General features: G+C 37.6%; 4 protein-coding genes across 4 annotated transcripts; 2 read left to right on the top strand and 2 right to left on the bottom strand.

Moving 5' to 3' along the window:
* Window positions 1–23,987: 23,987 nt before the first annotated feature.
* LOC139733650 (phospholipase A2, minor isoenzyme-like) lies at window positions 23,988–33,569 on the bottom strand. The gene is made up of 4 exons (XM_071644464.1): window positions 33,479–33,569; window positions 28,425–28,587; window positions 26,957–27,099; window positions 23,988–24,112 (listed from the first exon to the last, which is right to left on the bottom strand). The coding sequence occupies exons 1-4, from the start codon at window positions 33,567–33,569 to the stop codon at window positions 23,988–23,990; spliced, it is 522 nt and encodes a 173-aa protein (XP_071500565.1).
* Window positions 33,570–75,393: 41,824 nt separating this feature from the next.
* LOC139733649 (uncharacterized) lies at window positions 75,394–88,610 on the top strand. The gene is made up of 3 exons (XM_071644463.1): window positions 75,394–76,791; window positions 77,573–77,684; window positions 88,190–88,610. Exon 3 carries the CDS (start codon window positions 88,257–88,259, stop codon window positions 88,608–88,610), a length of 354 nt encoding a protein of 117 aa, XP_071500564.1. The 5' UTR covers window positions 75,394–76,791; window positions 77,573–77,684; window positions 88,190–88,256.
* A 10,166-nt stretch (window positions 88,611–98,776) lies between these two features.
* Window positions 98,777–114,757, bottom strand: LOC139733648 (PHD finger protein 24-like). Its single transcript, XM_071644462.1, has 9 exons — window positions 114,498–114,757; window positions 112,663–112,807; window positions 111,750–111,935; window positions 110,586–110,664; window positions 109,842–109,918; window positions 108,798–108,890; window positions 105,456–105,595; window positions 100,602–100,667; window positions 98,777–98,937 (listed from the first exon to the last, which is right to left on the bottom strand). Exons 1-9 carry the CDS (start codon window positions 114,755–114,757, stop codon window positions 98,823–98,825), a joined length of 1,161 nt encoding a protein of 386 aa, XP_071500563.1. The 3' UTR covers window positions 98,777–98,822.
* A 369-nt stretch (window positions 114,758–115,126) lies between these two features.
* On the top strand, window positions 115,127–137,378 carry LOC139733679 (intraflagellar transport protein 74 homolog). Its single transcript, XM_071644492.1, has 20 exons — window positions 115,127–115,145; window positions 117,575–117,686; window positions 118,566–118,620; window positions 119,078–119,155; window positions 119,924–120,071; window positions 120,658–120,718; window positions 121,527–121,586; window positions 122,125–122,186; window positions 123,513–123,591; window positions 124,619–124,741; window positions 126,057–126,241; window positions 127,295–127,374; window positions 128,580–128,633; window positions 129,429–129,469; window positions 130,501–130,557; window positions 131,791–131,911; window positions 133,408–133,571; window positions 134,235–134,289; window positions 135,575–135,706; window positions 137,260–137,378. Coding segments are annotated over exons 1-20 (1,788 nt in total). The 5' UTR covers window positions 115,127–115,143.
* The last annotated feature ends 6,801 nt before the right edge of the window (window positions 137,379–144,179 follow it).

Genomic DNA, 144,179 nt, shown 5'->3' with positions numbered 1-144,179 from the left:
TTCAGTGCACCCTAAAAACCCACTATATAAACCCAATGAGATACGTATAAAAATACCAATATTTACGTATTTCGGCTGGGGCAAAAAGGAGGCGTGGCCTATTTTACTGTCAGATGTTTGTTTGTTTTTTTTTCTCAAAATTAATGGTTGGAATCGACTCAGCACCCCCACAAACCCCTAATTAGACATCTCACACGCTTATAGTGAGAGAAACAAATATTTTTCCATTTTGCCCCGCCCCCCTCTGGGTGCCCAATTTTGATTGGCTCCCCAGAATTTTCCACAAGGAGTTGGGTTGGAACTAATTGAGAGGTGTTAGTATACACCTTTATGAACACACTGGTAAAGAAAGCTATTGGTAAGCAATTTTTTCACAGATGGTCCAGAAATTTTCTAAAATGCCCTAACTAGGGCCAGCGTCCCGTCACGCACTTTATCATCAGGGCGAATTGGGGAAGTGAGCGGGCAGCCCTGGAAAGGTGGCTTACATCCTGGCTAATATCTTGCCAAAGAAGAAAATGATACAGCCCGTCGCTATGACTATATGAACATGTATGCATTTTTCCTGTCGGCATTCATGCATGTATTAGTTTCATACTTGTAGATAGACATACATGGTTACACACTCAGCAAAAGTAGAAAGTAAACACTTTTCGAGTTAATATTTTTCTTGGGATGTTTTGATGAAAATCAATGTATTATAATTATACTATATTAAAGGTAATTCAATTGGCCATCAAAATAGATCAATATAAAGGGACACTTTACACATGAGTGAACACATTCATTTAAGTCCTCCAAGGCCCAAAAGTAAAAATTGAAAAATGAAAATAAAAATACAAAAAATACAAATAAAATAACAGTGGACATATTTTTTTCACGTCCATTGTTTCACTGGCAAAAAAACATTGAAAACTCTCATTGCAGTGTTACACTCGAAACGGGATGTTCTTTGATTTAATCGCCAATGAACAGATTCACGATAATGGGGGTGTGATTAACAAGACGATTCAAATGTTAGATGGCGTGCTGGACCTAGTCCTCATCACGGAGTATACCTAGACGAGTCACTTTTGCTTCTAAAGAAGATCATGTCTTGGGAGCTCGAAGACATCCTTTACTTGTGAGCCAATCAGCGATCGGAGAGATCCGGTACTAATCGCGAGCAGCGAATAAAGATACGAAGATGGAACATGGCGGACACTCTCCTCTACAAACATTACAATCACACCTTGTGGAAGAAAATTGCGAAGTATGACGGGGTCTTTGAGGCGGATCTGGAACAGTTTCCCACCATGCTACAAGAATACCATGTGACATGTAATGTTCAAACCGTTGTGGCCGGGCGTAAAGTCGTTCGAAAGATCGAACGAAATGCTCCAACACGATGCACAAAAACTGATAATGTTTATATTGTACGAATTGTAACTCGCCAGAGAGTTGCATAGAATTCAACACGACGTAATTCTTGGGTATTACGACAAACCCTAGTTTAGGCAAATTGTTTTCCCGGCCTACCCTTCTTCCCATTTCATTTTATCACGAAGAAGATGTGGGGGTGGAAATCGCAATCAATTCCAAATCCCCTAAAATCGATTGCAAATTATAATCGATTCTGTTGCAAAAACAATGCGGTAACTCAATCGCAAGATTTGCAATAGATTATAACTTAGAACTCGACTTTCTTGAAACGCCCCTTAGACGTTATATGCTATCAAAAACATCCATGCCTTCATAATCTTTAATTGATTTACTTTTGTGAATTTTCACTTTTTTTTATATCACTGTATCATTGAAACTTGAAATAAAATTGTACGATGAAACTGGAAGATACAGCGTTTAATATAGGTATGGCAATCGCTCTGAGGGTCTCGGCCAAATTTGTAACAGATGCCGAGAAAATCAATTTTGCGCCAAATTTCATTTAACATTCGTCTTCGGCTTTGATTCACCAATAATCATGGCCCACATGGGGACCGCATTTTTTTTTTTTTTTTTGAGAATACAGCTTTGTTTGGAACTTTCACAATCTAAATTATTGCCCTATGATAATCACAAGTGGTGCACATACTCAATAACTATTCTTATTCAAAATTTACTCAGTTCATGCTGAGTTTTGAAAGTTGAACTAAGGATAACTAAAAATTGGTTTCGACTGCATTTACGCAGAACTGTGAAATAAAACGGTCAAACTCGGCTAAATGTGTAGTGCCATATTACCGGGTTGTAGTCTTATAATTGTCTTGTGTAAGTTTTCTGTTTCCGATTCAGTTTGGTGTTTGTGGTGATGCTGCCCGGATATCAATCATTGTACATTCATACGACTAAACCACACCCAAGCACAGAGAGAGAGAGAGAGAGAGAGAGAGAGGGAGGGAGAGAGAGGGAGAGTGCACAGTTGACTTGTTTTCCTGTATTGCTACCGGTATACAAATAGTCGTGTCAGTCGACTTGTTTTCCTGTATTGCTACCGGTATACAAATAGTCGTGTCAGTCACTGCCTCTATCAGTTGCATAGGAAGACCAGAGGTTCACTGTAGCGTGTATTTGATATGAGGAGCTCAGAAGCAGGTTATGAAAGACTCCTCCTCTTAACAGTCACTGACAGTGACACATTTTATTGGGAATAACCACCAATTAAGCAGCAAAGACAAGATGACTACCAGCATGACCAAGGTGAGAACTTTTCTTTTTTTACCTCATTCTTTTTGGGAGATACAAATGACTATCATGGCCGTGTCTCCTAGAAATGTATTTCATATACCTTTCTCCCTTGCATGCAATCATAACAGTTTTCATTTTTACACATACATTCCGATATACACCGACTCTTCATGTAAGGCGACAGACAAATACCCCCTCTTTACTGAATTTTTCCCCAGTTCTGCTACTTGCAAGGTTAAAGCGTCTGGCAGCAGGTTCTTGACCCTCGACAGTCATTTTCCTTTTTACATGTAAAGCCCGCCGCACACTACACGATTTTGCCCCGATTCACCGGTCATAAGACCTTAAGACTAGAAGTGTGACGTCACAGTTTTGCCATTTTCTAGTCGTACGACTGGGTCTTAGCGCCAGTCGTAGAGATTTGACATGTTGAAAATCTACGACCGGTCGTAGGCTTTCAGCCATTCACAATGCAGTAAAATGCAAGCGCACGCAGTGTGCAGTGCGCGCCCTTCACAGTCGTAAGCCTACTCGTAAGGTTCGGTCGTATAGTGTGCGGTGTCCGGTCGTACGACTGGTCTAAAGACTCAGCTTGACTTAAGACTTTTAAAAGACCAGTCTGATCGTGTAGTGTGCGGTGGCCTTAACTTTTTCAAAACAAATACCCTTGTTTCACACCGGGCTTTGCGCAGAGTTGCTACGCCGAAATTAGCTTCGTACTCATGAAAAATCAGTATGATAATACGCACAAGAATGGCGTAGTCCCGGCGTAGGGTTACGTATGGTTGCGTAGGAAGCGCGTATCCACGTAGCGTATTTTGCGTAAAGCGGGCGTAGAGTTGCGTATTTTAACGTACGTCGGGCGTACAGACTGCGTACAGAGTTGCTTGCAGTTGAGTAAAGTTGCGTACGGCTGGTGTATGCACAAATTAATGAAACTGCGGAGCTACTTCAGCACATAGCTTTCTGCTTCTCAGTTCACTCTTACCTGCTGTTAGAACATGCAGCAAAATATCATGGATAATGTCAAATCCTTTGCTGCTATCCTTAATTCCTCAGCATTTTGGATGACCTAAAGGTTCGCAGCATGCGAACGTTTTCAAGAACGACAAAAGAGAAGAAAATGAGCTCTTGCAAGAATGAGAAGGAGTGTATGGGTCAAACGTGGGATCCAGCGTCGACCCATACATCGGCAATATATTATGAACGACAAATGAAAGAAATGCATGCCGAAGATTTTTCCTCATCAAAATGTTCAATTTTATGCGAATGGCGCCACAGGCATACCATTCAATAAATTCTTGGCACAAATTGCACTGAGAATTACAAAACAAGATGACAACTTCAGGAAATCTGTGGAACCTGAAACTTGCTGTAACTTTCAGGTTTCTGGCCACTGGCAATAGCTACAAAACCCGACAATGTGGATTTCGATTTGCTCATAAACAAGTTGTCACCAATTAAGAAACATGCAACGACCGGATATTTGTTTATAACTTCAAAGGTTCCTTCATTATCCTGTTGGCAAGACAAACATGGCGTCACACTAAGTGGACACGTTATACGATCCTCTCCGCATTAGGTAAGAAGTTTTGAGCAGCATACGACTCTATCCTTGACGAACTCCTAGACAATACTACGTTTGGCACTGAAGCTTACAACCCTGACGAAATATGAGCTGCAGGCCCAAGAGACAACTTGGAAAAAGGAACAAGAAAGACGAAATTAGTAACGACAGCGATGTGGAAGAAGTCAATATCGGCCTATCCACTACACCCATCGGCGCTACCGCTGCACCCCTGGCTACCGGGATGGAACCAACTGGCCCCGACGATGTGCTCACCACTGCAACGCTTGCTGAATATTTTAAAGAGGCATCTCGTAATTTCGAAAAGATGATCAAGAATGCAGTAGACTCGCGTCAGGAAAGCAGGGCGAGCCATCGAATTTGAAGGTCTGCGGGTGGACGACCTGGAAAAGAAAAACGTTGCCCTGCAAAAGAAACTGGAGAAAATGGAGTCAGAGATGGAAAAAATGAAAGGAGAAGTCGCCAGACACAACGCCGAAGCAAACAAGGCCGAGAGATTTTCACGTCGTAACAACTTTAGGATCGTCGGGATAGAGGAGGCTGCCAAAGATGAGCGCGAAGACTGCGTCGACATCGTCGAGAAAATCATCAAGCAGTACTTCGACATGGATGTTAAGGTGGAGCGAGCCCACCGAGACGGAAAGAGAGGGGAGAAGCCAATGCACATTCTTGTGAAAGTCCTGTCCTACAGAGAGAAGGGGGACATCATGAAAAATGCGCGAAGAAAGGTTGGCAAGGAGAAATTTTACATCGCGGACGACCTCACCAAAGCTGACCTAGAAGAGAAAAGGAAGTGGTCAAAACAAGTCCAGCATCTCTACGTCCAGGGAACAAAACTTCGTTTCTTCGCTGGAAAATGGCGTAATTCTGTGGCCTTCCGCATGAATTCTGATTTGTTCTATTGCACCTTTAAGGACGCCATTTTGATCACCGCTCTTGTTTATATCAACCACATTCCTTCTACGTTACCCGTCCATTCATAATGGAACTGTCCTTTACATAACCCGTCGTCACTATGTTCATTACCAATGGTAGTGTTCAAGTGTACAGAACTCCCAATGCATCGTCCATCAGATTCGTAAGTGACAGACTGACATAAACTGAATTGCTGTTCTAGCCTTTTATTACATCTGGCTTCTTCTTTTCCCTATTCTCTCTCTTTCTCTCTCCCTCCCCCCCCCCTCTCTCTCCTTTTGTAAACATGAATTCATTGACTGCTGATCGGAGAGGATCGATGGTCTCTCAAACTTGTTTCATGATTATCATTAATGTATATGTAGTTTGTAAGTTTCCTCATGATGCTCGTCCTTCCTCTTTCCTCTCCTTCCTCTATGTCACTTGCCTTGCCAATCGCTCAGCTGTACGTATATCATGCCATGCCATGTTACAATTGCTGTTTGAAAGCATATACCGATATATTTGTGAATGAATTTTGAAGAAGAAAATCATGTGAATCTAGTCGATTGTAAATATTATTTGCCCAAAGAATTTAACACCCGTATTGATACTGGAGGCGTCGCACTCTTTGTTGCAAATACGTTCTCGTTTAGAGTAAGGCATGACTTTCTTTTTCCAACTGTAAACGTTGAACTTTTATCGGTAGAAATTGAAATTCCAACTGGAAAGAATATTATTATTATGGTTATATACCGACCACCAAACACAAGCATTGACTTATTTCTAAGTGCATGATTTTGAAATCATATCGTCTAAGATTACTAATAGTAATAAGATAGCTTGTGTAATGGGTGACTTTAATATTGATTTATTATCTGAAAGTAATAATACACAAAGGTTTTGCAGTATAATCAATTTCAATTATTTTCACTATGTTATTGACAAGCCAACAAGAATTGATTCTCAATCATTATCATTGATTGATAATATATTTATAAACACAAACAAAGCACAAAGTCACTCCGGTATTATTTACAGCGAGATCTCAGATCATCTCCCCATTTTCCTTATTCAGTCTGAAAAGCAAAGATCCCTAAACAAAACACGACGGATGACATCTCAGAGGTTCACCCCAGAAAATATTAACCAATGTAATGAAGCTTTATTATCTGAAAAGTGGGATGGCATCCTTGCCTGTGATGACGTTGATGAAGCATATAATCTATTTTGGACTAAATTTTAGTTTCATTTTGATAGAAATATTCCACTGCTAAATAAAAAGAATACAGGTAAAAAATCGAGACACCCATGGATTTCACGAGGAATCTTATAATCAATAACAAAGAGGAATGAATTGTACAAGTTACAATTATATGAACACTCTGATGAAGATGTACGTAATTATAAACAGTATAGAAATACAATGACCATGATAATACGAACGTCACGTAATTTATATTATATGAATCAATTTAAGAATGCAGAAGGGAAACTTTCTTCCACTTGGAAAACTGTGAAGCAAATATTGGGGAAGAGTAATCAGACAAATAATTCACAAATATTTCATATCAATGATGTTCGAGTAAATTCTTCCCAATGTGCAGCTGATGCCTTCAGTACTTTTTTTTTTTTTTTTTTGCTGAAGTTGGTTCTAACCAGGCCAAAAATATTGATAGCCACGGAACAAACTTTAATAGTTATCTTTATAATCCATGTAATTATTCAATATTTTTAGAACCTACTGATAAAAAAGAAATTATAGATATAACACTGTCTTTGAAATCATCACATTCTGCTGGTCATTACGAAATTAGCACTGTTTTGTTGAAGCAAGTCATTGATTCGATTATTACGCCCCTCTCTCATATCTTCAATCTCTGCTTATTATCCGGAATATTCCCCAACCCGCTCAAGATCCCAAAAGTTATTCCTGTGTACAAAAAAGATGATTCTTCATGTATTAGTAATTACCGACCCATCTCTTTGTTACCTAGTATTTCTAAAATATTGGAAAGAACTATATACAATAGATTAGAAAATTTCCTGACCAAACACAATATTCTGCATACTGATCGATATGGATTCAGGAAATCACATTCAACTGACTTGGCGCTAGCTCAATTATATGATAGAGTATCAAATGCTTTAGCTGACCAAAAGCATGTTGTAGGTGTTTTCATGGACTCGAGCAAAGCATTTGATACTCTTGACCGTTCCATTTTATTGTCAAAGTTACATTACTACGGTAACTGCGGGGAACTGCTCTCAAGCTGTTCGCAAGTTATTTATGTGATAGAAAGCAATATACAGGTTTTGATTCCTGTAATTCTGAAACAGTGTTGATTGAACGTGGCGTACCGCAAGGGTCAATATTAGGGCTATTGTTATTTTTACTGTATATCAATGATTTACCTAATGCTTCGAATATATTACAATATATAATTTTTGCTGATGATACAAATGTATTTCTCTCTGACTCAGATTTTCGGTGTCTTATTAGATTATTAGATATTGAATTATCCAAATTGTCTCAGTGGTTTAAAAGTAATGCTTTATCTTTGAATTTACATAAAAAGAATTATTTTCATTTCAAACATCCGAAGAAAAAATATTGAAAGTGATTTTGAATGTCATTTGAAAATAGATGGTATTTGTCGTGAGAAGAAATCATCTACTAAGTTCCTTGGGATTATAATTAATGAAAATCTGAGTTGGAAAGACCATGTGAAATATATTACATCTCCCATTGCTCGAAATGTTGGAATATTATGCAAACTGAAACATTATTTGCCTCTGGATATCTTAATCATGCTTTATAACAAACTGGTTTTACCGTACATTTCTTATTGTAATGTCATATTGGGCAAATTCGATGTATGCCAATGATACCATATCAAAATTGCAAAAGAAAGCTATTCGTATACGTGCAAATGCTGGTTATTATGATCACACATATCCTTTTTTTTTTCTCTCTTTTAAGACTTTAAAGGTAAAAGATATTCATATTTTGCAAAACGCACTTTTCATGCTCCGTTTCAATACTAATTCATTACCGTGTTCATTTGAAAATACAATGTATGTTCCATTTAAATGCAGAAGTTCATTCGTATCCAACAAGGCAAGCAACAGACGTGCACTTATGTAACCCTAAAACACTCTTAGCCCATAAATCCGTAAGACACACTGGCCCAGATATTTGGAATAAATTACCCCCTGAATTACGTAACATCAAGTCCATATATTCATTCAAAAAAGCAGTTAAGAACATGTTGATCACACAGTACCAGCACGATCAGTGATGTTCTTTGCAGAAACCCTATCCTATTCATTCTTTATCCCTGGCTTTTATACATGTTTGTTCTTGAGACTCTGCACATACGGGACGCACCTGCCTGTGCCCATTCCGCACTCCTCCCATATTATATACGCCTTTGTCTCTGATATCTTTTATTGTTATGTCGGGCAAGTTATCCTCTTCTATACGCCCTGGTAGGGCACTGAACTGTGTATACTTCGTAGTTGTTTTTACTGCTCCTCTATTCTTAATTCAATGTAACTTTTATTTGACAATAGCAACACTGTATCATGTCTATGTGTGCGTGAAATGTGAATACATCACTGTAATCTATCATATGTATACACCTGTATGTATTTACTGTGAGTTTGATCTGGCAAGCCTGGTATCGGAAGGTTTCTATCACCCTCTTTTTCCTGCTCTTTCTGTCTCTCATATTATCCCCCTAACCCACGAGCATCATGTTGGACCCCCTTCTTTTATTGCATTAACGTATTGTATTATCGGTTGCCAAAGGGTAAAGCTTATAGCGTATTATTGGCGACCATTCTGTATGGTAATTCATAACACATGTATTGTAATTTTGTCTTAAATGTATTTGTAATCAAAATTGTTGAAATTGTTAAAACTAGCTATGATGAGTTTCATATTTGTATATCATTATGTTTGATTATGTTGGAAAAAAATCTAAATGTTCCATACGGAGAATGAATAAATCAAATCAAATCAAATCAAATCAACTGTAGACGGTCACTACAGGTTCATGTACGTGGACATTAGACAGACTGACTCTGGCTCTGATGCTGGAGTGTTCGACCAGAGCCCTTTCAAGACAGTCATTAAGACCGAGGAACTAAACCTCCTTGCCGCAGACCCTCTGCCCCATGATAACCATGCAGCCACGTGACTACTTCCTTGTGGGAGATGACGCTCTTGCGCTGAGGACTTGGCTGATAAAGCCCTTACCACTTCGCGACATGACTTAATTACCAGTAGCAAGTGTATACAATTATAAGCTTTCACGAGCAAGACGGGTTGTAGAAAATGCGTTTGGGTTTAATAGTGATGGCGAATTGTCTGCATCTTGATCACTAGAGGCGTGTATAACGAGCGAGAGAAATCTTGTTCATACCACACCTTTTGTTTTCCCTTTTCGGTATTTTCACAATTACTAGGCCTACAGAAGAAATAATAGAGTCTCGAAGAGCACATGCAGGTAAGTAATTTATATACTAAAGTACTCACCAGCAATGCAGAGTCCATGGATGAATGACATCAAGCAGTTTTCCAACATGGTTCGGTCATTTGAATGCCAAATGTGCGCCTATAATAATAGGCTATACGAAACTGTAAGCAATACCATGCAAATGTATGCCGGGTCTACGCAATTCTACGCGAATGAACGCCAGGTCTACGTAAGTCCACGCAAATGTCTACGTAATTGTACGCAACACTACGCCATGTCACACGCGAACACCAAAAGCGCTTTGGTGTGAACGGGGTTTGGTGGCGTACTGTTGCGTAAAGATGGCCCACAGTTGCGTAGGTAACCTAGTACTACAGCGTAGACTTGTGTCCAAAGATAGGAGAGATAACAAGATACGAAGACGCGCGATAAAAATGGACACAAAATGGCTACCCTACATGACGATACAAAAGAAAGCTAAATAAGTACAAACTTAGTACACCTAGAAACATCATTCATTTCAAAAGGTAGTGGTATTTTTATCATCTTAAAAAGATTTCAAAATTATAGTCGTAGCTTTTTCTAGATTAAGAGAATTATTTTGAAGAACGAGATTTTAAAATAATAAGTATTATATTTTGGATCAAAAATTTGTCTTCCATTGATTGGTTAAAAGAGCTTCACGTGATTATAGGTATTTTGAACTATTTTAGAGTGTTGGTGTGTTTGACACTCCATGAAGTACTATTTGCAAAATGACGTCACGTTTATGACGACATTTTGCAAATAGTATATACTATTTGCAAAATGATGTCACAATCACCCTTCTTTACAATCAAGTGTACGTGGTCCGTCCACGTCCGGTCCCGAATTCTAGTGTTCAGGTTTGCAGCGGCCATACGAGCGCTTGGATACATGCGACGGGCAACTCTAGCGGTGCCACGGCTGCTACGTTTTTCAATTTCCGGTCTCTCGCACTGTTGCGTATTGCAGGCGCTTCGCTGCCGCCGCAGTGCGGCTATAGCCTAACTGCGACCAGCCCCAACACGCAGTGTTGCAGTGTAACTGTGTACACGGCCGGGAGCGTCCCGGGGTTAGGCTAAGCCTATAATGATTTTTCACTTTTTATTCAAATTTTTCATCCAAAATATAAAACAAATATACTTTGCCTAGTTTCGAGTTTCTTGTTAAAACTATGGGCCTCGGTGACTCCAAACTAGTACTATTCACTTCAGGGCTGCGCCCCTCAGTGAATAGTACTAGTTTGGAGTCACCTCTGCCCATAGTTTTAACAAGAAACTCTCAAGGCCAAGTATATTTGTATATTATTTCGTAGAGGTAAAAATTTGGCAACAACATGATCTCAAAACAATCAACGACACTTGAAAAACAGAAACAACAACTTAAAAGACAGCGCGTCTCAGGTGATGTGCGCAATACGTTTGAGGACCGCGCACTGTCCATTAACTTCAAAAACAGCGCGTCTCGGGTGACGTGCGTAATGCGCTTGAGGACCGGGCGCTGTCCATTTGTTTTGTACAAGATTAGCGCGCACTTTCCTGTCTTTTAGTTAAGCGTTTTGCTTGTGTCAAACCTGCGTATCAGAGCTCTACGCGGACGGTACGCGAAAAAAAAAAGCTATTTTGCGTCCCTCGGCGAGTTGCGTTCTCACAGCGTACAGTGGCGTAGTGTTGCGCAGTCACTACGCAACACTATGTAACTCTACGCAAAGCCCGGTGTGAAATCCCCTCTAGCTCAAATGGACTAGTTGGAGCGATCATAACACAGCCATTGTGAGCCATCCACCGTCTTATGCAATCTTAAAAGCCATGATCACATGTTTGGGGTTACAGCTCGTTATTCCGAAGGTTCGATATTCCGAAGGCTCTTTATTCCTAAGATTCGTTATTCCGAAGGTTCGTTGTTCCGAATTTCATTTTCGGATTGACCAATCTTCGGAATAACGAACCTTAGGAATAACGCCACAAATTTTCGGATTAACGAACCCTTTTTCATTTTCGGATTAACGAAGCTGTAGGTATAGGGAATTTGCGTGTTTCGGATTAACGACCCTTCGGAATAACGAATCTTCGGAATAGCGAACCTTCAGAATAACGAACAGCACCCCATGTTCGGTGTTAGAGAATGTGATCCTCATATCATTTTAACAATCCAAAGTCAAGATCACCTCTCAAGGTCTGTTCAAGGTCAAATTTGCGTCAAGTCAGGCAATTTGGGGCATCTTTAGGTATCTCAGATCCTTCCGCTGAATAAGTGGAACTCCTGTTTGCCTAATTGTCTTATTTTTGGATACTCTATACTCCTTAACAAGTGGGCCTGGCCAAGAGTGGTGCCCAAATGACCCAATATTGCTTGTTTCCAAGAGAAGCGCCATAAGCTTTGCATCCAAGGTGTTGATTCAGGGTACGCTGGCAGCGGGAAATACCACCAGCATGATCCGATAAGAAAGCTGCTTTGTGAGTCGCGGTGTGGGCTACAATCCTTTCTCAGGCAGAGGTTCTGAATTATCGTGTCGTGCTCAGTCTGCACACAGTCAGCTGAACATCATATCAAGTATCCGCGGTATGCCCAACTGTAGGACCTGGATGTCCAACAGCACTGTGTTAGCTCTATAAAGGCAAATATACGGGGCCATCCCACGAGACCGACACCCACGAGTCATACAGCCCACCAGTTCGACATTGAAAAGAGGTCCACGAGTCATACGGACAGCTCACGAGTTCGACACTATATATTTAAACACAGCACACGAGTTCGACATTACAACACGAGGCTTAATGTGTTGGTATTGAGGACCTTGGTTTGCTTGGTGGACTGTATGATTCGTGGGTGTCGGTCTCGTGACGTACACCCAAATATACTTCGTAGCCATTTCCAAGCACCTCAGAATGTAAATGGACCCTGAATGTCATCATGAATGACGTATTACGGCATACTGAATATGTACCGCCTTAAATGACGCTATACCTGTCAAACATTCCCTTGAGCGTCACCAGGGGAAATTGCACCAAGTACAATAGTATACCCTGTATGGTATTTGAAAAAACGCTGTCTTGCACTAGTTGGAAAATATCTACAAAATAATACTGTCCTGATTTACAATGATGAATTCATTATAAGTAATTACAGTCAGATTTAACTGTATTAAGTAGTGATCTCTAACATGTATTATATTGCACATTTTTTGTATATTTTACCTCCCTCGATTTTGAAAATCTATAACAAAGTAGATAAATTGAAAACACATTAATTCAACGAAACAACAATTTTCACCTAATTAATTTCCAAACTTTCTTCAATCCCAATATACTGCAAGAGATGGACAGTTTATATCAGGGTAATTTTTAGCATTTCCCGCATTTTGCACTGCATGACATTGCTTTGTGTGTGGTGATTTGAGAAAAATGGATGGAAAAATCAAAATACATGTTTATGTATTTTATATGGAATCAGTTCGACCGCCTGTTGCCTTGGCAGAAATGTATCAATCTTGCAATTTTGTTGTTTACTTTTTTCCCTCTCCATCAGGAGTACATATAAAATGTGTTGATCAAAGTTTGTGTGATGTCGGAAAATGTGAGGCTGTATTGCAGGTGCCTTCAATTTATTTTTCACAGTATATTGACATGTTTAACAGACTGTAACTCGATAAAATGCTCCTTGAAATGTTTTGAAAAACTTCAGCTTGATTTTACATGAGTCGATGAGGAGCAGTAGTATTTTGGTATAATCTCGTGTGAAACAAAGCATGCCGTTTTTCAGATGGTCCATGACGTCACTGTATGCTCCAATACCATGAGTCATTCTTCGGAATCATACAGCCCATTAGCTTGTCACTGGCCAACACAGGCCCACCAGCTCGAAACTAGGTAACATTGCCCATGAGCCCGACACTGTAGGCAAACCAGGCCCATAAGAGTAGAACACATTATGGGGGGAAAAGTTCCACGAGACCTGCACAGAATAGATTAAGCTTGCTGATGTAATGTAATCTCGTGGGTCTTGTTTTCTGCAAGTGTCGAGATCTAATGGCCATATTTGCCTAGTGTGGAACTCGCGGACCGCACAGCTTGTGGCATTATTGATGTCGAGCTCATGGACCTTGCTTGTTCATAAAGTGTTTAGGTCACGGGATGTATGACTCGTGGGCTGTATAACATATGGGCTGTACGACTCTTGGGCTTTCCGACTTGTGACGTACACCCGATGACGTGGGCCTGCTGTTTTCTGGTTAGCCTCTTTCACCCTTTCATCCAGTTCAAGGGACTTTGCCATATGCCTGTTCAGAAACTATTCATAAGTATCAAACCCAAAACATGGTACTCCTCTCCCCACCTTCCATATCTAAGAGTACAAACATTGTCCAGTTCAAATTGGATATTCATGTTGCACATAATTTCATGAAATCTAGTCTGCATAATTAACCCCAACAAAAAGATATATATATATATATATATATATATATATATATATTTGAGGTCACTGCCATCACTGAAGACACGTAAGCTTCAAGTTCTGTGGAATGAGAAGATGTCAGACTTCTATTGTAGTATAGATGCTAAAAGCATAATGCATGAATTCACACAAGGTATACAGTCAACTATTGAATATACATCATATATCAATATTCTGATATTTTGAGGTCATTGACCTGTCACATTCCTCAGAGGTCAAAGGCAGAGATATGTAAATAATTTCCTTTGATCAGAGGAATAGGTAAACGATTCGGTTGTAACACGAATGAATTTTTAGGACATCGTTATGTTTATCACCAACCGACAGCACCAAATATCAATATTCTAATAATTAGAGGTCATTGACCTCTGGAGGTCATCAGAGGTCAAAGGTAGAAACTTGTCAAGGCTTTGTGGAACATTGAGGCAATTCCACTGTAACAAGAAAAAAAGTTTTTAGTACAACACTACCATGTTTAACATTGATCAATGACGCGAAATATTAATCTTCTGAAATTTTGGGGTCATTGACCTCTGGAGGTCATCAAAGGTCAATTCAGACTTTCCTCCCGATCTTAAAATGAATCGTATCGCAGGTACTAACACTGGTTCGGCTTATGTGCTCTTGTATTTAGCGAGTGTCGCGACTTGAAATTTTGCCTTGTGTTTGGAAATCTGGACAACCGACACTAGAAACCTGCAGCGAGCGCGGCGTGAAAAATAAGTAAGTGGCCACGCATACTAATTTCATCCTCCTTACTAAAGCATGTGCCCCTCCCCCGTCCCGGTAATATGAGATATAAGGAATAAGAAACGTTAACAAGTAACTTTGATTTGAAGAGATAATCTGGAGATTAAGGATTAAGAATAAAGAAATATTAACTTGATGATAGAGAGTTAATCAGCATATTTGTTTATCATATTCATGACATGTACAAACCGTCAACCGTGTACACAGAGAATCCGAGGACCCTCATTCACACCTAAGTGGCGAGAAATAAACGCCATTGTCCTTTTTCGTAAATCATATTCGTTTGTCTTCTTTCTTATGTTCACTTACTTTCCTAAGTATTGCATTCAGTCGGTGGTTTTTTGTGTTATCTCGACCCTTACCCTTGTAGCGGGAGAGCCGATCAGACCAAAAATATGAACTGCTACCAGGCGAGATATAAGGCACGTGAGGGGTGCGAGATTTACATCAGACTTTACCTATGTATTTCGAAGAGGCGATATGTTGTAACTTGTTACTCTTTCTCGCGAGATTTTAATCTAAAAGGGCGTTAGAGTTTGCCTTCCATACGAAATAAGGGACGGATGTTATTTCTTGGCTTTGGTTGTCTCAGATTCTCACTTTAATTTTGTAAAATGTTATCCGACCGATGATATCATAAATAAAACTAATCTGAACTTAACTCAAGTTTACCTTTTGTCTAAAACATTATTGTCGGCGACAAAGTGAGAAATCATCAAAGCAAAAACAAACAAACCAAAATAAACCGGATGTTAATCTAGTTTCTGAAGACTTAAAACCTTTTACATGTATCAGTTTTAAATATTGCAATTACGAATGTTTTAAGAAGAAGATATACATTATGGAAAATTGGACTTTAATTTTGCCTTCAAGATAAGTGATATTTAGGCTGTCTGACGTCGGCGTATGCGAGGATAAATGTGTACATCTTGCACCAAGAAACTATATCCGCTTTTTGTCGCAAAATTGACACATGAATTTTCATGCGCGTCATGCAACATTTCAGTCATTCTAATCGATTTAAAGATGTTAAAGAAAAGGTGATCCTGCAAATGTTGCTTCCGTCATAGATTCTTTTAGTTAATTCTTAGCAGAATTTATCGGTGAGTTCCTATAAACTCACACATCTGCAGAAGATATGCACACATTAAACACAAATACACCGTTAGAATTTTGCAGTAAAAATTACATTCTTCCTTTAGTCGTATGTTCTCTTGTCTGTCTATACATTTCACATTAAATGTCTTAATAACGCGAATTTATTTGCTGCATGCTTTCATATGAAATAAAAATTTCCTTCCTCGTATCTAGACAAACTTGCACACTGACACAACAGAACGTTAAAGTGACATCGCATAACATTAAAATTCTTCAAAAAATTCTTGAGTATATAACTGATTCATTACTTTATATCTTCGATTAATCTTTATCAAAAGGTTATGTCCCTGATGCAATCAAGGTTGCAAACTTTATTCCTTTATCTACAAAAGTAACAGACTAGACGTCAGCAATTACCACTAATCTTCAATCTCAAAAATTATAGAAATACATGTATAATCATACTACTATATTATCAATCTTATTCTATAAGATATTCTTTAGTAGCACAGCCTCTTTCATAAAAGACAATTATATATTTTTTTCAAATATCCAATTTGGTATGAGAGAACAACATAGTACTACACATGTTTTACGGTTTGTTTTGCAGGAAAAAATGCACTTACACTCGGTAAAACGTTACACACGGTGGGCTTCTTCCAGGACTTCTCCAGGGCCTTTCACACGATCAACCACGATCAACCACGATCAACCACTTCACAAAGTGTAGCATTATGGAATACATGTAAAGGCCTTTGGAGTGCTTCAGGAACAACCTTTCCAACCGAAAACAGTTTTTTTTTTAAATGTACACTGTGGAGTTCCAAAAGACAGCTTGTTAGGCCCACTGTTATTCATAATTACATTCATGTCTATAAACGACATTCATGTCTATAAACGACATCAGTAAATCTTCTCATTATAATGTCTTTTTACACTTTGCTGATGATGCTAGTTGTTTTTTTTTAACATAATCAACAAATCAATCAAACATAATCATGTGCTTGTAGAAAGAATAGACATTGAATCGGTCAAGATATTGCAATGGATAAGAGAAAACAATTTAAATATAACTTGAATTTCAAAAAAAAAAATATATATATATATGTTGTCTAGTAATAGTGTATCTTCTTATCAACCAATATTGTTTTCAATGAGATTTCTGTATACAGAAGAAGAACATTATTTATAGATAAATTTCTTGGTATCGAATTTCTAGGCGAATTACTAATAACAAACCTTTCTGGAAATGTCACATTGATAACATCTCCAGAATCATATCTCGAAATATTGTGTTATTTTCATTAAGTTTCATCTCCCAATTACTCCGTTACCTACACTGTATTCCTCTCTGATTTTATCTTATTTACATGATACGGTTTTTTGGCTTGGGGAAACGATCATCAAAATCTGTTAGATTGACTGCGTCTTCAGCACAAAAATCACTCCGTGTTTTTTTTTTTTCGCTCTTTTGCACAGTGTCACACAGACCCATTATTTTGTCATAATTTATTGCTGAAAATAAAAGATGTATTATATTTTCAATTTTGTCGGTTCATGCATAATCTAAGGCGACCATGGCGATCTGTGACGATTTAACAAATCGTGGCGCGATCGCCGTCCGTCTCCATTTTTGGCCTCCGAGGCGATCGGTCGCGACCTCGCTACGGAATTTTGGACATGTTCAAAACTTCCGTAGCGAGGTCGCCGACCATGGCGATGGTGGCGATCCTCCGCGCTTCTAAACCGCTCAAGATACGATGGAGAAGATCTAAAGCGATCAAGCTACGATCCGCCGCGCTTTGTCGATTTTTGATGATCGTAGCGGAATCGCCGTCTTGTGAGATGGGGGTAAAATGGAGACGGACGGCGATCGCGCCACGATTTGTTAAATCGTCACAGATCGTCATGGTCGCCATGGTCGCCTTCCTAGTGAGATGGGGGTCTACGCAAATTACGCAACAATTACGTAAAACAACGCAATACTGCGTAAACTCTTACGAGAAGCCGAGTTTTGAGCTGCTCAAAACCTGGAATCGCGTAAAGCGCCGATCAGGCGCCCTGCGAAGGTTCCATCACATCAGATAAATTCATGAAATGCGCAAATCGCGCATGTATCAACGTTATAGGCTCGAATTTCTTGCGTGATTCATGTGTTTTTGCGACTTTTGGGCTGTGTGACCGGTCCTTAACAAGGACCACGAGACCGACACATGAAATTTGAAAGCTAGTGCTCAACACTTACATCGTACAGAGTTGTCAATTCGTCTTGCTCTCTAAATCTCTACAGTTCATAATTTGCTCTGTGTGTCTGATTGTTCCCCACCCCTACTCTCATTTTCCTGATCTAGGTTTCCATACTTCTGTCTTCGTACATGACAACATGACACTATGGAAAAATCCTTGAAGCTTGACAATATAATTTGATGCAATTTCGTGAGGCTTGATGCTAATTAAAACAAATCTTTATTTTTCTGTTGTCTCTTCACAGTGTCAGCCTTTCCTGGTCCGCCTCTTTCTCCTTTCTGTAGTAATAACAACTATCCTCCTAACTCGAACAACTTTTTTGTCAATGAGGCCTCTGCCAGTGAGAACTAGGCCTATTAACAACAATGCGTTTTCAACATGGGCTTCGGTAAGTTTCCACAAATCGGACGGATCATCTTTCGGAATCGCGCAAATGGAGAGGAGCTCTTACCCACCCCAAAACAATGCTGGAGCAAATGGCACAGATTTTACTCAGAAGGCAGGTGAAGGGCGGCGCTTGGGTCGCTTTACGAGGCCGCTGGTCTTCATCAAAACGCATAAGACCGCCAGCTCGACAATGGCTAACATCATCAAGCGCTATGGCTACTCCAATAACCTCTCGTTCCTGCTGTACAAAAACGACCCCACACGTGGTCATTTCCGCCAGCGCAAACTTAGAGGCAAGAGGGATATATTGCCGCCAATAGGAGTGCAAACGTTGGACTACAAACACTACCGGGATTATGACCTGATGACGTCACATATTCGACTCTTGCCGAATCTGATCTTCTTGAAACATCACATGAAATCAGGAGCGAGATTCATAACCATTCTCAGGGAACCTACCAAGCAATTTACATCCGCATTCTTTTTCTTCGAGTGTCCAAAGCACTATCCTATGGCCGGCAAGACACCATCTCAAATAGTGGACACATTTCTTAGACGTCCATTTTTTCATTGGAAAAGAATGGAAAAATCTAATTGTAAAACATATATTCGAAACGGAATGTTCTATGATTTAATATCCGACGAACTGATTCACAAGAGCGTGGATGTGATTAACAAGGCGATACGAAAGTTAGATGGCGTGCTGGACCTAGTACCTAGACGAGTCACTTTTGCTTCTAAAGAAGATCATGTCTTGGGAGTTCGAAGACATCCTTTACTTGCGAGCCAATCAGCGAGCGGAGAAATCCGGTACTGACCGCGAGCAGCGAATGAAGATACGAAGATGGAACATGGCGGACACTCTCCTCTACAAACATTACAATCACACCTTGTGGAAGAAAATTGCGATGTATGAAGGGGATTTCGAAGCGGATCTGAAACACTTTCGCACCATGCTCCACGACTATTATGAGATGTGTAATGTTCGAACTGTTGTGGCTGGGAAAAGGATTGCTCGTAAGGTCGATCGAAATGCTTCACAACAATGCAAAAATATTGTTAGTGTCAGTTCGCGAAGCATTGTCACTCGTCAGAGCGCAGCACGATAGAACGTGCTCTGACAATCCCTACCTGTACAGTTCTGTTACTAGTTCATTTCTTCTTCTGTTTTTTTTTCCGGGGTCCCCCCTATGGAATTTTGTTTGTACATGTATTATGTCTTTCTTATATGAAGAACTCACCAACCCATATAGTATTTAAGTTTGCTTCTACAACCAACACAATAATTCTTCATTTTTTCACCGTATTCACTGGTATTATCTCTCTCTCTTTCTCTCTCTCTCTCTCTCTCTCTCTCTCTCTTTGGGGGTGGTGGGGGGTTAATTGTCATATTCATCAGATGCATTCTTTGCAAACACTCACTTGATACATGTATGCATTCGTATGTCATATCAATATGTCACATCAAAACTTCTCACTCAATTGTGTGTTGGTTTTTTTCTTCCCCCGATGTTTATGGTTGTGGCCACGATAAATGTCACAATTGCCTCTTTTTGTAATGACAATATCACGTATATATCTTGCTTTCTTGAGTAACGTCTGTACATAATATATGCTACTGGGTAACGAAACACCAAGGAGGTGTTTTGCGGTGTTTACATTTCAATTATTTAGCCTTCCTGGAAATTAGTAAAGCACTCTTTACTGTCGACGCATCCGTCTACATACATTGCAAAAAGATGGGTGCTAGATTAAACACCATGCATTTTAAGTCTAACGCGGATCAAGTGTCAATAGAGGACCATACCGACGTGTATAGAAAGTATGTTATGATGGTGTTGATAAGTGTTCACCTGATGTTTTTGACACTGCGCTGGTGTAAATCAACAGTGACAGTACATGGTATTGATTTGGTATCGCTGTTGTGTTAATGTCAGTAGTATAACACCCGCCCAGAAGGGGACCACACCAACTGGTGTTGTTGTGGTGTAAATGTGTTCACAACTGCCCCCCCCCCCAAAAAAAACAAGTACTTTATCAGAAATCAAGTTCAAAATCAGAAAGAGCCATATAAGATCTGTCAGGGCCGATTCCCTTATTATTATGTGAAAATTATTTGATTTAGAATGGTCTCATATTTAAGTAATGTGCAGTTTGATGTTTCCAGGTTAGCATGCATGCCTGTACAGTGACGGTACATTAAACTGCACATTCCTTGAATATGAGACCATTCTGAAGCAAATAATTTTCACACAACAATAGATATGTAATGTACTCTTTAATGAATCCAACAAGGATTGGAACAATCATCCCCCAGCATTCCCACTGATTCCCAATGATCAGTTACTAGACACCCCCTTTAAATTGCTACTTTATTTAGCATTGGTATACCTTAAGTTTGATTATGAACATTTTGTGCATTCCGTAATTATTACATTCTCGACACATTGTATTCTCGCATGTTTTGTCAATTTTGTCAATGACACATTGAAGTAAACGCTTCTTATTACTATGGAGCCTACATCCTACAAGCTTTTGCATATCAGTAGGTTCCTCTATTACACGATATTCGTATATCTTTATACATTAATTTGTGGTATTCCATCTCAAATTGACAATTGCGTTAAACTTATTTTTCAAAACAAATGAAAAATAAAACTTGTAAGAAAATGTGAAAATTTGCTGATTTCTAGTTCTGTAGCCATGGGTTAATCCGCAATGGTGGTATATTATGAGTCTGTGGGATACATTTGAAGGCTGTGATGGAAGTTGTTGAATAAAGCAAATACAAATTGTCTGGAAGGACATCATACGTGATTTTAATAAATAACCATCATTCCTTCATAGGTATATCCACCCTATATTTGGAGTGAATTTGGGGTGAGAGAAAATGTACTGCGCGTACGTCTTGCTATTTTTAACAATATGGATAATTGTGGCTATGGAATGCGGAATCAATGGAGAAAGGACGAATAATCCCTCGAAGGAAGGGTAAGTAGAGGAGAGATGAGAATATGTAGAGAGAAGGGAGAGAGAGAGAGAGAGAGAGAGAGAGAGAGAGGCGGGGGGGGGGGGGGCAAAGAAAAGAAAAAGAAAAGAACAAATTGAAATTCAAGACGTAAATTAGAGGGAGCTAGTATGGATCCTAGAATGAAATGCTGCTGAGGAGAACGAAAAAAAAAATTGGAGGAGGAAAATTGATGACAGTTAAATCCTGAAAAGGTTCCTGTGGGAGAAATGCAAAAATAAGAAATCAAAATGAGGTTAAAGTGTAGACCTGAGGAGAGAAGACAAGAGAAATAACCTGTGGAGAAATGTGTAAATTAATACTAGGTTTCTTGGTTTCATGAATCTTTACTGCTCTCCCCTATCTCCATGATTCTCCAACATTCAACTCCTTCCTCTTCCTCTTCCCTTCTATTTCATCTTTCCCCAATGACTGTATTCATTTGTAATATCATGAATATGTTCAATGGATGAAGGTCTGAATAGATTTGAATGTGAATTTGAAATTTCTTTCGTTTAACCATATAAAGCCATGATAAAGTTCGGTAAAGGTGGTTTGAATCTACCCTGCGGATTATGCGAATTTCTTCTTCTTCTATATACTCCAACAGATATTCAATACATAAGCTCCGCAATTCTGACATTGTCATGTCATCGTGTCACTGCCGGCAACCAGCGATGGCCTGGTGGTAGTGTCGCTGCCCGGAAAGGGGAAAATGACAGATTTTAGTTCCGTGGTTCCTTTTATCTGACATGTTTGTTGAATTATAGATCAACAGTTACGATCTTACAGATTTTGTAGAAGGAGACAAATTGAAGACAATTCACACCTTGACCTTTCCCCGGTGATTAATAATCTCTGGATGACATAATCATTGACAATTATGATACGAATGTGAGCATAAAACTCTCCTTTATTGCTATTAACATTTACAGTATATACAATTCAAGAAAGAATGAGATGCAACAAAATTGACATACACAATAGAGGAATGACAAAGGTTATAACAAAGCGGTAACAAATCAGTTTAAGAAATAACAAGAAAAGAGAAGTAAAGTGAAGTGAAAGAAAAAGGTGTCCCTTAAAAAGACTAATTTAAAAGGTATAATTCAATAGACAATCGAGGTTTCTAACGAAAAATCGGCTGACCTGCTTTAATGCTAACATTTATCTCTCTACAGCGTGAACAGTTCTAACTACAACTGTCTTATTTCTAACGGCTAGACAAAAAAGAGTTATTTATTTTCGGAGGGAACGGGCCTATGATTCATGAGAGTGTTTGGTATACCCACCAACCCTTGCTGATTTTATGCCAATTCCGAATGTCCGAAGATGCGTGGGATACGGCAAGTTTGTCGAAAATGATCGACATAACATATTTACCCTCTCAGTCCGTCTCTTCATTCGGCCCTTAACCGATTCCGCCTCCTTTATCAAAGACAAAGTCTGCCTTTTAGGAAGCCAGCCGTTGAACTCGCGTGTTAACACGAGATTGACTTTGATTTATTTTGACAGTTAATCAGCCTAAAATCTTCGTATGAAGGTGGAGCTAATCGTCGAGCCAGCCGAAAAGTTTATTGATGACACTTTTTTTAATGGCTGAGATATCCAAAACAAAGAGATTCTAATAAAAGTTGGGACTAACCTTTTATGAGGATAAATTATTTATAATGATAATTAATCGCTTTGTTATACTTCGTTCGTAAGGAGTTCTTACATAGTATTATAATATGTTAAAACACGTCGCACTTTGTCGAAAATGATCGACATTTTACCTCTCAGTTCGTCTCTCCATTCGGCCGTTCTTTCTATCTATATATTTCACACGACATCAGAACGACATCATAAAAGACGTATGTTCTCTTTCAGTTCATGAAGTTTGTAACAACTTTTGTCATTCAAAATGTACGCAGTGCATCGTATAACCACCGGCTGTATTTTGTGGTAATGCCCTTAAAAGGATTGGAACCTTCATTGAAATAAGTGTGTGCCCCCAAAGCTGGCCATTTATTTTTCTTTTTGTATATTGTTATCACATTCAGACTTGTCACTCATGTATATCATCAAGCTCCGATGACTTTTTAAAATTCATATTCATCTACCCACTCCATAAGAGTAAGTCGATTTTTTTTAGATTAGTTGTGATGTTTATGGCACTAGACGAATGTATGTAAAAACTAGTGCGCAAAACATTATGCATCGCACAAAAAAAAAAAAAGTCGAATGCAGGCATTCCAAAGACACTATATGCACAATACAGTAAAATGGCCACATCAAAGGGTAACTGATGTTAGAGGGAAAGTTAATTTTGTCAACATCCCCCGAAGCAATTGAGAAATAAAGCGAGTGGAAATAAAAAGATTTTAATGCTACCATGGAGATATTCCATTCATCAGCCTCGGCACAATTCCTTTCGATTCAGTTTTTTGAGCTCCGCATTGTATGGTGCTAGAGAGAAGCACAGCGCTGCCTGTCGGTCACACTCGCACAACCCTTTAGAGCACGACCCCTTTGAATCTGATGGACGAGGAAGTAGAAATAGATGAATATGAGATCATGCAACAAAAATATATTTCAGATAAATACAAAGACTCTGAGCCGTTAGAGAGAGAGGGCGTTGGCTATGATAAGAATTCCGATGTGAAATGTCGACGAAAAACATAGTATGAAAAATCTATTTACAAACACAAAAGAAAAGGATTCAATTGAACGATACGAAATGGGGGGGGGGGGGGGCAAATTCATTACGACAATGAAATGCCTAAGTTCACGCATACTGAATGCAGGAGCTGCTTATTAAACCGAAATAATAATGTTCAATAAATCCTTCAGAAGCAACCCAGTGAATGCTTGGCAGCAACGTTTTTGCAATGATGAAATATGAATTTCAAGCATCGAAAGTATCAAGGTCTTGAATTTAGTCCGAAGGAATATTAGATCACCAACATAATGAAACGAGAAGATAAAGGCATCCAATTACAACGGAGAAAATCATTTTGTTAGTGAGTGTAAACGCCATTGATATTCTGTGACTATAATTTCTAAAACATTGTAGATACTGATATAAGGGCTCTAAATATCTTTATGTCCAGCTAACATACTTAGGAGGAATCTTAAAGCATTGCTTTGTAGAAACCACCCCCAAACGAAAAAAAATAAATAAATGAATTCATCTTCAAGGCAAAGCATCGAACTATTTAAAAGGTTTCAATTTAATCGGGAGTAAATTCTTATAAAATAAATAACAACATACAAAAGAGAATAATGTATATAAAAGACTAGAGTAATGACTAGAATTTGCAATATGTGAAAAGCTTTTAAATCCCTCGTGGTAAATAATGTATGACTATATTTGCTAATCATTAACTACCACAGATTACTGCATTCTGTTTTTCAGCTAAAGTTCTGCTTTATGTAACTTGCTGTCTTCCCTGAAATTCAAGCTCCATCTATATAAGTTTATTTAATTATTTATCTATTCAGTTTTATTGAAAAAAAAGAACAGGGTAGTCACGTTCAGGGCCAAAGGGCCTGCTTTTCAAGTGAGCCCTGTTACAAATAATACATATTGCGAGTAAAAATCACATAATACAACAGCAACAAAAAAGAGAGCAAGCGAACACATAGAAACAAGCAAGATGTGATATCTACATAAGTAAAAAAAGATACAAAATCAACAAATTAAAAGCAAAAACAGCAGGAGATTACCATATGCAAAAGCAAAATAAATTATGTTAACAGAATGTACAAAATTAATGGCCAAAAAGTGATATGGCAACGAGTAAAAAGTACACTTTCACACTTTGTTCAGAATATTGAAACATTGCAGGTAGGTTTACACAGTGTAACGCAAACAAAAAGAAAAGAGAAGAAAAAAGTAGTCGAAACAAACATATGAAAGGTAAAAGAAAAATGTGAGAAAATAGAGATGCGTTATCATACACAGATATAGATTCAAGGATTAAAAAAAATGTAGCGCATATAAAAATAGTACCAAAGGCAAGATCAAAAATCATAATATCATAATGTACTAAAAACAATGAGCATTAAGAAACATAATGATACAGAAACAAATGCATATTAATATGTATGAACTCTTAATTGCTCATCATCTTAACATATCAAAAAGCTGAGTTTATATTTGCTGATCGAATTTGTCTTTTAAACCTTTCGAGACAGTTTGACGATTGAATAAAACTGGGAAGATTGTTGAAAAGAGAGCAAGCGAAGAAGGAAAATGTACGTTTTTTGTATTCTGTTTTAGGCATGGGGATGAACAATGGGCAAGATAAGGCATATCGACTTTCGTACGTTACTTGACGCCTTGTAGCCATAGGACATAAGTATGATGGGGCTAATCCGTTCAAGACTTTATATACAGCTACGCAGTACTGATACTCAATGCATTCTTGTACACTTTGCCACCTCAATCTGTTCAACAAGTTGTGAACGGGAGAATAATAGTCTGCCTGAATGAATGTTTCAGCTGAGGGCTTTTCCAAGTGACATCGCAAATTCGATCTTTAACATGTCACACCACGTGAAACAGAAGAAACATGTCCATAAATTGAACCTTATGCTTCTGCTAATGTATAGCATTTACTGGCTAACAAAGGCGCTATAATGCCTGATTTGATGCCACGCCATGGCAGCGACATGCATGGCGAACTTGAAACAATCACACAAATACCTCCCTTGTTTGTTTTCCCCCTTAGAATTCTAATTTAGTCCTGTACAATTCATTCATTCGTTTTGAGGTTGAAACGACACATGGATGAAATTATAGATAGAATGATTCCATATTGTATTGTATATTCCAGGACAAACCTGTATCTCGTTCCCTCCCCCCTCCCCCTCCCCCTCCCCCTCCCCCTCCCCCTCCCCCTCCCCCCGCTTTGGGAGCTCATTTCGGGGAAAATCCCGAAAAAAAAAATCATTGAAATAGGGGGACCTTTAATACATTTTCCAGAAATAGTTTTGATTAGGGATAGTGCGTGCTTATTGTGCATGTTTGGCTGGCTTTCTTTTCGCAGGACATTTTACCAAATGCGTCGTATGCACGTCACGCTGGTTTTACGTACACGAGCAGGCTTCCCGTCCAAATGTCCATGATGGGGGGAAGTGTTGATGGCTTTCCTTTCCAAAAGCCCGTGAAAAGAGTCAAAACCCATTTCCGTCCTTAGAGGGGATATCTCTGGGAATCTGGAGCATGCATATCCCCTATGTGTCTGGCTGATCGCCTGAGGTGGGGGGGGGGGGGGGGGGGGTTGAGAGGGAGCGAGGACTCGCTTGCCTAGCTCATTGATATGAAGAGGGAATGCAGGCAAGCACACTAATAACATCGACGCCATCACAACTTACGGCATTCGATCCAAAGTGCGCCTTCATAGATCCACCTGTTGGTCTTTTTGAATCGGTATGGCTGGAGATAGACATGGGCGAGGGATCTGCACGTCTTGGTTTCCAGGAGAAATGTGTAGCAGTCATCATGAATCTTGCAGCACCTACAGGGAATCGAACAATAGGAGGATGATTGTGATGATAACGACGAGAACAATTCCAGCAATTTCAGTCATGAAAATGATGATTTCACTTCAATTATCATTTTGGTTCATTCATTCATTTTTATTTTCAACAAAGAATATAATGTCCCATATAGAATATTTTATCAATATTTTTATGCTTCTAATATTGACACTGTCTGACTTATTTCGAATATTTAAGTATTTGGATATAATGTATTCTTTATGAATATAGACATCAGAGAAGGGGAAAAACAGACAATGAAGAAATTCCATTCAAACAAACATTGTGATTATGGCCTGGCAGCATTTAGTCCGTGTTTGTTTTTTAATGGGAAACTTTAGATTTTCGCGACGAGGACGTCCGGAGGAAAAATAAAAACACCTGTTCTGGGCATGCGCAAAATTGCTTATCAAAATCGATCTCGCGTAGTTTGAGTTTTCACTACGCGTTCTGGGTCATTTTTGCAACCGCTTAATTCACGACACCAGAGAGAGCATTGATCATATGGGGCGCCATTTTACTTTGTATGGGCTGCGTCTTTGCGAATTCTAAAGCAGATATACTTTGCAACACTATGCAGGGAGAGAGGAGAACGGCCAACGCACTCGTCTAAAGGTTAGCGCAGCAAAACTTCTCCATTCGTTCAATGAAACTCAGAGAGGTGGGAGTTTGGCCGTATTTCAACATGTTCAACATCTCAGTAGGTTTGAGGACAGTAATCAACATTACTCTGAATGTTTTCTCTATTTATTTTGTGTGTTATGTGTTTTAGAATAGTAACAAGTCATAATGTCCAGAGGCCGTTATCTAAGTCAAGCCATTTGCTTATCGATAACGGTCTCCTCCACCTGTATACTTTAAAATATACTATGAAACATATTATGTACGTCGTATTATTCTTATGATTTCATACTGAGCTGAGCACTCTTATGTATCTGTTCATGTGAAAATCTTCTATTTTGTCATAATTGATTTCCTTTATACAAGTGAAGAAATAAATCTTAATGGAATAGAAAATGAACCATGGTTTCCCTCGACGTGTTTCAAAAGCGAGGTCTGCAAATCACAAGTACACCTAATAAAAGCCAAAGAAACATAACAGGCTGCAAACAGCTGAATAACCTTAGGCAAAACACAAAGGACATGTTGTTGTAGCATCTGTTTTTAATGAGAATTCTTTGGCATATTTTACGAGTAACTTCTCACACAACTCAGCGCTTTCGAAAACCTGCAGCTCAAGTCAGATGACCACGTCTCGAAATCTGCAGTGGGTTTGAAGAAGATGGCGCTGTTTAGATCTCACCTGTCCACACCATCCAAGACCGCGCCCCGGCCGCCGAACCCGCAGTAGCAACCATAGTTGTTGTAGTCGAGGGGCCAGCGACCCGTCATGCACTTTATCATCAGGGCGAATTGGGGAAGTGAGCGGGCAGCCCTGGAAAGGTGGCTTACATCCTGGCTAATATCTTGCCAAAGAAGAAAATGATACAACCCGTCGCTATGACTATAGGGACATGTATGCATTTTTCTAGTCGACATACATTTAGTTTCATACTTGTAGTCTATAGGTATGCATGTTTATATACATTCAGCAAAAAAAAAGTAAACACTTTTTCGAGTCAATATTTTTCATATGATATTTTGATGAAAAGCAATGTATCTTATACCATATTAAACGTTATTTGATTGACTATCGAACTAGCAGGTCAACATAAAGGGAAACTTTACGTATGAGCAACCACATTCATTTTTTGTCCTCCAAGGAACAAAAGTAAACAATGCAAACATTGACATTTCTTTTTATTTCGAAATGCCCTTCAAGATAACAATGATGACAAAGACCATTTAAATACAATGAGAGACATGAATGAAATAGCAAAAATTATTTTTCTTTATCTCTTTACAACCTCAAACAAAATCAAAGTGGGAAAAGTGGGGAAAATAAGAAAAGAACTCAAACTTCAAGTGGCATCTAGGGAGTAAGGGCATAGATGATTAACAGAGTATCTGTTTTTAATTCTTTTAATGTAGTAATTTAAGAATTCATCAGACAAATTCAAGAACCAACTGTTATTTACAATTTTCCTGACTTGAGAAATCAATTCAAATTTCTACCATTTTGTTGATATTGCTCATCACATTTCATTTGAATTTACATTTAACAGAAGATTGTTCATTTCCCTTTATTGTTTGAGCCTTTATTGATCTTTTGGGCTTCGGGATATTATAGAGATCAATTTTGTTCTTATTGCTACATGGAAGAGCAGCTATACGCATGAATGACAGCTTGTTTATTTTTGCAATTTTTAATTTTGTGCCTTTGAAGAGAAAAACGAAGGTGTTCACTCATGAGTAAAGTTTCCCTCCTTATTGACCTACCAGGTTGATAGCCAATTAAATTACCTTTCATATATGGTATATATACATACCTTCTAGCCAAATATTCTATGAGAAATATAAACTTGAAAAGGTGTTTGAATTCTTTGTTGCTGAGTGTATATATATATATATATATACATATATATATGTATGTATAAATATATGTATATGTATATATATATGTATATATATATATATATATATATATGTATATATATATATATATATATATGTGTGTGTGTGTGTGTGTGTGTGTGTGTGTGACTGTGTACTTACACACTTACTGTATATAGGTGAGAACATGGTGAGTGTGGATATTTTATTAGGTATTCTATATGGTCACAGATTTTTGGGCCTTTTTTTTTTAATTTGAACTTGCACGGGGTTAGCCAAACTTTTTTTTTTTTTTTAGCCATGCATTTTCACGCTTAATTTTGTGTTTGCTTAATGAGTGACAATATGTGACAATGACTGAAAAAGTGAAATTCAAGACCCCTGAGAGTAGAATCATGCATTTGTTTTTTATTGTTGTTGTTTCAATATAAATGTATTGAAAATATACTTATAGACAGAGATCTCCAAGCTCACATCATAAGTGAAGCGACAAAGTCATTATGCTTTGGTTTTCGTTTAACAATTTGCAAATATACAGCTAATGCTAACTTCAAATAACAAAGGAGACAAATTTGCATCGACAAAATTGTACAAAAAGCTATTACGAATCTGAAAAAAGTAAACAAACATGAGACTTACATGCATTTATCAATGTCAACGCTCTAATCTACCGCAAAAGCTCATAACACACTTTGGAATTTCCACTTTATATCAAAGTGTCAAGATAAAGACATGTTCGCATCACTGCAAAAGTGAAGAACATAATATTCTTAACTCCATCTTGCCGTGTAAAAAAACCATCAACAGACACTTTTGAGTTATTACATTGCAAGCGATTTGGCTGCAGTACAGGCACAAATCAAGTAAAGATATATTTCCTAATTCGGCTTCCTGTAGTTTGTCATACTTTTAAAGAGAATGATAATCGTGTTGAAAAGCATTTCTGTCCTTAAAAAGGAAATGTTCAAAAACACCTGCTAATGTGTCTTTTACATAAGTCCCTGCCGCGCATTTTTTTTTTTCGTTTTGGTTCAGTTATGCAGTTTCACCGAGTTTGCCTCATGCTGAGTGCGTGGTAATGTGTGTGCATATTATGTCCGTGTGGGCGTGAATGATTCTAGTTACTTACAATGGAAACATTTGCTTTGTTAAGAATTATTGCACGTGAGTCACGCTAAAAATGTTACTCAAGGACGCAATCCTGGGGGCATTTTGAACACTCTGTTTCGAAGCTACGTCATCATTACCTTGCAATCAACGTCTTTGATTACGATCACTGGAATTACCTCATTTCACTTGCATGTGATTAATTGATTAGAGATTAGTTCGATTATGATTACGACAATACTATTATCATTGTCGTCCAATACCATCATTATTCATAGTCATAATGAAAAAAAAAAGAATAATACCTATGATTTTCGTTGTAAAGATATTTTCGACGGTTATCTTACTTATGGGAATTATTATTTGACCATGAAAATAAAATCTTTCCAAGAGTATAGTAAAAACTTGAAAGAAAGAAAATCGCCACTTATTAACCACCGGGAATTAATAGGTCACCTTGATACTTGTGCTCAGAATTCACTTGAAAATTGTCATTTTATTTTGCATAACAACTCCACGCAAATAATCTCAACCCGTTTAGGACGTGTCCCGAGTATACTCGAGCTGACATCTTCTAGGCTGTGGACTAGTCCCGAGTATACTCGGGCTGAGAGAGTGGTATTGTCCACCATTGAAAGCAGTGATTTAAGAATGTTCGAGCTATCACACTTGGTGATTATGTGTATGTCAGTTGTATCACAAAACATCCTACCATATATATGTATATATTTATATATATAAATTCGCAATAAAAGCCTATATGTAAGGAGATATGGCTATTCTTCTGAATAAACCATAACTGTAGACGGATCATTCTAGAAACAATTCTATTACACAATTTGAATATTTAACAAGACTTAGCGGTGATTATACTGAATAAAATTTTTACATTGGTTGTTTCTTTCCCTAACTCACATTTTAGAGCTATTATGAAGCTAACTAAAGCTTGGATTTTGCTTTATCTGCAAATGGTAGATAATGCCTTTAATCTAAATATTTTTTTTTCATTTCGTATGCTCTTGTGGCTGATTACATCTCTGTGGGTGCAACGGAAAGAAGGCGAGTGTCGAGACAGGAACAACCCATCTGCCTATACGATGTGCCTTTACATTTTGTCATACGCTATAGCCCGGGGCTATAGCGTATGGCAAAATTTAAATGCACATTAAAAGGTTATAACTTTACCATTGTCTCAAAGTTCTGATTTTTGAACAGTTTATTTTATTTTTTTTTGGGGGGGGGGAGGAGGGGGAGGGGGATATTTCAGCTATAGCATTGCACTCCTCTGGATAAAAGTCTTTCTAAAGCTGTCACATCTTGTTTTCATAATAGTGGATATATTGTTTTATATTGCTTCTAACTATTTATGATACATTTTCTTCTATGACATCATCGCCCGTCACTATAGTCTGCAATGTACATAAATGTAATATTTGTAAAGTCTTCCATCTAACACCCCTGTCACAATATTCATCTATCGTATTGTATCTATGTATGCAATCTATGTATGCAAGTTGATATTCTTATTCACTTCCATAATCGTGTGTGTTTTGCCCTCTTGATAACTCATGGCATAATTCTCTAAGGTTCTCAAAACTTGTTTTAAAATTTGTAGACCTACATATTCTCTGGGAACTGTGTTCATCACAATTATATGTTTTGCACCAACACTTATGTTTACTCTTCCCCTTTTAACGTTAAATGATGGTTATCACAATGATGATAATGACTTGCTATAATTAATGATTATATTTCTTTGAAATTTAATGACCTAGTTCTAAGAGGGGAAAATAAGTTTACATACGCGTCTTCATTTGCAATCAAATCTCATCCATGTGACTTTTTCAAGTTTTTTTATGGATCCCATCATTATTATAAACCTCAGTCAACAGTTACGCTATTTTAAGGATTAGTTAAGATGACAGCAGAAATACCCGGTTCAAACGAATCTGTAATATTAGAAGAGTGATATTTTGATAATTTCTCATATTTTACTGATCTATTACTTTCAGTTTGCCGCTTTTAACCCAAATGGCATACACGTTAAAGTAGATTCCCTTTTAAACAATGTATCAAAAACTTCAAAGTACCATCTAATATAGTTTTCTCAGCAGCCAGTGGTTAAGTTGATGTCATTGTATAAAAACAGGAGTGTACAATAAGTTTTCATTCGAGGACACAGTTTCTCGCGTCTATACCTGCCTGTGGAAATCAACCAGTTACAGCTGTATTCTATTACTCTGAAACTCGTGTAAGACCTAAGTTTAATTTCTAGATTTCATTTTTTTTTAAGACTGCATAAAGCTTCAGCCTCTTCTTCTTCTTCTTCTTCTTCTTCTTCTCCTCATCCTCCTCCTTCTTCTTCTTCTTCTTCTTCTTCTTCTTCTCCTTCTTCTTCTTCTTCTTCTTCTTCTTCGTCTTCTTCCATACTGTGCACAGCCTCCTGAGAGTATACTCGACACCAATAGCAGCGACATCAGCTATCTAATGAATTTTGTGGCGAATGAATTTACAATGGCGGCACACGCCACTGATTTCAATACTATTTGACAATTTTTGTCATAACTCCGTTTCATAACAATTTCGAATAAATCATAAACACTTCACTGATTAGTCCCTTACCTTAACTTCTGCATACCGTTTTATTATTTGACGAAAAAAAACCCCACCATAGAATAAAGAAGCATTTGTGAATAATTTCATGTCAGGGTTCATTCAAGTCTATCGACAATGCACAATTCCGTAATGTCCACTTACCGTCTGCCAGGTTCTCCACCGAATCAAGCGCCCACAACGGCTGACTGACCAGTACGAGACCGTATATCACTGTCAGCTGAAATCCAGTCATTCCTGTCTCAAGAAAACAAAAAGACAAAATAACAGAAGGAAAATAATGGGAAGCGTTACATAAACTACTATGCATGCATAAACAATGCTTGTGCTTTTGTGAGTATAGTTAAGTTCAAAATAAAGGTTATCAGACCTGCAATAAGCTAAACATTGCCTAGTTTTGCAATTTGCCGTGAGATACATAATTATCAAAGTAACACAAACAAATACAATTTGAAAACATGACATAAAAGGGAAATTAAAACATCAATAACATGTATGTACACGCAATCTACAGCACAGCACGAAACCATTCAAAAGTAACAAAAATCTAAGTTCATTAAAAAAAAAATGCAGGCAAAGGCTTAGTAATAAGTTTGAAATGACAGGTGTGAATTACCCTTACAAAAAATTAATTTCTTCCCATAATGCTAATGCTGCCATTTGAAAAAACAAACAAACTATTATCATATTATATATTAAAATTTTTATATTTCAGTTTTCTTCAAAACCAAAGAAGAATGACAGTAGTTTTGTAGAAAGTAAAGTAGATGTAAATGTGTGTACACGTAGTGGTAGAGTAGTTAAACGTTCTTTACGCCTTGTTTTGTAAACATGTTTATTTATATCTGTTATTTTCACATGTACATGTATATTATCACTTATATTTTTGTATTCATATATTGTAAATATGTTTGTACTCTCATACCCCGAGAGGGGGTCGATCGAGTCAATAAAATCTGACAAATCTAATACAAATCTTACGAATTGTGCAATAACAATCCTGAATACTATTTAGTGGTTTTTGGAGATTAGTGATGGGGATGGACTTAAATAATTGAATTTTGATGGCATGATGAGGTAAGTTATGGGAGGATTCATCCCCTTTCAATACGGACATACAAAACTTATTGTAACGTCTTCACAGAACATCTAAAAAGTCAGTGCATGGTATCATAAATAACTCCATTGCAAAGCGCATTTGGACATGAATAATCATACTGCAAAAAGTCCGGTGTTAAATATGAAACACCAAGCTGGTGCTAAGTTTTCGGTGTTCGTTTGTGGTGTTAGATCGACACCTCCGGGTGTCACTTCAAAATGTAAAATTGTTTTTTTTTAATAGTTTCTTAGTTACTGTTTTTTATTGTTGATTTTGAACTTCAACAAGACGATCAAGAATTTTCCAATAAAGTACTTGAATTTTGAAAAAAAAAGTTGTGAACACAATAACACCACAGTAACACCACTTGGTGTGGTCTCTTATTGAAGCTGCGTGGGTGTTATACCATTGATATTAACATCAGCAGTATCAAATCAACACCATGCAGTGTCATTGTTGAATTAACACCAGCGCAGTGTCAAAAATATCTCAAGCTGCAGTGTCAAAGTAACACCATGAAGTGCCAGGTGAACACTTTTCAACACCATCACAACATACTTTCTACACCTGTGTGTGTGGTCCTCTATTGATACTTGATCGGTGTTACATTTAACACCCGTGGTGTTAAATCTAACACCGATGTTTTTTACAGTGTATAGTGCATGGCTAATGCGCTACATAAATATATTCTCATCATTATCATCATTATTCAAAATTTTAGCCTGAAGAAGTAACTATTGCTTTTCCCAGCGAGGTATAGAGACAATCTACTCCTCATACTCTAACGAAGTTTGACGATTTAAACAGTGCCGCACAGTTCTCAGAGCTCTGTTTTCTTAAAAACCCGTGATCTTCTAAAGCGTTCAGGAAAACCATTCATCCAACTTCATGTGAAGAAGTGCTCCGCGTTGGTTTTATTGCGCATAACGAACCGTTATTTTTACAAATGATAGCATAATTACCCCCAAAAAATGATATTTAAAAAGATTGTTTCAAAGAAATCCACTAACGTTTAAACTGGCCATCCTCTCATTCATGATTATGTTCAAATACCTGAATCATTCATATCTTGTTTGAAGTTCAAATGATTCAATCTCTGTGTCTGAAAGTGAGTAAGTAATAATGCAAAAATAATGCTACATTTACAGAAATCTATGAATTATGATTGCTGTAAAGATCCGTTTGTGAATGAAAGTAACATTAATCTTATAAAGAGGAAGACAGTATAGCAATCCGAAGGACAGACTAGAAGGAAGTTATTCCATTGAAGCGGATATCCTTACTGATCAAGGATACAAGTCACGAGATCAAATTTAAGTTTCCTTAAGTTGTCACCACATTATTATCCGAATCCCACGTTGGCGTCGGTTGTCAAATCATCATAATTAACAATGACAGGTATCCAATTATTTAATGAGTTATTATTCCCTTGTATCTATTTTCTGAATATGAAATTAGATTTTGTACCTGTACGGCCAGCGGAGTTACAATAAAGATATTACCACGGGTATAAGCACAGTCACCTTTGATTCAAAGGCACAATCACTTTATTCAGTTCGACTTCTTACCTTATGCGTAGGCTCAGGAACAAAAGCAAAAATATCTGTTCACATTGAGCAGAATGATCGATGGAATAACGAAACGAGGCCTTTAAACAGTGGACCTTTCGAACTAGCGCCTTTCTTGCTTAAAGTGCAAGCTGTGTTTTCTCTTGGCATTGCTTGGCATAATCTCTCAGTAAACCAAGAACCCTGTGTACTGCCCATGCTTACCTGTTGATAAACAAGTAAACAAATAAAAAGGAGGGTTACTAGCGAAATCCATGTCCACGAAACTCTCCTGATTATGTCAAATCTATTTTAACAAATATGAAAGAAGAGCGGATATTTCATGCCAAGTTTTCTGACTCAACGAAAAAGAAAACCCCAACCCTATAAAAAAAAGACAGAAAAAAAGACAAGTTTGGCATAAGTAAGAAAAGTGAAGGAAAATTCTCTTCTTTTATTTTCCCCTTGTTTAACAAACGTTATGACTTAGCTTCAGTCTACATATAATATTTTGTCTTTCTGTGTACAAAAGTGAGGCTGTTGTTGTTATTTGTACTTATGTGGTGTTTATTTGCCTAAAATGTGCCTCTGTGTGTGTGTGTGTGTGTGTGTGTGTGTGTGTGTGTTTCACACTGAATTTAATGTGTAGCTAGACAGCATGAGAAATACATGACTTTAACGTGACATTTGAGTATAGTGACCGCGTTTATCCGGAGTGTCCACTCCATTAGTCCAACCTCACGCTAGCCTGTCAGCTAGAATTATGGATCAAACTCGAGCAAGAGGACTCGCATCGAACGATTTAAAAAACTATCAAGATCAATAACTAGAGGCCCGGGTTCGAACCCGAATCTGGACTGAGCAATGTTGTGTGTATACATACCGTCCCTAATAATAATATGGAGGTCCCTTGTGTGAGAGAATAACAACTCATGCACGTAAAAGATCCCGCTTCATTCATTCATCGCAAAGAACAGGGTGTTTAACCCGGTGAAGTATTCCCACCTCACATCCAACTGGACCCCATGGAAGACCAGCTTAACGTATAGTTGAATCAGTGGCGTATCTAGGGGGGGGGGGGGGGGCAAGGGGGGCACGTGCCCCGGGCGCCACTCCTTGGGGGCGCAAAAAAAAACGAAGAAGAAGAAAAAAAAAGAAAAAGAAAAGAAAAAAGAAAAGAAGAAGAAGAAGAAGAAGAAGAAACTCACCGGAAAGGGGGGGGGGGGGGAGGAAGAATGGTGGGGAGGGGGGGGGGCAGAAAACGAAATAAAAAAAAGATAAAAACAAAACATAATGATGACTCGGACAAAATGACAATGTTTATTGTGTTCACACAAGAATTCCATGTTATGTAAGCTGAAATACAACAATTTTCGGCTCGCTCGCTGCGCTCGCTCTCTAAATTTCATATAGAAGAAGAAGGTAAGAACAAAATGTGATGATGACGCGGACAAAATGACAATGTCTATTGTGTTCACACATGTCATTTTATATTTAGCAGGAAAAATGTTTCACGGAGCAGCGGCTGCGATTTCTTTCGTTCTGAAGTGATCGCCAATTGGATCAAAAGAAGGCGCCAACGGTTTCGAACATACGGGGGGGGCGCCAAAAAAATCAAACAAGATAAGAACAAAACGTACTGATGACGTGGAAATATACAAATTTCGGCTCACTCGCTCGTACTAATTTAGATTATTTCTTCAAGTCCTCAGTTTGTTGGTAAAAATCGCTTTCTATAAGGCCGTCACTATATCTTGATTAATTAGAATTGTAAGATTTGATAAGCAAAAAATGACAAGAGTTCCATGTTTTGTAAGCTGAAATACAAAAATTTTCGGCTCGCTCGCTGCGCTCGCTCGCCAAAATTTATCAAAACAAAAAGGAGGTAAGAACAAAACGTGATGATGACGCGGAAATGTACAAATTTCGGCTCACTCGCTCGTACTAATTTAGAGTATTTTTTCAAGTCTTCAGTTTGTTGGTAAAAATCGTTATCTATAAGGCCGTCATTATATCTTGATTAGAATTGTAAGATTTGATGAGCAAAAAAATACAAGAGTTCCATGTTATGTAAGCTGAAATACAAAAATTTTCGGCTTGCTCGCTGCGCTCGCTCGCCAAAATTTATCAAAACAAAAAGGAGATAAGAACAAAACGTTTTTTTTTTCATTTTCATTTCATTCATTTATTTTTCATTTCCAACAAAAACATATAAATATATTACAAAAATTGAATACAGTGCATAAATTTCATCATACAAAGTAAAGGATAAATTTACAGAAAACTTGTAGGTATAGGAAAATGTTGGAAATGGGGAGGAATGCTAAAAAGCTGAGCTTGTAGGCTGCATTCCCCCCACACGTAATACAAGAAATTATATGATCGATAGACTGATAAGCATTGAAAATAGATGAAACAAAGAAACTAAGACAAAAAGACCTATAACCTAACTTATCCGAAACAAAAACCCTGAACAAATCCCTACACTACACTAAGTCGCTGTCATGCCGGAAAAGAGAGGAGAGAAACAAAATAGTATGTGAGTGTGTGTGTGTGTGTGTGTGTGTGTGTGAGTGTGTGTGTGTGTGTGTGTATGAGAGAGAGGGGGGAGAAAGCAGCTTAATGCGTGGTGTGAAGATAAGAGACAAAAAAAAAAAATAGAAGGACACGAGAGGTAGTGGATGGATGGAGCCGCTTAGCTGTAATTCCAATAGAATATAAGGTTGGATTTTACACTTCTTTGCAACCAATAAAGAATCAACAATTCTTATAACTGTTCAAAATATTTTTCTTCAGATTACTCTTAAAGGAACTTAAACTTGGAGATGTCCTCAAACTGTTAGAAAGGTTGTTCCAATATTTAGGTCCAGCAAATGTAAATATAGAATGTGTAAACATTGTTCTAGTTAAAGGCAGATGGAATTCATCTGAGTGACGAGTTGGATATTTATGGAACGAGCGGTTTCTCGCAAACATGCTTGTGAAGACAGACGGCAACAAATTATTAGAAAGTTTATACATAAATTGGCCAAGACAATAATAATAAATATCAGTTATCTTTAAAATTTTGTTTTCAGAAAATAAAACATCGGTGTGGGCTCTCCAAGAAACATGACAAATTATTCGAAGAGCTTTTTTCTGGAGACGGGACAGTCTGTCGAGATATGATGGATGTGTGTTCCCCCAAGCTATGATGCCATAATTCAAATAAGGTAAAATCAAAGCTGAATATAACATTAAAAGGGTGGGAATAGAAAAATAATATTTAACTCTATTAATAACACCAATATTTCGAGATATTGTGTGACAAATACTATCAATATGTGACTTCCATGAAAGTTTATTGTCAATAACCAAACCTAAAAACTTCATTGATGCAACTTCATCTATAACTATATCATCTATTTTTATATTATTAGGAAGATTATTTAAAGTATTACTAAATAATATACATTTAGTTTTAAGAAGATTTATAGACAACTTATTTGACCTTATCCAACATAACAATCTCTTTAATTCAGAATTTAACAAATCCACCAAAATATGAGGATCTGAATGAGAAAGAAAAACATTAGAGTCATCAGCAAAAAGTACAAAAGATAAAATATTAGAAGCATTTATTATATCATTTATATACAAAATGAATAAAAGAGGTCCCAGTAAACTACCCTGAGGTACACCACAGGTGACAGATTGGTTGCAGGAGTTTTGACCAGATAGAAAAACATACTGTTTACGATCAGAGAGGTAACTCCTGAACCACTCCAAGGCCTTGCCACGTATACCATAGTGACATAATTTGTGAAGTAATATTTTATGATCAATGGTATCGAAGGCCTTGGAGAGGTCCAGGAAGACACCCACTGTGTGATGAGCCCTATCTACTGCTTTGGCTACTTTTTCAATAAAGGAGAGAATTGCTTGAGAAGTGCTATGTCCTTTGCGGAAACCAAATTGTGAATCAGAAATGATATCATAAAAATCAAGAAATTTAAGGAGTCTAGAATAAACAACTTTTTCTAACAGTTTTGAAAACGATGACAACAATGAAATTGGTCTATAATTACTAATATCTTCCTTATTACCTTTCTTATAAATTGGGATTACTTTAGCAATTTTCATTCGTAGCGGAACAACACCACTGCTTAATGACAAATTAAAAATGTAAGTTAAAGGTTCAACAATATTCTCAGCTATATTTTTCAAAATAACGTTATCAATACAATCAGGTCCCGAGCTTCTTTTACTTTCCAAACTCATAATGATATCTTTTACTTCATAACTAATAATCGGATCAAAAAAGAATGAATTTGAGTTGGGTAATTTAAGAAATTCATAGAAATTTTTTTGACAAGCAGGAGTTTTATTAGCAAGATCATGTCCAATCTGCGAAAAGTAAAGGTTAAATGCATCTGCAATCATCACAGGGTCTGTCTACGTGATGATGACGCGGAAATGTACAAATTTCGGCTCACTCACTCGTACTAATTTAGAATATTTTTTAAAGTACTCAGTTTGTTGGTATAGATAAATCGTTATCTATAAGGCCGTCAATATCTTGATTAGAATTGGAAGATTTGATAAGCAAAAAATGACAAGAATTCCATGCTTCGTCAGCTGAAATACAAAAATTTTCGGCTCGCTCGCTGCGCTCGCTCGCCAAAATTTATCAAAATTCATTACATTTAAATCACCCTCAAAAGACCCCTTTTAAGGGCTTGAAAAGCACATCATGTGGACTTTGCTTGAAGTCCCTACCGGGATGGGGTTGGGTTTGAACACTAGTCTTTTTCAGAAATTAGGGGCGCAATTTTCGCGCTTGCCCCGGGCGCCGTTTTCCCTAGATACGCCACTGAGTTGAATATGTGCTATCCTGCCATCTTCTCAGATGGAATGAATAAACAAACAAGCAAACTATCAAAGAATATGATTAGCTATCTAACACACACATGCACACCCACCCACACCCCGTATCATGGAAATTATACCCCCGAGGACAATAATTACCCCCGGCTAAATACTAGTTAGTGATAAGGTTAGAGTAAAGATTGGGGTTAGGGTTAGGTTTAGGGTTAGAGTTTGGGTTGGGGTTAGGATTAGGTTCAGGATTAGCATTAGGATTAGGGTTAAGGTCAGGGGAAGGGTATCAAATGGGGTAATTGCCGAGGGGGTAATTGCCCTGGAAACCCACACCTATCTACACACTTTTTCATGATTTTTTTTCATTCGAATTTCGTTCAATATCATAATCGTTTTCACAATGACAACACGAATACAAACAATGCTTTCGTGTAGACACACACACACACACACACACACACACACACACGCACACACACACACGCACACACACACACACACACACACACACACAAACAAATAAATTCGCATCGTCAACTGTGATTACGTCCTTATCTCTCAGTCTTTGTCACTTTTGTCTTAGCTCTCCTGGCTTTGAAATCTCTGTCCTCTGGAGTTCACGTTCCCAAGCACATTCCTTGAAGGAAAATCGCATTTGCGTTTCTCCAAAATCCATATCTGCTTAAATGAACGTCTAGGGAGAAGGATAGAGAAGGAGTGATTTGAGCGCTCACCCGTCCTACTGTACAGAAATGCTATCCCGGTGCAATTGTTTTTCCCTGCCGGGGCCCCGGCCGACCATCACTCGGTCCTCACCCACCTTGACGAGTTGAGTGCCTCTACAAATCAGATTCAATCGTGCAGAATTAGGAGTCGATGAGACTTCAATATCCCGCTGAACAGAGCATCTCGACCGCATACGCCGGTCTACCTACCTGCATATGAACGCAGTATTTACAGCTACATTCGTTGCTAGATTAGATATACATGTGATTTTCGTTGTCTACATTCTTTGAAACCACAAGGTACAGAAGCCAGGCCTTACAAAATTATCATCGTACTTAAAATGAATGTGAAGCGACCCACCTAATGATTTTGAATTCACTTTATCGCGGTTGTACTTTACCCTTACATGTTTGAATCTATGTACCCTCTATCTCCCCGCTTTTTTTTTTGTGTGTGTGTAAAGTAAACAGAAACAAAGACGTAGATAAAATGTTCGTAGCATGTCTTCTTTCACATGCATAATGTGCATGCACAGCGTTTACGCCATGAAACAGCTTTTAACCCATGCTTTCTTTAACTTATTTAATTCATGTCAATATTTACCAAGATTAATCATTCCCTATTGAGAATTTAAAATCCAAATCAACAACAAAAAAGGAAACAAAACAGATACCCACCAGAAAAGGATGTCGATTATGTGTACAAATCAGAATTAAAAAAAAGACGTTATTGAGGATAAATATACAATTATACTGGTTACTGTATAGACAGCAACTTATGGCAATGCATTGCTAATTTAATACCAGAACGTATGACAGGTATAAATTCACTTACGAAACATGTTTCTGTAAAGTCCAAACTGGAGAATGAGAAGCTCTCAGGAATCTTGAATTTGAATATCAATGTCATACCGTTTAATCTAGATTATCCAATTTAGTATGATTTCACTTTATTTCAGTTATGTTGCTTTCGTTTCACTTCACTTTATTTAAATTCTATTCATTCCATCTAATTTAGTATCATATGAATTTATTTGATTTCATTTATTTCTACTTGAGTTATCTTGTAGGAGATAACTAGAAAAGACTACATGTACTTAAACAGCAAAACATACACAATCCCATGTGTGTTAGATAATATTTGTTTGACAAAAATTAAGCGTATAGGGACTGTCCATTCAAGATTTAACAAAAACGGGAAGCATCAGTCGCCTATGGGATTTCAAAATAAAAGAAAATACGAAAAGAAACCAAACAAAACGAAACAACAACAACAAATGTATGAAATTATTTGTCATTACAAATGAAGTGGATGAGGAAGTGATAAGAGACATTACAAACCTAGCAAAGACAAATTAAGGAGAAGCAGAGCCCAAATATGAATGTGGATTGAATGAAAGCAAGCAGCAATATTGGCAGAGAATATCAGTGAAACTTTGAAGAAAATCGGACAAACGGTTCAGAAGTAATGAATCTTTAAAGTTTTTTACCCTTCATCGCTGGATCATCAAGGAGCACCGATCTGAGGTCAGTGTCAAGGAGACCACTACATGTCATGACGTCATCAACATAAAGCAAAATATAAAGAAAATTGAAGATTAACATGTGCATCTTTCAGAAGGCAGGTTAAAAAAGAACCCGGATCAGTTAAGATTACGAATTCGTTGTACGATTTACCTCAGACCAATAAAGTCTTGCCCATCTGACACTCACGCAGTTACAGGGATAATAATTGAGTAGACAGGATCGAGACAGAGACAGGAACGAATTAAAAAGTACAAGGTCACTGATAAAGGGAAAATGGGACTCACTGTCACTCTTCTGTCATGTCTGTTATCCGATTTCGACACGATTTAGACGGCTGGTAATGTAGCACCTGTGTGATGAATTCCATTATCAGTATTATCGGAAATTTGTTTACGTGCAATGTCGATCAATCAATGTTGATTGGGCAAAAAAAAAAAACATTTCATTTCATTTGTTTCATTTGCAGCCAAAATCCAGTTGCAAATAAACATTTACATACACAAAATCAACACAAAAGTGTAATGGAGGAAAATACCATGGAATGAAATACAATAAATGTGATGTCTTTTAAAGACAAATGCAAAATTAAATCGATTGGAAATGGAGGGGACTGCTGAAAAGGCAACTAATTGCAGAACTAACTTAACTAGGCATAATGTCATAAAAATGAAAAAGAAAGACACAAAGAAATCCACACACACAAACAAGAACAAGGCAGCATTCGGAGAATAAAAAGGGTTTTAAAAACTCTTATAGGAATGATCGTGAGCCATGTGAATGTCAGAATTTCAGATCTTGGCACGACAGGAGAGTGACGCTATATATTCCTGACGTCATGAGCAAAAGTTTTCAATTCCTACACCAGGATGGGTGGGTGCTGTCAGAAAGGACACAATGTTTGTGTACATTCCGCTATTTTTCCTCATTCAATGTCAACGGTATTTGATACGAGATTACGAATGACAACAAAATAATTGCCATTCAAATTTTTCCCACCGCTTCCTCTTTCTTGGAATTGCTGGTCATTATTAATTATGGAAGGAAACGTAGAATTTGATACCTGTATAGGATTATATGGATCATAAACCTCCGCTCTGATTTCATATTTCTTTCTTTTTCTCTCGTTTCCCCCTTTATCGATGCAAATATCAACTCTCATACTCCTCCATTTTAGACTTTTCCTCCATTCATCTGTCTTCTTCTCGTTACTTCTTCTTTCCATCTCCTCTCTCTATCTCACTTTTAGATATGCTTACTTGGCAAATGCTTCCCGTACAGAACGGCGCTAATCACCCTTCCGGGACGGCGGATGGGGGTTGGTGCGGAAAGGAACTAGGTATATGGGTCATCTTGATAAATATGATGTAGGTTAATGTTTCATTTCTAAAGGCATGTCCCTTTGGCAACCGAGCCAAATGCTATCAATGGTGCCATAGAATGTGCCACTGAATTATAGGGCAAATGAGACTAAGGATCTACCGATTTATAGTCAGACTGACTCGGGATATACGCTTGTACGATTCTGCACCCATTCATTACCCATAACCCATTAATGTATTTCATACTCAAATGAGTTTTATTTTTTAGATAATGACTTTGATTTGCAATTGCCTGTAGAAATCTGGGGGCTAGACAGGACAGGACACCGTGACAATAGACGCTTTTGTTCACTTAGTATAAGTGCAAAGACAATTATTGAACGATTAAAACGAATTTGAAGAGTTCACTCTCCCTTCCTATATACCTCTATACTTACTTTGTTACTTACTTACTGCCCGTTATGCCATGGGCACGTAGGGCAGCAACAAAAGTCCGCCATTTGACCCTGTCCATATATACCTCTAGGCGTAATGCAAAAATACATATCTCTTGGACTTTTTGCAGTAGCACTCAATAGGTACCCTGCAATTGCAGGATAACATATATATATATATATATATATATATATATATATATATATATAGATTATAGAAGCGTATCAGGACAATCACCCCCAGAGGGCAATTACCCTTCGGCTAAATATTGGCTTAATAGTGAGGTTAGAGTAAAGATTAGGATTAGGGTTAGGTTTAGGGTTAGAGTTTGGGTTATGGCTAGGAATAGGGTCAGGATTAGGATTAGGGTTAGGGTCAGGGGAAGGGTCCGGGGTAATTGCCCAGGGGGTCATTTTGAAGTAGGTCATTTCTTCAATATACATGTACATCTTGGATGATAATAATAGTAATAATGATAATAATGATAATAATAATGATAATAATAATAATAATAATGATAATATGAATTTATATTGCGCTAAATCCACTCTATATAGAGTGCTCAAAGCGCATACATACTATTATTACCACCAAGAAGTATTAGAGTTCATGAATCAAACAACTATTCCATCTCCACTTTCAGATCTCATATATGTCGCACGGGTATAAGGACATCATAAATATTGGTCCCGAGAAAGAAAATACGCGATGAGAGATTTTTTTTCCAAATGAAATTCCATTTCCATGCCATTATAAACTTTAATTTCCCAAGACAGCACTGGGATTGTTGACTGTATGGGATGAAATGATAATGATAATAATGATAATAATTTGGTTTTGTTTTCGATGTATTTTACGGTATTCAGTTACAACTATAAAGGCAGTCGTTAGAAAATAAGAGGGATAGTCTAGTCAAATGAACGTTGTGGGAATTATAAATACTTGATTCATGACTTGAATTCAGACACAGAAATCAAACGTTCGGTCACATTCGTGGATATTAATTCATTTTTTTCTCATTGATTGTGTGATTGGTTTATTAATTAGACCCAAGAGAAAGATCAGCAAATTTTAAGATGTTCAGAGGTAAATACTCTGCTCCTAAGATTGGACAAGATGTTGTATACAATGCAAAGTCGGGGCGAATGCGCATGAAGGATCCCACTCGAGTTCTCATGCACGGAATGGAATGGTCAAGGCAAGGCGAAGTGATCTGTACACTCACTCGTTATAGACGTTAATAGGTAGCGAACTCGATCCCTCTTCGGTTCGTCCTGGAGCTGGGTGTGTATCAGCTTGCCTCCAGTTTCCACCGAGCTGTGTCTAGCAAAGAATTTCCCTTAGCCCTCAGCATGTCACAATAACTGCATCTGTGTCCATAGGTTTGTGTGGAAAATGTGTGTATATTTGACTCGTTGGCACATGAAGGGTTAAAGAAGACGAAATGTCAGCCAAGAAAAAAAAAATGTTTGAAAGCATCACTCATTTTTTCATCTTTTTTTTCATGCAAAACTTTATCAGCACGTGTGAATTTATCATTTGTTACCCGACCATACATGGAAAATAGTACTCGCAATTTCCTAAGAAACATCTATGATATCTGATTATCTCGTCCTTTAGGAGCTCACAGTATAAAACTTGGAGATATAAGGAGAAATTTATGTACATTGGTCTTCTTCTAAACATTTCACTTTTCATGAGATCATTTCATAATACAGCTTCGCATTATTATCAATCCCATTAATAGATGGTGGTGAGTTCATTGTTAGCAAGCCTTTGCCAATTTATCATTACGGCCATTTAAAATTGGTGACCGATTACATTTTTAGAAGTAATACTGCAACTTTCGATGTTCGCACAACACATTGGGAACAACAGCACGTTCAGGGCCAACGCTTACAAGATTCTTGCCTGTTGTTAATTTGATTATTTAAATGTTAATGGTAAAAATATCAGAAAATTTGTCTTCAGACATTCTAATAATTCTCGTTAAGCTCCCAATCATTTTTTTAAATCTTACATTGTTTTAGTGTAACGATGAAATCCAAAGTTTTGCTATAACTCTTTGTCTTTCTTTAAAGATACAGGATTAAAGGATAAACAAATGTAATCCAAATAAGGCTTTCATACCTCCACGGTAATACCTTGTCCTGAAGGCTTGATTTGCCATGAAAACATGTTCAAGTCGCCCGAAATAAATATACTAACTTACTTATTTCTTTGTTGTTGTATTTTCAGATTCTAATCTTTCAAACAATAGACTTTCTTTTCACTTTGCCTCTAAAAACAACAATGGAAACGGTATGAAAGACGGCCGACGGATAAACACAGTTTTGAATAAATGCGCCAGGGAGTTTATAGGTTGAATCAGACATATTATAATACCAGTAGACACTGCATTCAAACATTAAAGATTGAGGAAAACACAATAGCAACATGTTTCAAAGACAATTCGGACAGGAAATATCTTAATACTAAATGGGTGACATAAAAAGGAATCCTCATTTCCACATATCTCATCCAGATCATCTCGTTTGGTTCTTTTATTCACTTTGTCGACACCTTGCTAAATCCTGTGATACTATGTTATAATATACAACAATGGAATTTTAAGATATAATTATTGAACTGACCTGTACTGAACTGAACTGAACTACATATTTACTTTGTGATTCCAACAGGTTATCATGGTAACGGGTTAAATTGATATTGAAACTTACTATTATAAAAAGAGTCTTGCAGTCGCCTACTTTATGGGCCTGTAGTGTGTAGGCTAAGTTTTTTTTTTTTTTTTTTTCTGGAGGCGTAAAGAGCCATTGTAATTATGTACATAATGATATGGCTGCTATTATGCCGAAGTAAGTGTTATTAGACTGTAAGAGTGTTATGTCGGGTTTGACAGACAAAAATAATTACTTTGACGATGAACATTGATAATAGCCATTGTAATGGTGGGAATTATTGTAATGAAAAGTATGACTTTACAACGGATACTTGCTATGTTGATAGAAAATGATAATAATGCGATGATAGAGACATCAACGACGACAGCAACTATTGCAATAAAAGAATGAGAAGATTGTTTTTGAATCTCTCTCTCTCTCTCTCTCTATTTATCTATCTCTCTCTCTATCTCTCTCTCTCTCTCTCTCCAAACACGACAAGTTGTAGGTTATTATCGGCAACCTCCTCGACTTCGATAATCGCACTGTGTAACTCAATATCACTAAGAAGGTAATTAAGACGTAAATGGCAAATGATAAAGGAATAATGATGTCATTGTAGATAATTAGTGTTATCCTGCCGATGCCATTTAAAATCCCTTTTATAGAACCAACAGATGCATGAAAGATCATTTAGTGGGGTCAATACTACTTCGTAACTGGGGACTTTTTTTTTTTGTTAGAGTAATATAAATCTAAGTTGAATATCGATATAGGGGTTTAAGTAGACATAGCTGTGATTACATGATAGAAATGTCTCCAATACGGTTCTATGGCATTAGCTCCTGCGACAATTGCTCCCATTAAATATCTGCACGCAAAGCCAGACATAAATTCTCTACCCGCCAATATAACCCTAACCCTAATCATACACTGCAAAAAGTCCGGTGTTAAATAGTAAACACCGAGCTGGTGTTAAATTTTCGGTGCTCATTTATGGTGTTAAATTAACACCTCCTGGTGTTATTTCCAAATTTTAAACTGTTTTTTGAAGAGTTTCTTAGTAACTGCACTTCTTGTTGATTTTTAATTTAAACAAGACGATCAAGAATTTTACATTAAAATACTAGATTTTTGAAAAAATGTGAAAATAAATTTACACCAAAGTAACACCAGCTGGTGTGGTCTCTTATTGAAGCTGGACGGGTGTTAAACCATTGATATTAACACCAACAAATATCAAATCAACACCATGTGGTGTCATTTTTTAATTAACACCAGTACAGTGTCAAAATAACACCAGGTACAGTGTCAAATTAACACCACGAAGTGTCAGGTGAACACTTTTCAACACCATCACAGTGCATTTTCAACACCTGTGGGTGTGGTCCTTTATTGAAGTTTGACCGGTGTTAGATTTAACACCTGTGGTGTTAAATCTAACACCGATGTTTTTACAGTGTAGTCGTCACATTTAACTAAACCTAAAACCCTATCACCTGTCGAGTCACCCTCCAACTGCCAATACACGTGTCTATTTTAGAATACTGTCGATTTCTTCTTTCTTCTGGAAAATAGGAAGCGAAAATAATTTGTTCTTCACGACATGACTTGTATGCCACTCGTCAAAAACCATCTGAACGGCCTTTTTCTTAGTCTTCAGATAATATTTTCCTAGATTATCTTCTTTGTGTCATGGTGTAAAGAGATTCTGCAATGAGGCTTAATGGCTAAAGATCAAATTGCATTTATAAATATCATACATTGTTAATAGATTTTAAGTATACTTTTTTTTAATGGCAAAATTGCTTGCTTTCAAATGATGAATAAGCGCGAAACCAAATAAAATGCCATTTGTAAAAATGTGGGCGATAAAGAATGCATGAGGGTAAATAACCGAGATACAAAATGTAAGAAATAAAAATACCGATAATAACAAAGTTTACAGCTAAAGTGAAGAGGTAAGAAATTCCGAAGTATAGGTGAGATGGTTAGATGCAAATAACATTTCAGATGCTTAACAGTAAGCTGTAAGTCCCAGAAGTTCAATAGTATTTTGTTTTAATATTTTGTAAGGAACATATTTATCATACATTAAGAGAAAAAATGCAAATGATATAAATACAAGTGACAAAATACGAATTAGTTGAAACATTCACCTGAATGTACAAAACTATGTTCCAATATATGGAAATAAATGTATAGGCCTAAATTATTTGGTCACTTTGTAGTAATATTGTGGGTGCGTGTTTGTTTGTGCGTGTGTGTAGGTGTGTCATAAAATCGTAAGCTAAATGGGTATGAGGTAGAGGTATGAGGTAAAAATATCTGTGATGAAAAATCATATGAAATTGAAAACAAAAGTGTCAGTTAGTATCCTCGTAATTTGAATTGGGATGAAAAGCATTATCTGTTAAGCTTAGGGCCCTTTTTGCATCATCACTGTAATAACTGTTCGCCGTAAAGACAGCGGTATAGTCCTGAGGGGAGTATAGGAGGGGCAGCGATTTTTACCCTCTGCTTACAGCGTCGTTCTATTGAATGTGATCCTTGCGCCAGTACTTTAAGGTATGTAGAATATTCAGAGAAAAAAGGCCAAAATCTACGTGCTGTTGTTGCTTTGCTGCTGGCGCTCCATTGCCACATAATGCTGTAATTTCTCATTCAATGATACCGCATGGATGAACGCGTCTCACACAAGGAAGTGAGACCAATGACAAAAATTTACATTCGCCCACGATTTCCACGATTTAAGAGGATCACATTGTATCCCCACACACTATATATACCACAGACATGCGGTGTATAATATATATATTACACAGACAATTATGTTCCAACATTTCAGGGCCTCGAGAGTGTTATTTTTATCATTAATGCAGCATTTAACCAATGTTTAGAGTTTAAATGTTTTGTGAAGCATTACTCTACATGGTACCAGTTTCTCTAATATTGTATACAAATCAATCTTTGGGGGCAATTTAGAATAGAAAATGAACGCTAAATTTTTCAAATGAATTGAAAGGGTGAACAATGTTGCTGTAATCAGTTTCTCCGGAATAAAGTATATAATAGAACAGCTTATTAACATGGCGATATTGGTCACAGATATAGCATAAAATTGGAAAAAAATCCTAATTCCATTTGAACATTAAGGGGATTAGGATACAGCTCAGAAAGGAACATTTGACAATTTCCCAAAGTGAGCTACAACAGTGTATCAACAGTAGTAATATTTGAACTGAGCGACTGAGCGTCTCATGGTCAAAGTGGGTATCGTTGATAAGGGCTATTTCTTGCACCGTCAAACATGTCAAAAGTCACTTATTTAAATTGTCAACGTCTTTATTTCCCCGATTGTTCGTGTGCCTGCTTGTGTGTGTGCGTGTTTCAGTGCCCAACCGTTATTTAACGGTTTTTTTTCTTTTGTAAATGCTCTTTATTGAGTGACCCACATCTCTGCAAGCTTTTGACTCTCTTTCCCAATAACACAATGATTTTGAAAGAATAGTTTCATATAGTTATGCTCTTGATTAGTTTTTTTTATATGTTTATATCAAATTTTGTATTATATTGATTTGTTGTAATTCTTGCATTCGACAGAATTTGAGATATTGAAGAATACAATTTGATTTCCCTTGAAACATAGAAATTGTGGTTTCAAAGTGGTATTTTTATAATAGATAAAGATCCCGATGAGGAGAGTCAGCCGAATGCAATACAAGAAGATATGGCTGTTTGTCAATAAGACCTACAGATTATCCTTCGACGTAGATGAGAAAAATTATTCTATGTTACGTTTTTCCTTTTAATTTTCTTCCACAAAACATGACAGAAAATTACAAATGACATTGAGAACACATTCGTTGGTTGCGAAGTGCAAAGTAAATTGATTAAAGGGGCGATCTCACATCGCCGGTTTAGATGGCGGTTCATGGCGGCTCTCAAACCGCCATGAACGGTGTCCCAACGATGGCGGAAAGCTATTAAACGCGATGTGACTACGTTCTCAACACGTTTTGAACACGTCTCTAACGCGGATTGGCGCGGTAGTAACACGGATCTCCCCGAAAGGTGGAGGAGTCCACACCAAGCCCCTAAAGTTGGATGCAATCAGAGCCCTTTCACTCGTCTTCAATGGGTTACAACAAGGAGTGCGTTGCTTTGTTAGGTAATCACAATTTGAAAGAAATTACGAAACGTTGTAACCCCCTGTGTATTTACAGATTGACGTAAGTGATGTAATAAGCAATTGTCTTTAAGTTTCAATATGCTTTTTTCTCTCTTTCTTAACTTTTAAAATATCTATATTAACTGTCATTAAAAAGACATACACGGCAAAGCAGAATCCAACATAGTTTACGAAGCTGCCTGTTCATTCGCAGGTTTATATATCAAGTGAAGTACAAGTACTTGCTTGTTTCAACACCTCTTTTTCTCTTTCTTTATTAAAGGACAAGTCCACCTTCATATACATAAGGATTGGGAGAATGCAGCAATATCAGTAGAACACATCAGTGAAAGTTTGAGGAAAATTGGACAATCCGTTCAAAAGTTACGAATATTTTAAGTATCTGCGCAGTCACTGCTGGAAGAGAAGACTACTACAGTGTATGATGTCACATACGTACAACTATATAAGGAAAATAAAAAGAGAATTTCACAAAACTTAACTTTTTGAATAAAATGCACATTTCTTCGACTTGCTACTGACGTATGTTAAAGGTAAGGGATACCTTTTACAGACCTCCCAAAATGCAGCAAAACATTAAATATGAACCTCAGGGGACTTGTTCAGGCCACTGCTGAGAAATTTGGAAGTCAACAGTTATCTACAATTTGAATAATGCACAAAACTGAACTACTCAGTAATTCTGTGTGTCAGCCACACTTAAGCCTTTTTGTTGCAGTCTTCTGTATCTTTTATCTATAAACACAAATCTAAAAGTATAAGAGCTGATGTAATAACATATAGAGTGTGTGGCAAGAAAGTATATAGAAATGTTTGTAAGTTTTGATGAACTTTCTTCACAAAATATACATGATGGACACACATGCAGTGCATGGGTCTGCAAAGGTAGCCTAGTAATGTACTGGAATTTACGGTGAGGCCCGAAAAAAATTCAATTCAAAATCTAACGGTCAATAAAAATGTACTAAATGTTACCTTCCACTTTCAATACTTTATGGGAGTTTCTAAAATGATACTCTCTTCAACATACCACTGTATTTATACAACTCTTCATTTAAGGCATGCAAATGGGATTCCCTACCTTTAAGGGTAATATTATTCCCCCTGCCTTCTGAAAGAGAGAAGTCGAGTGTTCTTTTGTTATGCGAGAACAATGGAAATATGTTGAATTTTCTTTATTCTTTCTTTATATCGTTGCACTCATGTGACATCACAAGCTATAGTGTAAGTCTTTTCATCCAGCCATGACTGAGCAGAAACTTCACAAATTCATAATTTTTTAACGGATTGTCCGATTTTGCTCAAACTCTCACTGATGTGTTCTACTAATATTGCTGCATTCACTCAACCCACATGTCTATGAAGGTGAACTTGTCCTTTAAGTTTTGACATATCTCCAACAACAGTCAGTAAAAAGATATACATATCAAAGAAAAATACAGTATATCTACATAGTTTCCTGTTTATTTACAGGTTCACATAATATAATAATGGTGTGGGTGCTTTTTCCATCTTTTAACATCGCTTTTCCCTCTACTCACTTAAGTTTCAACGTATCTGTATCAACATGCAGTCTTACAAAAAAGGCAGAAAGCAGAACCCAACATACAGTATATTTACATAAGTCTTCTGTGCATAACTTACAGGTTCACGTAGCTGGCCATATTTTAAGCTGGTAAGCTTTAACAAAATTATGAACACACCTTTTAATGTAACTGATGTACTATTCAACATACCTATCAACTTTTTGAACATTAAACTTTCTTTGTTACTTGTTGTGTTAAAATTAAAAAAAAGTAATGAAATTTTAGCATTCAATGTATTGACCCGATCTTGTATTATGGGTTCATCTTTGCCTTTTTTCATTTTTTTTTTATTGCTCCGCCACGAAATGTCGCCGCAGGCATTATTCTCTTTTAAGTTCTACAATTGTTTTTGCATGAAAAGTTATAGCGGTGTTAATACGAAATTATCACGGCTCTTGCGGTGCAAACACGGAGGATGCGTTCTTTACACGGTGAACGGCGTTTTGAACACGGTCCATTTCAAACCGCCAAGACCGCCACGAAAAATTAAACATGTTTAATTTTTCTGGCGGTTACCCTCGGTTCTCGGGGTTTATGGCGGATGAGTGACGGATGATCAGGGATTGTGCACGGTGTGAACACGGTCTTTGGCGGAGCACGGCGAATTACCGAACCGCCATGAACCGCCATATAAACCGGCGATGTGTGATCGCACCCTAAGGAATTGAAAGCTCGCATACATAATTTCAAACCAACTTTGTTCAATGTTCTGAGAAAAATGGGGCTCCACTAAAAGGCAATGATCGTGTACGCTGGACAACTCGCGCAATCAAGGCAAAACAATTCTAAATTACAAAACTAAGATATGTATAAATTCATAACAGGCCATAGTAGACAACAAAGAAAAAGTTAGATACAAACTGCCTCTTTAAGACTCAAAGAGAAAAGAACAAGCTTCAACTTGCGCAAAACAATTCAGTGAGCTAGTGTTCTTCATTTCGCAATCTCGAGAACTCATATGATATTCCAGGCCTGTGTATATGAATCGTAAGATGAGAACGCATTCTGAGCTAATAAAGGTAAATGAAAATCATCAGACTGCCCTGTAGGATGCTCATGAAAAGATTCGTTTCTAGGAAAGTGAACGGACAACGGCCTAAGCATCGAACAATTGGACTCAGATGCTGAATTCATCGCAAACTGATCAGAAGTCAGATGACTGTGCACGCTAACGGAGTAGAAAGAAAAGAAAAGAAAAAAAATCACAAAATCTCTATGACCATGATGACGTCATGTATGCCCAATATCTGATATTATCATGTTATACAAGTAGACAGGTAATACCGCGGTATAGTGGATATGGCTATGTAAATGATATCCTGAGTTTGAATCTTTCTCGGTTCAGTCATGGTTAGTTGAACAAGATGGTGCACCCACAATGTCGCTCTAGGCACAAGTTTGACTTCGGATAAGAAATCATAATAATATTATCTCTGTCAATATATTTTATTGACAGAGAGGAGAGCGGTTCTCATAACAAGGAGCCTAAACCCTTGGCACACGAGATAATTCTATCTACTCATTTCAAATGGAGTGAATGTGGGTGTGGTCATGTTGTGTGTTGTTTCCTGGTGTGAACAACCATGTGTAAGTGAGTTCGTCTATCTTTGATGACGAGAAAAAGAAATTTGAGAGAAAAAAAAATCAACCCATTTTTACCAAACATTTCAGTTCTTTTGATTTTCAAGATTTATATTTGAAACGAAAATTATGAGCATCGATATACGCCATTTTTGCCATATTCAAGCGTTTATACTAATAAATAGAGTATCGTGTATGTGTATGTGTGTGTGTGTGTGTGTGTGTGTGTGTGTAAATGTGGCAAATGTGACCTATGTACTATTGAAATTAATTCCTTTTAAGTTTCATGATACACACCAAAGAATAGAAGTCAAATAGGGTGTGGAGAAAATTTTTGACAATGGGTCTTTGTTATTACCATCAGCAGTGACATACTCAAATACACATCCACATGTTGAAACAGAGCAATTGTTATTATTATTATTATTATTATCATTATTATTGGTTTTTTTTTTAATTATTATTATTATTATCGTTGTTGTTGTTGTTGCTCAAAAACAGAAGATGTAACAAAATAAACGTCAAAAATACATTGGGGTTAAACGAAATAAACATCAAAAGTACGCTCAGATTACATGTCGGGTGCAGGAAAGATTATCATCGTCATTATATACGTGTCCGATCACATGATTACCCTAATACGTGATAAATAGGCTTGACCACCGTTTTATGAAGCTCAAAGCAATAGACTGGCACTAACTAACCTGTCATTTAAAGAACAGGAGTGTTCTTTGTCAATCTATAGTCAGGAACCTAAATGTCACAAGGGCAAAGCTTGCAATGCAGCGTGTTTTCCATCTGTCTTAACTCCATCCATGCCCATTCCTTCATACTCACTCGCAAAGAGGTATACATTGGTTGACAATGCCCACTGCAGAAGTAATTTGATCGGCATGAAGCTCCATCTTCCTCGACTCTCCGAGAAAATTGATACCTCAGATGACTCCGTGTAGATGATTCTTGGCGCACATTCTGTGTGTGACTTTTGTGAACGCCATGCCAAGGGAGAACCCGACACTTATACTACTTACGAGGTATATGCGCGCATTGTATGCGGATATCACCAGTGTCCTTATGCGGTCGGTATCGTGAGAAGTTCTGATTTTTAAGTGTGTTTAAAAACCTTCCTTGTGTCAGGTTGAGCTTGACATTTAGTGCGTCATGTACGGGTGATCACACGGATGACTTGCCGACGTCCTAAAGTCTGTTAGTTTTTGCGCTTTATCTCTTTTTTTTTCTATCCGCGGGAAAATAATCACAGAACATCGTTTCTGCTGGCTTCCATACACAATGGCGGTTTTTGATATTACGCATTTTCTGCACCAAAATGCGATCTTTGTCATCTTCATCACGTTCGCCTTAATACATTCTCTCTCGGGTAAGTTTTTCTGCTTGTGTGTTTCATGTTGTTTTGCTCTGCTGTCAGTCATGCTTCAACGTATGTATGTAGAGGTCTTGAAACTCTTTCTCCCAAGAGCAGACATTTTGCTCGTGACAAGTGTCACTAAAATGTATTAGATATGAGTTTCCCGAACTGCTTTCACCAAAATTTCGGTAGACAGGAGACCCATTTGTGTTTCAATCTTTTTTTGTCTACAAAGTGTAAAATTCATCGGTTCGCATGCACCTGCAACACGAGGTTGGAAAGCAAGAGTGAATAGGCCTATCTACCGTATCTGCAGGGAGATGGGGAAAAAAAGGGAGCAGACAGGGAACCAATCATTTATCAACCTTATTGTAACCTCGGTAGCTGTTTGTAGAGCATTTATTTCGTTGATGATTACAATTCTATTTGCATCTTAGATATGATGTCAAGAAGAAAGGAATGGTACAAGCCGTAAGCGCAGGATAGAGATCGAAAGGAGAGAATTCACCAAATATTGAACTTTTCAGTGGCGCTGGAAGCTCTCTGTGCTCCTCAACAACAAGCGACGTATATATATATATATATATATATATATATATATATATATAGAGAGAGAGAGAGAGAGAGAGAGAGAGAGACTCGTGTGATACAAATAATCCCCGACTTTGTTCTCTGCTAGAGTGAGTCTTTGATTAAGTGTAATGTTGGCGAAAAGGGACACTTAAATGTCGATACATACTATTTATGATTCCAATGGCCATACACTGCCTCATTGAGGCGACCTCTGGGTATTCCTAGCTGCTAAATAAGGTTCACTTTGCACTCTAAGGAGCAAGTGACCACAGTTAAAACTGTCTTTTATTCTTGTTCGACGTTGCATGGCAGGCTATTGTGGTATTTCAATGGTATAATCGATGAAGAGGTGTAAACACAACAGTCCTAGTACTAATTTCAAATAAATCATATTATACAACTTATGAGAAGTCACTTTCTCATCAGACGCTGATATTCAAATTTGAGAGGAATACGGTAAATGTAAAGAATGTCGAATACTGGTCGCAGAAAGTCGAATTCTTGGTGTAACTCAAGCAACATGAAAGACATAAGAAGGAGATGTAAATCGTTCTACTGTGGTTTATATTTACGTATACATAATATATCTTTCTCTCTAAAGGCGTAAATGGTGATGGAGTGACAGGGACGACTGGTAAGCTTTCATTGAATTGTATTAGCAGGCTCTGTAGAGTGATTTCTATTTGTTTAGACGCTGATTCCTTTTTACTTGATTTCTTTTTCGTAGTTGCGGAAATGCTATTTTACATTCAAGCTTCTACTCTCTCGACTTCCAGTACAGATCTCTAACTTCCGTGGAGCAGACCAAATACTTATCATTGACATTCTTGAATGTAATCACTGATCTGATGCTGTATACCTAGCATTATCGTATCCTCACTTACCGCATGTCTATGTGTCTGAATTTATAAGAAAGCAGATGATGCGTACAATGAAATTTTAAAAGAATGCTACGAATTCTTAAACTTGACGAGCAATGGTCGATGAAAGTTTTTATTGATTTCGCCAGCGAAAAGACGTAATAAATATAAAGCGTCTGTCACATTACTGTAAAATTTCTTATGCATTCTCTTTCTAAAAAGGTGTCCCGATTACGACAGAAACGGGTAAGCATCTGTTGAATCTAATTACACGAGAAAGCAAGTTCTGAGACATAAACTATTCCGATTAAAAAATGGATAAATGCTTGACTTTCCTCTCAATATTCATTTTGATTTCCTTCTCAAACTGTTGAAAAACTGTCGTACGTTTAATTGTTCACTCCTTCCATTTTCATAGAATCTCCAACTTGTAAGGCGCAGTTATGCTACGACTACGGCTCTCTCTTAAGTCATCACTGAACTTACAGTTTATTCTTCCCGATATTTTTATAGCACTCAAACAACCCTGTTGGAAAGAACACAGTAACCCACAGTGTAAAGCACAATGTGAAACATAGTGTGAACACAATTGTGAACACAATGTGAAATCTCTCCACACTGTTACATTCGAGCGTTTTAACAGTGTGAAGCACAATGTGAAACATAGTGTGAACACATTGTGAACATAACCTTAAATCTTTTCACGCTGTTAAATTCGAGTGTCTTAACAATATGAACACGTTGTGCATTATAAATTCACAGTGTGAAACACAACCTTACTGGGTGAATTCTCTTTTTAAACAACACACCACAGTATGAAATCATCTTCGCACTGTTAAATTGGAGCGTTTTCTCATAGTTGACCATGTGAAATCACTATGAACACACTGTGAGCAAATGGTGTGACACTGTGTGTGTGTGTTTTTTTTTTTTCAGCAGGGAAACTACCTAATAAATATCTTATCATAGCTGGTGCTGAAACTGTGATTTTGATATGTTGAATGCCCCCAATTTATGATGCATGATGAACAAGGTTTTAGGTGATCACTAAAACAAAATTTAAGATGAGAAAAAAGCTAGTCATCATTACAATATTTATTACAGACGCCTCTACTTCAACAACTGTCCAGAGAACAACGACTGGTAAGCTTTCACAGAATTCTCTTAAAGTACAGCAGAGCAACATAATTCAATCTTGACACTGTCAAACTATGTATGATCCAATGAACAAAATATTGTTAAATAATAAGCAACGTTCAATAAAGATCTCATTCCGCGTTTTACTAATACAAAATCAAAGAGTAGAAAACTGTGAGCCATCATTGCAATATTTATGGCGGACGTTCCTACATCAACAGCTCCTGATGTTCCGAGTTCGGGCCGAGAGCGACGATTGGTGTCAAAGCTTTTATGGAATTGTCACAAAGTAAAGCAGAGCAATATGATTTTATTTTGGCACTGCCAAACTATGATCCAATGAACAAATTGTTAAATGATGAGCAACGTTCGTTGATGAAGATCTTATTCCGTATTTCACTATTACAAAATTCAAGAGCAGAAGATTGTGAGACATCATTGCAACATTTTTTGCAGACGTTACTACTCCAGCAGCTGAACAGAAAGCGGCGGATGGTAAGCTTTCATGGAATTCTCACAAAGTACAGCAGAGCAACATAATTTAATTGTGGCACTGGAAAACTATGATCCGATAGATCATAGTTTGATCTATGATCAAATGCTTTACACCCCTGTCATCGTGTTATACAAGTTGTATAATTGCCATAAATGCGGAAATGCTGTTCTGAGTTTGGGCGTTGACTTGCTTGAGTTGTAGCAAAGATTATACCCAACATGCATGGCGTGTTAACTGACAATGAAACTCGCTAATGTCGTCACTTATAATGCCTTTTTAAGCGATAGATATACTAATGATACTGACTATAACGCTGTTTATTCGTGAAGAAATTAATATTTCACAAAATTACATTGATGATTTTGCCTTTACATCAAGCACATATTCACATAGTAGTAACAAATGTTTAAGATGTGGTGATATCTTCGGTGATTTCCATTTGAAGGATATGTTCGTTTTAAAAACAACCTGTGCTTTTTCCCCAAGCCAGGAGCAGGATTGCAATCTATCTGCATTCTGTAATCCCCCGATTCCTTTTACCTCTTCGTTTTCATACGAACAAAAAAAAAAATACAACGAATCGTTCCTCTTTCTCATTTAACTTTTCTATCTGTCTCTGCTTGCTTGCCAGCTTGATTAATATCTATGATTAATGCTATACAGTGTAATGCAAATTTTGTCTTACATTCACATTCAGATTTTGCTTTCATTTCCTTTGTTAAAAGTGGTGAGATTAAAACTGTGTTTCGTTTATAGCGTTCTGTCCAATCTTCAACCACGTGAAACGAATGATTTTATATAATCATATATATATGTATATATATATATATATATATGTATATGTTTGTATTATATATATATATATATATATATATATATTTGAAATACTGCAAGAGATTGTTTTATTGTCCTCCGACAATGATTGATACTATAAATTTTATTTGTTTTTTATTATTACCCATTGCACTGCGATGTTGCATGTGTGTGTGTGTGTGTGTGTGTGTGTGTGTGTCCAGTGAGCGATACTGTATCATGCATGAAGTGTTATAATTATGTTTGTCACATCGTAAGGATCATGTTACAATAGTGCATTTTACAGCAACAACAACTGTCCAATAGTGATGTCTGCCCTAAGAACTACCCCAGCTTTATCTGCAACCGACCACTTCACGGCGAACCATATCATCATAATGAAATTGACATTTTTCCATTATGCAAGTCATGTCTACTAACAGGGAACTACGATGAAAAATAAACACATTTCGATAAAGATATGGCCGTTACTGGCGTGAATGCAATTATTTGACGGAGATAATGTGCTGATCATGACAATCTAGGGTTACAATAAAATCTAGGGTTAAAATCTAGAGTAAAAGTACAAAATATTCATATCAAAACATTGAAATGCTGGACAGGCCTGCAATGAACATTTTTTTTTATAGCGTCACAATCGCACTTGGCTTATGGTATATTCATCCTGCCTATATTTGCTTAGGTTTAGTTTACTGTTGTGTTCCTGAAAGCAGAATTATAGTTGTTAAGCTGACTTTGATGTTAATGTTTATGAAGCTCTTGGAAGCCACAACAAATGATAAAGAAGGTACATGTTTTGAACTTGGAAAATAATTAGTGTACTCGCTGTCTGAAGTTTGTCTGCAGAGCGAGGACGGTTATAATTTGTCACAATGTTAATTTAATTACATATTTCTTGAATTATGATAAATGCCGTTGATATGGCTCTTTGCATTTTGCATATAACCCATGGGCCAGTTACCATGGCTACAAAAATCAAATATTTTTATGAGATTAATCATGTTAATAGTCACATTTACAGTATGTGGACGTCTGGGTTACCTCGAAGTCGACATCTATTATTTCTATCATTATTATTATCATTATTATTATTATTATTATTATTATCATTCTTATTATTATTATCGTCATTACTATTGCTATTATTATTATTATTATCATCATCATCATCATTATTGTTGTTGTTGTTATATTATCATCATTATCATTACTAGTATTGATATCTTTGTTTCAAAATCATTCCCATTTTCAAGATTAAAAGTATAAAAGCACAGACACAAACGAACTGGCACGGGCATGCAAGCAATAGCAAGATTGATAATCCCTATCTGGTTACATTCATTTAAAAAAAGATAAATAATTATGACGATGACAATAATAGTGCTGTTTATATTATATTATCCTTTTCGCTTATTGACAACAAAAATGACCTGAACATATCAATTCTTCGGGGTTGTAACCCTTCTTTTGCAAGCTCGTCAGTTGTCCATGAAAGTGATATTTGAAAGTATAGGGCCTGTTGTAATTTTTCGAGTCCTAATCTGCCTGGTCTTTTTGCCTGGTCAATTTGAAGTGAGTGGTAACGATTCCGGCCGAATCTCGCTGTTCTTTCCTCGAATGTACAATTTTTCGTGACCAGCGATTTAATTAAAAGATTGGGCGTATTTCGTAGATCAATCTGTTTTCATATAAGACCAGCTGAAAATTATAGCTTGAATCAGATGCCTGAGCAATTCTTTTCTTCATCAAAACCACTGTATTGCACGCCCTGCACGAGGGAAATAAGACGTAGAACCCGGGCATAGAACACGCCGACAAAAGCGAAAGACAATATCCTCTTTCGCTAACTTTCCCTTGAGACTATTTCAAGATGTGGGATAGCTTGCCAGCATGCATGCCCTTTATTTTTCGCTCACGGTGGTATAGATTGTAGAATTATAGACTCCTATGTGGCTATCCTGGGGAGCATTTCATGAAACATTTTGTCTGACAAAGTTTTCGGACAAATTTGCTCTAAGCCAATCAGATGCAAGGATTTCAGTAGCTTGAAACAGTTTGTCAGAAAAATATCCGACCAAAACGCTTCATGAAATGCCCCCCTGATGGCAGTGAAGGTACTGCTTTGGAATCCCGCCCGATGCGTGCATCAATGTACAAGTTTTATTCACCTTAACTTTCTAACCCAAATTCTGGATAACGTTACCTGTTAATACAGGGGTATTATTACATGATCATGTGTTCCTTTGAAGACTGAAGACCCCACGCGTGGCAAAATAAGACCATAAGCCCCGTTGCATAAAACTATGGTAACTTTCTATAATATTAATGCAATCAATGGTATATATCGATGATTTCTTAATTGGCTTTAAATGGCTATGCAATATTAAAGTGTTACAATGGTATAGTTACCAGTGATTGCAAATATACCAGTAATTGTAATTTTGCCATGGTTTTATGCAACAGGGCCCATGTCATCATTTTGACAACACACGTTTATACATCTCATCTACCAAACTGTCGGTGTTTTGTCCCAGTTATAGAATATTTAACCTGAGCAAGCTGAGCGTGCTTCTGCAGTCATTAACATTGAGCTTCGCCAAACAGAAATACTCTCATAAAAATGATGAGTGTCAAATCTTATGCTGATACCTACAGTGGGCGCAAAGTCGTGATCTTGAAGATGACAAATTAAAGATGCGTTAATGGTCAGCCATTACTGATGAATTGTTTAATGATTTCCACCATCATCAACCGATAGAAGAATACTCAATAATTTCAAACTTGCTGGTTCCCAAACTCTAGCAAAATATGTAACGTTTGTTAATTGGTAAATTCAAAGATTTTCCACTTTGAAACATTAAATGAAACACCAAGGTCTAGCGCAAGCACAAGTGTCTAAAACTGTACCATGCACCAGATTTACAAGTGTAAAACTTTTGAAGCAGACAAGTGAAAAGCAAACATTTTACACCGCAATGTTCATTTAACAGTCTTCGTTTGTTTGCATTTATTCTGCTTCTCAAATCAAAACAAAAATAGAATTACAATGTTGTAACGCGTTATAAGCAAATAACTAGATTAAAAAGGAGCAAATGAAACTTACGATTTCATGTAATACTACACAGCATAAATATTTGTGGTTGCATGAACCATAAAATGCAGTACATTATTTTGATTCAACAAGGAAGCAGGAGACAGCGTAAGCATAGCTTGACTGGCCTGACGGCCTCATGGGGAATTTAACTCAGGTTTGCCTCTCACGAAAGGTATAGATTTTCGCAATAGTACGTGTATAGTGGGAGAAAGATGTAAGCTATGTGCGCGTGTAGCATGATGTGTATTAGATGTTTGTGCTGGGGCGATGTAATATATCACTATTCATCAATATCAATATAATAATGCCCAGGGATGAGACCAGAATATATACAGGGTTGTGTACATTGTACAGATGTATTTTGCTAAGCGTATTGCGTCACAATGCCCTTCTGTGCGCTGGCTTTGAAGGGAAACCGGAGTGCTCGTGTGTTCTGGTGGTCGGGTACGGCATTTAAGCTTTGATGTTTACAAACAGAAGACTTCCAACTGGTACACCCAAGGGTTAATCTCCTTAGATTTATCACGTGATGGACATGAACGACTTGCGGGTCGACCAACTGGTTGACTTATCTCAGATGACCGTTTTTAGTCTACAATAGGTCTAAAGCGTACAGCAATCCAATCGTCGGTTTGTTTGTATTTTTTAAGGAAGGTAAGGGACACTCAAGTCTTTGGCTATCTAACAGAAATAAAGGTCAAGATGCTGAAAATTCATCCATTTATGGGGACTGGTTGAAGTTGATGGATAAAATGCCCTGAAATGTCTGAATCATTTAATCATTTTAATCACGGTGAAAGCGTGTTAACGCGTATATAGACTTTCTCTAAAGATGACAACAGAAATGAAATGATATTCATTGAAAATTAATCTCGAAATGATATTCATTGAAAATTTAGATGCATTTGGTTACAATCATAGGAGGGCTAAAGTAGCTACATGTCATCGTGATGGACGTACCGCTCTGTGTATGTCCAGCTTTGGTTTTTAATGTTTCATTGATTTATTATTTGTGATATTTGACACAACTTATCCTTAGTTCTTCGGAACTCCGTCATATTTTGCAACTTCACAGATCCACGAATCTATAGAGGCGAAACCAGGTCAAAATGTGCACTGTTTTTCATTATCCCTCCTTAATCTTTAAAATGGTTGGCTTCCCTGATAATAAGAGTATATGTGACCCTGCATCACAAAACCAACAACAAGTCGCCAGACATGGATTTTTAGTTAGGAGCAGATTCTGAAAGAGCAGACTTTAAGCTTTAAAATTATGTATAACTCAATTGAAACGGACTCTCCTAACCTATCCTAATATTGGAAAGAAAGTACTCACTCTGGAAAGTGTGAACTGAGAAAAGAGGCTCTAAAGTACAGGGTCTACTCAAGCACTTAATCTTTACCAAGCCGTGTTAGCTGTGTGATGAATGGAACAAAAAAACAGGATGTTTACCACCAGAGCAACAACAACGAAGGGACTGTTAGATTAGACTGAGATTAGGCATGCTTTATTAACACATTTTGTAGATGATCAATGCCAACTTTCAACGCAGTAGCATCATTCTTTTTAAAGTTACTGGAGTTGAAAGTGAAGAGTATGGACAGGGTTTGTAAGAAATGAAAAGAGGACTCTGTGAGAAACACCTAATCACACTATTCCACCAAAAAGTGTTCGAGAAATACTGCTGAAAACACAAGTTCCTATTCTATTTATGATCCCAGAATTTAGTATAATGTAGAAGACTTGCTCTTTCAGAAAATATAAAAAAACTCAAGATTGACCGGGTTGACCCATTTCACCTGTTTTCAGTCCTAACACAAAATCAGTGCGTGCGACTTTTTGTTGGTTTTGTGATGCACGGTCACATAGGCTTTCGCTTCGACAAACATCCCTTTTAAACATTCCTCTCCTGTGTGCATACCGTTATACCAATAAGAAAAGTAGTATAAAGTGATAAATGTTTCCGTGCTCATTCGCCGTCCATCTATTCAAATTACTGGCACCTTGGAATCATTCATATTTCAAACTGAGCGCGAGCAGTACCGTAGTCACCATAGTGGTATGGGTGGTACAGGCTTTTGCATGCACTACATAGGAACCTTTCAAAAAATGATATTCGCATTCCAAGATGAAGCCTTCATTTACAGATCCTTCCATGGCTGGATGAGAGGGGAGGGGGGGGGGGGGGAGGGGAGTCAGAAGTATGTAGGTTGAACAGATATAACATAGGAGCCTTGTACATATGTAACTTTAGTAGTCCGGAATGCTAACTCATGTTCGAACATAGTTACACATTGATCGACTTATCATTTACATGGAGTGACAAATTCGTCCATTTTGTGAGGAGTATCTTCAGTATGAGACAGCTAGAGGAAGCGAGTTTCCAGGAATCACCAGATCCGTTATCTTCCCAGCTCTTCTGATGCAAACAAAGATAAAGATAAAATCCCATACCTAAAGAATACTGAATGGTTTAAAAACCAAGAAAATGGTGATCTTTTACGGCATTTTGGTTTGTTGGTGGAAACTTTTCAATAATTATATCTATTCAGTATCCAACGTTAAAGAGATGATTTCACGCTATGTAAACTTATCTATTATATAGGCTTTTTAATTGTTTTTCGTTGTTGGTATTGCAAGTCTAGTAAGAGTACATTAAATTCCAGGGTAGTTGCTTGTGTTTCAATCCAAAATGATATACATACACCAATTGATATGCGGTGAAGCATGCGGCCACATGCGCGGGCACACATACACAAACTCATTTCGAGATAGATTTATTTGCCGAAATGACCTCGCTAAAACAACGAAATACTCCCTTTAATTGAGACTCAAGTGCCTTTGAAAGCGAGCGCATCATTTCCGTATTTGAAGACGGAAATGATTCTTCCAGTTGAAAATAGAAACAACCGCTAATCAAACAAGACCATCAGTCCATTATGTTCTCATCCAAACATTTTCTCCTATACGCTGCAAATAAGAAGAAGAGGGAGATCGAACGTCTGTTATTAATGAAAAAGGAATTATATGTTTGTTCGCTCTATGCATGTGTCTGCCACGGGCTGTGGCTGAGGTATTAGTCACGTCAGAGCACTCAGCTTTGTGCATCATTAAACGACCCCTAGTTTCCCCGAACTCTTCTCACATATCTCTACTCTCCTTTTATATACGTGGACTTCTCATTACCTACTTACAATAGGGAAGAGAGAAAGTACGACAGCAGGGATCAAATGAAGGGTTTTGGAGGGGCGTAAGGACTCAAAATGGGTGCAAGTAACAAACTCGACAGCCACGAGTCACACTACCCACGAATCATACAGCCCACGAGTTCTTCAGCTCTTATGTCATAGAGCCCACGAGCTAGACACTAGGCAAACGAGACCCATGAGCTAGACGTAAGGCCAACTGGAGGGGTGTGGGGACTCAAAATGGGTGCAAGTCACAAACTCGACACCCACGAGTCACAGTACCCACGAATCATAGAGCCCACGAGTTCTTCAGCTCTTATGTCATAGAGCCCACGAGCTAGACACTAGGCAAACGAGACCCATGAGCTAGACGTAAGGCCAATTGGAGGGGTGTGGGGACTCAAAATGGGTGCAAGTCACAAACTCGACAGCCACGAGTCACAGTACCCACGAATCATAGAGCCCACGAGTTCAGCTCTTATGTCATAGAGCCCACGAGCTAGACACTAGGCAAACGAGACCCATGAGCTAGACGTAAGGCCAATTGGAGGGGTGTGGGGACTCAAAATGGGTGCAAGTCACAAACTCGACACCCACGAGTCACAGTACCCACGAATCATAGAGCCCACGAGTTCAGCTCTTATGTCATAGAGCCCACGAGCTAGACACTAGGCAAACGAGACCCATGAGCTAGACGTCAGGCCAATTGGAGGGGTGTGGGGACTCAAAATGGGTGCAAGTCACAAAATCGACACCCACGAGTCACAGTACCCACGAATCATAGAGCCCACGAGTTCAGCTCTTATGTCATAGAGCCCACGAGCTAGACACTAGGCAAACGAGACCCATGAGCTAGACGTAAGGCCAAATGGAGGGGTGTGGGGACTCAAAATGGGTGCAAGTTACGAGCTCGACACCCACGAGTCATACAGCCCACGAGTCATACAGCCCACAAGTTCTACAGCTCTTGAATCATAAGGCCCACGAAATAGAAAATAAGCAAACAAGATCCTTGAGCTACACATTTGAGCCCGAATTCACGAAGGTGGTACAATTGAAATCATGGTTTAAACCGTGGACAAGGACCGTAGTTTTGTATGAGGCGCCAAGTGTCGCATGGCATATTTCATTACGAAATCAGTCATTTCGTCGACGAAATGACCATTTCGTTAACGTAATGATCATTTCGTCGACGTAATGTTAACATTTCGTAACGAACGACGAAATGACTGATTTTGTCAGTCGAACGACGAAATGACATGCTTCTTTTCGGACCACGATTAAAACTATTTGTCCTCAGTGATTTTTCAACAGTACTATACCCGCTCGAAGCAGTCAATATTTTGTAATTTATAAATTTTGGCGAGCAATGAAGGGAAATCGGAAATAGATATCTGTAAGGGTGCATTTCACGAGTTCGACACCCCTGAGTTATACAGCCCACGAGTCACACAGCCCACCAGCTCAGCAATAGGCAAATAAGGCCCACAAGTCCAACACTTATTACATCATGGGGTTTGATGTATAGGCATACGCAGTGTCGGTCTCGTGGGCCTTGTTTGCCTAGTGTCGGACTGTTGGGTCTCTTTGGCGTCGTGTCGGACTCGTGGGCCTTGTTTGCCTACTGTCGGACTCATGGGCTTTATTTGCCTAGTGTTGAGCTCTTGGGCTGTATGACTGGTGGGCTGTATGACTCATTGACCCTTTTTTCAATGTCGAGCTCGTGGGCCGTATGACTCGTGGGTGTCGGGCTCTTGGGGTGACCCTATCTGTAATGCTGATTATCGTTGTAGGTGGAGGAACATGCAAGCGTCATATATTTTATCCATAATATTTAACTTATACACCAGAGTACCAGTGTTTATACATAATAAGGTGAAAATTCATATCATGATCGAGAGCAATTTGTAGTTTGCGAAAGAGCGAACAAACAAAACTATAGAAGCTTCCTTGAAAAATGAGATAAACTTAATTAGGTTATGGAAATTTAAAGGTTCACTTTAATCTTATAGAACCATGATAGCGGTAACTGTCATCATGTAGATTAAGAGAAGTGATGACGTCACGGCCTCATGATACTCCCAATCACAAGAACACAAACTTGTTTTAAATTTTCTGTCTTTAATAATCTTTCATTTCCAGTGTTGACTTCATGGAGGGTACATTATTGTAGGTTGGTTAAAGTAGTTTAATTCTAAAATCAAAAGAAATGAGTGTGTGATGATATATGCACAATATCTGGAAAGCGGTTTTTCCCGTGATATCATCACCATGTCTCATTTGTATAAAGTAAGGACTGTAAATGGGAATTTGTGATATACTTTGTGTTTCCTTTTTTTAACAAACCTTTCCAATTTTAGTCTGATTTCGAACGGTATCGATTTCATTGTTTGCCTAGTGTTAATCTTTTTATCAATTCGCCTTGAACACCAGAATGGAGTCACACTGCAACATTTAATGTTATACTGCTATTACCATACATCTACAGACATGATCAATAATATTATCATTCATGTCATAATCTAATTATGATTATTACAGATATCATATCGTAGATCATGGCACTATGATATAAAGACCTGCATTGTCTTTAATATCTTGAGAAACTCTAAATCAGAGCTTCTGCAATTCAGAACTGTTTTTGCCATACAGGATCAAGACAAGTTTTTGACGGATATTTGATATTCATATGCAAGTTTTCCTTCCCAAGCGGCATAGGGCCCCGGCATAAGGCTTTCCGACTGACTGTATACATCGCAGTTTTCTTGATATTTCACGTTTTGCGTTGTTTGTGATCTGCCTTCTACACTCACAACTTTGAAAATAGACCAGCTTGTTCGCTGCCTGAATTAGGCTTGCGACATGGTTACAGATTGCCGAGTCGTGCTCATCAGTTTCCAAATGCGTGTACAGAAACGCTGGACCAGACAAGACCAATCAAAATAAATATTATGATATGAGCAGGCCAGGAACTTTCATGAAATCGACGCCAGTGATGAGTTGAAACCAGTGTTAGGTTTATATTTGCCTTGCATCAAGGCTGAGTTTGTCTTTTTTTCCCCTACACATGCAACATATCTCGCTAGATAAGTACTACCCCCTCCGGGTTTAGACATTGATAGACACAGACGGTGACATAAATTATGACGCGATGCCTGATCTTTTTAGTAGGCATATGATAATTTGAATGAAGGTAATCCTATATTCACTCATGTAAAGTCACAGTATAAAGGGGAGAAAAGGCTGGTATTGGGCAACAGCACCCATCGGCCTGAATATCAGACTTGGGACCGTGAGAGCTGAGCGGGTAGCTGAGTAGCGCCAACGAGTGAAAGCTATCCTCCAACATGCTCCATGAAGTTGTGTTTGTTTTAACTGTGATCACATGTCGTATCTATCCCACTTCTGTCCTTTGCGATATCTACCTGACGATGGCAACATTTGCTGCAAAGCCGTCGTGTTATTTTCGTACCAAGCACAATGACGTTCGGGGTTCATTTCGGGCTTCCTAAGACATCACGGCATGTTTTTCTCCTGGTTAGGGATCGCATGATTGTGTAGGCCTTACATGCAAAAACATGCCGAAACGTTTTCCCATAACTCCAAAATAAATAGCACTGTAAAAGGAAATAAACACAAATATTGGGTAATCATGGTTGTGGTTTTTGCGATGTCAGTAAGCCTATTTATAATCTCAAAACAAACAAACAAACAAACAAACAAACACACCAACAAGCAAAACAGGGGTAACATGCACTATTATATATAGTCAGCAATATTCAGTATAACAAGGCAATCTCGAAAGGACGACAAGAAAATGAAAATCGTGCCAGAATTGTAGAATCAAGAATACCTATGTGTACTGATTCACACTGTATACGATTATTTACTCCAATATAAAGTTCCCTCCCACCCACACCCCCACCTTAAGGAGTGACGGAAAAACAAAATATTATGAAAAACAACATAATGCTAATGCTTTAGTACTGTTAGTAGTAATGCAGTGTATTATGGTTAGTGAAACGTATGTATACTGAATTAATTATGATGTCATCCTGAATAATATCTTACTTTGAATGTTTTATACGTTTCTTTCTCTTTTGATAATAACAATGATGTTCTAATACGTACTGCATGAGTAGAAAAGGGTGAGATAAGGAAGTTCAATCCGTGGCTGGAAAGATTCCATCCAATTTAAGTCACACACTGAATAAGAAAATACACAGCATTGACTAATTCATGATGACAGAGCTTAAAAAGTTTCACAATAATCATTGAAAAATCTTATTATTACCTTTTTTGTCTCCAAATTTGAACATAACAAACTGGGTAATATTTCATACAAAGTCATTGTTTTGTTGTATGATTTACCTCTAATTGCTATACACTCTCTAAAAAAAAAGTCGAGTGAAAATTTTCACTCTTCAAGGAGTGAATACAAAAAAAAAAGGTGAATTTCGAGTGAAAATGTTCATTTTCACTCATTTTGGAGTGACCTAAGGGATCTCTCGAAGATTTTGGAGTGATCCTTGACGTCACTCTAAAACGAGTGAAAATGAACATTTTCACTCAAATTTCACCCAATTTCACTCAAAATTCACTCTTTTTGTATTCACTCCTTTAAGAGTGAAAATGTTCACTCAATTTTTTTAGAGAGAAGACTATCGATTAGACACTTGATGTTTGTAATTATTGTGTTCAAACAAATAGAAAAGTAGCGAGACGGTATCATCACCACCTGTTATTATTTGCATATTATGACGTGGATAAAAGGTCACTTCGATGACAATATAAGATATTGTGTCATGACGATTCTAATGAAAGCGACACTAATCTTGTGCTTTGATGTCACTTTTTTAGTTAAGGTCTATACTCGAACGTGATGTAGCTCACAATGCAAATCTTTTTAAACTGCATTTGCTGACAAGGCATTTCAGATATTATGTTTCAGCTGTTTTATGATCCGTTGGTCAGTCAATAGCATAAAGTATTGTTTGTGAGCACATTTTTCTGTTTCTCATGTGTTTTTTTTTCTTGAATTCTTCCGTGATATCTTTTAGACAATCACTCTCCGTTTAAAAAAAAAGCATGGCGATGCAAGCGAGTTAGATCAGTCGAGAATGTGGGGGAGGTATCCTTTATAAAAAAAAAAAATGAAAAGGCGATTATGTGAATGACTCTTACCATTACTCATTCACGGTGACTTGACGCCATGGTGAGGGTCGCATTTCTTCGAAGGCTGTGCACAACACCGGTCCATTTCTCATCTAGATATATCTATGACATCACTTGGGAGTTTTTTGGAGACAAAATATGTCTGACAAAAGTGCTGTACGTGCGATATAAAGATGTAAAGCGATCCTTCTATATTATATGTATTTTTCTATGTGAGCCAAACTTTTACCCCATGATTAACTTCAATGTTTAGATAATTAAGACATAGTTTCACTCGTTCTCGGCATTTTCAGAATGATTGTCGGTAATGGCTATAGTTATTCTCACAGCTATAGAACTACGCATGATTTCACTATTATTTGTTTATGTGTGTGTGTGTGTGTGCGCGCACGCACGCGAGCAAGATAAATTATGCACAATGTTGAATATACACTGCACTTGGACGAAAGATGATATTATTATTATTTGTCCATATTTGATTTGATTGTAAGTTGATTTTATTTTTATTTCTGCATTCCTTTTTTTTTTCGTACAAGGATATTAAACGCAAGGGCAAATGGAGAAAGTTATTGTTAATAGGCCTATTTGAATCTAAGAGTGGAAATGCTTGGACACAGGTAAATGTTTGACTTAATAGATGTAGCCTACTGCACTATTCTTCTTGATTATGCATTAATGAAGACGATCAGGTTTCATTTTATGCATACAAAAACTTAAGCAAAACTTGAGCAAAGTTAAGCAAATCTAGGTATGTAACAGAAATGCAGGAGACCATTATCATAAGGAGATGCTTGACGAGGATAATGGCCTCAGAAATACATATTCTCCAATAAGAAAAATAAATGGATAACCCAAGTATTACAAAAATATTTGAAGAGAGAGATTGATTTGAATATTCAATGAAGTGATTACAAGTATTATACGTACAATCTTGTACCATACGCGTATTTCAAAAGAGTTATAAATTTGTGATAAAAAACAAGTACGGATACAGTAACAGTGAATCTATTCTTAAACAGCCTTAGCACTGCCTTAGAGGAATCTTGTCATACTTGTTTGATGATATCATTTCACTTCATTTCATATATTTCATTTCCGACAAAATTACTATTGCAATAACATATATATATATATATATATATATATATATATGTATATATATATATATATGTATATATATGTATATATATATATTTTTTTGAAACAATATTGAGCACCGGTCTAGTAATCCGGAGGTCTCGGGTTCGAATCCCGTTGAAAACCCATTTTCTTTGCTCAAAGTTTTCGCTATATATATATATATATATATATATATATATATCATGTCATAATTGTATCATAATATTCTTCCAACCGTAATTTGTTTCTTTTTCTACAGGCCTGCTTGTACATTATTTTTTATACATTTGGAAATTTCAAATCCCATGGCCAGAATAATAATATACACTAAAAGCAAAAGAGATTAGAATTAACTTCCTTGCATTATGCTATCTATTGTATGATATTTCGGCTGTGATCCAAGGTAATTACTTTTTGGTTTGTTTTATTATCGTGTCACGTTATTGCTTATAAATTCATATTTGTTAAGCATGACGTCTTATAAATGCCATTGCATCTTGAAACTAACAAACATCACGCTATAAAAAGTTTCAAATTAACACATACATACATGAATAATATATGTGTATATCCATGCAAACATGCGTTATTCATTGTGCATTCAAAGCATGTTTTGTTTACTTGGCATAAAGTCACATCAATTATTTTCCTTGCAGTATTACGGTCGTGCAATGTAACTACGGATTCTTCCACAGGAATCAATGTTCTACAGTATACAAATAAAACTCCCATTATCTATCATGTAGCTAATAGCGCCTGTATGTCATTAATTCTTCTTGACCACATGCACTCCAAATACATCGTCAGCCCTTTAGCAATGTCATGCTACGTCGCCCCTCAGTATATGTGGTGAAAAGAAACTGTACTGGGGCTGATGTCGCATTACTGTGATCGTGCATAATCTAGTAAAGGGGCATTCGATACCACATATTTGGCACTGTATGGTGCTATGACAAGTAAAATGAAACTGTCACCTCGGACTAAATCATAGACATCAATGTACAAGCGGTTCGTTACTGCATTTATTTGCTTTCAAAATGCTGAATCCTTATTGAATTGTAACACATACATACAAAAGCACACACACAGAAATACATACATATCATATATATATATATATATATATATACGATGAAGATAAACAAGTTGACATAATGCATTAGATTCCAACTTCATTTATTTGTAAACCAAATTTTCGACCCTTGCACGGATCTTCCTCAGGGTAACAGTGATATTTGTATTTGAAGCTCAGCACAGAAAAATAATAATAATAATAACAAAGAAACGCGCCTGGTTCTGTGTTATTATTATTATTATTTTTCTGTGCTGAGCTTCAAATACAATATCACTGTTACCCTGAGGAAGATCCGTGCAAGGGTCGAAAATCTGGTTTACAAATAAATGAAGTTGGAATCTAATGCATTATGTCAACTTGTTTGTCTTCATCGTCTTCATGCTCTTATTCCAACACGCGGATAATAATACCATCATATATATATCATATATATCAAAATAGCATACATACTTATGATACAGGCCGGCAGTGCATGACAAAAGTTATAGTGCACGTAAAATATAACGATTGCAGACGATAACCCACTATCGATTTGATATCGGTTTTTGCTCCCTCATTTTAATCATCGAGTATTTGAATCCCGCACCTTATCAACGCGATTGCGCCACAACCGCGATATGCTTTGCTCGATATTATCGTTATTCTCAATTCTCGCAGGCTGGCTATGCCAGCAACTTATCTGTGTGGGACTAGACTTTCAGCGGTAGATTTAAACATGGAAGCTGAAATGAACAGGTTCGCTACTTTTAGAGAGACTGATCTATATAAACAGTATCTTAGACAATAAGGACACAAAGGATGCCATAAAATACGCCCTACGAATTTTGGACTCCTACTGTTCTGAAAAAGGAATCAATCCGACGGATTAATATTACTGAGCAAGTCAACCCAAGATTTGTGCCGCTTTCTCCGTACATTCTACGCGGAAGTGCGCCGTGGAAATGGGCAGCGTGTGGTGTGTACAGTATACGAATAATTTATGAGTTGTGAGTACATAGGGCACGAATATCGCACGAGGCGCGAGATGAGCCACTGGTCTATTCAACAAGGCGCGTAGCGCCGCGTTGAATAGACCAGTGGCGAATCTCGCGCCGAGTGCGGTATTACGTGCCCCAATGCACGAACAAAATCATAAATTGTTCGTTTTATACAACACCTTGTCCACAATCACAATACAAAATTAGTGACCGCCAACTCAGGAAGGCCCAAAAATAAATGTAACAATTAGGCAGAGAATTGTAAACCACCCTGTGTACTGCTGTCAAACACTCGTCATGATTCGACCACACAGTCATAGGAATCACGAACTCCGCAGGGTCTATACCCATTCTACGCTAACGTTAGATCGAGTTAGGCCTGGCTGTTAGGTCGATCTGAGATGTCGGTAGATCTAGTAGTAGGTCTAGACTTTGTCTATTTCCGAAAATGATTTTGTATAAAAACACAGAAAAATAATCAAATTACGGTTTCTCAACTTGAAATGAAGTCTTGATGTTGGGATCACTGTGGTCCACGTAGCAGATCAGAGTCAAAAGTAAAAACACAGCAGTACCGCTAGGTGTACACGTTAACGTTGCAGTACTCCGCCGCGCCTGGTCTGTGAGACTTACCGGCAGCGCAGCGCACCCGGCCAGCACGTACACTGTACAATGTAGTTTGCTGGCGCTTTGCTACGGGTGTGAGCCACAGAACTCTGTGAGCGGCCATGCATTAGTAGCCCCCCGCGAAGCCGTGCTATAGTACCTTCGAGCCGTGCTATAGGCCCATGCCAGGGGCCTATTGTATGGCTGTCACTCTCAATGAGTTTGATAGGTATTTTCTATTGAATGTCATGTGACATGTTCTTGGCCAATCACAATTCGACATCATTCTGAGGTGTTGTATAATAAACGCTAAGCGCTCTTTGATCACGCTATCGCGCTACGCTAGATGAACTTTACAACGACATTCACAACACACTCTCGGAATCCGCATGTGCAGCAATGGGGCCTGGCACGAGCCTTGTGTTTAAATCCAGTAGATCCCTAATCCTACAAAACATCATCTAGTCCTGGTCCTGGACCCACAGTGCAGTAAGTAGGGCGTCTAACGTGTTACTGTTAGTGTTACTGTTAGATCCACGGTAGATCTACTGTACTTGTAGGGTCAAGTGTTAACTAGCTCTGTCGCTCGTATAAAAAGTGACGTACAGTACAGTGTACAAATACGTAGATCTAGTATAAAAACGTTAGGCCAGGGCCCCTAGGGCCCTAGACCTAACCTATCGTAGGGCCTAGAAAACGTTAGATATAACCACGTAGACCCTAGACTCTATAACTATAGCTGAATTTGGATCTTCAGGATTTTGTCTACACAGGTTCAGAGAAACTGGTATTATTGCTTGTGTAGACACGTGTAACTGTTAGAAATGATCTAGGCTTATCTTGCCTGGGTATGTATGCTATTTTATATATCACATAGTGCATGACATCTTATTGCACTATAACAAGTACCAAGCACCTCCAAATTCTGAATTTGCCCTCAGGCAATTATATTCAATTCGGCCTGCGGCCTCATTGAATATAACTGGCCTTCGGGGCAAATTCAGAATTTGTCGGTGCTTATATTGTTATAGTGCATTCAGCCTCATGCACTATATATATAATATATATACATATATATACTGTACACGCTGTTATTTTCGAGTACAGATATTTTCGCGAATGAGGAGGTCACAGACATTTTCGCGAGATGTTGTTTTCGCGAATTGACACCAATGCTATGTTAAATGCATTATATTCCCCCAGCGCGTGGCGACGTTTTCGCCTGTTGTTAAGTTCGAGATACAAATGTGATTCGCGAAATTCGCGACAATTAAACCCTCACGAAAAATAACAGCTTATATACCATTAGATTAATATCAATCAATTTGCAGAAGATAAACTGCTTGTGTTCTTTCTTTTTTCTCCTGCATACAGGAAGAGATCCTACGGCCACTGTGAATAATCTAGACTCGAAGAACCAGAATAACAAAGCAAACTCAAACAGTATGTTTCAATCATTCACAATGATTGCTGTTATTACAGACTTGTATTGATTTTAGACTAATTTATTATTGAATTATGAAGTAAATAAACTTATGTTATCGGTTCCAGCCCCATCATAGAACAGCCGCTAATTCAGTTTTCATTTTGAGGGGTCCTCAAAAAAAAAAAAAAAACAAGTAATAATGTGCTCAGTTGTTTTCTGTCACTGGTGTTCAGGGAAGGTCCGTATAAACAAAACGTTTGTTTATTACATTTAAAGTTAAGAAAAATTAATGTTTTTGGGGTTTTTTTTTTTTTACTTTCAAAGAAAAGACTCTCACGTTTTTACCCCAGTTGTTTCCGTGTAATTTTCACTCGCTGTATAAGTCAAAAGGAACATGTTTTATGTCAGGAAACACATAAAACCCTTCGAATTCGTTGGTCACTGAATATTGTTTCCAATATCTCTTGTATACGGTGCGAAAAAGGATGGATACTGGCATAACATAGTCTAACATCAAGATAATACCTATAGATACTATCGTTGTAAGGTTGTAGTCGTTTTAATCAAAATACCAGTAGTCATTTACCCGATTTCATTCTTTTTTGAGGAATTCAGTGCAAGAATTGACGAATTCATTTCAAAGGAGGTAAGGGCAAAATGATCCAGCAGTCTTTGCAAGGGTCCCTCTAGCTTCAGATTTACAGACTGTTTTTGTAGTACACGTATGACTAAAGTTTCAGCATCACGGCCCACAACAGGGGATGCATTTACTTTTATTTCTTTTTTTTTGCCCGGCAGTATGCGACTGTGGCAAGTTTGACTGGATAGTTTTCTTGAATTGCGGCCTCATTTGGACTATCTTCTTCTTCTTGCTCGTCCTCCTGCGCTACTTAATTCTCTTCATCATACGGTAAGTCGCATCAAGGGGGCTAGAATTTTATATACAGTCTTCATGTTTCTGTTGAGGGGAGGAAATGTTTGGTGCACATGGGTGAAGACATGATTATGATTAATGTGGTTATGGTTAGGTACACAGGCGAATACGCGTTTACGCATATACACATTAATATGCACACATATGATATTAGACTAAAGCTTTCAAAGGCTATAATGATTGATTCAATCTAATTAGGTTTTACTTATAATATTTCTTCACCCTTCACAAACATGCAAACACGCACACAGTCATGTGTGTGTTCGTGTACCAAGTAGCATGTGACAGGCGTTATTTTGGATTAGTGTATGTTGGCCAGCTATTCACGGTAATGTCCTCAGAATTATTTATACCACTTACTGACGTATACTGGACATTATTTGAGCTAATGCAGGAAACTTCTTTTTCCGTGCTGAATAACTTAAACATACCTCTTAACAAAATCACCGTTCATTGTTAATTTGGCTTTGAAAAGAAAAACTAACAGAATAGGACAATTTTCATTGAATCGGACGAAAAAAAATCTGGAAAGTTCTAGAAGTTTTGACTCTGACACGTTTTCGAGAAGCAGATAGAATATCCGAGATAAGACAATTACATAAGTCAATTGCACATGACAATGAGGAAATCGCCTCATAACTTTTCGTTTTTGTTTGCCTGTAGTAAAGGCGCTGCAAAGTCATATATTAACAAGTTTAGTTTTGCAAAATCTGAGCTGTATTATCTGAAATGGTAACGGAGTCTACGATATTGTTCAAAATACGATTCAAATAAACACCAAGCGTTAAAAAAAAGGTGAAACCTGTTTCGAGATTTTCTTTAGTCATTCTTTGCCAGGGACAGTAGTGGCAGAATTTAAAAAAAAATACTGTAAAGGATCAGCTACATCGTGAACTTTGTAAATAAATATTTCACAGCGACAGCAATGATCTTATTATTTTTTCAGATTAACTCTTTAATCAAGGAGAAGAATTTCGCATTTTCATACCTGTCGGACCATTTTTTTTTTTTTGGGGGGGGGGGGGGTCAAAATGAGCTCTATAATAGCAATTCAATCCTAATAGAAACATGCGGATCCTATGGTCAAGCGCGCCGAATATCTTTTAGATTATTATTATTATTTTTTTTTTTTTTTTTTTTTGGGGGGGGGGGGGGGGCAAAATCTCGAAGAGGGCACATAATAGTGACAGTGTGAGATCCTCGGCGAGGGAGCTAAGCGACCGAGCGGAAGGAGGGTGTGGGAGGGGGGGGGGGATACCCCCTCCCACGGTAGTGATTTTTTTTTTGTAAAAACAGAGTATAAAAGTCGCGTTTATACAGTATTTGAAGCACATTTCTAGGAAATTAAGGTAATTAAAGATAGTAAAAAAAAATCACTGTGAAGGAGTATGAATGTCTCTTAATCCCAACGATTCCCAGGATCCCAAAAGATTCCACCTAGATGATACATAAAACAAATAATAAGTAAGTGAAAAGGCTAATACACTGTAATAAACAAATACAAAATATCGGACAGACTTAATTCGAATGTAATGATAACTTGCACTGCCCAGATGGTGTGCATAACTGCTTAGTCTTTTTTTTAAGAAGAGCAAATGTGCTCCTTCTCTTGCTATCTCCACTAGAAATGAACTCATTGGCAAGTTCATACATGTCAGCTTTATCTGCCTTGTTTATAGAGCATTTAAAAACAAATTTCTAGGGAATTAAAGATAGTAAAAAATCACTGCGAAGGACTATGATCATAACTTATGAAAACTATTCATTTTACTAAGTACGGGCAGAGCGAGTGAGTGCTTTGGAATGTATATAGATTTTCACGACTGATCAATGAAACTTTGTATTACGCTACTATTGACTCAAGATAACAGAGGTCAAATTTGTTATGCAATATCCTTTCAGAAACATTTATTTATACACCTTTATTTGCGCGAAGAAATCTAAGCGATACAATTGTGTTGGAGGCGTCTGTTCGAACGCGGAATGTTCTGAGTTAATTACTTTATCTTTAGTTCTTTATTCATTACTCTGCTGAGAGCAAACTTTAGTTTTTTTCGTAGAAAATCTAAAGAAAAAATGCCTTCGGTAAAACAATACACGTTGATAGCTGCTTCTAACGATAATCAATTACTAATGAGCCGAGACACTATTTGAAGTGTTCATGGTAAAGTCACTAAAATGTTACTCGTTCACCATCTGGGGATTGACCAATACCTCTACAAGATTTCATAATGCGGATGAGTCGCTGGATGGGTGAGAATTTTGAACGATGTACAATTGCCAATTTTCGTACCTTCTGACATTCTTTCCCTTAGAACACGCCAGGATGATCTAAGAAACCAGATTTTTTCATGTCATCTCAAAGATTGGTAAATTTCCTTTCAGGAAATATATGGTTTGGTTGCCTTTTGCCTGATATTTCTCATTTCACAAGGACTTAAAGCGTAAAAATACGATAAAAACGCTATTTTCACAATAATTTTTGTTTTTCAAACTAATGATGTGCATTTTTAATGGTACGTGGCATCTAATATCTGACCATGTTCTGGATCTGACATATCATGGGTATGTACCACAAAATTGTAAGAACTTTATGAGAACGTACAAAATTACAGAGAACAATTAAAATATCAAAGTCCTAAACAGACGAACGTCCGTGATGCTTTTATTTCTATCGCTGCTGCAAATTCTACTTTGTTGTCCCAACTGTAACGTATACGAAAATTTGGTGTTCCACCTAATGAACATATCCTGCAAAAATTGTACGTCTGCTGGCTGTACATGGGACGTAATATTCTTTTATGCAAAATTATACTCAGTTTTCGTCACGGACGTGCTTCCGCTATTTTCTAATAAAGATCGTAGCCCATGAAACGTTATCGGCGATATTGTTCTGAGTCGTAATCAACTAAGATCTAGCAACACGATAATATGTTTGTTTTGAGTTTCTGTCCATCCTTTGTCAAATAGAAACCGAAATTGTATTTTTAGACGAACCTCCAAGAAAAAAAGAACGTCCGTGATGATTAAAACGTTTTCGAGTGGGACACCATCTTGCTTTGATGGCGAAGGTGCATTTTACCTTTGGCTCTCTTGCCGAGGAGCTGCATGCCATTTTTGGAGCGGACTGAGGTTCGTCCGCAGTTTTTGGACCATGCAATTCACCAAAAACCAAGCAAATAATTGATATTTTCTCTGAAAATTCACCTCCTGATCCCCCTCTGAGCAATAAATATGTTGTAAGGATGTCAAATTTCTTATAATTTGCATTGACAATACCTTTTCAAATTTTTGAAAGAGTTAGGAAGGCTAGGTACTCTCTGCCGATTAGTTATCCGTCCTGGAACATGACCCTAGTAGTAGAACGAACGTCCGTGATAATTCCAGAGAACGTCCGTGACGTATGCAATCCCTCCGATAGGGATAACTTGTCCCGAAAGTGTCCTGTATTCTTTAAAACTTTTGGCTCGAATAGCGACAAATAAAGTTTTACAAAGTAAATAATGAGTTTAGAGCAGTAGTTTCAGAATTTTTAAGGCGTTATGTGATCATGATGAACAAACAATTGAAAATTTACTCACAATTTTACGCTTGTTTTCCCTCTAATTATACAAAAACAACTAAACACTTAAAACAACGTTATGGGAAAATTGAATCTTGCGTAATCTGTAATTTCTGTGCGTTTAAATTTCTTTCTAATGAGGTTCTGGAGACAATTTGTACTGTTACAGGTTCTGAAAGTTTCGCTCACGGACGTTCTGTCCGAGAAAGGAAATTTCTGACAATTACAAGTATATCACTGCACATAAGATTAATGTTAGTTGAAAATATTACCAAATCACCGAGCCGCTCATACCCGAAAATGAATAGCGTTCAGCACTCAATTTACCTGTAATAACAAACGGAAAACGTTTTTTTTTTCACGGATGTTCGTTGGTTGAATAAGTCAATGGATTACATAGTAGGAGAAAGAGGATCAGTGCCACTTTTTAGTGACAGGTGCTCTAAGTATTTATCTTTTGAGTATGGTAGCTGCCGTCTCAAACAGAACACATCCAGTTTTGGTCTCCATAACGGACGTTCGCTGTAATTGTCATGATATTAAATGCCTTAATTCATTCTTATTTTTCTCTTCATGACGATTTTTCTCTCATTCCCTCAATAGCCTGAACATGCTGCGACCAAGCAGAAAACAAAAACAAAACAAAACAAAACAAAACAAATCCGAAAAGTGCTACGCAATCACATTCAGGATAATGACGGAAGAAGTCTGTAATGAGCATGTGTTGAATAAGAAACAGAAAAGTTTCAAAAGGACGTGGAAGCAGTTGAATGAAAATGACTGAGAAACAGAGAAGGGATAGAGCTCCAACACACAGAGAAAAGAATTGCCATTGCACTCCCGTTATACCAAATTCCTCTGGAGAAGTTTTTGTTTGTTTGTTTATGTTTTTTATTCATCGAAATGCCGTCACAAGCGAGCAAAAATCATGCAGTATACAATTATTGTCTGATGAAAAAACACAAATCCTCCGCTTATCATCACATGGTGTTGTTTTATACTCACCAATGAAAAGCAATACTCATTTGTAATTTTTTCCAAGATTTTTTTTTTCATTTAACATTTAAGAGACAGAGAGATCGTCAGTTTGTTTGTGCTTTTGTGCTTGCTCTGAAAACACATGTTAAAAAAGTAATGATTAAGAATAGGTTTAAGGTTGCACTTTGATACCGTTCACTCTTCCAAAGATTCGTTACTCCGATGTCCAAAGGTTTGTTATTCCAAAAAGGAAAAAAAATAATTGTAGTTAATTCAGGAGGTTTGTTATTAGAAATGTTCTTCGAAAAATAGATATTAAGGATCATTATTTTTAGGTCCGTTCTTCTAAAAGTGGAATGGGTCTGATATTCGTTTAGGTGAAAACGGTTATTATGAGGTTTTGAAATTGGAGGATTTTAGTTGTTAACTTGTTTCTCCACATTTGGATAAGCGAACATAAGTTTTCATGTTCCAATTAATAAGCCTTTCGGTTAACCTTCGGAGATTCCTATCATTTACCGAATAAAAAAGCTTCATAATTATACGAACTCTATCAATTTTCGTATTGACAAACTGTATGAATAACGAGCCTCCGAAATGACGCGCTACAAAAGGTTTGTTATAACAAACCATATTGTATAATATCGAAGTCACAAACATCCATTCAAGATATATGGACTTGTTGTGTCTTGTTATGACGAAACTTTGCAGTATCGAACCTATTATCATTTCTGACTAATATAATAACACAAATTTTTCTCGGTTACAGTGTGTAACACAAGGAGCAAACACAGAGGGATTTCTTCCTAACGTATCCGTTTGCCCTCCCCAGCTAAACTTCGTATTTCTATAACGGAGCACATTTCTGTTGTTTTTCTATATTAATTCTTTGTCATAATTTTAGCTGTGACCATGTTCGTTATATAAAAAGCAAATTTTGCATTGTAGACTTTATTGAAGTTTAGGACCTGAATATTTACTTCATGATAGCGAAATTTTGATAAATATATTCGTTCTCAGGGATGGACTACGTCACTGAGATTACACGTACGTTTGTACGTTCATTTACGAGAGATGGAAGAATTGTTTTCTTTGATTCCTCAGTATGAGAAGATAAACAAGCTTATATAATTGAGAATTGGTAATATCTATTCAGGATTTTGCAGAGGAGTTTGTTCTCAACATGGAATTGCTGTTTGTTGTGAGTAGAATGCGTTTCCAACTCAAGAGAGCTGCATTGTTCAATATCTTGTTTGTTCCGAACGTCCGTGAGCTACATGCGAACCTCCGTGATGAAAACTATGCTATGTTTGTTGGGTTATAGAGACTGCCCAGATGAGATACATCTTAAAAAGGTATATTATTATTTGGGAGTGAGTATTAAAGTATAGGATAGTGAAATAAGAGGTGAAAATATTGAGTTTCTGTAAAATGCGCGTAAAGTGGAGAAAGTGTTTAGCGGAAGAGCAATATTTTTACAGAAATGACGAATTTAGTTAAATCATCAGTTGTCTACCATTACGTACAGGTTAAAAGAACAAGCTTAATATTCTGCAATCACGTACACATGTCCCTTAAGATATTTCGTTAGGATTTTGAACTGAATCAGATCTTTGGAAACTATGTTAAATGGTATTCAAATGTATGTGCAGTACTATTCCTTACGGACGTTCGCTGCTCTGGACATGGTAAACTTCAGCGGTGAATAAAAACTTGTTCCTCTGGGAAAATCCTAGTATAATTGGGTTCATATCAAAGCTTGAGTTATACTCTTTCAGGTAAGATGAATGATTTGGAGAATTTCCTACTTTTTAAATTTTGCCTTGTTTTGGCTCAATTGTACATCGTTCAAAATTCTGACCCGGATATGTTGTGTGCATATAGGCTAGGTCGGTCAGCGCTTTCACTTTGCCATTCGGTTTTAGTCTGAAATGTATTCATTAAAAGCTTAAACGTGATAGCATTGTTCGAGCAAGGAAAAATATTCTTATATTACTAGAAAGCTTAGAAGAAAAGAAAAATGAAAGGGTTTACTAACGGTATGTTTACAGGGGCAAACTCGTCGAAAGACGAGAGGCTACCATCTATACACTAATGTATTTGTAAGTGTAAGTGCCCCGTTAGGGCGAAGATTTCGCATTTTTCAGTTAGAAAATTGATAATTTTTAGAGGAAAGGGTCTTTATTGTTCATTTTGGTCTTTAAAGAATTTAGTTATTTGTTACATTTCAGGGGGCACATGGGGGAGGAATTTTGTTTGAGGGAGCAAGTGCCCCCTCTGCCCCCCCCCCCCGCTCACCCCCTTGCCTGTGGTATACAGCAACTCTTTATACAATTATTCATGACCGTATACTATGGAATTCTCAGAAACAGCTCATTATATCTTATTATGTGTAAAAAAAAACAAGAAATATATGATGAAACATGCAGAGCTATAAGAGAATTCATTACGAATACAATAAAAACTAGAAATGGTCAATGTGGTGCTTTAAAAGGTTCTGAAAGGATATTTAAAATTGAACGACATGGTAATTTATACAACAGGAAAAAAAATTGATGAAAATATTTTTTGAATGATTGTATTATCAAGATTAGGAAACACCTCAAAACAGTCGAAATATAGGAAAAATGGTGACGCTGACAGCGAGCCATTCGAACATTGAAATACGGTAATTTTATCCCCGTTAAAGACACAGAGGAGCATAAAACCTTTGATTTATCATGAAAATGTCAGTGAAAAAAAAACCCCGTTTGAATGATATCTTCATGTTGCTTATTAAACCGATTGTTCGTTCAATTACTACACCTCTCACATACCTGTCAAATATGTGAATCAAACATGTAAATGAAATGAAAATTTTTAGAATTACCGCTATTATATCTAAAGGTGGTACAAGAAATGAAATAAGAGAGTATAGACCGATATGATTAGCACTTCTCCTATCTTTGGAAAATCTTTAAAAAGATAATATCTGGTCAGATATACACTGGACTCTCATCATAACGAACGTGGTAATAACGAAATTTCGAATACAACGAAGAAAAATCCAGGTCCCCAAATTATCATTTATTTCATGTCGATACACTTTTTTTTTGTTCGGCTATAACGCAAGTAAACTGCCGGTACCGATGGCTTGATTATACGGGAGTAGCCTGTATATGACTATTTGACCACTTCTAATCTTCTCTGCTATCAACAATATGATTTTCGACCCTAATACACGAATAGATCACTGCCTTGTTTAGAATAACAAAAGAATAGCTTGTTAAGCTTAATAGGTTTAATCTATGGATTTGGTCGTAAAAATGGGCCCAAATAATGCTGTCGATACTGTCGATCATGAAGTATTAACGTCCAAATTGACAAGAATGGGTGTCACTGGTAATGCCTTGAAGTGGGTAGAGCATTATTTGTTAAATCGCCTTCAGTATAGATATGTCCTGTTGTTCATGATGTTCACCTTCCAAGAAGAGTTAATGGGTGTGTCGTTCCATCAGGGAGCAGGTTAGGCCCTCTCCGATTCCTCGTCGGTTTTGAGAAATGCAATGATCAATGCAACGTGTCTCTGTATGATCTCTGCACGTCTCGTGCGTACACTCATAAAAGAATGTTAAATCTGAAGTCGAAATTCTCAACAGAAGTTTAAAGAAGTATACCACTGGTCTAATGTACATAAGTCCGTTCTCATAAAATGAATGAATATGCGTTTTTATCATTTTGATTTCATTAAAACGGATTGAAAAATCTGTTTTTAAATCTCCTTAATGTAAATAATTGGATCATGTCAAATCAAACGAGTAATACAATAATTTAGGTATGGATTCATTATTGATGAATTCCTAAATTGGGATCATTATAAAAGAGTATGAAATGGAATAATTGATAATTTATTTATCTTTCAAAGTGATACCACCCTTTGTAACAAAACAGACAGCTGTAATATGTTATCAAGGCATCATACAAGGTAAATTTTGTTGCTGTGATTAATTGTGAGGGAATTGGGCAAAATGTTAATTGACAAATTGCAAAATTTGCAAAAATCGAGCATTACATATCGTTGTGAATATCAGTTGGTGTCCAACACAATTAATACAGATCAGTTAGGCATTTTTACGATTGAAAAAAAAAGAAGACACAGATTGTTCCATTTAATGCATAAACTCGCTCATGGAATCTACCCGATAGGATTTGTTTCCATCTAAACATATAAACTGCTCCTTGTTGAAATCGGAGTCGTGTAAGTTTTTAGATAATTAAACGCCGAAGCTTGCAGTAAAATAGAGGGCGTAAAGAGTGGAATGAAATTCTAGATGAGATCAAAATTATCATCTTTTAAAAATAATTTCAGGTCCCATTTAAAACAGGGGTACGATATGCAGTCCAATATTGATTAAATACTAATGGCGATTGGGAGTTAGAAAGCTAAATGTTGTGTGATGAGTACTATTGCATTGTTTTGTGTCAGCGTTTTGTTTATATTTGTATTCTCTCTATGTTCAGTACATGTTCTTTTCTACATGTTGATACATCTTGCACTTTCAATTTATTATCCCTTGTATTATACCGTTACATTGTATGCAAGACTTACAGAATAAAAGCTAGCGGCTGGGCAAGTTCCTTTTATCAACAATTGAGATAAGATTATAACGAAATGAAGTTAGATAATATTTGTACACGTGGCACGAATGGGGAGGTGGATTCTTAGGCTGGTGGTTTCAAAACCAAAGCTTGGGAAAACTGCGAGATAAGTTTTCCGATGGAAAACTATTTGATCACTTTTTTAAGTGTTCCACGTCCTACAAGCGTTGCTTTTTAGCGGAACGCTCTTTTCCATCGTCACATTTTTTATCTGTTTTGTTAAACGTGGCACGAATGGGGAGGTGGATTCTTAAGCTGGTGGTTTCAAAACCAAAGCTTGGGAAAACTGCGAGATAAGTTTTCCGATGGAAAACTATTTGATCACTTTTTTTAGTGTTCCACGTCCTACAAGCGTTGCTTTTTAGCGGAACGCTCTTTTCCATCGTCACATTTTTTATCTGTTTTGTTACAATGACAAAGTACGCATTGTTCTTTTTTCGCTATGATATCACTCGTACATGTGTTTATGTATCAAATTCAACGATTTGCCCTTCCAAATTGTTTAAAAGTTGAATTGATCAATGTATCACCTTGTATTATGCATTTCCTTTTATTGATAGAAAAATGGAAATGGGATATCAGGAAAATCGGGACTGAGCTGGATCACAAATTTTGACTTAATACCAGTGTAGCTGAGAAAATTTATGTACAGATAAATCAGAAAGAAATACAAACAATCCAACGTCTTGATCCTGATGTTTTCGGTAGATAATGATATGATTAGCGATATCTAAAAATCTGAAGAAATCGTAACGAAACATATTTTCAATCAACGGTGATTTTATTGTGTGACAGTGTGAACTGGTGTGGGCGTATGTCTCTGTGGGTTTTTTTCCCACAAACTTTATCTGGGAGCCCCTTCCCCCCCCCCCCCCAAAAAAAAAAGAATCGTCTACATAAGCATTATTTAGAATTACATTGAATATGAATACAGGCCTACTGGCCAATGCAGCAAAAGGATTATTCAAGTGATCAAAAAAATGGAAGTAAGATAGCTCATCTAAAAAATGTCCAGATATGAAAGGTAATATTTATCCCAAAAAGGAGCCCACAATTTTCTGTTTAAGAAGTTCACCAAAAGCGAGTTGTAGATCTGCGACGCTATTGGGCAAAAAATGGCGTTCTGTACATGCACCAGACTGCTGTTTCTATTGTCCAACCCTGGAGGAGGAGGAGTCTTAGCGTTAACGTCGCAGATTTAAAACTCGCTACTACAAACACCCCAAAACGATGGTCGTTGACGTAATCAGGCTGTGGTGATAAGTAATCGCTTATAATCTTCTTTCTCTTTCTGACAAAGCAGCTACTGCAAAGTGAAGCAACGCGGCGGACACGCACTGGAGATCCGGGAGAAGAAGGGGACGACGCAAATGAATCCGACCTACGTGCCGACGGCTGCGGACGAGTGCCGAGCCTTCGAGGAGAAAGATGAGGAAGAGCAGTACCAGACGGTCGAGCAGTACCAGAGAGTGGGGAACGCCGACAACTACGATAATTACGACGACGTCGAGCAAGATGACGGAAAGGGTGATGGAGAGACATACGAGGAGCTGGGCAACGTCGAAGAACCCCCGGGATACCAGGGCGTGATCGAGCGACCATTACCAATACCAGAGGAAACCATCAAATCGGTGGACGATGATGAAGTCATCTACGAAGACCCGACGTCAGAATACACCACCATGATCCACGAGGCTCAAATCGCGCCGAATCAAGGCTTTTAAAATTTTACTGGCACTCTGGTTTGTTGGCTCTTTTAACTGACACAAATGCTTCACAAAATTCAGCCGTAGCGTTAAGCTTTGTTTGTAATATTTGTGCTGCAACTGAAGCGATCTCTGTTTCAGCGGCACATGGAAAAACCCAAAGTGTACAACCGTCACAGAGTCATGAAAGTGAAGTTTTGATACAAACTACCTCTTTATGTTCTTGTTTTGTTTTCAGCACTTAGGCCTACGGCGCGCTCCTGTCTTGTTAAGCATATTATGCATTTCTCATGTTCTTTTTTATTTATGTGCGTCGTAGGATTAAAAGCATGACATTTATTATTCTGCGTCGCAAGAAAGCTAGCGTGGGTGTACCAGTGTGAAAACCCCGATAAATATAGGATCCACTGTTGTCTCACAGCATCTATTTTAGTTCTCTAATTTGATCCAACACGGTATCATCCCACACGTGTAAATAATTCCTCTTAACACCTGCTTAACGATCTGTTGGAAAGTGTAACCCGAAAACATCAGAAATGTGAGATACGGTTGAGGTGAAATGTATGTACTCGATTTATAAATCGTCAAAAATGATTACAGCTCCATTGCATTTAGCGACTACATTTTCATGGAGGATTTTTCTGTTAAACTTCTTACTACAGAGTTACAACATACTACGTTTTTGTTTGTTTTTTTGATTCATTAAATTGCAAAAAAAAAAAATCGCTTTCAGAAGTTGAGGTGTCACAGAAATATTTTGCTGTAATGAAAGGAAACCATTTCAAGCGCAAGAGCGGGGGTATAGTAATAGAACTTGCCCTTTCAATATAATTCTAAATCAATTTTCAGAATAATTAATAAGCTCGTGTATGTATGAAGAAAAGAAATAATAAATTCTTCGCATCAAATTGATACTGCATTGTAATAACATAAAAATGGTGTATTGACCAAAATCATAATTTTTACAGTATTTGTTTTTGTACAAACCAAATGGAAACATGTGACATCATTTACATCTTACCTTCACACGAGAAAGTATGTGAAACTCTGTTGATGTGGATGAAACCTTTACTACTCTCTTTGTTTGAAGCAGTCACACATTGGGCTTCAATGTAGCGGTATTTCAACGTAGGGGTATTTAGTGTGTGTAATTAGAAAGAACAGAATGCCGTCATATAACACGTATAAGAACCTTGTAACCTTCGGAACTTTGAGAAACAGAAAAAAAAAATTGTCAAACTACGGTGTTTTGCACATTCTGCACTGTTCACAAGTCGTTGAATCGCTGGAAAACCCTTTTTTGTAGTAATTAGGCTGACATGTAATTTCTTCGACATTGCATTGCCATGTACGTTATGTTATTGTTTAGCAAGGGCAACTTTTCTACGCATCAACGTACGATTTGGAAATTATTGTGTAAACATCGTCACAAACAGTATGCGGTGAACTTCAGGAATGTAAAAGATGTATGATAGAATATGCGTGTCACGCATGCACTAACTATATTCTTGGACAATGGTTGGTTTAATGGTGATCATATGTCTTCCACAAAAATATTGAATATGGTTAGCTTTAGTATAAGTTCTTCGGTCTCCTGAATTTCAGGATCTGTACATGCTAGCCCAGAAAGTAAAAATGTGGCCGCAACTTTCTGTCACATGAAGTAAGGACTTATGAAGTATAGCATTTTACGTGTATAATCAAACAGGGGGTAGAATAAGAGTGCCAAAAAAGAGAGAAATCGAGTGGACAATAACAGTCAATCTATGACACCGTGAATGACTGCAGCCTGCACTCATCATATTGATTTGTGACGTTGTGCAATATAGAATCAACCAAACTCGATGTGAATATCTTTGAAGGTTTGCGGAGTGGAAATAAAACGTAAGTGGGAATTTAGAGTCAAGGTTATTGCCGGGATATAGGGGGAGTTCAGTTATCCCTACAATGATCTGACGTTGTTTCGTAGAATGGTTTCAATTTTACGTAGAATGTAAAAATTGTAGGCATTGTTACACAATTAGTGTCGACGAATGAAAGGCTGAGAACATAATAACATACGACTAATAAAAATCAAGATGAGTGTACAGAAGGAGATAATTATAAGCTCAACAAGATTTTGTAGGGCCTGTTTCATAAACATTGATCGTAAGATAAAATTTATCGTAGATTTGATGCGTTTAAAAAAAAATTACGCAATTTGATACGCAATTACAATCTGCTCTTAAATCTGTGCTTTAAATCAAGCGTAAGTATCCTCATGAAACAGACTTACGATCAGGATTGATCTTACGCTCGATTTGCCGAGTTACGCTCAATAAATCGAGCGTAAGATCAATCGTAGCTCTTTATGAAACAGTCCCATATTGTCATGACTGTTGTCATGAGTGTTGCAGCGAAATGGGGCAAATATTTGCTGAATAATATTTCATGACCATCTTCAAATAAAAGTGCGTTATCATTCTATTCAGTTACATCGTAGTTCTTGATGTCCTCATCAGTAAAATCATCTTCATTAATGCAAATATGATTTTGATTATATTCAATATAGCTATTCACACCATTATCACACAAATAAGGGAACAAGTCAAAGTCATGTAAATAGATTTTTTTATTACTGAATGCATCATGGTTTTCTTCTTTTTTTTTAATGCCTCCGGCACGAAGTGTAGCCGGAGGTATTATGTTTTCAGTTCAGTTCAGTTCAGTTTTTATTTCTGCATTTCAAAATCAATACAAATCAACAAATCAACAAAATGCTTACATAGTCATTTACAGAGCTAATATTCGTAACGTTTGGATCATACATACATTTTTTTTTTCAAGAACGAATATTATATATAAAAGGAAGCAATAGGAAATGATAGAAATGAAATGCAGGGGACCATCATTTTCGGGTTGTATGAGTGGACGAATTTGTGCCTATCAAGTTTTGATTGCACATGCTCAAGGTCAAAGATCAAGGTCAAATTTTTAGACATTTACCATTTCCCCATATCTATATGCAATGCCTGAAGGTATTTAGGCCTACTTGAAACTTTGTGTATACATTACCGGATAAACATTCTCCAGGGAAAGTTTTTATCATGGGGTCAAAGGTCAAAGATCAAGTTAAAATGCTAAAATTTCACTTTTGTCTCTATTATTATCTCGGAAATGGCTCAAAATATCATGAAATTTAGTAGGACCCATACATATGCATATAATGCTTGACAGTGATTCTCTTGAATTTTTTGGATTGATGGGGTCCAAGATCAAAGGTTGAAATGCTAGAAGTAATCTAATGCTGAAATTACATTTTTTTTTTCTCCACATCTTGGAAATTACTTATTGCAGAAACTTAATTAAACTAGGTATACTAACAGCATTACTGCACAATGATTCTGTATGGAAAAATTCAGGCCTAGGGGTTATGGGTCAAAACTAAGTGAAAATGTTAAACTTTCACAACTTTTCCCATATTTCGAGAATAGCTCAAAGTATTGTCATGAAGATGGATGTTACTAGCTAGTGATACAGTAATTTGAAGAATTTTTGACTATGGGGTCAAAGGGTAAAGGTCAAGGGAAAATGCTCAAATTCCCGAATCAATACCTGCTCTCTTAAACAATTTAGCCATCCATCCAAAAGAAACCTAATTTAAGGAAAGAGGAAAGTAAACACTCAACACATTTGTGCCAAACATGTCATTTCATTTCTTTCTTCTTCTTTTTTTTTGGCCAATTATATGACACTATTGTCTCACATTGTCGAGACGTACTGTAGACCTATTTGGAGAACCATGCATTATGGCGAAGGCATATTACCAGTCGCCATAGCACCATTTCCAGTTTTCATTGCGTTATATTCATCAACAATTTCATGGTGATCATGATTTGATTAGGAGTGTGATGATTTCCTTATACTCTAATGTATATTGTTTAGTAAAGTGTGTGTTATCAAACTCTGTATCTAGGAACCAAACTCAAGTGATGTAAATATCCAAATGAGTGGACAGTTCATGCTTCTGTTTTGCTGAATGGAAGCAGATTGTCAGCAATAAAAGTGGTACATAACAAATGCAATTCATCGTGTTTCTGGTGTTCATTTCATAATAAGATAGATAAAGATGATCATATTATGACCAAGGGTGTCGCATAAAGCAACATAGAAAAAAGGAACAAAATTTTGAAAATTTGAAAAATTCCTTGACCCGTAAATCTAATCTTTATAGGACAAGCGCACCCCATAATGAGTACAATGCACGATGTGTTTCATTCGAACCTGATAAAATATAAAAAGCGAATTATTAGGGAAATCAAAATGTTCTTCTGTTCTTTTAGTGTTGATTGCAGTAAAAGTGTTTTCGCCATTGTCATATGCCACAAGATTTTATCACATCGGACTTCTTGCAATGTTTGAGGATCTCTTTTTAAGGAGAACTCGAGATCATTTAAGACATTTACATTCTACACAACAGTATTGGTTATACTGGGTACAGAGATTCATAATTTATGTTTTGGACTAGGAATAAGAATGTTTCATTTTTTATTTATTTATCTTTTACAAATCACAAGGATGATGATATAGTAACTTCACTATAAGAATGCATGAGTGGGGGCTCGAGGAAGCAGAACTAAAGAAGAAAATACGCATAAATTCTACACAGGTGAACTTGTAAAGTAAGTGGTAATGTAATGGTATGACATTGTTACATTTCTGAAATATGTGAGGCTCCTATGTCATCATCACTGTTCAGTTTAATTTGCTGTGGGTTTTTTCAGAGTATCGGTTTCTCTGCTCGAGGACCACAATAAATTCCACAAATCTATAAATGTAGCTGTCGATTTCCTACATGATGTGGAATTATGAAAATTGTCTAGAATTCCCCTTTAATGTATGCATATCTTTGATTATCTTTCAGTCCAAGACTAAGACTAATAAGGATGGAATATGCTTGATACGACGTCATGAAAAAATGACACAAAAATACTTTCTCTTAAAAAGATTAGTTTGAGAGAATATTTCTTTAGTGCAGAATTCATAGTGTATTATCAGTTTGCCATCGAGATTTCAAACATGCAGAAAGAGGAAATAAAAACCTTTCGGTGTCTTTCTTTCATTAGCCTCATGCACCATCAGTTTGTAGTCGTTTTTTTTTTCAATATTTGTGTGTATTTTCGAAACAGCTAAAGATCAAAAGCCTTATAACGAAGAGAATTCACAATTCTGTAGAATCTGATAAGATTTATATTCAGGACGTGTCAACATAGCATAGTGTTAATGGAATAAAAACAAAACGAGAAAAGCCAATTTCAGATTTACAAAATAGAATTGCCCATCATCCATGGGATAAAAGCATTTGAATTTTTAGTAATATTTTTATTTGAATTATTAGTAATATAAGCACAAACATAAAAAAACAAATCATAAATCAATTAAGACTGACAACAACACGAAAAACCGAAGGCCTACTCTTTCCTTCCTTCTCCTTCCAGCTCTTCACCTCTGTTTAATTCTTTTATGATAGAATTCGTTACGAGACTAGTCGTTACTCTGTGTACGATAACACAACTTGTAGTCAGTCAAATAAGCTACTTATCACAAAAAGGTCGACTACACTGAAGACATCTTACAACTATGGAAAACGCATGTCCTACGCTGCAACGCGTGTGTGTCTTGGAGCTGGTATACTCTACATTATTACATAGATACAATCTTATCTGACGATTAGATTAATAACCATTGATTTATAAAAAGCCGCATGCAGGTCTTTCGTTTCACACACACACGCGCGCGCGCTCGCACACACACACACACACACACACACACAATGTATACCGGCTAAGGAGATTCGAGTGTTAATTCTTAATATGCACCACATATCACAGCTCAGAAATCCGCTTTTAGAAACTTATCATTGGTTGACGCCAATAATATGTGACCTGAGCAAATTGGTTGTTTATTCACTTATAATTGGCTGCCGAATATTAGGCGAAAAATTACATGATGTGGAAAAAAAATCGTCCCATGATCCCGAAAACGGAAGATGCAAAGGAATCGAAAGTATGACAGGGCAGAAAACTAAGAAGTTCTGACGGAAGTGTTTATTTTGAATTCATCTATACCTCTTAACCCATTTTACAATCTAGAAATGGGATACACCCAGTCGACTGTCGAGAAAAGCCGCTGCGACTGATACCCCGCGTCAGATGCACACACTTGGGAGTATGAAAAAAAAAAATCCCTATTCCGTTTTGTGTGTGTGTGTGTGTGTGTGTGTGTGTGTATGTGTGTGTGACAGTGTTTGTGTTGTGTGCACTACATTTTCCTGGCAAATAATTGGCAGTGTCAATAGCTCTTTTATATTTTTGTTTGTTTTGATTTTGGGTTAAGGAAGGGTTTTTTTTTTTTTCACCCTTCAGGTGGGAGCAGAGGATGTGGAAATTGGTTTCCCAGATTTACCGAGAGGAAGGGGCGCCCTCGACATCACCAGGAGCAATAAGACTTATTTCATCTATATAGAATATAAGCATATATTTATGTTCTACGTATTTCATAAAGAGAGAACAGTTACCAAGTAGATGAACATGTGGGTAATTCAGTGATTAAGTCAAAACTTTGTCATCTGTTTATGCAAAAACAAAAATTATAAATTTGATGTTTTAATTTAGCAACTTAAACCATTTCCACATAAAGTCATCACTATTCATGTTGTTTGGTCATTGCAACACAACAAAAATTAATGAAAATGATATATCTTTTCCTTTAATGTCTTACTTACTTTTTTCGCTCCAGTCATTTGCAAAATAAAGTTAAAGTTTAGTAATATTTTTGCACGTGATTTTACCAAACTAAAGCCTATCTTAATTAGGGGAAAAAAATAATTTGCGCTTGCGCTTGAACTCACAAATCATCACGACGAAAAAAGAACCCTAAAGGTCTTAACTATCAAACACTGCCTGCGGGCTTAAATAAAACGCCATTATGTTAATAGAGATATGAAACAAAAAATACATACATAAACAAGGAACACACAGCACTTTGGCAGTTTTGATAGTTCATCACCACTGGCCACACTTGTTGGCACTGAACTATAGGGTCCTAACTTCAGTGTCAACAGTTTGGCCATGTGACACCTTAAACTTAATTGGCAAAAACCTTCATGAAGTTGACACTTCCAACAGCTATGACCGTCATGTTGGTTTTTGAAGGTCGATTCCTCTTGCGACAGTCTACATGAACCCGTGACCCTTAAAACATCGCACGCGATATCCGGCCACTCTGCATCTTGTTTGTGTTCCGACTGCCAATAGCCAATTACGACCCTACAGCAAAAGAAAACATGTACCTGGACTTATATCACTTATATCGCAATATTGACCCTACTATCTTGCATGCCCAGGACTTGTGCGAAAGGGAGTATAGCCGACTAACCAATCAACCAACCAACAAATAAATATACATTACGAAATTGAAAATTTGGCAGAGAGATGCATTATACATGCACCTGTTACTCGAATCAACTTCCTCTTACAGCAGGTTTTGGGCTCCCTCAAGAGGGACTTTTTTTTTCTTTAGACATGTATATCATGTTTATGACAACAAACTAAATGGCATACATTTTTTTTTTTCAAAATAGGTACTATTTTCAAAGTACAGGTGCGGGCTTGTATTACTTCCGAAACCGGTGTACTCTCTGTAAAATGAGGCCATCGCTCATTGGTCAACGCCCAACGCTCAGCTCTCACTCGCAATCATTAATCAATTACTTTCGACACCCAACTCCTGGCGGGGTGCGCAGAAATAGAAGGGAAATTAAACATACATATGTGCAGATTCTTTGTATGTTGCCGAGAAACAAAAAAAAAAAACCACACACACACACACATACACAAACAAACAAACAAACTGTTCATACAAATGTACTTTTATAACATCACCATATACTACCATCTTACAGTGTTATGGAAAATGTTGCTAACTATCATTGCTCAGCGTAAATCGTAAATATACACTGCATGGAACTCTCTGTTTGCGATACAAATCGCCTCCTGCCTGCACGAGGTACATAATCCTATACTTTTGGAAGTACAGTGTAGGTCCTAAATGAAACGCAATTGCATGAGGAAATTTGGTATTCTTAGGTTATGACACAGTTCTATAAAATCCCTCTGAATGTCAGTTTCTTGCCTTTTAAGAATTTTACATCTTATTGTTTCCATTTTCTATGTTTGATCGTTCGATTATTTGTCATGTTTGTTCTTTGCTGTACTTCTAACAATAGATGTTCATGTAGATCTATGCAGGCAGATCCATGAGGCACAATGGCTGCAAGGGTCGAAGTTAAGGTTTTTGTCATTCACCTATCCCTCCTGCCTGTAGCATGTTCCTTCAGATGTTCCTTATAAAAGCTGAACAATTATGTGCTCTCTGATGTTTTTCGAAATGTTCTTAATTTCTCCCTTTTCCTTTGCATCGTATTCACGCAACATCTGTTCACATGTGCACTTTCTATATAGTTAATGGCCTGCATATGAATTAGTAATTCACATGTAGTTCAAATTATATCAACATGACATCACTGTTCGCATCGGTCTGTGTAAATACAATGTCTCAATAACAACTTCTTATGCCTTTTGTGTTGCAATGTAAGATTTATAGACAGAAAGTCTGCACAAGTATCAGAATAAAGCAAGTAAAGGCGACGTGGATTGTATTCAATCATTTTTTTTTTGAAAAGATGCATTTTATAATAGATTCCCTGGCTGAATGATGATAACATAACATTCATTGTACTGAAATTGATCATAGTACCGCAGTGCAAATTGTATTCATTTAAATAAATTTGATACTTGAAAAGACAAAAGCGAACTTTATCAAGCACACAAAGTGTATATGAATTTTGTTTCACATCTGTCATTTTAATGCTTTTATTCATGCTGCAGCATTTCACAAGAACAATTTCACAGTAAAGATCATTACGTGAACAGATAGAAATGGGCAAGAATAAATACAGTATCTGAACAACAAAGTGGGATATAGCTATTTCATCACAGAGTTGCTCAAATGACATCAGCAAGAGGGTCACATACTTGTCAATGCATTTCTACAAAATTAGATACACATTTCTATCAATAAAAACAAGGGAAACGACTCTTAGAGCCCACGACAGTAGCACATCGAAACAAATACCATGAGATGGATGCTTGAACACCAGGTGCAAGATATACATACAATAGAAGTCAAATTGACAACAGTGGCAAGAATTGATATTTATTTTACAGTACTAAAAAGAAAAATGGCAGGAGACTCTTTGCAGATAACTTGACACAGAGATTCATTAACAAAGACAATGAGCATGACATGTATCAAAAGAAAAATACTGATAGACAATGGACAAGGACTTTCAACCTACTACAGCATGTTGTTTATCTTATATTTTTCGAGAAGACAGAACCATACGGACAATCATCTTCCAATTTTGAAAGAGCTTATGACAATAATTGTTTTCCTATTTCAAATCATTCCTCAAGCGATCGTGTCATTCTTTAGGTAAATTGACGGCATAGTGCTCTAGCCTGCTTTTGCCCGTGGGTAAACTTTGCTCTGAATTCATTCTACTTATACAGCTGAATTCAGAGTCGGGATTCACACCTGAGCAAAAAGATTTTTATTTTTTTTTAATAAGCATGCAATCAATTAATGGATGAGGCCAAGAAAAAAAAAACCTATTTGATGCGCTAAAGTTTGAAATGGTCATCTAGAAATTCTCACATAAAAGGACCTGGTATGTATGGAATCAATAAAGAAATGTTGACAAAAAAAAAGAGATAAACTCTTTCTACTTGTTATGTTGATGTTTTAAGGTCTGTACTGTATTTAAAACTTCTCAAACAAATCAACTTGACCTTCTGACATCATCAAGGGGTTTGATAGGATGACTGAGGGGAAAGGAAGCAAATAGACATCTGGGCCCCATTTCATAAAAGATGTTAGGATGACAACTCTTGCTGGAATGACAACTTCCCACAGCAAACAGCCAATCAGGAAGCTGGATTCTTGTCGTTACCATGACCATTGTCATTCCAGCAAAGAGTTGTCATCAAATCAACTCTTTATGAAATGGGGCCCAGATGATAATGTTCCTGCAATCTACTGATGGGGGAGGGTTCCAACTTTGATATCGGGAATCCTGCTGGGGAGCTGGTCTACATATTCCATGGGTTGGCACCACACACCCCCAATCGGTTACAGGCCTGTGACTGGGTGTCCTCGGATGTAGGGCGAGATGGCAATCGTGTTGGGTCTGGCGCTGAGGATGCTCAAGGCTCTCTGTCTGATGAATCTTTCCCACGTGATCAACCTGTTACCATGACAATTTTAAAGAGATGTTGGTGCTCATCTAAATTTGATGCTCCATTTCATTTTCCTTCCCTTTCTTTTTTTACATTTGTTTTAATTTTGGTGGTTTTTTTTTCAGGTCATTTTAAGAAAAATGTACAAATTTAAATTCGGAGGATTCCTGAAAGGATCAAGACAGCTGGATTTCTGATAGCACATTGTCAGTTCAGTCCTTTACCCATGATGGCTTGAATAATGACAGGCCATTCTTCCAAAGTGCCTTTCAGGAGAGCTAGGGAAGATATCTGTGACATTTGTCATCTATCTGGGGTTTTTTTCTTCTACTTACTTTTTTTTTCATTATCTAATTGGCAACAGGACTAATGATCACCTGAGCAGCAGACTTTGCCTTTGTGATACTCCACCTAAGGCAAACTATTTCAAAAAATGTTGATCTACTGGGATTGCTGCAAGCCTCTTGGGCAGCACCCTCCTAGTTTTTGGTACAGGCAACTCCTCTTATAATGGAGCCCTTGGGACCAGCAGTTTTCTTTCGTTATATCAAAATTTTGTTATATCAGAACAAATAAAGCATATAAAGATAACTAGATGATAACTTTGGGCTCTGAATTCTACTTTGTTGTATCTGAATTTTTTTTATAGCCGAGTTCGTTATAACGGGAGTGCACTGTATTTGGGGCCCTTCCTAGTGGCTTCTCTTGGGCACTACCACAATTTTTAAAACTATAGGAAGCCAGTCAGGGCCCCTCGGAGGCACCACCGCCATTTTTACAAACTGTAATTCCCTCCTTTTCCTGCCAAATGTCATCAAAATCAAGCACCTTGTTTTTCAGAAGAAAAACATTCTGAATGTCATTAAAAGCTGTTCATCATTTTTGGGTAATTTTACCATGCCCTGGAGGAGAAAGGGGGAGGGGGAGGTTCCACCACCATTTGTACAAACTATGATTCCCTCGACCCAATGATGATTCCTGCCAAAGTTGGCAGATCTGAGATGTCTTGTGAAACGATCAAGTGCAAACAGGGAGCCTACAATCAACTCATTCCTTGCTCCGTCTAGATTTGTTCTATTGTGGCCAAAGAAGGATTGCAGCACGTTTAACAGCTGGGAGCGATAACATAAAAAATGAATTTAATTACTATGGATTTGTGTTGCGTGCTGAGGGTTCAGTAGTGCACTTGATGGGAGAATGAAAAATATATATTTTTTTTAATGAAAAAACATGCTGAACTTCATCATAGGCTACTTTACTAGGTCCGTCCTTTCATAAACACTGGGACTAAAACGAATGTCAGAATAACATGCAAAATTGATTTTCCTTCCCTTGTGTCCAGGAACCACATTTCCATTGCAGAGATGAAACTCATCAATTACAGTAGCAACCTATAAACATTGTTGCTTTCAACATTTGGAACAATTCAACATCCTTGCAGAACTGACACAAGTGGTTTTACTAATCGCATCAAAGAATCATTTTACAAACATCCTGTTATCTGTAAAATAACCTATTAGCATTATTGTCACTATTAGAATCAAAAGAAGGAAATCATCATATTAAAGCGATAAATCTTTAGTACAGTATGAGAAGGAGATCTGGTTGAATGTGGAAGAAAAAAGTCAAAAATCAAAGTTATCGGGCCACAGGTGTTGGCTGCATGACATACTTGCGCTTATTAGCTGGGTTGTGCATCCTTTCCTGACATTCCCTCCCCTCCGAGCTCATCTCTAGCCTATATAGGAGAGATTATGAAATCATATCATGGAACACTGTCAGAAGATGAAACCACATCTGCATAAGATAAATAGAAAGTAGGATATCATTTTACGTCAAACTGCAATTTCTGCAGTGTGGTAACATGAGACATCAGTGACAAATACTTAAAATTTCCTTCTTTTAAAGGGAAGATAAACCCCAAGAACAATGTGGATTGAGTGAAAGCAGCAACATTAGTAGAACACATCAGTGAAAGTTTGAGGAAAATCAGGCGATCGATGCAAAAGTTATGAATTTTTAAAGTTTTGGTGTTGGAACCGCTGGATGAGGAGACTACTAGAGGTTATGACGTATGAGTGGACAACAATACCAAGAAAATATAAAGCAAATACTACAAAAATCCATTTTTCATGAAAATTACAAATTCCATCAACTTGATATTGACATATGTTAAGGGTAGCAATTATTCCCCCTGCTTTCTGAAAGCGGTTGGTCCACTGCTCCTTCATAATTCTAGAAAAGTGAATTTTTGTTGAATTTCCTTTATATTTTCTTTGTATTGTTGTCCACTCATACGTCATATCCTCTAGTAGTCTCCTCATCCAGCAGTTCCAACACCAAAACTTTAAAAATCCATAACTTTTGCATCGATTGTCCGATTTTCCTCAAACTTTCACTCATGTGTTCTACTAATGTTACTGCTTTCACTCAATCCACATTGCTCTTTGGGTTTACCTTCCCTTTAAGACATCCATGTCCTGCATGAAGGGAACAAGAGCCACAGATACAGCAGAGGTAGCTATGATTGCCACAAAACTTTCACATTGGCACTAGTTGCAAGCAGAGCACACGTTTGGGGCTCGAATCTATATCAGACCGATTTGACAAGGAAATGATTGGCAAAAGCATCAGCGTCTGAGTGAGCCATAAAATCAGTTAAAACATCCATGCAAGGAACAACATACTCTTTGACTATTCAAATTTAGTACTAACAGTGCAATCAGAGAAGAACAACACAGAGGAAGTTTGAGTTGGCCCCAGGCAGTGTTTGGCTTTCACTTCCTTGACAACTTGAAAGCCAAGGGTAAATTTGAGAATGAAGAAAGAAACAAACACACGCACACGCACACACACACACACACACACACACACAAAGAACATAGAGATCAACATTTCTCTTTCAAAGGGCATCAGTGTTCAGGGATGTAAGGAGGAAAGAGACGGGTAGATTTACTCATTCGCACGCCCACGCAATTGTCAATTGCTCATCAGGAATTGAGCATGTTTGCCTAGGAACATTCAAAATATTGATGCATATGTAAAAGCTGATGTAACCTACAGTGCTATGCCATATCTTATTAATCAAACGCAGCTATTAATGTGCATGCCGTAGTGACTTTCACGACAGCTGTAACACCAAGTGTGATTACCCAGCTCAAAACCCACGAAAAGTCCCAGATCAGGATTCTCGGGAATGGACCAAATATGTCATTTGGGTTGACTAACTTGAAATTTTCAAGTCTGTCTTACCTGGGAAAGTCATCTTTCCTCTAACTTCTATTCAAATTTGGCCGCTTAGAAGAAAAAAAAAAAAAAAAGCTCTCTGAAACTACGCAGAAAAGTAAAAATTCATTACGTTTTCTTTTTGTGGGTTTTGAGCTGGGCAGTCACAAATAATCAAGTTTGAATAAAAAAATATGGGTGGTTTGTTTTGTTGTCGCTGGGTTTTTTGTTGCTTTTTTTTAAAGTGATGGAAACTTCATTTGTAGAAAAAGAAATTGTTTAAAGGAAATAGATCTTATTACACAATATAGCATCTAAAATTTCTATTAAGTTGGAGAAAAAGGGAAACTGTCCAAAAAAAAAAAAAAGAAGAAACACCACCCAAATTCAAAATTAGCCAAGTTGAGAAAATTATGAATATTCCAAGTCATCACATACTACATTACATTACAAGCCCAATGAGAGTTTGACAAGGAAAAGACAGAAGTTTACATGGTTGGGTTCAAGATTCATAATTTCAAACTTTTTTGGGAAAAAAAATAATTGTAAGGGGGTGTATTCACTTCTATACTTATCATGTGTATAAAGTCTTCAGCAAATTCTTTGTAAGTTCTTAAATGTGTTGAAAACTGTCGAGCAGTAATCATGCACTGAAATACAAACTACAAATGTACAACCAGTTCAAAAAAGAATCATTGCCTTTAGCAACTGGTTGTTTTGTGTTGATCTTGAAATTCATAAAATCACGCTTTTAGCTTAACATGGGGAACACTTCCCGTGTCGATGCTATATTTTTGTGCCATTGCACTGGGTTCTACGATAGCAATAGGCTTGTTCAGAGGCCAAACCTACTTTTTTATTTTTCATTCAAATGTGTTTCTTGGCACAAATGTTCGTTGGGGCAAAACTATTTTTTACCACTGATTCCAGACAAGCCTGTTAATAATTTGAACATGATCTTCAAGGAAGAAGATCAAAATGTCAATGTTATCTCTTTAACCCTTATGTTATCACAATCAAGCATAATTGCTGTGCATTTTTTTAACAGAAATTATTAACAAAGCAAATTTCAGAGTCAATGTGACTTTCATATCAATTTTGAAGAATGAAAAGGAATTTGTTTCTAGCAGATTCCAACAAATACATGTAATTCATGTGTTTCTTGGAAGAACGGAGTGAAAAGACTTGAATATTTGCAAAATTCCTTGTGTACTTTTAATACTAATTTACAAATATATGCAGATAACATTGTCCTGCATGTATATGATTTTGATCCCTTTGGGAATAACTATTCCAATATCCCCAAGACTTTACACATTGCACGTGGAAGTACTGTTACATCATCTAGATTAAAAATGAAATAACAATTCACAGAAATCTCTTTATTATTTTTTTTTAATAATTTGCCTAATGATGGTTAATTAGGAAAATGATATTGTTCAGCAAACTAAATCTTTTTTTTTTTTTTTGCTTTTATTTTCTCCCAGACCAAGAACCTGGTTTGATATGATATCTTGGTTTTAAAAAAGTTTTTATTCCAACTTTGACAAAATATCTATTCGTGAAAAGCAAAAGTGCATAAGTTGAGCAAATAAGGGGCTATTTCACCAGATGCAGTGTTTTCACTTGCACCAAGGAACATTTGTGCCAAGCAAGACATTTCTACTACAAAATACAGTGATCATCCCTTTTGTTTTATGGCCTAAGTAAGTCTAATATAGAATGTAACTGTATTGGCACATACACCTGTCATTGTGGATATGCATGTGGGCGTAGATATTTTTCTTTCGGTTTCTGTTCCCTCTTGTGAGCATTTTTTCCAGGGCCACCAGGCAGCTTGTCTTTGTGCTCAGGCCGCCTCATTGTTGTAATTGTAAGTAAAACAATTAGAGGGTCCTCTCACAAGCTAGAACCAAACCATAGGAGAGCAAGCCCCAGTGAGAGGGCATTAATAGCAGACCAGTCTGAGTCAGTTTTTTGTATTTCTGGATTTCATTGTCCTTTTTCAGAAGTCATATGGCATATAAATTTTTGATATCACAAAAACAAACATCTTTAACAGGGGTCGCACTTAACTTTTTTTTAAACTAGCCAGGCGGACTACTTAGAATAAATTTTGACACTGAAGCAATATTTTGGCTAGCCAGACAGACTAGTTACTTCAGAATTTTATGATTTTTAGCTGGTCCGACATGATTTTGGCTGGCCAATGGCCAGCGGACCATCGCCAATTTCGAACCCTGTTTAACAGCATTCAGTGACTCCATTTTACAGAACTTTGCTGAACCATCACTCATCAGCTCAAGAGAACATCATTTTCAACCAACAAAATGAAACGTATGGTATCTCCCCTCCCAGACAGACACATTCAGCCCTATGTAGTGATTAGAAGAGGATCCCAAAACATGAATAAATAGAATCATCTTCCTAGACACACAAATCACTGCCAACATTGCTGATGTCGGCAAGAATCTCGTTGCTTTTTCTTTACTTTTCTCTTTTCTAAATTGACATCACTCATTTTGAACCTCCTCTTTCTTTTTTAAATGTGGATATAAAGTCAAACTTAGATGAAAATATACACATCAGGCATATGCACTCACACATCACAAACACACACACACACACACACACACACACACACACACACAAACACACATATTATATACATACATTCATACTGAATGGATATGTCAAAACATAGTATCAAATGTAATGGCACTTTATTTGCTAATAAGCACATCATCTAGCTTTCTCCCCTTGCTGGTCAGCACAAATGTCCTAAAAGGACTTTTCAAGGAATAAAGAAGCTTCTCTGTATTATATCACAGAGGATTTTTCTTTTTTAAAGCAGGTTGCCTAGATTTCCCAATGAGGCTAACTATAGACTGCATACTAACACATTCAAATCTATGAACATGTATAGTAATAAGCTATTCTTAGACTATTAACCTCTACTTCAAAAACACTTTCAGTACTTTGAATCCAGTTTGCATAATTCTATGTTAGTTGTTGGTGCATCTGGCAAACCTTGGTTCCAGGTTGTCAAGAAGAACCACTGTCAGAAAGACATAAGCATAACATTTGAATAAATCATGTTAGTTCACAGGTTTATGTTGGAGTGATGAGCCAAATCCTCATAAGACAGCTATGCAATTTGCAGCTACAAATCATAAGTGCATTACATGAGCACATGAATGGTTAGATAGGAAGTAGAAGAAAACAAGTTGTTGTGTGTTTGTTTTGAAAATAATAGAAGTAATGCCAGTATTTCAGCAATTTCTGGCATACTGTAACATACCCCAAGCTTTTCAGCCATTCATAGTAGACCTCAGCAGCTGCTGCTACACTGATGACACCTGTGCTGTGAAAGTCTTTCACCCGGAAACAGTTTTTGATGCGTTCAACTTCCTTGGGGGTCACATAGATCAAGAGCTGCACCTGATAGTAGAAATATCATCATTATATTGACCAATGATGATAATGATAATGACAAAAATAATGATGACGATAAAGATTATCACACATAGTTTGAAAAAAAATTCTTCTGCTTTACTCAAAAATATGAATTGGCTTTCCAAAACCAAGAAAAGTCAACAGAACACTTTCTTTTTTTTTTAGATGGAGTGAAACATTGCAAGAAGAAATTCTCAGCTTGAAACTGACATGTATGTTGGTCGAGTTGAATTTTCCTCATCCACTTACTAGAGAAAGAAAACCTAACCTCTTCAGTGGAGGTATTGAAAACAAAGGATTTGACGTTTATGGTCGACTGAAATGCACTTAAAGAACCCTTTGCTTGATTTTCTGATATGTATACTGAAACTTTTCCTGCTAGATAATGAAGCACATTCTATCCAGTATTATCTCAAAGTATCAATACTCATTCTGACTGTTTTGATAAGTTTCTGTAGGCTGTTTGTACATTTTTTCATGCACTACACTGGGATAAAATGGAGAAAAACAGCAGAAAACAAAAACGAAAGTGTGAAAAGGTATGCAAAACACAAAACTGCTGAAAAAAAAATCCTTTGCTATGATTCTAACTAGAAATGTCGCTATGGCGACTGGTATGCCTCCGCCATAATGCATGATTCTCCTAATGGGTCTATAGTACATGTGGACAATGTGTGATTACATTTTCACAAAATTGGCAAAATATCAAAATGACATGTTTGTCACAAATGTATTGAATGTTTACCTTCCTTGACCTACACGTGTATGTTTAATTGGATGAATTGGAGGAGAGCATGTATTTGGGGATTTAAGAACTTTAACTTGACTTTGACCCTTTCATAAGTTTATGCACCGAGTAATTTTCAAGGTATGGAGAAAAAGTGCAATTTCTGTATTGAACAGTAAATTGTTATCATTTCCATCTGGCCTTTGGTTTATAAGAGAATCACTGTCGGGCAGAACATACATAAATATGTACTAAGTTTCAAGATAACTTGAGCCACTTCCGAGATATGGAGAAAGAAGTAAGTTCAGCACTTTCACTTTGACCTTTTGACCTTTGACCTTCTTGGCAAAAAAAAAAATCCCAGATAATTTCTATTGGGTTATACATGCATACATCAAGTTAAACAAAATAATCCTGCTGGCATTGCATAAATATAAGGAAAATAGTAAAATTTTGAAGTATTGCCTTGACCTTTGACCCCTGACCTTTGACCCAATGAACCCTGAATTTCCTAGATAACCACTGCCAGTCAGTACATGCATATATACTATGTTTCATGAAGATACCTTGAACAATTTCCAAGATACAGAGAAAAAAGTAAAATTTTAACACTTTACTTGACCTTTTGACCTTTGACCTTTTGACCTCATGACCCCAAACTTTCACCAGAGAATTTTAATTGGGTAATACATGTACACACTAAGTTTCAAGAAAATATCTTTAGGCATTGCATAGATATGGGGGAAATAGTGAAATTTTAATCATTTGACCTTGACCTTTTGACCTTTGACCTTGAGCATGTGCACCCAAAAGTTGATAGGCACAACTTCACCCCCTAATACAAATACATGCCAAGTTTCATTAGGATACCTCAAAAGGTTTTGGTAGTTACCCTGTCCACAAAATTCATTACGGACGGACGGAAGGACGGAAGGACGGACGGACGGACGGAAGGACGGACGGACGGACGGACGGACGGACGGACGGACGGACGGACGGACGGACGGACGGACAACCCGAAAACATAATGCCTCCGGCACCACTTCGTGGCGGAGGCATAAAAAATACATGTAGATTGAAGGCTTATCTTTCAGATCAAATTCAAAGCTAACAATAGTTCTTGCTAACCCTAACATCATGCTTTGAAGTCCACTAGAAGCTCAACCAAAACAACCTTTAGTGGAATAGTGATACATCCATATTTCTTGCTTGCAATTGGATAGCTTTTGGATTGTGTTCTAAGTAGTAGGCATTCCTTTGTACTGCTCCTATATGTTCCCATTACAGAACAGTGGTTTTTTTGTTCATGAAAACACGAGAAAATCATGTGTATTGAGTATCTGTGTGTTTGAGTTTTTTCCAATTTATCATTTGAGTCCATGTAAAGCCATGTAAAGGAAACTAGTAGATTAATTACTGTCTGACAGGTAAATGCATGATGTCCAATTACATCATCATCTTGGCCATTTCAGGCTTTTGCATTAAAGTTGGAATATCAAATGATGAGTTTGTATTTCAACACTCATAATGCTGATATTTGTGAGAGTAAACACTATATGGCAGTAGATCATGTAGTAGTGATCGTCAAAATGATTGTCCAGTCCTTCATAGAAGCGTGCACCCCTTAACAGTGGCAAGATGATCAATCATCACTGATTATGTGTGCATCAAATGCGAGTTACAGTGCACTCCCGTTACAACGAACACGGCTATAACGTAATTTTGTTATAACGAAGTAAAACTTCTGGTCCAAAAAATTATCGCCATTAATGTCTATGGTACAAAATTCGCTTATAACGAACACAGTTGTAGCAAAAATTTTTTGTTATAACGAAGTCTTTTCCAAGTCCCACGGACAAAGAAAAACAAAAGAAATGTGCTCCGTTATAACGAAATGCGGATCGCCTTCGAAAATTCTTAGCGGAACAAGCATGGGCGAACGCTTCACATCACGGTGTGTCCGCTCCGTGTGTCACGCACAGTTTCCGTCAATTTTATGCTCTCTTTAATGTAATATCCAAACGAAATTTAAAAGGTACGGTATACCATTCCGTTTCACATATCTGCACAGTGTACGATGAGTATTCAACAAACAGAATATGATATAAGCGTGGTTTCCTTGTTTTTGTTATACATTGTATTTGTTCGGTTATAACGAAATTTCGTTATAATGAAAGAAAACTGCCGGTCCCGAGCATTTCGTTATAACGGGAGTGCACTGTATATGCTATGAACCCCTTGACACTGTTGGCATGAAAAGCAAGAGAGGGCAAAATAACCATTTAGGACTAAGATGAACACAATTACATAACTGTGAGGTAGGGATGATAGGATATACCCATAGTAGATGATACAACTGTCTTTCTTCACATCAAATACTTTGCCCTCCATCAGCCCATCCTCTATTTCTCTCTTGGTCGAGTTCCTCCACATCAGGTGACCGATCACATGATCACTCACCTGGGGCTGTTTCTCCAGTATGTCCAAGGACTCCACTAGAACAAAGTCTTGCCAGGAGACTATGCCATCGTTGTTAGTGTCATACTGGAGGAACTTTACAGAAGGGATGAATGGGATGAGGGTAATGAGTAAAGCAATACATCAGTTCAAGGTTATCAGAGTGGATTAGATTAAAGGTCATATGACTAATGTTGTTTCAAAATATACAGTCACACTACAACTGCTTATGTGTTGGAAGCTTTAAGTTTGGCCAACCAGTGTTGGAAAAATATGGCTGGAAATATCAAGTTTTGATTTAATTGACTGTAGAGATAATTCTTTTATTTATATGCAATGGGAAAACAGTAATTTGAGTGTAATGTGAGAAGAGTTGAACTTGAGACATCAAAATGATTTTCACGCTCAACCCTGTATAGACAAGGCCATTTTGAAATTGCATAGCCTGGGGTGGGGTGGGTAAATTGCATTGGCCGTTTATCAACCTATCCTATCGTGACCAAACTTGGTGCGTCAGTGTCCCATCATATAATTTACAAGCATACATCTACAGTCAAATTTATGATGTCTATTGCTATTTCTAATCTATCTAGTTAATTGTCCAAATATACACATCTTTTTCAATTTCTGATATTTTGCCTCCTTGTAAAAACATCAGGGCATTTTTTTTAAATTCATAAATTGAAGAAAGTTGATGCCTAGTGTAAGTTTTGAATCTTACACTCAGCTCCCCCCACCCCCCCCCCCCAAAAAAAAATAAAGCCCCAACAGTTTCAACACATATAAATGAAGAGTTTGGTCGCAGAAACCGATAAGTCCATTTTTGAAGATTTTGAAGTACGGTCTCTGCCATAAAGTACAAAATAATACCTTTTAAATGATATATTGGTCACTACATATAAAGGTACATTTTTGAAGTTATGGTCCAAAGAAGCAAACATTTTCTTACTATTCTCTTTATTTTTCTTGACCTTTAATCGCAAATATCTCCATCTGGCAAATATGGACTTATCAGGTCTTGCGAACAAACTCTTCAATATGCTGTACCTTGTCTCTTCGGGTTCCTTCACTCGAGCCTTCATTTCTCTCCACACTCAAAAAGTCTGCCCAGGACATTCTAGAATCTGTTGAATGATACAACAATGCAAATACTTGGTATGCTTATAGGAATTGCTATTCTAGAAACAGAAGCAAATCAAAATCACATTCTAGGTTGAGTACGGATAATGTCATTAGCATAACATTTGAGAATGAAATATCTACATTTGTTTTGTTAGTTTTTTTTTTGTTTTTTTTGGGGGGGGTGGGTGCCACAATATGAGTGATTGGTACATTATCTTTATAGTTTGTTTGTCCTATCATAATACTGTTGTTGTTGTGTTTTTTTTTTCTGTTGTAATTACTAATGATCTGCATGTGGCATTTCTTTACATGTCAAAGAGGTATCAATTTATAAACCTACAATGATTCATGAATGAACAAAAATGTTGTTGAATGCTCAACCAAGTATCTCAATTCACCAAATATTACAGAACCTTCAAGATATAACCATCAATCACAACACAGCAAAAACTTTCTGCTATCTATTGTTTATCAACACTCCTTCTCTTGCATTACATCCTACGTCGTCCATGTTGGATATAGAAGTACATCATGCATATTTAACAGTAAGTAGAATTTGAACGTATGGGCAGTCCACACTGTCCTGTCATCTATCTGCATATTTGTAAGACTTTGCTTCACTTTAATGATCGTTTCTGAGGGGATGGGATTAAATGACATTAACTTTACCTCCATCAGTGTCATATCTGTCAAACTTCTCCATGACACTGTCCATTTCTTCCATGGAGAGGAGGTTGCCTAAAGACTCCTGAAAGAAAATGGTGAAAGAAACAATCAACTTCAAGCAGTCTTATGGGTATTGTCAAATGCATCTACACTACTTTTGTGGAGGGGAGGTTGCTCAGGAGTGCCACAGCAATCTGCAGTCATCCCTACAAAATCTTCCCTATACGCAGAAGAAAAGGCAAAATGATCTTTAGTGTTACATACATGGATAATCAACAAAGAGGGGAGATTATCAAGAAAATAACAAAGAAAAAAAAAGAGAGCAATGGCTGTGGAAAGCAAAGCTGCCAATGACATGTGATATACATACAATCATCTTCTGTTTATTGGGGGGGGGGGGGGTGGGGAAGGGGGAACTGGATTAGGAACTCACTGGGCATATCAGTTGCTATGCCAGGCTATCATCTAGGTATGTATAGCATTCTTCTGAATTCATTCTTCTTCCATACAGCTGTTATCCATATATAACATCCAATATACTTTCATATGACTGCATATTACTTTTTGCAATCAGGATCTATGCAATCTCTCCATGAAATTCAAATATTTTAGCTACGACTTGAGCTTGTTATAAGATCATGACAACAACCTCCTTTTTCACACCCTGTGGTGAAAATGATCTTTGAATGTGGGGTGTGACCATAGGATTGTTCTACAGATACACTTGTACCGATCTTTCATTTTTCTTTCCATTATCATCACTATTGACATTACCTAGTCCTTCCTTATTTCTCTCCATTAAAGGTGGCCATCATGAAGTCCCATTAGATTGTTGTACAAAATGAAAGAACCAATTGCTTCATTCTAAAGAATCCTTTCAAAGATTGTCCAAGATTGAGAATCTAGTCTCATTTTTGTGTGCATGCCTTTTTAAATGTTGCAGTAAGTACTTCAATTTCAGTTGCTTGGTTATGTTTTCAGTAATTATGCTTTTTAAAGGTCTCAGACAACTTTAGTTTTTGTGGGCTCAAGGATACTTTTTGTAGAGTGTGACAACTTTGTCAGCTAAAGTTTACTTGCATTTTGCAGGAGTATGTTATATAGCAAGTTGACAAAAGAACATAATAAAACCAGCAGTAGTACAAACAAGATGGCTTCAAAACTTACACACTCAGAGCAACTCCAGCCAATGTCCTCGTCTGACCGTCGCAAGGCAGCAGCAAAGTTTTCATCCTGGCAGTATCCTCCGCTTTCCAAACACAGCTGGTGGTAGCAACGGCCACAGATGCGACATTCATGAATCACATCGTTCTTGACCATGTGGCACAGAATGCATGTGACATCAAATTCAATCTGCCAAGTGAAATAAATGTATGACTAATCACAAGATGTAATGACATCCATGATGAGTAAGTTATTATTTAATGCTCAGCTTTCAGAAGAGTTTATAACATTGCCTCATATTTTTCTTTCACAAATGGTTTACTAGACTACCAAGGAAGGACCATTAAAGAGGAACTATTGCAAGTGTTGTTTTTTTTATCCTTTTTGTGTTATTTGAACATTTTATCCCATTTATGATTTGATCTTCACTCTTTTTGTGTCATGAGATGGTGGCAATTCACCTTATCTCGGTAATTTTATAATCGATCCCCTGCTTTTGTCTTTTGTAAGGTTGGGTCTCCTTGTACATACAAGTACACATAATAATTGAATGATAATGACTCTCATCTGTTAAGGACAGTTGTGGGTGGGTCTTAAACAAGAATAGTACCGGCAGGCCCTATACAATAACTCTGGAAATGAAGGCTAACTTAGCAATTCCACATTCAACGTGAATGGAATACTGCTAAAATACTTAGCTAGTAGAATGCCATTAGGAGTTTGATGTTGATACATGCTATTTATGTTTTTCGAAATCCAATTGCATACTTGTTCAAATTCTAGTGAATTATTTTATTATAAATAACATTAGAAAAATCAATTGCAAGAGAGCAGAAAGCTTAATTTAAAAAATTTAATTTTTTTTCTGAGCATGAGGGGATTATGGTCTCATTTCTGTTGTTGTTACAAGACTTACTTCCAAGATTGTCTCGTAGTCGAGGTTTGCTGAAGGTGTCCCATAACTCGCCTCTTCACGAGACAGCTTCCGTCTCTCTACCTGCCTGGCCTCTCGCTGAGCATCCACGGAGTCTGTTGGAATGTCATCTGACTCATCAGCAATTCTACATACATGTACAAGACCAAAACAGGTTTGAGGGAAGAAAATAAAAAGGAAAAACAGTAGTTATGTCATCCATAAGAGTCTAGGCCCAACTGATATTTCTTTAGAAAGGAATTTTCAAAAAAATGCAATTGTCTCATTTTGTATTTCTATCTAACTTACCGTCATTACGTGCCTATTCTACTCATCATGCGTCTTTACCAGCAGTAGCTTAGTGCAATGGCAGTACTTGAAGTGTAGGGTAGATTTATCAATATCAACCAGAACACCCATCCGAAAATTGTTACTTGCCACGTAGGGTCTAGGTCTAGACAACCTAGGCCAAGACTGGTAGGCCTAGTGTAGTGTACTACTAGGCCAGCCCGCCTATAGTAACTAGGGCTCTAGGTAACTGCGACCAGCCCGAACGCAAAGCGTTAACGGTACAACTGTGTGAAGGAGCACCCCGGGGTTAGGGCTCTAGGCTATGCAATGCCAATGACAATTCGCCAATGGTGATGCCTGTGAACACTGACTTAAACTAAAATTAGAGTTCTAGAGGAGCGGACCCACTTTCAAGGATATTTTGTAGTATTCCGGTAAAACGGGCAACAGAAATTAAATAACTTTTTTTTTTTTTATTGGAAGAGGTACCAAAGGCCTCTTTGTCTTGACACTACATCACAATTTTGTATGGTGAACAATTACCCTAGTAGTACCAGGGCCTAGTAATAATCAATTTTATGCAGAAAATTTGCAACCACCAAGACTAGTAAGACAAGGACCCGCTTGCGGCAGGGGGTCCAGTTTGCGGCATCCCACACGAAAGCGTCCCCTGATTTCTTCAAACATTAAAATTTTGCAAGCACCAAAAATTCTTTGATGGTCCAACTACGTGTACTGAACTAGTTTTCCAGCTTGTTAGAGCACTTTATTTGGATTCATTATCTCGATCCTTCACAATTTTATAGTTTTTCAAGATTGCATGCATTTCATCAATTTCCACCCATTTTGACATATAAAATAGCGCTATAAACATGAAAATCCCATAGGGGTGCCGCAAACCGGACCCATCCCCGACATTTTGGTCACTGTTGAAATCCTCAAAACTGAAAGGAAATGAATTTTAGCATTAGAATATTTAACAGTCACAGGAGGACTCCTTACCAAGCATGCCAAGCCTCTTTTGATAATTCTATTGTTAAGATTTTGTGCAAAGATACAAACATGGGATGATGGTGGTCGCCTAGCAACAAAACAAATCTTACCGCTTTGTTGTTAAGAAAGTCATACTACTTTGCTGCTATTCCATGTCCTCACCACATAGAACATCTAGATCTAACGTTAGACAATAATCAGGTCTGAAACAGTGTGACACAGACAGTGGCCATCATCTTATTCTGAGTCTGAGTTATTTCATAATTTTGGTATCAAAAGAAAGCTCTTCAGTTGCTCTCTTCAAATAAAACAATTTAGAAAAAAAAATACCCTTCTACTTTTGAAGATATGGTTAAATATTCCTAACGTTAGGGGTGCCACAAACTGGACCCCTGCAGCAAACTGGTGCCCCGACTCTAACGTTAGGTGTTTATTACTCCATTTTTTAACATGGTATCTACACAAAAGTCAAAACCAGTCAGATCTACATATATAATTATGTCTTTATGAATGCATGCCTGTACACTTTATGAAATAGTGATGGTTTTGCCCACGCAGACTCGCTATATCTGGGTCCCTGGTCTTGTTGAGATGTGGTGTTGCTCGTATCCACATTACTACTTTCAGACACGGAGCTTGTTGTGCCTTGTCTTGGCTCTTTTCCTTTCAAGACGCCACCATCTTGCCCTTTACTTGATCCTGCGTGCGCGACAGCCGCCGCTCGAAACAGGTTCGCAACTCGACCAATTCTACCCGCTAATTGCGCTCTTTTCTGGAGTCTTTGTCTTCGATATTTTGCCACAGCACTTCCCATCATCGAATTTCAATAGTAGTAGGAAAGAAAATTGTGAAAATGGGGAAAGGAAGAAATCCTGTCAGCAGAGGGAGAGTCGGTGAATTAATTCCGGGAGGTAGCTTGCCAGTCAAAACTAACGAGCAAAACTTTCGACCAATGAAAAGTTGTGCACACACACTAACAAGTACAGTGTACGTACATGTACGTGTGTGTGTGGTAGAAATGCAGAACAAAACATACAACAAGGTAGAGATGTATCGAGAGAGGGCGTCTTCCATTCCCAGCATTCCTAGTGTAAATATTTCTCGTCGACCTAGCGACAGCGGACGCTTGAATCTGAATCCGGCTCTCATTTTTCATTTTAATTAACGATAAAGTCGAGAAGAGCACACATATTTTGAGAAATGTAAGTATTTCTTCGCTTTGAGTGGTGTGGCATTTCAAAGGAGTTAATGAGAAATGATATCCCAAATATCGTGCGTCCGCATTTTCCTTGGCGAAACAAATAGCGTATGTCCCATGTATTCAATATTTTGTAGTGGTATCCTCGCACTGCTTTGGCTTGTGCTGTGTGCTATTTGACCAATGTTAGGCCTAACATTACTGTTAGTGTAGTGTGATGCTGTTCAGTAGATTCTTTGTATAGAAAGTAAAGTTTATACAAACATGGGAGATCTATACCGTAGTTATGGGTAAACTCGGCCTAGCGGGTAAAGTCGGCTGCCAGCGCGCACAGTACAATTTTATGTACTGTGCGCGCTGGCGGCCGACTTTACCCGCTAGGCCGAGTTCAGTTCGGGAAACCCACTCACAAGGGGGGCCCCTCCTTATAAGTAACCCCGTCCCCCTTATAAGTAACCCCGTCCCCCTTATAAGTAACCCCCGGGGCAACCCTTATAAGGAGTCTCCACGCTTTTTTGCAATGCAACGCGAAAATGAAAGGACTGCGGCAATTCGCTTGATTATGTCCATAAAGCTTCACAAGTTTCCTAGTTACGAAATTTGAGCAAAATCGGTTCGAGGCATCATATCTAAAATCATGGATTTAAATGCGATGTCAAACGACCCATGCGAATGCTGAAATGCGAGCGATTAGCGAAAGTCTCCGTACTCAGTCGCCACGTCTGCACTCAAGCATTGCCGCGCCGCCGCGCCTGGCGACACTCACGCCAGTAATCGCTCGCATTTCAGCATTCGCATGGGTCGTTTGACATCGCATTTAAATCTATGATTTTAGATATGATGCCTCGAACCGATTTTGCTCAAATTTCGTGAGTAACTAGGAAACTTGTGAAGCTTTATGGACATAATCAAGCGAATTGCCGCAGTCCTTTCATTTTCGCGTTGCATTGCAAAAAAGCGTGGAGACTCCTTAAGGGGTGCCCCGGGGGTTACTTATAAGGGGGACGGGGTTACTTATAAGGGGGACGGGTTACTTACAAGGAGGGGCCCCCCTTGTGAGTGGGTTTCCCGAACTGAGTTTACCCATAACTACGGTACTGGACAACATGGTAATTCTGGACGCGCACATCTCTGCATAAATTTACTCCAACTGGCATTATCGCGAAATAGGTCCCCACTCCATTCACCGCCATTCATTTCGTCATACAATATGTAGCCGGGGACTTCTTAGCCTCTATAGACTTTGCACATTGTCATAGACGTAGTGGAGACGCACATGCGCACGCAGAACGAGAGGGGACCGATATCACGATTAGGCCCTTCACAACTTCTACGGTGCTTCTCACCAACAATAATATTAATTATAGATAATAATAATGACATTCGATTCATTTGCAGATTTCATCCAGACTCGGTACTCGTAAAAGTACAAGTAAAAATTAATGTACACTATTTGCTGTACGAGCTGAAATTTTCGCGGTGGTTTTATTTTCGCGAATTTCGTGAATCGCCTTTGAACAGCGAAAATAACAACGCGCGAATAGATAAGCTAAGTTCAGTTAGACCCTCGCAACCGCGATATTAACAACATGCGAAAATGTCCTCCATGTAGCAATTCGCGAAAAATATCTGTACGCAAAAATTTCAGCTCGTACAGTAGCTAAGTTACAGAGCGTGTAATTGTTGAAAATCGCCAAATGCAAATGCGACACAAAAAGGGAGAAATTCTTAGATATTCACAATACATTTCACCTCAGATTTCAAAGAATATGTCGATTTATCACATGTCTATGTAGGACCTATGTTGTTAGAAATGTTCATGTTACTACATGTATGTTAGTTAGTCTAGATCATTTATGATTTGAATTTACTGCCCTACAATACTACAATACAAAATTTAATTCCATCTGCCATTTTTTCCTCTTTGTCTTCTGCCCAGTATGAATATGTTCGGTAAATCACATGGGTGAATAGGGGTTCAAATGTACATGAATACGGTACTTAGTTAAATGTGAAAGATATTGATTGATTATTCCATTATAAAACTCGTGTCCAGGGCAGAATTATAATGCAATTTTACAGTTTTTATGTTACACCTCGCCAAAGGATAACTTTTTTATACAGTGTAGTAGATAAGGAGTTCAGTTTGAAGTATATTTTCCAAAAACAGAGTGAATACAGTCTGTAATTCACATAATTTTGCAAAATTGGTAATTTGCAGGACTTTGTGAGTAACTAGTGTTATTTTTGCTTCTTCTTTTTTTTACAGACAGTGCCCCATGTTGGGCAAACAAAGTGTGGATAGGGTAGATCTTAGTGTTGCACATGTTATTGTGTTTTGAGCATACACACACACACATTGTATGTCATGGCTAATTTATTGTCATTTGTTTAAAGAGGGCTTTATTATCATTATTTTTTCTTTTCAATCAGGAACCGTCCGCCTTCCAGCAGCGGACGAAAGCCAACCACCGGCATGAGACCTCCATCAGGAGTGAGACAGCCTCCACCAGGCACTGCCATGAGAATGCCCCCGGGAACAGGGGTAAGTAGGCTCAATCCCCGGCATTCTGAAAAGTTCTATAAATAATGAGAGCTTAATTCTAACATACTTACGTGTAAAATGATAAGACAGAAGTAATGATTAAGTTTGTGTATATGGATAGCAATGCAACAAGATTGATGATATTGCCAATCCACAGTGGATGTGCATAATGATGTGTTCTTCTGAAGTAGTGATATCCTCTAATCTGACTCGGCCATTCTATACCCAGTCCACCTCTAGATCTCTTCTAGATTATAGTAATATAAAACTATTTGACAATAAATCTGGTGGAATTTCCATGTTCAGTAATAGAACTTACTGCATCTTAAAGGGGATGGCTAGTAACTGATCAGTGGGAATCAGTGGGAATGTTGGAGGATGATTGTTCCAATCCTTGTGGGATTCATTTAAGAGTACATTATATATCTATTGTTGTGTGAAAATTATTTGCTTAAGAATGGTCTCATATTCAAGTAATGTGCAGTTTAATGTTTCCAGGTTAGCGTGCCTGGTCAGTGACGGGGCATTAATCTGCACATTACTGGAATATGAGACTGTTCTGAAGCAAATAATTTTCACACAACAGTAGATCAATGTACTCTTGAATTAATCCCACAAGGATTGGAACAATCACCCCTCAGCATTCCCACTGATTTCCACTGATCGGTTACTAGCCATCCCCTTTAAGGAATTGGATGCCACTGATTTGGGTTAAATTGTGATATTGCTTTCTTTGCTCAAAATGTCATCTTGAATAATTGTATGGATAGGCAAGTTCCTATCAGGGCTGCTTCAGAATTTGTGTACGGATTCATGTTCATGTGGCATAATGTTACTATGATTTTGAAAGATGTGGTTTCTTGTTGTCTCCTTGTGCAGGCCCCAGGTACAGCGAGACCAGGAACAAGGGGAGGAGGACCAGGGACCAGCGGAGGTAAATATTTTACTGACTCGTCATTAAGAATGGAACTTTGAATTACACAGACAATTTCATTCCTGTAATGCTGTGTTATAAAGTAGCTTCTACAAATGTAACTAAACTCCTGCTGTGGTTTTGTTGTGTAAATTGTAAACCAATTCATATGTGAGGATGAAAGTTTTTCTCGATGTCATGTAGGAACTTTGATAGCATCATGGCAATATGAGAGACAATCAGCTATAAATTATATCAGTTAAAGCATTTTCTTTTTAATCTCGTACCGGTATACCATAAACAGATGACAAAAAACTTCGTACATACGATAATTCTAGGTTTTGCTGTTTCCTATTTTGCACAAAGTTTCACTTATCAGTTATATATGAAATGTGAATGATGATTTATTACGAGAAATCAAAAATGAAACTATGTAAAAATGTTCTGTAATTTTATTGTCCCCCCCCCCCCTTGTTAGTTCTTGATGCTAGAATCAATGTGGCGGATCGTCCAACCACTCAGCAGGGTCTTGGTGGACTCAAGACGGGAAGGAAAGGTATGTGGAAAGGCCTCTGTAAGGAAGCATTATTTGAAATAATTCAAAATTGACCAAAACCAATGCAAACAGAAATAATTATGCAATCATATACTCCACTTTGGGGAATGCAATCATGGTTGTATGGTATTGGCTACTGAGGGCGGTATAACAATTGTGTTGTGATGGTAACTTCAGCCTCTCGGTCTCCCATTACAGGGTATTCCCCTGTTTCATGTGAAGTACCTTGTGAGAGGCTGGGGAAGTCACGCATTGAAGATCATTGATAGGACCAAAAATAACACCGCATTAGAACGGAGCAAGTGCGTTTTGTGGGAGATGAGGGCAAAGCTGATCTTAGCAGAAATTACAAATTTGTTTTTGTGCGGTCAGCATTTATGTCATAAGCAGTTAGTGAAAGCATTCTGGATACAGAAGTAGGTACAGTTGTACCACACCATAAGAAATGGCTTACCTTGATATTACACATAAGCATCTCTTCTGTCAAGAATCATCAGTGTCCTAATCCTACGTCAGAACAGTGCATGTATATCTCAACGAACAGTTTTCTTGGCCTGAGCTTTAATGCGTTTGTTAGTCACATGCTGAGAATACAATGTCAAGGGATGGCACCACCTCTCACAGACTCTTGCAAACATTTGCCTGAAGACACAGCGCGCAAGATTTTTTTATTTGAAATGTGCGCAGTGATATGACATTGACTGGTTCCACAAGAGAACCTCAAGAGGAGAGTTCACTGAATTTCATTGGGACCTTTGACCTCTCCAGGCCCCCAGAGAGTGGTGATGGACAAGTCATATTTCCTGGGCCTGCTGAGGACCAAGATGAATGAACTGACCACAGAAAACAACAAGCTACAGCGAGAGATTGACCGAATCAATGAGGAGAACAACAGCTTCTTGTCCTACGAAAAGAAGTGAGTGTAGCTGTGAATATGGCTCATAAAAGTGTCTTTCTACATTGAGTTATATAAGATATAAGACAGTTTAACACTTTTCGGTGCCCATGTGGTCAAAATTCTAAATTTTAAGAAAATCTTTAGGCATATTATTTATATTATTATAGCACACATTATTATATACATCATATGAATCATTCTTATTAGTACTATATAAGCGTACAATTTACAGTGGTATTATTTTCACAAATTTGCAAGTTGACTGATGTTTATAGAAATAATAGCAAACTAAAATATTAGTTATTATATTATATTATGTTATATTATATTATATTATATTATATTATATTATATTATATTATGTTATATTATATTATATTATATTATATTATATTATATTTTATTTATTATGTTATATCATATATTATATTATGATTTAATATATTACATTATATTATATTATATTACATTATATTATATTATATTATATTATATTATATTATGTTAGATTGTATTATATTATATTATGTTGTATTATATATCATTATTATAATTATTTTGTTATCACTCATTATTTGTGGTTTGCATATTTTTCTTCATAAAGGGCAGAAAGTCTGGCTACAGAGATAAAAGAGCTTCAGGGTCAACTAGGCGACTACAATACAGTAAGTAATCTTCCTCATTTCAAACCTGCATTCTCACTATTTTATAGTGAATTCAAATTGATGAATAAGCAGGCAAGAAGACAATTTGTTTCATCAGAATTACTCAGGGACTTTCAGATAATGCTTTATAGGGCTGCACATTAACCCATTTTTTTTTCTTCTGGTCTGACCTGTCTGTTGACCAGTAGGTGCCCAATTATTCCATCTTTTCTGGGGGGCATTTCATGAAGGAACTTGTCGGATAAAATATCTGACAAGTCAATTATATCCGACAAGTTTTGAGAATTCTTTAATCTGATTGGCTGATTTCTCTGAACTTGTCGGATATAATTGACTTGTCGGACATTTTATCGGACAAGATCCTTCATGAAATGCCCCCCTGCTGGTCCATTCCTGACAAAGTTACTGGTCCGACAGTGATTTTTTGCTGGTCAGGGATCGTCTGACCAGTGCCAGTGTGCAACGTTGGCTATATGATACAGTGGTGTCCAGTATTTCTGTGTGCTTATGTAGAATCTTCTTTTCCTGCTTGGTATAAGATTAAATCGTTTGTTCCCTGTTTATTCATTGTCATCATTTATTCATAATGTTCTTGGAGTGAGATGTATCTGCAAAATAAAAAGGCAAAAGGAATTTTAGTCACTGTTTGTTTGTCATTATGATTATTATTATCATTATTATTATTATTATTATTATTATTATTATTATTATTATTATCATTATTATTATTATTATTGTTATTATTATTATTATTATCATCATCATTTGAACAAATTTCTTCTGCATGCACTTTTTTTTTCTTCTCCAGCTTGTGGACAAGCTGAACACAGACACTGAGATGGATGAGGTCCAAGAAGACTTCAACCAGGTGAGTTAATCCAATTGAGGTGTCCTTACCTCTCAACTTTCTCACGATTTGAAAAAATGATAAAAATCATATTTTTGGTCTATGATTAAAGAAAAAGGTAGTTTGGATTACTGGTTGGTTTTTTTTCAGAAATCTTCACGTACCTGAAATTTTCACTAATTTGGCAAGGATTTAAGATTGACACAAATAAAATGCAACCAAAATTTTCTGTCGTAGCATGCATTGAATGCTATTCGCCAATTTACGAAAGTTTCATGCCGTGTATAAGGCCATTCACTCACTCCAATTCTCAAAAGCTTCGTACCAGAAATGTTTCTGGTTTTACAATATGTAAAGTAGACCAAGGAGACAAGAAATTTTGTTTGCATTATATCCTAACTTTGATGCCATAATAACAGTCAATTAATGATTTGACCTCTGAGTGTATTAAAGAAAATCATGCATCTTGTTTGTGGTGAAGAATTATTATACTCTGTTAGCTTTGTTTCCACAAATAATACTTCATGGCTTGTAATGTTGTTTCTCTTTGTCTGAACAGCTGAAAGTAGAGAATGACCTGGAGAGTAAGAACATTGATGCAATATTCACAACAAGACAAGAGTAAGTACCAACAGCTTGTGGCAACTTTAAAGAAAAGCAATGACAGTGGTACTCCCATTTCCCATAACAAATCATGGTCTACAACATGTATATATGCAACTTGAAGATGAATGTATTCCCAGAATTTTTATCTTGTTGGAAATTTGTATCATTATGCACATTCAAAATACAGTGTCATACGATGAAAAATTGAAGTTGGTCAGTGGGCAGAAAGATTAATCTGAAAATCTCCTTAGATTCCTAAAATATGCATAAGAAAAAGAAGAGGATTCTAAGTAATTAACCCGTTCCTTATGGGAACCTGGTTTACCAGGTTCCCGTGGGAGACACTGATATACGGGAACCTGGTTTACCAGGTTCCCAAAATGAAGACAAGGGTGCCTGCTTCAGCGGCCTAAATTCATGTTTCTTTGTGTTAAAATGCTCAGAAAAGTGGGTTTGATAAAAAGATCAGAGTTTATTCTATCAGGATTTGTTCTCCTGCTGTCTAAAAAAAGGGTTTTTTTACAGTATTATGTACCTTTTCCTGATTTAGTTTTTTGCTTGTTCTGCTGTAAACTCGTACGAACATGTACATAATGATCAAGGCTGAGATCAGTTAGAAATGCGGGTTCGCTGACCCCAGTCACCTCATTCAGGTACCTGGTTTTGTGTAGAACAAAAGATTCTGAGAGCTCATCAGCGCAAGCTCTATTCATACCTCGCACCCGATCGATATTTCCATTGTTCATGGGTACATGTAGTTGACCGTAGAAAGGGGGACACAATGAACCGCTTGACTGCCTTCACACAGCTGGATTACCAACCTGTGTGCCTCTCTGTCGACGGGCGAAAAGAATCTCGTTTGGGGGCATTAAAGGCACTCAGAGAATTGCGGAAGGAACGGGTTAAAAAGATGAATAACCGATGTCTGTTAATGCCGAATGGTACATCATGACACAATACCTGTCTTCTCAACAGTGGTTTGAACAATACCATTGAAAGGTTTAGTTTCACCAAATGATGTGAATGGCAATGATAACTTTAGCTATGATTGTTCTTTCAGTTATTTTAAGTATTTATTTGCACCAAAGACAAAAAAGCTCTTTATACATTGGTATTTTGCAATCTTTCGTTGTCTATGTGTGTTACTTTTGTACTGTGCATTTCATGATCAGTCTAAATAATTTTGATAGTTCATGATTATTTTTATCTTCAAGGACATCAAAATATGTCGTCTTCAAGTGTAGTCCATATGATATATCTGTCTTTGTACTTCCCCTTAGAGTGATATAGTGGGGTAGAACATTTGCATATTTTTTTATGGTGACATCTTTTCTTTCGCAGGACTGAATCACAGATAGCTCAAGTCAGCGTGGAGATCCAGCAGTGTCGACGAATGGCCGACACTCTGGTGGAAGATATGGTAAGTTCAGTTTCAGGAAGTATGGCATATAATTTCTGGTATATATTGTGAGTAAGATTAATGCAAGTTTTGAATTATTGGTTTGTTTGTTTTTTTCTTTATCAACACAATCTGGAGGTTTTCAATACATTGTTTTTATTCTCTTCACAGTTTGCTAGCTGTTAAATGATGCAACTTTTGTGAACCACAAAGGCGTTAGCAACTAACCTCTACTTTTTTTCTTTATCTGTGATCCTGATTTGACACATTCTCCAGATTCACTTTGAATTCATCTGAATTAGACATTTAGATTTTAGGAATCAAATGCATTAGTGAAAGATTACAAAGGGCATGGTAGGTTAGCACTGGGCAGATGATGAAATTCATTTTTTTTTCTCTCTTTGATTGTTAAGGATACCATATCTCTCTGTCATGGAGTAGCTGTCAAGTAATCAGCCCAACTGTAAATGAACATTGTGGGATATTTGACACACTTATCTCCATCATAAGCCAGTGACTGTTAACCCATTGAGGACGAGTCCCGAGTATACTCAGGCGGGTCTCTATGGGAAATGCGTGTTTTAGCAAAATCAGTCTGTCCTCAACGGGTTAGTTGAACCTCTTTATTTTCAAGCCAGCATCACCACAAAGATTTGTTACAAGAGCCACAAATGGTGAGGTATGCAATCAATCTCATAACCACATTTATCATCTACATCCCAGGATTTGCTTCAGTGCAGAGGAAGCCTGAATGCTGGTTATTTCTGAGGAAACAATGTGCAATTAACGATAGATTTGCCTCTTTTGTGAGTGTCTGTGTGTGTGTACGGTTGTTCTCAATAAGTGAAATTTCTTGTTCGATATGATTTCCTGTCATTATGGTAAAGATCGAACAAGATCTCACCATGAGCCACACCAAACAGCACCAATTTCAAGAAGAGCTAGCCGCAATCCCCTGTGCCATATCTTACATACCACCTGTCAAGATGAGTGATTGGTACACTTTACCCCCCCCCCCCACCCCACCTCCCGATTTCCCCAAACACAGAATCCACAGATGCGCAAGAAGTACCAGCAGCTGAAGGAGGAGAATGAGATGCTATCCAAAAAGCTGGAGGATCGGCAGCAGGAACTGGATGCACTCAACACTAAGAAAGACGGCTTGGATGATGTGAGTACCGGTATCAATGGAGGAAACTTGCGACATGTTCTTAACTATTTATGTGCCACGTTCGCACACACGACTCAATCGACGGCATGTCAATAACGCATATTCTGCTCAAATGCACAAACCCGTCCAAACCATTTGATGAAACGCCAAATGTGGCAGTACAAGGGAATCGTTTCTCGCGATTCCACTCCTGTTACATGTAGCTTGCATTTTAGTGTGGTGATTGACTCTCAAGGGTGTTCCTCACTCGACTTGCGAGTTTCTGTCACTGATTTGTGTGCAAAAGCCATGCCTCTACAATGAAATAGCTACTAGTCATTTGAAAAAAAGAGCAATCATAGATTTGCCATGCAATTTACATCAAAGCAAATTTAGGCATTTTCTCTACAGCTTTGCTACACACATATCCATGGTAACAATAATCTATAGAATACACATCGCTTCAAAGAATAGAACATTTCCCCAAAGCATGACTATGTTGCAGTCTCAGAATAATGCGGCACACAGGGAGTTTACACGATGGCACATTAAGAGTTAAAAAGAACCACTGAGCAAGGACTTTTATTTGCTAAATGGCAGATACACTCTCATAGACATATATTGCAAATATTTTAATTTAAAAATTCCTGCTGCTTCCACAGTTACAAATTTGTGCAATCTTTTGCTGGGTTAGGACTCTGGAATAATACGTACATAACTTGATGAAGGCGATAAAACATAGAGTGATATATTGCTGGCCCCTGCATGCACCCACAGATATGTAGGTAGTCCTTACCTACTGTATATGAATGTATGTCCAATGCCCTACTATTATTGATACAGTAGACCTGATAATTTAAAAGCAGTACTCATTATGCGTATGTTTATCATCAAAATGCACAGACACATGGAAGTCGTTCATGGAATTTATATGTGGTACTCAATAAATTCAGTGAATACTATTACTTATTTCTTGGCTTTCTCTTTACAGAAATGATAGCCAATAGCCATGCTATAGATATTTCTTAGGCATGTATTCTTAAAGTAAAAACAGACCAACAACAGTCTTCTTCTTTCTTAGCCTGGCAGTCCCCTGTAACTCTTTGGAACATGAACTATAACATATAGATGAATAAGTCAAGATTTCATTCAATAGACATCCCGAGTTGCCATATTATAATATACAAAGGTAGTGTGTATTTAGTCCATTTACTATGCAAATTTCAAAGGCATTATTGCACACCACATATCCTGTACGCAAACAGATATTATTTAGTCATTATTCATTTCATTCAAGTGTAAAAAGACCCTTGACATACTGTCACTATATTTGTAGGAGCTGCAACACTCCCAAGTGAAGCAGGAGGCAGTGCGGCTGTATGAGCAGCTTCATGAGCTGGAGGACAAGAAGAACCAGCTGATTGCTGAGGAGCAGTCCAGGGGGACCCCAGCAGAGGAGCGAGAGAAACTCCTCAAGCAGGTCAAGGAAGATAACCAAGAGATTGGCAGCATGGAGAGACAGTAAGAAGTCTTCTTCTTTTCCTTCTTTTTCTGCTTCTTCTTCTTTTTCTTCTCCTTTTGGTTAAAGGGATCGTATAGTTTTGGTTGAGACCTAATTTCAGGTTTCTAACATTTTTTTGGTGAGATAATGAGAAACCTCTTATGAAATATGAAAGAGCATGTAATTCTATGAGGAATTCAACGTTTATTTGATGAAAATTGGTTTTGAAATGGCTGAGATATCTAAAAAAGAGTAATTCTAATAAAGTGTGGGACCCACACTTTATTACGATCACTTTGTTTTACTTTGTTTTTGGATGTTTCAGTCATTCCAAACCCGATTTTCATCAAATAAACTTTGAATTCCTCTTAAAATGGTATGCTCTGTACTATATCATAAGTGTTTTCTTGGTATCTCACAAAAATTTAAAAGCCCAATTTTCATCTACACCAATACTGTACCATCCCTTTAAGTCTTCTTCCTGTAATTTTGTGCGGATTTTGAATTTTGAATATTTTCCCACATATGTTCTTCTTCCACTTCTTCTTTTGTTTTCTTCATCTTCCTCCTCATTTCCTTTTCTCTCTTTCTCCTCTCCGTTTTTTTCTTCTTCTTCTTCCGCCTCTTCTCATTCCTCTCCTCTCTCTTTTCTTGCCGCCTCTTCTTTCCTTCTTTTTCTCTTCTATTTTGTCATCTTCTCCCTGTTCTTTTCTTCCTCTTTCGTACCCGCAACCTCTATTCCTGAGCTCATGAGCTGTAAGTGGGATTGCTTGTGTTATAGCTATCCTGGAATGTCAAACATGGATGAGATCCACCGTGTCTCACACGATATAAAAGTTGAGATCTTTTCATCCTTTGGTGTCCCCCCTCCCCGTCCCCCTCCCCTCTGCCTCCCCCTCCCCTCCCCTCCCCCATTCTTGGCATAAACTGCTAATACCACATTTCATGTCGCACTCAGTGGACGTTTCAAACATGGTCAGTTCATCAAGTACCCTAGTTGATACAGGAAGTGAAGAAAGTTTTCACAGCGATTTTCAAGGCCAGGCTTGTCTCTCTTTGCTCCATCTCTCCAGGACCAAAGAGATACATGAGAAGCTGGAAAACGTCCAGGAAGAGCTCAGGCACTTAGACATGGATCTCGAGGAGCATCAAGGTAGAGTGTCCTATTAATGTTTGGAAGTTTCTTGACCACGGTTTGTAACTAGAAGAGCACTTTCAGAGTGCAGACCTCTGCCAAGCCAACAAGTCATTTCCACCCATACACGCATGCAATTTCCCAATATAGAAGCCTTTTGTTAACATCATCAGCTTCCAGCTGCGCAGTGCCTCGCCACTTTAGTGCGCATACCTAAACCTCTAGTATGCGCAGCTTCTAGTTTCTTGACCCTATATGCCAACAAATACAAAATCTTCAAAAATCCGTATAAATTCCCTGATCACTAATAAAATTTGATCATCTGTTCCTTTTGTCATTATCAACTTTTCCTGTAAGTTTCATCTAAATCCGTTCACAACTTTTTGAGTTATTTTGCAAACAGACAAACAAACCAGCACTGACAAAAACATAACCCCCATGGCAGAGGTAGTGATAGTCATCCATCTAAAATTATTAAATGCTCTTAGTACAACTTGTGCAAGATATGAATTACAAACATAAAAGAAAGAAAACATAAAAATGAAACAGTATAGGACATATTTGAAAAAAAAAAGAAGGACACAGTATCTGTTGTTCTAGACCATCAAGATGTTTTGGGTTTTTCTGACTAGCCAACCATATTTTGTAAACATCAGGATAATTATGCATGAAAAGTGTTCAAGTGACCCATGCATATAATATGGTAGTGGCTGAATGACAGAATCTTGTTCAAAGCTTGACAGACCTGTGCATTTAATCATTGTTTACATAGCTTTCTTTCTGTATTCATCCACTTAAATTTTCCGTCATGATTAGCATCCATGGGCTGAAATTCATAGACATACATAAATGCCACAATCACTTTAATTGTCGCACATACAGGTAATCCCGGTAAATAATGGAAGTACGAAAAAAACAAACAAGGAAAAATTGTACTTTTCTGTTAAAAAACCTAATTTTACATATTTGCTTTGTTTTCATATTTTATGCTGTTTCATTGATTCTGATGTTTTATGTATGTGATGACTTGATCAGTTAAGAATTTTAGACTGCCATTACACTACTTCATGTTGGATTAGAATTAGGACCAGGAATATTTAGTGTCCGTGGAGTCTTCACTATCACATCGCTCCTCAACTAGTTGGGTTGACAATTAAAAAATGTGTGATACATTTGATCAGTTATTACATCACTTGTTACCGTTTCTTTTCATATTTCTTCAGGAGAGAAGAACATGAAGTACAAAGAGCTGAAGAAGAGAGAGGAAACCATAGACGGTAAGTGAGAGTGTCAAAGTGTGATGTCATAGCCATTCATCGCCATGGAAACGGGTTCTAAACAACCTCACCTGGCCTGAGCATTTATGCTCGCACCTGGTTCCAACCCAAGCTATATATAAAAAAAAAATAAATAAAGTGACATCATCACGTCGATGCTCTATAGTCTCACCGCACCAAATGCCTCTCACCAGTCAAATGGACCCGTAGATGCAGACCCTCAAACGTTGCGCTAGACATTTCACGGATTATGCAGGTCACACATCATTATTATAATAATGTATAAGATACATCAGTGAAGTGACATGAAGAGTGTACTTTAAAGACTGTGATGAAATCAGCCAGTAAGTCATTATATCAGGCCATGAGGCCTTCTGAACAAATTGTTTCATGACATCTGTTGTGTAATTCCACAGTATTTATTAGTTCATTTTATTCAAATTAATTATTCCTGCACTGAGTTGTTATTTATTGCAACTGATTTGCCAAATTGCTCTTCATTGATGTAAAATAATAATTAAAAAAAAACAACAACATAGTACCCGCTGCTGTAAGGGATGAGAACAGAAGCTTGGTAGTCTAGTGGGTATGACGCGCTTTTAGCAATCAGAAGGCCATTGGTTCAAGTCCAACCAGCGTGTCCATGACCATGATTTTCTATCATTTCTACTACTGAAACACTGAATAGTCGTTGTTTAATTACATGGATGAAGGGCAAATTTGTCAATCAGTTGCGATAAGCTCATATTACATATTCTAACATCCATGTAAATTCTTTCAAAAATCGTCCAACAGAATTCCTTGAAACCTTTGAGAGCACCAAGAAAGAGGAAACTGTGAGTACAGCTCGATATTTAAATGATCTTGTCATGTGTAGATATCAGAGGTTTGGTAAACTCCTAGTTTGATATTGTACTTGATACTTTGACACCTCTTTGTGCCATTCCCTCAAAACCCCGTAGCCATTGTACGTGCTCGTCGTGGTTTTGGCAACGACAGGGCCAGTGCCATATATAAAGAGAGTCTGGACAACTGGTAAATTGGACACCATGTCATCACTCAGCGTATTACGCGGTAAAGGGTTAGTGTGTACACTTAGATGTAATAATGAAAGCGAGCCAAATGAGGGGTAGTGAACAATGGTCACTTTGTATGAGTGCACTTTGGTTATGACGTATCTCCACGAAGATCACATGACCAGTTTTGACCAATCACAAGCTTCAAAACTCCTAAGCTGAAAACAGAGTTGGCCAGACTATCTTTATATATGGCACTGCACATGGCTATTCAGCACATCAGATGATTGACATTGTGTAGCTTGAGTGCTAGACACCCTGCAATGAGTGTTCAAAACCTCTCACCTTACTTTTGAATGCACTTGAATGTGCTGTCAAAAACACTAATTGAGATTTTGGTTAGGCTCTCATTGTTTTTTTCATTTTTTTAAATTTTTTTTTATCTATTTTTTTTTTTCATTGTCAAACTTTCCTGCCTGAGTTGTGCGTTGATATCCATATGGATGAACAAACATTCAAACATACTAAAAGTTTTGTCAATTTTTTAGTCTCATTCAGCATATCTTCAAACAAATGTCACCATGCCAATGAATGGTATCTGAAATAACTTATTTCAAGACCAGTGTCTTTGAGAAAATTGGACATGGCAAATTTTGTCACTTACAGGCTTTCACTCTTTTGAAAATATTGACTTTCCATCTTCAGTGGCAAATGTTTCATAGATAATTTTTTTAACACAAAATCAGAGATGCTCGTAGGATGTAAGACCATGCTATGTAAAATTTCCAATTAGATACAAAGTTTAGCAATTCCTTCAACTCACAAATGCTTTGTTCTGTCTTTGTTCTTAGGAGAGACGTGGCGCAACAGAGGAAACTGTTGTGACGCTCTTGGCGCACATGAGTAGGGTAAGTGTGTGCGTGTTGGTGTGTATGTATGTGTGTGTGTATGTGTGTGTGTGTGTGTGTGTTTGTTTGTGTGTGTACATGTGCAATCAAAGTCACATGATCTGTGTCAGCAATTTCCTCATCTGGGACATGTCACATGACACTAAGAGTTGTTTGAAATGAGAAGAGGAACATGCTCTGGTTAATCAGAACAGAATGACCTGGACGTTCACGTCAATCTTTGGGGGTGGAGAATTTTCCGGTTCTGTACAATAATAAACACTTCTTCCTCCATCAGAGCCACAGGCTGGCACATCAGTTGGTCAAGCAGCTAGACACTCTTAGGCCGCAAATCAAAGTTCAATTAAAAACGCATTAATTACAAGTAGCTGCAATGATACATAAATATGTAAATAATACACAACATGTGACTGTGCATCACAAAACGAACAAAAAGTCGCACCCCTTGATTTTACGTGAGGATTCACAAAAGGTGAAACAGGTCAACAAAGTCAATATTGGGTTTTTCACATTTTCTGACAGAGCTACCCTTCTACATTATTCTTAAGTTTGTGATCATTTATCTAATTGGAAAGTGCATTTTCAGCAGTTTTTCTGCAACCTTTTTTGTAGAGTAGTGAGATCAGGTATGTCATTCTCGAGGCCCCTTTTCATTTCTTGATAGCCCTTTGAACGCTCTACACTTTCAAGTCTGTAACTTTTGAAGGGATACTGCCACTGCATTGAAAGTTGGCATTAATCAAGAACAGAATGTGTTGATAGAGCATGTATAATTTCAGCATAATTTGATAATCTCTTCATTGTTGTTGCTCCAGTGGTTTACACCCTGTTTTTTTGTCCAATTCATCACACAGCTAGCACAATTTGGTGAAGATTAAGCGCTTGAATAGACCCTGTACTTTATAGCCTCTTTTCTCGGTTCACACTTTTCCAGAGTGTGTGCTTTTCTTCCAATGTTAAGATAGGTTAGGAGAATCCATTTCAATTGAGCTATACATCATTTTAAAGCTTAGAGTCTACTCTTTCAGAAGCTGCCCTTAACTGAAAATCCATGTCTTTCAACTTTTTGTTGGTTTTGTGATGCAGGGTCACATATAATGAAAATGAATAGTGGAACCAAAGCTTTAACTCCATAATGAATAAAAACGAGAAATATGACTGAACTAACTGAAAACAAAGCTTGTAAATGTTCATAAACTGAAATGAATGCTTGCCCCATCTTCTGTCCATCAGAACCTTGGGCGTCAGAAGCACATGCCCACACCCCAGGAGCTGTCCCGCATGCAGGACGACCTCAACTTCAAGCAGAATGAGATGCACAAGTCAGAGGCCACCACCACAGGGCTAGCGGGAGGTAAGATCATAACCCTCGTGTCTTGTGGAAGCACATTGAAGCTTGAAAATTGAAAATGGAACAAAATTCAGTCTGCTTGGCATTTAGTGATAAAAATGTCATTGAAAATCATGACCTTTTTTGTAAAGTGGTGATTGAAATAAAATCTGTAAGGGCTTTGTGTGATAATTGCATGACAAAGAAAGTTAGGAGTACAGCAAATACAAAGATTAGCGCATGTGTCGAATAGTGTAGGAAAAAAAAGGAACTGAAACTCATAATGTAATTATAAACTAGGAAGGTTTCAAGATCAGACTTGAATAGATGGAAGGAAATTAGTTATTTTTAGTTATCAGGGCATGTGATGCCAATTAAGCCGTCAGTTTCAGATTTCGGTGGTCTGGTGCGACATGTTTTTATTGTGGGTATGTACTATTCATTGTTTGTGCTTTTTACCTTTGGTCACGTATGATTATTAGTCTCGGATGCAGAATTTTCAAAAACATTTTATCTGCAAAATCTATAACTTATTCTCTAATTAGCAAACACATTATAGAAGATATAAGTTCGTGTTTTCTCTCAAATTGACATTGTTTAGTTTTTCATAAATTGATGACTTGATGAATGTAACAAACTCCATATACTCTAGCTACAATATACTGTAAAACCAAACATTTTCGTGTGCATTTTTGTGAATTTCTCGAGAGCCAAGATTCTCAAAATTAAAATGCACACAAAATTTCTTGTCTACAAGCTATGCACTGAATGCTAGTGGCAGTTCACGAAAATGTTATGCCGTGAAGAAGGCCATCGCTTCCAATATGGCGAAAATTTCAAGCCTTGAACAGTTCATGCTTTACTGTAATATATGCAGCACATTGAAAAATTCAAATAGGTGCCAATTTGATAATCACAAAATGATCATTTCTGTATCATAATTACAGTCCGACCTCTCCTATCTGACCTCCCTTTATCCGGATCTGTCTATTATCTGAATGCGATCTTGGCATGATTTTTTTTTCCAATCTGAAATTATGTGGAAAAAAGGGATGTCAACAAACTGACATGAATTACATATTATCCCTAACATGATGAACATATTACATTCATATCAATTTTTCATCAGGATGACATGCATTAAGAAGTTCACTTCCCCCTAATCATCGCAAAAACATGGACGGAAAACTTTTCATTAAATCAGAGCACGGTACAGGCAATCATTCATTGAGGAAATTATCAGAGAATTCAGAATGTAGACGGGCTGACAAGGACATGACATGTTTACGCAAAATTGATTCATGTACATATACCTACAATTTGGGTAGGCAGCCGTGTGTATTAAACTCTGAGTCTCCTATATCCAACCAAATCAATTATCCGGATGAGCACCGGTCCCGACATGGCTCGGTAGGAGAGGTCGGTCTGTACCCGTGGACCTGAAGGTTAAAAATGATGCATGTGTAATATACAATTAATACCACCTTCCCCCACCCCCACCCCCTCTTCCCCCTCCCAAGAATCTGCCCGTCTCCAGATGGATCTACAGAAGGTGGAACAGCTGGAAGGGAAGATCACGGCTGAGCTGGAAAACCTCAAGATTCGCATCAAGGAGATGGACGAGGAGCTGAAGACCTACTCAGACCTCGACTCGCTGCAGAAGAATGCTGATGAGAAGAAGAAGGTCGGACCTCCTATCTTATCATTGTTTCTGTTTTCTTTTTTCCAACAACAACGATGATAGCCCTCTCATCATACCCTACTCACTTGTTCCATCAGTCATTTCATTGTAAAGTACATCGCTTTATAAATACGTGTCATTATTATCTTATCATTATTATGTTGGTCTTTTTGAGTGATGGAATTGCTAGATTCGTCCAATCAACTATCGGCGCAAAAGGTATTGCAGGTGTCTCCCTTTATAATGAAGTCTTTGCCACCAGCAGTTTTCATATGTTATATCAAAATTTTGTTACAGCCGAACAAGAGTATGCAGAGATGTATAGACAATAATTTTGGACTGGAATCTTTACTTCATTGTAATGAGAGTTTCGTTATAACCGTCTTCGTTATGATGGAAATGCACTGTATGCATAAAGCTTCTACAGAATAGTGCTCTGCCGACTGGTGAATTTTGCTCACCAAATGTTAGTTGCAGAATTCAGCCCTGCAATGATGTACATTCATCACATCATGATACATACACATTGCATGAATAGAAGTTAGATCCAAATCATGTGTGTTTGATTTTGATCCTCTTCTTTTCACTACTTTTTTGTGAAGGTCCAAGATATCACTCAATGGATTTACATCATGTGTGGTTTCGTTCATTTGTTTTTTTCCACAGAAACTGCAAGAAGACAAAGTCAACCTTGCAAGGAGGAGAGATGTCTTCAAGAAAAGTGAGTTCCAGTCACATGTTTCCTCAGAGGCACTCTTTTGGGGGAAATTTCATCAGTGTTGTCCCACTGGAAAGTGCCCACATTTGTGTAAAATGGTGGAGTTGAAAGAACACACAAGGACTACGCCTTGATTGTGAAAATGCGCAAGTGACAATGTTAAATATTGCCTTGTCGGCAATAAAAAATGATGTACAGCTGTAAGCTTAAGGCCACCGCACACTACACGATCAGACTGGTCTTAAAGTCTTAAGCCAAGCTAGGTCTTAAGACCAGTCGTACGACCGGACACCGCACACTGTATGACCCGACTGTAAAGCGCGTGCAGTGCGCACTGCGTGCGCTTGCATTCTACTGCATTGTGAATGGCTGAAAGCCTACGACCAGTCGTAGAAATTCAACATGTCAAATCCCTACGACTGGCGCTAAGACTCAGTCGTACGACTAGAAAATGGCAAGACTGTGACGTCACACTTCTAGTCTTAAGGTCTTAAGACCGGTGAATCGGGCAAAATCGTGTAGTGTGCGGCGGGCTTTACTGTGATGACAACGTTCACAGGTGCACGGTTTTGCTTTACTTTTCTACTTCCATGATGGATTTTGGGTGTCTCTATGCTTAGGGATTTGTAGACACATGGTGTTTTCTTCTCGGTGTTCGCGCATGGTGAAGTGTCATGCAAGAGTGTCAGGGCAGATATTTTGGGCTTGATTTGCTGGCAATCAGGGTTGTAAGATCAAGTTCGACCTCTATCGTGGCAGCGTTTACATGCTTCTATCAATGATAATTCAATTTGATAGATAGTTGAATATGCCTTTATTGGTAATCACCACCTACAGCATGTATGAAATCATTCATCCTTCTCTTTATCTATATATTTTAATGTGATGTAATTTGTCGAGAAAGAGAGAGAGAAAGAAGAAGAGCAACGTGCAAATTAAAATATCATTTACATATCATAAAGCAACGCTGCACATGGCACTGGTTCGACGGTCCCTGACCAGTGAAAATCACTGTCGGACCAGTAACTTTTCCAGGAATGGAGCAGTGAAAAATTTTAAAACTGGGTACTTACTGGTCCGATAGTCAGGTCGGACCAGCAGAAAAAAAAATAGTGTGCAGCCCTGTATAATAATTGGCACTGTCTATGTTTGTGACCATCTGTCTAGCTGCTCATCTCAAACTAATTTCTGCATTGTATATATGTATAGAGGAAGAGAGCAACCCACCAATTACAATATTCCAATTAATGGAGTTTTGACGTGCAATGTTTTCATTGTTCTCCTCCAGGCGTTCAACTTCTGTCCAGCCAGTACGAGGCACTGAAGGCTCAGCTGAATGACAATGAGACCCACTCACAGCTGGGCAATCTGGAGCGAAAGTGGCAGCACTACGAACAGAACAACTTTGTCATGAAAGAGTGTATCCTTTTCAACAACATGCACATGTGCACACATTAACTGTGTTGTGTTGAAATAGATTTCTCTTGTGCTGCTAATATTTTTTTCTCTAATTCCCAGACCAGGTGATGCTTGGAAGTTGACTAACTGTACTCGCAGTAGTTGCTAGCTTTGCTGTGCTAGAACTGCTCTCATAGGCCCAAATTCACGAAGGTGGTACAAATGAAACCATGGTTTAAAACCATGGACAGAAACCATGGAGCGCCAAGTGTCGCATGGAATATTTCATTAGGAAATCAGTCATTTCATGGATGCAATGATTATTTTGTAACGAAACGACAACATTTTGTAACTAAATGAACATTTCGTCCACGAAATGATTATTTCATTAACAAAACAGTCATTTTGTTGACGAAATGACCAATTTCATAACGAAATATTCCTTGCAACACTTGGCGCTCCATGGTTTTTGTCCATGGTTTAAACCATGGTTTCATCTGTACCGCTTTTGTGAATTTGGGCCATAGTGTTGAAGAACAGTAATGTGGGGGGACATGGGTGGTCCAATCAAATTGATCTTCATCTGCTGTCCACTGGGTGTATTTGAAAAACATGAATAGCGCCCCCAACAGTGAATAATTTATGTACATTGAAGCGTACATTCATCGGTACTAGTTGACTCTAGTCGATATTCTTTGGCTGTGTATGTACGTACCTAGAGATCAGTGATGAAGCTGTATACAGTTTGTTAAAGAGATTCTCGAATATATCAGAGCCAGGCCAGCCTTCCCACTCTATGGATATATACCCACACTACTGGATCTTTACAGGTATCCGTACCGTGAAGCCCGTAGGTAAATCCTGCAATGCTGAGTGTTTTGTTCTTCTTGTTGCCAAATAAATGTTTGCAACATTGAATCCTGTTTAGAAATTTGATTGCAACTGTTTAAGAACCCTGACAAAACCTAAATTTTTGGCAAACATTTGCTTCTCAGTGAGATAGCCCCTTTACTTTACAACTAGGTGAAGATTAAAGGGATGGTACAGTATTGGTGGAGATGAGAATTGGGCTTTTAAGTTTTTGCAAGATACCAAGAAAGCACTTATGAAATAGTACAGAGTGTACCATTTTAAGAGGAATTCAAAGTTTATTTGATGAAAATCGGGTTTGGAATGACTGAAACATCCAAAAACATAGTAAAACAAAGCGATCGTGATAACGTGTGGGTCCCACACTTTATTAGAATTGCTCTGTTTTGGATATCTCAACCATTACAAAACCAATTTTCATCAAATAAATGTTGAATTCCTCATGGAATTACATGCTTTTTCATATTTCATAAGAGGTTTCTCATTATCTCACCCAAAAATGTTAGAAACTTGAAATTAGGTCTCAACCAAACCTATATAATCCCTTTAAAATGGATTACTGAGTGCTGATCAAAAAGCTTAGCAAGCTAAATAAGCAAAGTGCCTGGGCATAAAAAGGGTTAAGCAAACATTCATGGTGAAGGTTGTATTATCTTTCATGGTTTCCTGTTGTGTTTTCCTTAACTCAGTCTACTCTAATAACAGTCATAGCCACGAAGAGCATGGAGAGCGACTACCGCCCTCTAGTGGCCAAAGTCAGAGAGCAGGTCAACGACTACAACCGTCTGATACAGGATATGCTAGTGAAGGGAGTCCAGCGCTAGGCGACCGTCAAGAGGACTACCTCAGAAGGAGCAACGGGAGTCGGGCAAAGAATGACTGCTGACACAGGCAATCATAGTGTCTACATTCACAGGGACTGTTGTAGTTCTACTTCAGTGCTGTGTTCATTTTCCTCTCTGCATTCTGTTCCCATTCAGGGCATTTTCGTGTCTCCATCAGCCTTCAAATTCTGTCAACTTATGAACCTTATCCTCATCAAACTTCTTCAGATGTTGTGTACCAAGATTCAGTCCTTTACTGACGTTGAGATTAGAAAAGTCTTTGTTGATACCGCTCCACGAAAAGGAGCTGAAACTGTGAATGTCCCTCTCTTGTAACCATTCAGCAAAATACAGAGAACCAGTCCTCAGACTCATCCAGTCTTTAGACTGAATCCACAGACTCATCCAGTTTTAGACTGAAGACTGATTGATGAATTTTCCCCGGCATAAGTTGTTAACTATAGTAGACTCTTTCACAAGCTGATGGACTGTTGGTGAGTCTCGCCATGGGTTTAAGTACTGTAAAACATGATACCTTCGCAGCATGCAATTTTTGCGAATTGGAGACGATGGCCTTTTTCAAGGCATGAGATTTTCGCAAAGTGCCTTTGGCATACAATGCATATAGAGTAGACCAGAACTTTTGTCTGGATTTTAATTCTACAACTCTTGACTGTTGTGAAATTTTCAAAATTTAAATGCACATGAACATTCCTTGTTTTACAGTACGGTAACTCACAACCTTGCAAATTTGAAAATGGCAATATCATATGTGACCCTGCACCTCAAAACAAACAAAAAGTCACCAGACATGAATTTTTAGTTAAGACCATATTCTGAAAGAGCAGACTTTAAGCTTTAAAATGATGTATAACTCAAATCAAATGGACTCTCCTAACCTATCTAAATATTGGAAAGAAAGCACAAACTCAGGAAAAGTGTTAACTGAGAAAAGAGGCTCTGAAGTACTGTGTCTATTCAAGCGCTTAATCTTTACCAAACAGTGCTGGCTGTGCGATGAATGGGACAAAAAACAGAAAGTAAACCACCAGAGTAACAACAATGAAGAGATTATCAGATTATTCTGAAATTAAGCATGCCTCATTAACACATTCCGTCCATAATTAATGCCAACTTTCGAAGCAGTACCACTATCCTTTCAAAAGTTATTAGAGTTGAAAGGAAAGAGTGTGGACAAGGTTTTTCAGAAATGAAAAAGGGATTCTAAAGACACACCTAATCACACTATTCTACCAAAAATGTTCGAGATAAAACTGCTAAAAAAACACACTTCCCTGCCCGTTTTATGATACCAAATTTTAGCACAATGTAAAAGAAGACCCGCTCTTTCAGAAAATATGAAAAAGTCAAGTTCGGCTAGGTTGACCCATTTCACTTATTTTCAGTCCTTACGCAAAATCAGCGTGCGCGACTTTATGTTCGTTTTGAGGTGCACGGTCACGTATGATACTGTCGAATGCCAAGGTGCCATGATGATCTACACTTGCAGTAGCCACTTTATTGTTGTGATACTCTTTATGTCACATGATATTGCATTCGCTGGTGATGTCATCATTACATGGAGTTACCAGTCTCGCCTTTTGATCTATTAACGCTCACATCACAAAAAATTGATAGGGAAGATGATTAGTGCAGACATTTGTTTGAAGTGAAACAAAATATCAGTAGGCTGGTATGACAATAGCATCCCTAGAATGTGGCCATCCAACTGACAGCTGAATGCGGAGGATGAGAGTACCGACTGTTCATCTCACCGAATGCTGGTAGAGCCGACAAAGCTCAGTGAGGTGGCACCATCTGGCATGCTTAATGCGATTTCTCACGTAAGGATGGCTGCGTGCAGAGCATCACTCACATTTATTGAAATCGGTGTCACATTCTTTTCCTTCTCTAATCAACCATGATGTGCTCTTGATGGCAGGAAATGAAATTGGGAAACTTGAAAAGGATGGTTTCTGCTAGAGAGCAGATATGAAATAAAAAAGATATGAAATTTGTAAAAAAAATGAGGACTTCAAAGTTTGCTGGTGTTTTGACAAAAGGAGTAAGGGGAAAAAAATATCACACTGTTTTTAAGATCATTTGGTCTGATGGTCTCGGCGTGGTAGTTATCATTCATTTTGCACGAGCTTCTTGAGCATGTCTCGAAGGGGCTACCCACCCACTGTATTTTCTCCGTATGTCATTGAGAGGATGGAGCTCATTTTGCATTCCCCCTCTCACCTGAGCAGGCGTGTCTCTCCGTGGCTGAGTGAGCTGCACTTACCTCCCTCCCCCCCCCCCCCCACCAACCATCATCTAGCCTTCAACACCACTCCCCCTACCCCATTGCCATATCCTCTTCTTCACTTTGTTTCATGAGAAGGTGATAGGAATTGGGATGGGGGAGGGAGATGGGGGTGATGTCCACTGTTGGGGTCACTGGTGTTCATCAACCCATGGGAGTGGGTTCTAGGATATCAATTTGGCCATCACATCACAGTTAGAAATTCAGTGGGGCACTCAATAGACTCTGTGATTTTGTTGAAATCTGTGGAGTAAAGACCTTGAACCTGTTGGCATACATTGTACAGTACTCTCCGCATAATCGGGTAGGCTCGGGCAGAGCGTTTCTTACCCGATTTAAAGCGGAGTACCCGATTAACAGAAGAACACGTCTCATTCAAAATTGACACACACAATGTGTATGTACATACATTGTACACTGCACCAAACACCTACACTGCATGTTTAACGCGCGTGCTTGCACGGCACATTATACATACCTTACACTTGCTCAGTCATGAGCAATAATTTACACTCTTTTTATGGACAAATTTGTCTTCAGAAAACTTTGTCGTTTGACTATAGACTCCTCGCCAACACGCAGGCATTTTCCGAAATGAACACGTCTCTTTGCGTGCACTAGTCACGTAGAACGTCGGGTTACTTTTCGAGAAGTGACTGGGGCAAAGCAAAATTATGGAGCTGGTGCATGGCCTGATTTTCGTTGCAAACTTCTCATATTGTGAATTTTGCTGCGGAGCAAGGGTGGAGCGCAAGTGTGTTCAACTCCTGTCTGTCTATGCAGTTGTGAGTGCCAGCTACATGTGTAATGTTCGTTTACGTGTGTCAAGTCATTACTGGTACATGTGTTTTCATGTTTAATAACTCCCCAAATGATCAGTCTTCTTTGCAAATTAAGCAGAGAATGCGATTAGCCATGGAAAATTTGACATTCATGATTTCTTAAAGTGTTATATCTGCGATAAAATGTGGGTAGAAATTAGACAAGAAGAAAATTATTTACCCATTTATGCGGAGAGGCAACCCGATTATCAGGTAATTTTAATGTGCATTGGAATTGATTTTGACATCACTGCCCAATTAAACGGAGTACCCGTTTAAGCGATAGCCGATTACGCGGTGAGTCCTGTATATGCCAGCACATTAACTCTCTCAGGACCACATTCTTAATATCCCAGTTACATTGTTCACAAATTATGTTACGGAAAGGATTGGGAGATTTAAAATAGCCCTTCCATAGACAGTGTGTGTTTTGTGTCTATTATCGCATTAAGCTCTGTTCACAACCCGTGATTTAAGAGCCGCCTGCGTGAAAACACAATGTTGGATATCTTCACACAACAACTTGTATCTTGCATTGTCGTCTTTATGTAGCAAAAAAATAAATAAAGATTCAAACCATACAAAGAAATAAGATAATCAAAGCTTGTGTGTAAAATTCAGGCCCACAAGCTACACAACAGGATGTCAAATACTTGATAACCCCCTTCCCTCCCCCCCCCCCCCCCAGCCCCATTAAGAGCAGACAAAACCACACAGTTAATGAAGAAGCAGTCTTTTCTGAATAAGATACGGCATCCCTTCTGATCATGGATAGACTTTTGTAGAGACTTTTAGGTATGAATACCTCTCCATACTCCAGTTAAACTTTTCATATTTCTCATACAGATCATCCAGTGTTGCCAGCGGTAACAACATGAATAATTTGCTGGAGATACCTCAAAGTGTCTCTACTTTGAAAGCATGAATATATCAGAATGTGTCACATACACTTTGGCCCAAATTCACTGACTCAGTTTGAATTTAGCCCACAGCTTATGCAAATCTCTTCTGCATAAGTGTGTATGACAGATTTGCATACAGAAAACAGACATCCAATAATGGATGCACGCTGATGTGCGCTTGTAAAAGGTATGCCTGTTTCACTCTTGTTTTAGCTCTGGAACTGTATTTTAATCCATGGATTTGATTAAGACTACCCTTGTGAATTCGGGCTTTTGAGTGTGGATTGACTAGGTACATCACACCTGGAAGCAAGTAGCTGTCCATCAGCTATTATCAACACTTTGTTGATCACCTTAGTACTCTGTGATAATGAAAAGCAAAATGTGAACATGGTGAAGCAGTTTACAAGGCATTTAAAACTTTTAAATGTCATACAAGAGGAGCTGAAAGTAGATCTCTCTTAAAAGAACTTTATCATGGTCCTGAGAAACTTTTGATTTCATTGATGTTTCCATGTTTGTTTGTTTTTGTTCCCGTTTATATCTGTCATCAATCTTTTAGCATAATGATGGTGTGTGTGTTTATTATACTGTAGAATAAAATACTAAATGCACCGTTTTTTGTGTTTACTGAATCTCAACGATTGGATCATGATTAAGTGAAAAGAGGTCTCAATTTTGTTCTCTGAGTTTCTTCTGTTTTATTGTTCTCTTTTTGCTTTTCTTCAAGCTTGCTCTTAGTGAGGAGGAATGTATGCAACACTTTATGTCTTGTTACAACAAAAGACAAGAAACCAAATGCTTTGTACACCTTGATTAGTGTCTATGTGTATATATTTAGTATGTAAGTAGTGTATATACATACTGTATTATGAATATTACAATCAGATGATGATGCTCTTGAGTCAGATATAGAATTGTGCATTCACTGTCGCAATTAATAAAACTTGTGATTCATGTGAATAAGAACAAAAAAGTGGACTCTTTTGGATAATAATTATGTCTGTGTGCTGCCAGGAATCAATAGTTGAGTGTGCAAATTGTGTTTCACATATTCTCAGTGCATTCATTTTCCCTTAATGAGTTTTCACCATTCCCAGTTTTTAGATGTACTCACAAATCTACAAAATCAGCCTATTCATGTTTTTCAATGGGTATTAACTATCTCTAACAAAACAACCTGTGATATTATTTTAATGTTGTCGATACACACTGGCTATGGTAGGAAAGAAGGTGTTGTTTTTTTTTTTGTATGTCGAGTCACTATCACGTAGATGGAAATAAATTATTGTTCCATCATCTTTCAGATAGATCAAGGTCTTGTGCCTACTAGGATACATTTACTACGCACGATCACTCGCCGGGAACAGTGTCATAAATTTGATATTACTCGCTCCACCAAATTCAATCATGTGAGGCCGAGCTGAGGCCGCTGTTCCCGTTCATGCGTGTCCTCCGACAGGAAAATAAGCGAGGATCTCATGTCCCCCCATGGGGGCTGCCGTTCCACTTGAGATGAGACCTCCCACTGAATATATTATAGCGTAGATGTCTTACTGCAGAGAGTAGGGTAGTCTGGGAGGGAGAGGGTGAGAGACAGACAGAAAAAAAAAAACAGAAAAAGAGAGATAAAGAGGGAGGGAAAGTGAATTCACAGATTTCTGTGTTCAAGATAGTGTGTCCGTCTGTGTGTGTGTGTGTGTGAGACGGTGAAGTTGCAGAGAGGTTGTGTGTGTGTAGGTTTTATGATGTGTGTGACAGGGAGAGAGTGAATTTGCTCATCTATGTGTTAAGGATAGTGTGTGTGTGTGTGTGTGTGTGTTTATGTGTGTGTATGAAGGGGGGGGGGGGGAAGAGAAAGAAAAAAAAAGGTTGGCAGGAACCATGCCTATGTGATTTATCATAGGTAGATGACAGATACCTTGCTTCCAGCTCAAATCTCTTCTGACGTGCAGGCGTCATCATTCTCACAATAACCATCTTTCGCCACTTCTTTATTATCAATCATAATAGTTTTGATGATAACTGATTTGTACATAGCATAATGATTATCCTGGATAATTCTCTATGTGTGTGCTTGACATAAACTGTAACACTGTTGAATTGGTACATTTACACGTAAATACTGGAAGTTGAATTAATAGTAAAAATATGCATATCTATCTTTATACATCTCTCTCTCTCTCTCAAGATATATACATGTATATACAGTATATATATATGTATTGTGTGTATATATATATATATATATATATATATATATATATATACACACACACATATGTTCCTCATTCCTCCGTCTGTTATTTTATTTCTTTATTTCTTAAAGCAACCTGTAGTATCTGTGTTCACAACATTTCTTTACTCCAACCCTCCCCCCCCCCCCCCGTTCCATGGTGTGTGTGTGGGGGGGGGGGGGGGTTCTGTTTAGGTGTCTAATTTTCTCACAGCTGCAGTACAGCAGAAAGTGTCTGCATCCAGTTACCGGCATTTTTACAAACAAGCAAAACATTCTATCAATAATAATGTCACCATTGTGCGTGACATAAACAACACGATTTTCTCAGCCGTTGAGCCCAAGAATGCTGTCGATTTAAATAATGAAAACTTTCTTGTCTACCATTGTTATTTCAAGTATAGAAACTATTGAGTACACACATATCTAAGTATCATGTTATGGAACAAATAAATTGTCATTCTCTTATACAACATATCAATAAATTGTTTACTAGTTCAGTAATGACAGGAACACTGTTGTTTTTGGTAAGGG

Source organism: Diadema antillarum, unplaced genomic scaffold (genome assembly GCF_040938485.1).
Source record: "Diadema antillarum isolate AM-2024a unplaced genomic scaffold, OU_Dant_1.0 seq00000486_RagTag, whole genome shotgun sequence".
NCBI lineage: Eukaryota > Metazoa > Echinodermata > Echinoidea > Diadematoida > Diadematidae > Diadema > Diadema antillarum.
The sequence above is the reverse complement of the archived record's forward strand: the minus strand, read 5'-3'. Positions and strand labels throughout refer to the sequence as shown.

Bases quoted from the DNA above. Each gene is read 5' to 3' on its own strand.
- LOC139733650 (XM_071644464.1), bottom strand. From the start codon at position 33,569: ATGACTGGATTTCAGCTGACAGTGATATACGGTCTCGTACTGGTCAGT. The intron at 27,100-28,424 runs GTGAGATCTAAA...GATTCCCTGTAG, and splicing joins GTCTTGGATGGTGTGGACAG to GTGCTGCAAGATTCATGATG. The intron at 24,113-26,956 runs GTAAGTTGTGAT...CTCGTCCATCAG, and splicing joins CGCACTTTGGATCGAATGCC to ATTCAAAGGGGTCGTGCTCT.
- LOC139733649 (XM_071644463.1), top strand. From the start codon at position 88,257: ATGAATCCGACCTACGTGCCGACGGCTGCGGACGAGTGCCGAGCCTTC.
- LOC139733648 (XM_071644462.1), bottom strand. From the start codon at position 114,757: ATGGGAAGTGCTGTGGCAAAATATCGAAGACAAAGACTCCAGAAAAGA. The intron at 111,936-112,662 runs GTAAGTCTTGTA...TTCACTTGGCAG, and splicing joins ACTACGAGACAATCTTGGAA to ATTGAATTTGATGTCACATG. The intron at 110,665-111,749 runs GTAAGTTTTGAA...ATTTTCTTTCAG, and splicing joins GCTGGAGTTGCTCTGAGTGT to GAGTCTTTAGGCAACCTCCT.
- LOC139733679 (XM_071644492.1), top strand. The intron at 128,634-129,428 runs GTAAGTGAGAGT...ATCGTCCAACAG, and splicing joins GAGAGAGGAAACCATAGACG to AATTCCTTGAAACCTTTGAG. The intron at 135,707-137,259 runs GTATCCTTTTCA...CTCTAATAACAG, and splicing joins CAACTTTGTCATGAAAGAGT to TCATAGCCACGAAGAGCATG.